This window comes from Protopterus annectens, chromosome 8.part0 (genome assembly GCF_019279795.1).
Source record: "Protopterus annectens isolate FY-2018-M chromosome 8.part0, PAN1.0, whole genome shotgun sequence".
NCBI classification, from domain to species: Eukaryota; Metazoa; Chordata; order Ceratodontiformes; family Protopteridae; genus Protopterus; species Protopterus annectens.
In genome coordinates, this window is record NC_056741.1 from 268,860,326 (window position 1) to 269,004,504 (window position 144,179).

The following is a 144,179-nucleotide window of genomic DNA, read 5'->3' on the forward strand; positions in this document are numbered from 1 at the left end:
CAATGGCAATATATCCCAGGGTTTAGTGCTTGGCCATCTTCTCTTTGGCATTTACTTCTTGGAGGTCAAAGCAAGCGTTAAGGTGTTTATGGATGCCCAAATTTGCAAATGACTATAAACTTGGCGCTATCATTATCTGCCCACAGGACACCAAGGTCCTTCATGAAGGCCTTTCCCAAACAAATAGCTAGTATAAAAACTGTAAACTAAAACCAAATGCCAAGAAATGTAAAATAGTATTCTTTGGCAAGCATAACCTCCTTTGTAACTGTCACATCGACAACACCCCCCTGAAAGTTGATACCATAGTTGAGGATCTGATAACCTATACAGACAATGATACAAAACAAACCAAGGCAAAAAACAAACTGAAAAAGTACAGATTAAAACAGATTGGAACACAAATGGAAGGCCCAAGGAAACAAACTGCTGCAGATAAAATCCAGAAGAAATTTCATCTAGAAAATTTTGAAATAAAAACTTTTTTAAAACTATGAGAGAAAAGTGCTTTCATTCACAAAATACATGAACTCCATCAGATAATCATTCCTGGAAGTACACACACATTTTATACCTTTTGTGTTCAATCACATAACGGCCAAGTCCCCAGGAAATGAAACATCATCTTAGTGGAGCCACTACAAAGAAACTCAATGTGTGTAGCACTGAATCAGTTCTACTGACAAAACTTGCAAAAAAGAATAAAAAATATATATATATATATATATATATATATATATATATATATATATATATATAACAAAGTGCATTCCCCATAAAATCAGAAAAATGAAGACTTTCTTTGATTCTTGTTTATTTGGTTGTCTTTGGAGAATCCCCCAAAACAACAACACTAGCTGGCAAAAGTTAGAGCCACAAATAGTTACTATTTACTGCCAACTCAAGAATCCTCTCTGTCAACCATTACACATACCAATGCCTGCCTTATACGTTTTTTTTTTTTGTGCCTGATTTTGTTGTTGTTTCCATGTCTGTCTGCTTTCTTTTTGTGGGCCACAGTGAGCTGTTTTAATTACATAACTGTCATGTTTAAAAGTAGGACTGTGTAACTTCTGCATTTGGGCTGAATCCAGAAGAAGTGATAATAAGTGGTTAGAGTGGTAAACTTGAAGCAGAGCCAATACTGTCTCATGCCAGTTCCACGAAAATTAATACAGAGTAGTCGGAAATGGCATAGACAAGACTGTAAAAGTCAAAACCACTCAGAAGATTAACACTCATTACAAGTATTATTATTCTTCTTATGTATATCACCCTGAGAAGTTTTCTTGATAATTTTGAGGACACAACTTTTTTTCAATATCTGTTTTGTGGAGATACTGCCTCTGTTTTAGTAACGCTTTGTTATAGTGACTCATACTTCAAGGAACATGCTCAGCAGGCATCTGTATGTAGAGTTTTAAGATGTGTAGTTTCTGCTGCTAAGGCTTTGCTGAGCTGTAGTTACATTTTGCAGAAGTCCCACGAACCTAGAGAAGTTGGATGTGTACAAACCAGCGTCTGTGGTTGCTATGGGTGAAAGATAACCGGAAGTGTTAGATGTCACTTATCTGCTGCTGACTTATATGACCAAAAAGGAGAAAGGTGTTCTTAATGCAAGTTAAAAAAAAGTGAATTGTCCCCTTCATATTTTATTATTTACTTGATAACATATTTGTTAAAACCATTGACAATTCTGTGCCTTCTGTAGGCACAGGGCCTTTCTACATTTATTTATTTATTTAAATTTGTTGACCAAGGAGTGTCCGACTGGACGTGGGTCCATTTTCAGAGGAGGCCCGGGGAGAAAAGCTCCACAGTAAAATAAACAGACAGTAGTTACATTGGATTACATAGTGATTAACAATTTAACATAGAAATTACTTACAACATATTTACAGATGAAGAACATAGTACATTAGTAGACAACTAGAATCTTTATCTGTGAAGTACATAACAGGCATTAACAAATGTAACAATGAGAAGTTCCTGCTGTATAATAAGTACTAGGCTTATGAGCATCTGAGCTTGCTATCATCAAGGTAGTTAGTGGAGGTGAAAGAAAGGTAGTAGTTGGATGGGGAGGGTGATATTAGAGTGGGAGTTGCAAGGGCATAGCCAGCATGTTTTTAGGTGCGCTTTTAATAAAGTTTTGTAGTTGGTGCATGATGGTATGGGGGTAATTGTGGGTGGGAGTGAGTTCCATAATTTGGCTATGGCGCAAGAGAATAGTGCTTCACCAGCAGAGTTATTGGCTTTAGTGATTTGCAAGTGATTTTTGTTGCTGGATCTTAGTAGTCTGGTGGTGCGATAGGGTTGGAGTAGATTCTGGAGGGATGGGACATTTAGTGGATGGTTTACTAGTTTGTGGGTGAATGAGAGTTGATACCACTGAAGGAGGTGAGGGAGTTCAAGCCAGCCCAGTTCAGTAAGTGAGAGACAGTGGTGACTATGGTAGGATGCCCCTGTGGCGAATTTTGCGATTTTGTTGATACATGATCCTAAAGAAGTGCTCAACTTTATAATCCAAAAGTATAGATGTGAATCAGTGTGTGCTTATACAAGAAAAAAATGGATTCTTTAAGGAAAATTACTGAAAATGTGCCATTTCCTTGAAATATGAGATTTCAGGGTCAAAACAGTTTAAATGAACTGTTTTTGAGCATGGAATACCATATAAATAAGCATCATTAGTACAGACATGCAATAATCTATTTTTGTTACTTTTCCATATTTACAGCATGAAGAACCAAAATGCAAACACAACTAGGGAATAGGAGACCAGGAACCCAGAAGCACTCTTGAAAAAGATATTTGTGCAGTTCTTTATAGAATGAACTATATCAGCATATTACTGTTGTGATACAATAATCATATATCATCATCAACTTTAACTCTTTTTTTTTTTTTTTTTTCCCCATGTTTCTACATGGGGTCGGGGTGTTGCAACAAATGTCACCATCCCTCTCGATTCACTGCCACTCTGCTATCTTCTTCAACAGTCATGCCTGACTGGTACAGGTCTTCTTTCATTCAATCCATCCATCTCTTTGCTTTATTCCCTCAGTTCCTCTTACCTTCTTACTATCTGTCACAGATCTTCACCAGATTTAATTTTTCTTTCCTGCATGTAAGTCTGAACCACTGTAATCTGTTCTCTTTAAACTTCTCTGCAATTGGAGCTACTTTGGCTTTTTCTCTGATGTCTCATTTCTTTGTCTGCTCTACAGTGTGCATCCTATCAACTGCCTCACGCACTTCATCTCCATCACCTCCTGTTTCCTCAACTGCTCTGCCCTCACTCTCTATGTTTTTAGGCCATACAGTAGTACTGGTTGCACCACTGTTTTGTACACCTTACTTTTCAGCTTCTTTGGCATTCTTCTGTCACACATTTCCCCTGACACTCTGCAGCAGTTGTCTGCAGTCCCACTGATTCTAGCTTTGACCTCTTCATTCAGACTTCCCTCTCCTCAACCACCCCTCCCAGATATTTGAAGCTGTTAACCTGTTCCACTGTTTTCCCTTTCTATCTCAGTTCTCAGATTCTTTTAATTCCCCCATTTTCTGTCATTGTCATTACAACTGTCTTATCTGTACTCAGTTTCATCCTGCATGCCTTCAGTTTTGCATGCCATTCCCCTATCACCTGCTGAAATTCTTGTTCAGATCCTGCATGTAATGCCACATTCTCTGAATACTGCAACTTTAATGATCTCTCTCTATCAACCTGTTTTCTGATTTAGTCCATCACCAGTATGAACAACAGTGGGCTGAGAGCTGAACCCTGATGCCACTGGAACCTCTCTGTAAGACAGAACACTATCTGTACTTCTGTCACTAGGACCTGCGCTAATCTTACCAATGCTTCTGGGACTTCAAATTATCACAGGAATCAGCTTTCTTGGAACCTTGTCATAATATACTTTCTCCAACTCTAGGAATGCCCAATTGAACTCTTTCCTCCTCTCTAGTGTCTTCTCAACTATCTGTCTCATCACAAACATTGGGCCAGTTGTGCTGCATCCTGATCTAAATCTGAAACTGCTCATCTTCCATCCCACTTTCTATTACTTTGAGTATTCATTTATCAGTCATCCACTCAAGAACTTTCATGCAATATGAAAGGAGCTTGATAACTTTGCACTACCTAGACAGAATGTACTCTTTCAGGATATTACTGCTGTGATACTATAGTCAAATATCATCATCACCATCATCATCATCAATCCCTTTTCCCATTTTTCTACATGGGGTCGGGGTGGTGCATCAAATGTTGCCATTTCTCTTGATTCATTGCCACTCTCCTACCTTTTTCGACAGTTATACATGACTGTTACAGGTCTCTCACACAATCCATCTGTCTTTTTGCTGGATTCACTCAGTTCCACTTTGTTCTTGTACACTGGCACTAGTATGCTTGTCCTCCAGTCATCTGGGATATGTCTATCTCTTCACACTGCTATGAATACCCTCCGGAGCCATTTCTGCCCTAACTCACCCAACTTCTTGATCTTATCTACTGTGACCTCACCTGAGCCCACTTCTTTCCCTGACTTCATTTTCCTAAGTGCTCTTTTTACTTCTTCTAGAGTGGGCTCCTCTTCTTCTTTTTTTGGAGGCTGTGTTTGGGACAATACAGGTTCTACAGGGTTTTGGAAGTGGTCTTTCCATCTGCTTTTGATGTCCTGTGGACTGGCAAGAAGGTTGTTGCTGGCATTCCTTATGAAGGGTGTCTGATGACTATCTTCTTTATATTTCTGATTGCAGTGTTTCTTTCTGCCATCTACTGAGTCACTTTTCAGAAGTTGGTAGAGTACGTCTTATGCCTTTTTCTTTGCGATTGCAGCCTATATCTTAGCCTCTTTGTTAGCCAAACAGCATTCCTTCTCTGCCTGGTCTCTCTTTTCTATCTCCCACTTTTTGCTTCACTCCATCTTTTTTGATGGCTTCCTGGACTTGTGTTTTCCAACACCATCTTTCTTTCTCTACCTTATTTCCATACCTGGCTCGGCTGCATATCTGTTCAGTAGTCCTCACACATGCTGTTTTGAGGTGTTGCAATTCTTCTTTAGATCCACCTATTTTCTCTTCTTCCTGATGTGCTACAGCCTTGAGTATTTTATTGGACTGTTGTGTTTTCTCTTCAGTCAACTTCCAGATCTTGACCTTTGAGACTTCTCTGACCACTGCTTGCAGCTGATTGTGGCAACCAGTGGTTTGTGCTGTGGACTGACTGTTTCACTGGGGATGCCTTTTAAATCACTGATTCTAATCCAGTGCTCTTTCCTTACTAGAAGGAAGTCTACCTGAGTTGCATATTGGCTACTCTTGTATGTGATCTTGTGACTGTCTCTCTTGCTTAACCATTTTTTGGCCACCATCAAGCCTTTTGCCAGACTGACATCTATAATGGCTTCTCCATCTTTATCCCTGTTGCCTCAATCACGTGGGCCCAGGCAGTCCTCATATCCTGCTTTTTACATCCCAATATGTGCATTTAGGTCCACCATTATGAAAACCAACTCATGTTGTCCTGTTTATCTAGTAGGTCCTGCAACTGCTGCCTGAATACACTATTTTTTCACTGTCACAACCCTACTGTGTGGCAAAGGCTGAGATTACACTGAAGTATGTTTGCCACGAGTCTATCACTAATTCTAATGACGTCCATCAATGACTTCTGAAGCCTCTCCCTTACCATAGTTCCCACACCATTTCTAGTCTGTCCTGCTGAATAGTAGACTCTGCATCCCAAGGCTAGTGTCTTTGCTGCACTGCCCTTCCATTTTTGATCATGGGCACAGAAGATGTCCAGCCTCCTCATTATCATCATAGTACCCACTTCCAAGCTGTGCCATGTTAGTGAACCTATACCGAGTGTAGCAATCCTTGATTTATGTTTGACAGGTTGAGTGGTTTTGCATCCAACTTTCTCTCAACAGCTATCCCATGTAACCCAAGCTAGATATTCATGTTTGACAGGTTGAGTGGTTTTGCGTCCAACTTTCTCTCAGCAGCTATCCCATGTAACCCAAGCTGGATAACTGGGCAATATCTTATTGACTTGGGGCTGCTGGGTTTTATGGTGCCACACACCCCTCTTGCCATAGGTTGGAGTAGGCTGAGCCTTCAACCCCTTATGACCAGCAAATACCCATGCCATTTGGCAACATTAACCGACATGACCAACTTACCTAGAACAATTTTTACACCATCAAGTGGCTAGACTTACCATAAAGCACAGTCTGTAATTCATGTTCTCTTGTCTAGAGGATACTGTGCATCACAGTTGATGCCCAAAGCAGTTGGTCAATGCAACTCTTCCCCCAGGAGGCACCATTTAGAGTTTATGCTGCTGCCCACAGCTCCATTCTTGGGTGAGTTTGAGTTGGAAAGACCCAAAATATTTTTGAAAGGTAGGAAGAATGCCACAGAGACACAGGGTGAACATGCAGATTCCACACAGGTATTGATCAGTGATCAGTATCATTACTTCTACCTTGTGTATGGCAGGCAAAGACCTTAACCATTGTGCCAACTGCTTCTGGTCAAATATATTAGATTAAAACTTTTCATAAAGGCAGCTACCTAGTTTACCACAATCTAAAGAAAAGGCCTAGTTTATCTGACAGGCATAGGCAGAACACTTTTTGCTACTCAGCTGTGTTATGCAAAATTTCCATATTACAAACAGTGTTGTTCTCCAGCTTGTGGTGACTGAGACCCTTTCTAGTGACTTGTTACATCTTTTGTATTTATATGACCAAATAATAGGAATGATGAATAACTTATCAAACTGGAGGATGAAATAATACAAGTGATTTTGTGATGATCACGTTATTAGGCAAAATACCTTGTTACAATATTTGCACCTGTGTCTAATATTCTGTTATTTTTGAGGTACGATATGTTCCCACATGCTTTACCCGGTATTGTGTATCTTTAGCACTGAGCTGATGTCTCAGCATACATCTTGGAGTCATCTTTATGTTCAAAAATCATTTCCAGCAGTTTCCAGACACTCTCCAGTGACAACGAAGGTTCCATTGAATTAATCCAAACAGCCTCACCATATAATTTTGATTCTCAGCTGGAAAGCCTTGTTGTTACAAAACATTTTCTTTTGTAATTTAATTTATAAAGTAATATGCATTTTTCCAAGTTGTCTGTATAGAAAATATTTGCAAGATTATAATAGAATTTCGGTAATCAACTAACCTGCTCAAAACTATACCTTTAGCCAGATAAAATGACCTATGATGACACCCTTACTTTTTTCATATACTACATGAAGAGGTACAGATTCATTAATGGGAAGCATGTTGTTTGATCAAACTTAATTTCACTGAATCCAAAAAGAGACAGTGCTGTTCACCAAAATTATGTTCAATGACAGCGGAGTTTGCTGCTTTCACCACTGTTGTGCAACCTTGGAGTTAGTAAATATAAGTTCGTGTGTGGGGGGTGGCCCCCAACATGAGGTTACAGGGTTACTTCCCCCCTGCAAAATAATTGTTGAGTTGTTCGTCAAAAGTAGTTTTGACGAATGATTTTCATGTTTTTCTTCCATTCATTACAATTACCTTCAATGACTCGACATGAATCCCATGGTTGGTTATATAAAGGGAGCAGTTGAAGGAACTGAATCCCCAAGTGATGTCATTCATTTTGCTGCTACCTTTGTTTTTTGGCCATGTGTGTTCCGGCCAATTGACCAATCAACATAGTTGCAACTAGAGTGAACCTACTTGCATTTTTGCTGTTTTCTGCTAATAAACTGTGGAATGATAGTTTTAATTCCAGTGTGATTGCTGATCGTTCAGACCATGATGTCAAAACTACTTAACATAAAGCCAGTCATTTTGTGGTAGCTAAAATTTATACATTACCGCTACATACCCATGTCTGTATGATGAGTGAATATATTGTCTCATGTGTAAGGAATTAAGCAAACACTGAATACTTAGGGAATTGTCTGATCTGAGGAGGATGTTTGCATGGTCAAGTGAATATGAAAACACTGTAGCCGTGACATACTAATTTTAAATTTACTATTTTCTTTAGTCACATATCTTGAATTATTTTGAAAATGTTGTATAACAGAGGACTGTGGGATTTTCCAAGGGGCTATTATATTAACTTATCAAATCTGACACCTAAGTGCATTAGTATTCTTCTGTATGAATCAGGTCAAGCCAAGAAGGTAAAAAATACTAAAGGACGGTAGGAGGGGGTGCACATGTGTCTTCGTACATGGGGACACCATGGACCTGACAGGTACACCTACACAATAGGTGCAGTGAATGGCATGAGAAGTGGCTAGAACATGACGGGGGGGGGTGTAATAGTCTTTTTGGAGGTGATATTAGTGAGAAATGATAATGCAGAAAAGAAGAATAAGTTGCTGAGATACAAAGCATGGCTCAGAAAATGGATTAACAAGGAGGTGAGTGAAGAGACTTGTAGCAAAGACAGAGCCTTCATCTTACTGATGGACTTTGTCATGCATTACATCTGAGTGAGCTTTGCTAAAATCTGGAATGCAAATCTATGTCAAGAGAATTCTGCCATTAAAATGTGGCAGAATTTAGGAGTAAGGAGCTGCCTGATTGGAGGATACTTGCTCTAAAGACCTAAACCTGGTATATGACATCAACAGAATCTGCTGGAGGGACAGATTTGTCTCCCAGAGGCTACCACACCTTTGGAATAGACTTCCACTTTACATCAAATAGAGCACCTCATTGGCCCTCTTCAAATGCAATCTGGATGATTGGATGGGTAACCGTAAATTCATCCTGGGGGTTCCACCTGTGTCCCTCTTGGGCAGAAGCAATAGGTACTGATCATGGTAACACATGTAAAATGTGGCTAGGCTTGTAAGGGCCCTCGGGCCATTAGCATAGTAATTTCCTATGATCCTATGATTCTACATGTCAGCTCCAACCCAGTCAGAAGTAGGCCCATGGGTGAAAGGAGGGGTAAGCAGACCCAGCCTTAAATGGGGGCACTGGGATATACTGCAAGAATGAAGCATGGGGAAGTAAATACAGTACACACAATAGAATTGTATTTGTCTTTACAACAGTAGCTATACTGTTCAACCCTTCAGTGGGCTGGAATTGTTTCCTAATAATGCCAGTGTCTTCCATTTTGAACTGCCCATTCTTATTTCTACTTCTCAAAGTCATGGAACTTTCCTCAGAGTTTGCAATACTGATAACACAGTAGGATTTAGCTGGCTATGATGAACTCCTGGAAAACACCTTAGATTGGTAAATACATTTTTGGTACTTGCAAAAAAAATCACCACATTGCACATGCACATTTTACATACTATTCTTCATACCAAGCAAAGCTACTGCCATGTCAAATTTATCAATATAGCTGGTGCTTTCAGTTCTACTGCATACCTCTGAAACTTGCATCTTTTCTGTTTGTTTGTTTGTTTGTATGTTTGCATTCACAACTAAGATGTTTATGACCAATAGTTTCACTATGATTTAAACAAGTAATTTACATTTCAGTGGTTTAAATGTATTTTCTTTAATTCGTGGTATTTTGAACATTCAAGCAGACATTACATTGTACTCTTCATTGTGTTTTAGCAGAATTCAACACTTTCATTAATTCAACAAAGACATAATGCATATTTACTCCAAACTCATCAAACATAAACTTGTTGACCCCCAAAACAGGAGAAACACATCAATAAAACAGCAATTTGTATCAAAGAAACATGCTTCTTTTGGAGGGTGGAGCCTCCTATACTCAAAATGTGCCGGAGGATATCTCCTCAGTTGGCTAGGGAACAGGAAATTCATTCCTTGTTTGGCACCTACATCTCCAATGGTCACAGGCAACTGTTTGTAAATATTTCATCTCCCAAACCTTTGCTTCCACTTATCAAAGGTATCAGAACTTGTCACAGATTTGGGATGCATGGCTAGGCTTAAAAAGGCCATTGTGGTCGTTAGCCTAGTAAACACCTATAAACCTAAAACCCGACTTATTTATGTATACTATTGCAATTGTAAAGCAACCATGAAATAAAGAGAAGCTCTCTCCAAAGATGAACACATTTAACTTACAATTTGCAATCTCATAGTTTGAGTCACATAATAATTAACATGGTCAGGAATGCTCACATTGGAAAAAGGTTTCACAGAGATAATTGTTGACTAGTTAGGCCACAACATTTGGCACTTGAAAGGCAATCTATTTTAATATTAATTTTATGCTTCTCTGCTAAGATTTCCAATTGTGTTTTATTTATGACATTTTCAGCATCGCTTTCCTGTACATTATTAACTCCTTGCATTTTTAACACTGAATGTACTCCAAACACTTCATTTTCATGATTTCCTTCCAGCACATAGATTTTCGTTGACTATAATTTGTTTCATTTTACACTCTTCAGCAGAATAGTTTGTGTTTCCACAGTGTCTACATATTTAACATTTATTTTTAATGCTTAAAACTGCACCCCATGCCAGACTTATCAACAACACATTTTCATGCATTTTTTTCTGCATCCCATGTCTCATTTTCTCTCTGTTTATTCATTTTTAAATGTTTTATTTCACATGTATCTCATCATAATTAATAACAAGTAATCTCTGTGGTATCCCCGAAGTCTCAAAACAACCCACTAAAGTGTAGTGAGTCCAAAAATAAAACAGTGTAAAAAACTTCTCTGTGTGGAAGATTTTTAGTCCATTTATTTCTAGCTAATCACTGTATATTAATCAGATCAGACAATAGTAGTAGAAGTAGCGAATGTAAACTCGTCTTAAGTCAAATCAAAACAAAACAAAAAGTAATAATAGAAAATATATAAGTACACAGACTTAATAAAGGATTTTTGACTGGAAACAGACTGCCTGCCTTGCTTGGATTACTTTCGAATACTTAGCAATGCTGTGCAATTATATATTTTCTATTATTACTTTTTGTTTTGTTTTGTTTTGACTTAAGACGAGTTTACATTCGCTACTTCTACTACTATTGTTTGATCTGATTAATATACAGTGATTAACTAGAAATATAAGGACTGAAAATCTTCCACACAGAGAAGTTTCATACACTGTTTTCTTCATAATTAATACATTCCTGAAAGGTCTTTTAACTGTCACAAAAATATCACTGTTATATACCCATCAGTTGCTTTTTAAATGGTAATTTATTACAATCAACAAGTTCCTCTCATGTGAACATTTTAATACTACACATATTTCTGTTTTAAACTAGTGACTCTTGTAACTTACCAAATTCACATTTTTTTTGCTCAGATCTTTTATTTACACCATAAATATCTCTGCTTAACATTAGTTATTGTGCTCCCTGTGAAGAACAAATGCACAATGTGTGAAAGATTTCTCCTCAGCTCATAGCAACTCTGAAACTACTGTCTCATCATTGTAACACTCTCTGTCTTCCACTCTCTTTCTCTTTCACTATCTCCCTCCTTTTACAAAACTCATATATGTTATATATTTCCCAAGGATCTTTCCAGGTGATATGCAGAAACACAGTACAATGCACATTTTTTGGTACTCTCTGATATACAGATCATAGTCATAAATAAACCAAATTTCTAAAGCTGCATTTCCAATTATTTGACAAGACACCCTGCAGTGGGAGATTTACTGGATGCTGTAACTGTAGTGTTTGTTCAGTAAAAGATGAAATTACTAAGTTATGTCTTGTCAGCATTACTTTCACACTGTGCAATACTGTATGGAAAACCAGACCACATGGTTCCCTTAAAGAATATTGAATATGTTTAAATGTTGCAAGATGTTTAATATATGCATATGTTATATTAGGCATATACTGAACTTTGCTATCCTAACTTTATACTTGTCTTGTAGTACATTATGTTATCAGGTACGCAAATGAAGTGGTATCTCCAAGCCAACATTACAATTCCTGCAGGGCATACCCAGCATCATTATGAATTAGTGCCTTTCATGTTGTTGGGTTTATTGTGTTGTCAGTGAAGGCCTCAAAGGATTGGTTTGGAACCCATCCCAGAAAAGTGTAAACATTTTGCCTGGTTTTATTAGAATGACAAGTAAATCATCCACATATAGCTTGACACCTGTCTCCAAAAGCAAAATGGATTGGGAAGGTGGTTTGAGAGATTGTACAGGTGGTGTACCTGTGGTTCTGTTATAAGGCAAATAATAGAGGGGTCATTAGACAGACCTGTCACAACATGTGGGTGAATACAGTCTTAAAGATAGTGTCCAAATGTTAGATTTCTAGTAGACATGCTTTGAAAGATATCTGGAAACATATCTAGGAAACTAGCTTATGTTAGAGGAGTAAATAGGTAAGAGCTAAGCTACTTTCACAGGCTTGAGCCATTTGGTTGTACATGCTTTCACTCACAAGCTGTAAATGCTAGGCTATCTTCATATGCTTGGGCCCCTTACTTGTGCATTATTCCATGCATAAACTATAAAGGCTATGCTACCTTCACAGGTTTGGGCCCCCTGGGGCTTTTGCATGATTCCACCCACAAGCTATAAGGGCTAGGTTATCTAAATAGGTTTGGGATCCTTGCTTGTGCATGCTTCTATACAAAAGCTATAAGGGGTAGGCAACCTTCGCAGGCTTGGGATATTCAAGCCCATGTCCCCATTCCTGGTGATTTCAGTGCTATACAAACCACTACTTTCATGTGGTAGTAGACAGACTGGAGAAACTAATCCTTCTCTCCTGAATGAGTGTCTCATTGTCAGTTGCTCACTTCCATCCTCCTTCACTTGGCTCTTTCAACATGAAAAACACTATTCAATCTTGGTCATTTTGGTTATTGTCAAGGTTTTATCCTTTGGTGCCACATAGCTAGGTGGCAGCTGTTTCAGATTTGATAAGCCAGCTGTCTCTAAACTTGCTCAAAAGGTCCACTGGCTGTCCCCTTTCACTCAAATACAGTTTTCTTTCTCAGTGAATACTAGTTTGCATTTTTCATCCCTAAATGGTTGACTGTATCTCTGCATGTCTCTTAGGTGGTAAGATTGCTAACAGACTGATGGCATTGTAGCTAAATGGACCATGCTGCCACAAATGTAGAAAGTGCCATTATTTTTTATAGGGCTATTGGGCAGTTTTAAACCAGTCCACTGAACGGAAATGTCATAGCTCCACATGCTTACTGAAAAAGGATTACTTGCTGCAGTTTCTCTTTGGTTAAACTGGGCTACCTAATATTATTTCTATCTACAAGCTGTGCTTGCTTAGGCATTGTTTGGTCTTTATATCTTCACTGCGGTTTTTGCCGTCGCTACATGCCATGGTCTCTTTCTTCACTCTGTGTTATAATGTGCTTTATGATGATCTGTTCACCTGTCAGGAGGGTCTCACCTTTCAGTGATTTTTTCATACATTACTGGCACTTCGCAGTGGTAGGCAGGTCACCTCCCCTCCCCAAATGTGCAGTGAAAATCCATATAGCTGTTTTCACTGGCTTTCTAGAAATACTGCGCACTAAATATCCTCTTTATATTGCTTTCTTGAGCTAGTCCTTGTTAATCCGATTTACTGCCTTACTATTGTTCATATACCTCAGCTTAAGGGGTGGACACTAATGTACTGATACATTCTTTAAATCTGCTAGTCTGTTCACAGGAAACTGCATTATATCTCTGTTCATCCTACATGCTCTCTCACTACAATCTCAGCTTCTGCTCTCGTTTTTCCACTTTTCCTCTCTTAAAACCTATACTTCGTAAATAATGTTTAGACTATTTGAATCTCAATTTTTTTTGTAAATCATTACCTAGAATTAGAAATGTCATAAATGTCATGACTTTTCCTTTAACTAACTGCATATTATCTTTGCATGCGTCCACGATTCTACTACTTTATAACTTTTGTAGAACTTTTGTAGAATTGTCTATATTCTGTGGAAATTGTCTCCCCGGGCCTCCACTGAAAACGGGCTCCTCCAGGTCCAGTGGACTATCCCGGTCATCAAACTGTAATAAATAAATAAATAAGCCTCCATGTTTTTGCTGCTTCTTTTCCATCATCTGCTTTGTTTCTGTGTGTTTTTCTCTCTTTTGTATTTGCTGTAGTTCTCTTTCCCCTGTTTTCATTTCTGAGACTGGTACAACCAATGAAAGTATTTTCAATAGTGACTTCTAAACCATTTCTCTCTGCATCACCTTTCCAATTTTTATATTAATTATCAACAGAAAACATGCAAAAAAAAATCAATAAATAAAACAATACATCTGCAATGGTGAGAGTAGTGAAGACATCTTTTAATCCTCTCTCCATTCGGTGAGAGAGGAAAGAATCCCATTTCATCTGTTTACCTTTGCATTCAGGTATCTTAGATACCATTGTTTGATAATGTCTCATTTCTACTAGAGTTATAGGTTGCTAATCTCTGCTATCCACACTAGGTTTTGCAATTATCTCACCCCTATAGTCCAAATGTAGTTTCTTCAGTTTTTCTCTATATTCTTATTTTTTACAATGTTTATCATGGCTGATAATATAAAACTATATACTACTTTATCATTACTTTAACATCTTTGTATAATCTTCCCTCTTCCTCTATTTACTTTGGACATTATATATGCAGATATCACATACACATTTTTCCTTCTCCAGAATCCTAAGCATATGGTAATAACAAATGGCAGCAGTAAATAGCCCTGCTGTGTTTCCTTCTATCCATTTGCACTCTGGGTATGACTATAGCCAAGGCTGACCCTTGAAGAGATCCAGTTTGATAAAACATTGGAAGTATCTGTGTTGTCTCTTTTGTTGTAAATTCTAACAGCAGTTGTAATGAGATGGGACAGCTATGTGATCTAATCAGTCAATACACTCCAATAAGCCTGCTTCTACAGGAATTCTGGCACAAGCCTCACATCTCTGATGAGAAAGTATTACTCCTTGACTGTGTCATCTTCACAATAATTTGATGCGCAAAAATACAGGAGAGTAGAAGTAGCGCTATCATTCATGCTCCACATGTAAATAATGCAAAAATCAGAACTGGTGCACACGTCCCTTTCTGATACCCAAAACACTTTGTCAGGATTCCTTGTACTGGCTGTTTAACATTCTAAAATCAGAGTGGGTCATTGTGTGTGATCTCAGCATTGATTGCTTTTCCAATGAACTAATTAATCAGTTCATGGTTTCTCCTGTGAGCTGATTAATCTTTAAGGTACGAGTCACTTAAAACCCCTACCCACCCCTAACGGGATAGACATATAGAGAGTACCTTGGACTGGTTATAGGCATTCTTGATCTATAAACATCTCTACAACTGACATAATTTCATACTTTTTGAGGGATCCACTTCTCACTTTCATCTTCAAGAACCACATCACCCCCTCAAAAATCATTGCTTTTCAATGTTTAAAGGTTTAAGAACGTCTTTTCGGTATCTTTTCCTCCTCCAGAGTGCTCACACCATCAGCCACCCTACTTCCTGGAGCCTCTTGTGTCCTCATCTGTCCAAGGGTCCTCCTTATGTTCTTCCAGATGCATAAGTTAGCTCCTTCAGGACTTCACTGATTTCTGCAGTACAGTACTCCACAGTTGTGCCTTACAGCAATTTTTAAAGAGGTTTGGCATATTAGGGCAATGAGTGGATCTGGTGTTGTAAAAGCTCTCATTTGTGGAAACTGAGAAGTGTCAGAGTGCAGGGAAATCAGAATGCATTGTTATAGTATCATCCTTTTCCTCATCTCTATATCCTGAGCAACATTTCTGCAAAGAAGGGGATCATTACATTAGCAAAAAAATTGTATCTTAAAATTGCATCATAAATTGTATCTTACTGTGGAGCTTTTCTCCCCAGGTCTCTGCTGAAAATGGGCCACTAAGCCCAGTCGGACTAACCCAGTCAACAAATGTAAAATAAATAAATAAATAAATGCAGCACCATCTGATTGTATGCATTGGAGTTCTGTAGGTTTCCTCATTGAACCAACCCCATATGCAGGTGTATTTTGTTTGTGGATCACATATGATAGGGGAGGGGGATTCATTTCCATAGGTACTCTGTACACAGACTACTATGGCTACACATGGAGTAAAGTGTACAGCATGTTACCCCTTTGTGTACCATTGTCTATACATTATGTAGAGTCTACAAGATGGCTAACATTGTTTATGAATAGCACCTGTAGGTAGTTATATAAAATGTTATGGTAGGGATTCCTTGAACAGGATAAAAAATAATAAGACAGAATTGATAGGTTTCTCATTTGCCCTTTTGCTCCAGAGATTTGTCTGAAATCAGTGGAACAATTTAATAGAAAGATGGAAACCCATATTTATGAATTGTAAAACTGATTCAAAGGATTTAGAGACTCCAGATATGTGCATTACCTCAAATATAATGTCCATTTCAAATTATCAAATGCTTTCCAATGTCTAGGTTAAATATTGCCTATAACAAAGTAGAGTTACAAATTGGGTTTGATAAAACATGAAAAATGGGCATTTAGCTTGAAAGTTCTTTTTATGTCTTGTAAATAATTTTTTGGTACTCTACTGCCTGCCAAGCGTAAAGTCCATGCACTTTATTAACCCAGTCATTCTTCACTTGGTGAGAACCACTCTTAGCCAACTCACTTCCTATGAGGTCAGAGCTGATCCAGGAGCCATCATCCTGGCAGCAATTAGGACATTTTCTCTAATGCAGGCTAATTACATCTCCTGCTGCTGATGTGGGAATCAACATCACCATAAATGGACTGCTTATGTCATTGATTAGGGAAGTGTGTCCCTTCCTTGAGATTCTTGAATGAGAGCTACAGTGATTGCCTTGAGGGTAACTAATTATCCCCCCAACCTCTTCTCATGGAAACATGGTTTACTGCACTGCCCTGGAGAACCAGGTCATCAGAGAGGAAAGAGCCATCCCATCCCATCTGACAGAAGCCATATGTCACTGTTCCACTCCAGCTGACTCTTTCAGTTTCCTGAGCTACTTGTCGATCTTGAGTACTCTAGGCTGTAGTAAGATCTTTATCCCTCTGCATGGCAGAGCTGGGGCTGACTTGTATATTTCTGTTTGATTTAAAAACAGACTTTGAATCAAGAAATCACACCAATCTGCATGAAGCCCTTACACAAATGACTTCTTTGAATCAGATATTAAATTGTTCACATTACACCTGATAGACAGACAGACAGAACATTCCCTGACAACTACTCATTTACTGGACCACTTCAAACTAGAGTTCCTCAGTTAGCAGTTTTGGGTCATTATTTTTTTTTCATATTTGTCAGCAATCTATCGATTGATCTGCCCATTGTTAATTGTGCATTTTATGCTGATGCCATAATAGCTCTCACATCAGCATCATCAATAAATAACCTGCAGAGAATTTTACAAAACAACTTTAACTTGCTTTAGAGTCCGTTCCTTGACCATAAACAGTATAAAATTGTCACAGAAGAAACTTGTATGTACAATCAATGAGAAAAGAGAAATTGGCATCACACTACATCTGCCTGTCACATTTACATCCCACAAAGACAACATAGTAAGCAAAACAACAAGAAAGCAAAACAGCTGAAGCTTGCCTGTAAAATCTCACATTTTCTAACATTTGAACATGTGATGCCAGAAAAGCAATTGGGTTTAATATGTTGATCCTCAAGCACATCTATATTCTTACTCAATTCATCCAATGACACTAGTACTCTGCAAACAGTTGCAATAGACTGCCATCTACTATAACTGCTAGGATTTCCTTCCTATTATGGGCATACAGTATTCTGAAGACTCACACACCTGGTGCAGTGTCATATTGCTATAAACGAGTGCATTTCTTTTTTTTTTTATTTTATTTTTTTATTTTTAACTTTCCTTCCCCTGCACATACCCATAGATGTCAAGGGATTGGCAGGCAATGGGGATGTGCTGGTATATTGTCCCACTATCAAATCAACTCAGCCAATGCACTCCACTGCTCCTGCTTTTCCATTTATGAAAATGACCTCCATGTATGTCTCCAGTATCCTCCAGGGATTGATTGCAAGATGCACCTGAGTGCATGCCCTCTTGCCCAGCCTGTCTATCTGTCCCTGCCAGTACCTTAGATGCCTGAGCTTCTAGTCAAACCTCAGTTGCCAGGGCCATAGTGAGGGCTTTGTCCCTCTACAGATTACACCATGGTGCTGACAAGGCCAGAAATGACACCTGCTTGAACACTAGAAATTTCCAAATTGTTGTACAATTTTGTTTCTGTCAGTCATAGTTAATACTATGAAAAGCTGATTCCACCCTTCCCTGGTGTTTGTATGACATTAAGTGTGAAGGAATAGTTTATTCATTGCACATTAGCGACTGATGATAATGTTCACGCAAATAATGAAAAAGGAACAGTTGATGGATTTTTGAAAGCAACAGATTTCCAATGACATTGAAAGATGCTGCCATTAAATCTATAAAATAGGAATCAGACACATGCTATTTTCAAGACATTCATCTGTGCCCCTCACACTAGCTATGCAGTTATGTGAATATACATTATCTGTTCTACTGTTTGAACTCTATAGTTTGAAACAAATAATGTAGCAATATATCTGTAACTTTAAAATAGCTTCACCATAACAATTTGAACAATTTGCTGCAAATGGAAGGAATACTTCCAGCAGCTTCTGCATGAAGAAACCCCTATGGAATCTGTACTACCCTGAGAAAGCCTACAATGAAAGAAGAAGAAGGGAAGCCCATCCTAGAAGAAGTAAGAACAGCACTAAGGAAAATGAAGTCAGGGAAAGCAGCAGGTTCATACCAAGTCAAGGTAGGTATGATGAAGATATTGGCTGGGATGGGGAGAAATGGCACCTGAGTGTAGTCATAGCAGTATGGAAAAAAGGCATATCCCAGATTACTGGAGAATAAGCATACTAGTGCCAATATACAAGAACAAAGAGGACATTCCCAACTGTGGGCAGTACAGAGATATCGAACTGCTGTCGCACTGCATGAAATTTCTGGAAAGGGTGATTAATAAATGAATACGCAGACTAGTAGAAAGTAAGATGGGGCACTAACATCTTAGATTCAGATCAAGATGTAACACAACTGACCCAGTGTTTGCAGTGAGAATGATAGATGAAAAGAAACTAGACATGAGGAAGGCTTCCGGATGGACATTCCTATACTTAGCGAAAGAGTACGACAAGATCCCACAAAGCTGGTGTGGGCAGTTCTGCGATGACTCATAGTCCTGGAACATAGGTAGAATTAGTACAGGCTGTCTACATGAACACAATGCCACAAGTATGAACAGTGTTCAGCCTCACACAGGGGTTCCCGGTGGGAGTGAGTGTGTACCAGGGTTCACATCTGAACCCACTGCTCTTCATACTGGTGATGGACTACATTAGCAAACAGTTCAGGGGGACAGATCAACAAAGTTGATCTATGCAGACGATGTAGCATTGCAGGCAGATTCTGAACAAGAACTTCAGCAAAGGATAGGGGAATGGAATGCAAAACTGAAGGCACATGAAACCAAGTACAGATAATACATTTGTAATGGCAGCAAATGGCAGAAATCAGAAAAAGCTGAGAACTGAAATAGAAGAGAAATAGGGGAACAATGTAATCACTTCAAATACCTAGGAAGGGTGACTGAGGTGAAGGGAAGGCTGACTGAGGGGTCAAAACAAGAATGGACGGAGCTGGAACCCACTGGCACAGAGTGTTTGGAATAGTGCATGACAGAAGAATGTCAAAGAAGCTGAAAAGTTAGATGCACAAAACAATAGTGCGACCAGTAATACTGTATTGCATCATAATCTGGGAAGTCTCAAGACAGAGCAGCTGAGGTAGCTAGAGGTGGTAGGGATGTAATGCCTGAGATGGGTGGCAGGATGTATATTGTGGGACAGATGAAGAAATAATAACCTCAGAGCAGAAGCCTAAGTAGATCCAACTGCACAGAAGGTCAGAAAGAATAGATTATGATGGTTCAGGAACATGTGCAAGAAAATAGAAGACAATCTGGTGAATAAGATTTTTGACAGACAGGAAAATGGCAAAAGGAAATGAGGGCATCCAGCAAAGGAATGGATGGATTGTGTGAGCGAAGGCCTGCAGGTCAGGCATGATTGTAGAAGAAAGTACGAGACTGACATTGAATCGAGAGATATGGTGACAGTTGACATGACACCTTGGCCCCATATACAAATAGAGGCAACATGGGATATATGCAAATTACCATTTGAGGACATCAGGTGTTTCAGCTAAATGGCAATTTTGAATGTCCATGATTTTTTTTTTAAGTCTATTTATGGTCCATGACTTTTTCTTTTAAGTCCATTTATATACTTAAAAGAAAAAGTCATGGACATTCAGAATTGCCATTTAGCTGATGCACTTGATGTTCTTAAAGGGTAATTTGCATATATTTTATGTCTCCTCTAATGCAAGAGGTTTAAAGAATCACACAGTGAAAAGTCTAGCTTTCCTAAATTTTTCATTTTGTTTTTCTAACCAATTGTTTTTTCTTTGTGACCTTTTTACTCATTGTTTAGTTCCATATAGAAATAGGGAAAAAGGAGGTTGATGATATATCTGTACATATATATATATATATATATATATATATATATATATATATATATATATATATATATATATATATGGGATCCGTATGGATCACTGAACGGCAACATCACCAAAACAGATTTGGCTGGGTATACTTGCACGAAAGTGCTTTTCATCGAAAGGCACTTTCATGTAAGTATGCCTGTTGCGGAGATCGCACTACAGTAGGGATAAGGGATAATTTGTAGTGTGACCTCGGAGTGAGAATATTTAAGTGGGGGGCTGGAGGGTGCAGGGGGGGCTTGCCCCCTGCAAAAACGTAAAAGTAATGTTTTTTTTTTTAAACACACTTTAACGAAAGTGCTTTTTCTGTGAAAGCGCTTTCGTTAAGGTATGTTCGGTGATTGTGGATTTGGACTATTTAACTTTCGTTCAATAGTCGTAGCTCCATATATATATATATATATATATATATATATATATATATATATATATATCCGGACATCTTTAGAGAGTACAATGGAATATTGATGTGCTACATATTTTATCCAGTATCTCAGATAATTGTGCATTTATTGTCATTCATCATGTGTGCATTTCATTGGTTTTTAAATACTGAGATATCTCATAGCTTAGTGATTTTTCCTGGAAGCCTGTTCCTAAAGAAAGGAGCTAGCTTTAGAAAAGATCTTTCACAGCTATCTAGAGTTAAAGTAACATTATTGAAGTTGATAGTAGAGTGTGAACGTAATGAATATGATGCAGGGCTGGATCCACAAGAAGGTGACCTTGGCAGCTGCCTATGTCCTGGTGCTTGTGGGTGGCCTGGCCCGGTCATAAAACGTAAAAAAAATTCCTCTTTCTACTGCCATCCCTAAAATAAATACATAAATAAAATAAAACACTCTGCTACCATCCAAATGGAAGCATAGGCCTTCTGTCAACATGCACACACTTTATTACTTTTTTCAAATCAATCAGTATGTGCACATACACATACAGTTGCTTCAGTCAAAAGTTCAGTCACTCTGCATGTCTGCTACATCATTTCCCAAGCATTGGATATTTGAAACACTGCTGCCTTTTATATATAGCACTGTGGGAGCACAATGAGAAGGTAGTTGGAGCTCTGTGTCTGCATTTGAAGCCAGCAGAAATGTATGTAGAGATAGTCAACGTCATGCAACAGCTGTGCATTAAACACTAAAATGGCAGTTTTTCATACTGAAAGAGCAAATATTTAAGGAGACAGTGTGTGTGTGTGTGTGTGTGTGTGTGTGTGTGCGTGTGCGTGTGCGTGTGCATGTGCGTGCGTGTGTGTGTGTGTGTGTGTGTGTGTGTGTGTGTGTGTGTGTGTGTGCGTGTGTGTGCCTTCCACAATGACTATGCAGCAACTTCAACTGCTATATAAGGATTGCTTCCACAAGACTTAGGATTGCAGCAACTTTCTACTATAATTGCCTCTAGTTTCTTTCTACTGTGCTTGCCAATTGCCTCCAGTTCCCCTACCGTGATTACAGAAAATTGAGGTAAGCACTGAGGCTTTAACAGTCATTAGGACCACATACTCATTGCTGTTCTTTTAATATTCCAAGTCTGTCTAATTAAGTGACTTGCTCAGTCACACAGAAGGCAAATGGAGATAAGAAAAATCAAACCCTGACCCCTGAGTACAGGGACCAGCTCATAGCTTTAGTCCGCTGCACTAACGGTCAGACCTTACACGACTTCACTTTCTCATAAATTACAGAGGGCAACACTCAATAATGCAGGTCATTATAGTTTCATAGGGTCTATGTTAAATCAACGAATGATCAAAATGTCGATTACAACATACTCAACAACGTTTGATCGCTTGTTCATTTAATCGGACACTCCAATTGCCAAAATTTGGAGTTCTGAAATGTTTTGGTCGGCCATCCCAGTCAGTGTAGTGTGTGACATAGACATGCTACACTGTTCAGAATGGCTACGTCACAGGCTTCTTAGTTTAATATACCAACTCCGAGATCGCTGTGCATTGGTGAATTGTTGCGATTACCAGGAAATTGCTCTTTCCACAATGTACAACGATCTCAGAGTTAGTATATTTAGTTAGGGGGGTGTGGTGTGTTTGTGTAGGTGTGTTAGTGTTTGAATGATGTGAGTGTGTAGGGGTGTACAATCATTAAATTGGCTGTAAGTGATGTTTTGTTTATATGTGTGTGTGTGTGTGTGTGTGTGTGTGTGTGTGTGTGTGTGTGTGTGTGTGTGTGTGTGTTGTGGTGTAAAAGAAGGAAATTACTGTAGTAAACATGAGCATCATCATATGAGCCATGCTCCTTGGATACAATCTGTCAGTTCTCAATTTCCTTGTTTTGTTGACAGTTCATAGGTTCATAGATGAGTACTATGTTATCGGCCCAAGGGCCTAAGTAAGCCTAGCCAACAAGGTTCCCTGGCTTAAGCCACCCAAGAAAGTTATTTTCCTGTGCCCCTGTTGAGCAGAGCCACAGAAGTGATCCCCGGGGTGTATTTCCTATTTCCCATCCAATCATCAAGATTTTTCTTGAAGAGTGTTAATGAGGAACTTTGCTTGACATAGATGGGTAACTTGTTTCAGAGTATGGGAAGTCTCTGGGACAGGAATCTATCCCTCCAGCATGTCCTGTTTATTGTGGTGACAAGGTTTAGGTACCTAGAGCATGTAGCTCAGAGGTATGGGGATTTCTTTAGGTGGAGCATGTCCAACAGCACTGGGTTTGACATAGCTTTGTATGTTAGGCAGAGATCGCCTCTGAGTAGGCGATATACGATGGAGTAAACCTGGAGTTTTTTGAGACGGTCTGTGTATGGCATCTGTTTGAGGCTGGTAATCCTCTTAGTGAAGTATTTCTGCAGCCTTTCCAGTTGTTGTAGATGTCTTGTGAGGTACATACCAAAAGGGGCATTGTACTCTATAATGGGTCTAATGAGTGTTGAGTAGAGGGGAACAATGACCTCTTTTTTCCTGGATGAGAACCCTTTTGTGATGAAGTGTACCACGTAGAAGGATTTCCTGACTACTGTGGCAATGTGATTATTAAAGGAGAGACTACTGTCCACCTGGGTCCCAAGGTCTCTTATCACACATTCGGCATTAAGTAGACTGCCGCCTATCTGGTAGTTCATGGGTACAGAGTTTCTGAAAACTTTGTTAGCCAAAGGCCTTCTGTGTTAGACTGTACTTCAGAGAAGTAGATACCAAACAGGAGAGGTCCCAGTGTGTTTGTGTTTATTATTTGGCAGTGAATAAATTGGAAAGTATGAAGTCTGAGTTTAAAGCTAACATTTTAACTGTGAATACATTTTTAATTAACCTTGCTTTTGCATGGTATGATTCCCTTAGCCTTCTTTTATATGTGTTTCTGACCAAATATCCTCACCAGAAAGTCATTCACTTTTTCTCGTGTTATATCTGTTTTCAGTGTGATTTTTTTTTGTTTAGCCAATAATTGTCAGTGGTTTTGCTAAAAAATTTGAAATAACTGTTTTAAATTAAATGCAAGTCTCTGTGATCACTGTAAAAATAAAATAAGAAACAGCATGCGCACTGATAGGTTTGAATAGCACTTTATGGGGAAGAACAATCCATTGCCCTGCTTAGGGCCCCATTTGACTATGATCTGGCTCTCGTAGGATGCATTTTAAACCAGTAAGTGGTTACCTAGAGCAGGAGAATAACTGTCCTTGGATAGTTTGAAGTTATGTCTGTGAAGCAGCACTTAACAGAAGGGGATTTGAATGTGTCCCAGTTTACAGTCAGGCACCTCTCTGAAATTCTTGCTAGTAGAAAGACAAAGAAATGAAAATAGTTTCTCAAGTACTTGCTCAAGTATTATATTTCTACAAACAGTACAGATATGAAATCTCTGTGGCTGGGGAGCTTGAAGCATGCATTGTGTTTTGCATGCACTCACACTTTGATGGTAACAAACAAAACAAAAAAAAAAAACCTTTGTCAGTTCAGTGAGGATCAACATATGAACCAGCAAGGATTTAAATATGCCTTACCCGATTTCTGTTAAGATGTACACTCCATACCCAAATTAGACAGCCACTGAATGACAGCGGTTGGTGTGGTAGATTTAACTAAGGAATGGTTCATGTCTGCATTAATAGATCCATGAGGTTCCTGAAGGTAGATTTATGTAGACTATGTGTTGAAGCAGTTTTCAGGCTAGTAGAAAGAACTGGATCAGTACACGGTGCAACATTGGATCAAGGAAAGAAACAGACACTAGCTTCAGCAGTCAGATTATATTGTGAGACCATTGGAGAAACCCGATTCCAATCCATCTGGCAGGCCTTCAGCCTCATTTTTTGCAGTAACAGCACTCAGGTTGCAGGCTTCATCGGTAAAATGTTAAACATACTCCACAGTCATGATGAATTGTATGAAAGTAGGAAAATAAAAGACCATTGCATTTTGGTTGTAAACATCACACATGCTTTAAGGACACTGAGGACTGTTGTATTTTAAGTCATGTGGCTTGAAGATATATATATATATATATATATATATATATATATATATATATATATATATATATATATATTGATTCACTTTAGAAGCTCAAAATACTGAAATATCGAAATTCAGTATTTTGAGCCCATACACTGAAATCCTGAAAAGAGCAAAACCTCAGAAGTGCGAAATTTAAAACCTCAAATACCGGAGGTTTTGAATTTCACGCTTCTGAGGTTTCGCTGTGGTTATGGATTCAGGTAAGTGTGTATGTGTTAAGAGTTTTGGATAGGGGCTGTGGTGTATGTTAGTGTGTTTTGTTGCTGTGATGTGTGTGTGCGAGGAAAATGTAGCTTGTGTGGTGGTGTTTTGTGTGTGTTTGTATGTAGTGCGACCTTGGAGTTAGAATATTTAAGTAGGGGTGTTGTGGGGGATGCAGGGGGGCTTGCCCCCCTGCTTTTATGTAGTAGAGAGCTTGTGTTTGTGTGTGGGGAGGTAGGTGTGTGTGTGTGTGTGGGGGGGATGCAGGGGCTTGCCCTGCTTTATGTAGTAGAGAGCTTGTGTTTGTGTGGGGAGGTAGGTGTGTGTGTGTGTGTGTGTGTGTGTGTGTGTGTGTGTGTGTGTGTGTGTGTGTGTGTGTGTGTGTGTGTGTGTGTGTGTGTGTGTGTGTGTGTGTAGAGCAAAATTCAAAATCTCGGTGTGTGAGATTTTGAATTTCTCGCTTCTGAGTTTTCTTTTTAAGGTTTCAACTTTATAGCCTAGAAATACTGAATTTCGATATTTCAGTATTTCGAGGATATAAAGTGAATCCATATATATATATATATATATATATATATATATATATATATATATATATATATATATATCTATATATATATATGTGTGTGTGTGTGTGTGTGTGCTACTCTATCTTATTTGTTATGTAATGTTTGCTCAGATTTCTATGCAGTTTGCAAACTACTGACAGTTTTGTTTGTGTCTTTTGGCTTTTTTCCGGTTAGGGGTCACCACAGCGGAACTCCGGTCCGCTAATGATTGGTAGTGGATTTTTATGTACCGGGTTACCAGCCCTGACGACGCACAACCTTCAACGAAGGCATGCCCCATTCATGTATGCCTCCACACAGAAGACGCTCTAGCTGAGAATCGAATGGGACAATGTCTTGCTATGAGGCGACAACGCTACCGCAGCACCACCACCATGACAGGAATTAAGTTTCTGCTCTTAAAACACAGTCAGTGACATTATACACAAAGTGAGTGTGGAAACTATGTCAGACTTGATGGCATTGTGTGGATGTTATATATTTAACTGTTTTGTTGATCAAGTAACCCACTAGATAACAATCTTTTCAAAGTCCACACATGAGTGTTAATCTAATTGTATTCTTTCCTCAGTCATTCAGTAGGGCTAATGATATTAATAGTTATTCTGGGGTCTGCCTCGCACAGATGGAAAAGTGAAAGAAGAGAAATTAATCTGTGTTTTAAGAACTGAATATTCTGTATTTATGGCAGCAGTATTCTTCTCAAAAACTGGAAATCTGATGTTTCTGGCACTGCTGTTTGTATGAACCACTACTCACTATAAAATTCTCGAATTAAAGGTGCCTCTGCTTAAGAAAGAAACATCCCATGATTTTCTTTCATTCAGCTGGATCACCCTCAGTGCCATTTCACAAACGTCACTCAGTAGTTTTCAAAATCTGGTTTGAATGCTTTTTATTTGGCTTGGTAAATCCGCAGACTGGAGACTCTGGGGGCCATTAAGGTTATGTAGTGTATTAGGGCACCACCTAGTGGCATTCATATTGTCTGCTGAATAGTTGTACCTCTTGGGTTGATTCAACATCATCATCATCGGAATGTAACAAACTAGCTCTTTTATTTAGAATAATATCCAGGCTTTCCATGATAAGCTGAAACAAAACAATCTGGATAGCCATACAAATAATATTTGCTAGTGTTGACAGATGTTTATTTTTTTATGTTTGTGATAGGGTTCTTGAGTTTTTATGGCCTTCTACTCTTTATTAGTCTCTATTTTGCTAATATGATGCTTTGTTTTCATTGTTTACATATTCTTACCAAAAGATTCAGTAAAACATTATTTTAAACTAAAGTGGCACAAAGTATAGTGTTTAACCACATCAGCTATATAAGCAGAACTAAGACTATTTATTTTTATGGAATAAAAAAGACTTAAATCCAATTCTTATAGGTTCATAGGATGATACTAGTCTATTGGCTGGAGGCCCTTATAAGCCTAGCCAAGAATTTCACCTATGTTGCCACAAAGTCAGCACCTGTTTTCCCTGCCCAGCAGAGACACAGGTGGGATCCCAGGGGTATATTTTCTGTCTCCCATCCAGTCGTCCAGGTTCCTCTTAAAGAGGGCTAGTGAGGTACTCTGCTTGACATGGAGAGGAAGTCTATTCCACAGATGGGAGAGTCTTTGGGACACAAATTTATCCTGCCAATAAGTTCTATTAATGACCAGGTTGAAGCCTTGTGTGCAGGTTGTGCGAGTGGAGTTTGACTTATGGATATGCAGCAACTCCATCAAGGCAAAGTCTGAGATGGCCTTGTATGTCAGACACAAGTCATCTCTGAGCAGTCCGTACGAGACTGAGTAGAGGGACAGGGCTTTTAGCCTATCTGTATAGGATAGGTGTTTGATACCCTGGATTTTCCTGGTCAGGAACCTCTGCGGTCTCTCCAACTGCAGCATGTGCTTGACAAGGTACATGCCAAAGGGGGCATTGTACTTGATAATGGGTCTGATAAGGGAGGAATAAAGGGATGATATGACCTCCTTGTTCCTGGATGAAATACCCTTACTTATGAGGTGGGCCATGTAGAAAGCCTTCCGTACAATGTAGGTAACATTGTGGTCAAAAGTCAGGTTGCTATCAACCTGGTTGCCCAAGTCCCTCATGACTGATTGTGTGCTTAGCACATTGTTATTAATATGATAATTAGTGGGGATGCCATTTTCCCCAAAGGGGATAATTATACATTTCTTGGCATTCAGTTTGAATCATGATTCTGGCACCAGTCATTAGTTTGGGTAAGGCCCTCTTGGAGGATGTTCACATCACTAGGGGAATTTATGGCAGTGCTCAGCTTGCAGTCATCTGCAAACATGGTCAGCCACAGACCACTGGTTTTGGCTTGCACCTCAGAAAAGTATATCCTAAACAATAGAGACCCTAAGACAGATCCTTGGGGTACACTGTTTGTTATGAGTCTGCTAGTAGAGGTGGCTTCCCCTATTTTGACTGAATGTGCTCTATTAGTGAGCCAGTTAGCTACCCATCTGGTAACATATGGCTTAATGCCTAGTTGGAAGGGTTTATCTATTATGCCTGAGTGGGGAATAGTGTTGAAAGCTTTGGCTAGGTCAAGGTAGGCAGTGTGCACTGCCTTTCCCTCATCCATGGCTTTGGTGACTTCAAAGAAGGTGACCAAGTTTAACAGGCATGATCTCCCCTTCGACAAAACCAAATTGTGTGGGATCAAGTGTTTGGAGGTTGGCAATGTCCATGACAATGCATTCCATGGGCTTACAGATCAAGCTAATTAGTCTGATGGGCCTATAATTGCCTGGGTTGGTGGGCACTCCACTCTTGTGTAGAGGGATGACAGTAGCTGTCCTCCATTCTGCTGGGAGAAAGGCGGTGCACAGACGTTGATTGAATAGGATGCCTAGTGGTGCTGAGAGCTCTTGACTGAGTTCATGAAGGACACAGCCAGCGATGTTGTTGGGGTCCATGGAGGCTGTATTTTTTGCTTTTGAGAGAACATTAATGACCTGGGAGGGGGGCAGGTGCTGTGGATGTCCTGGTTTACTGATGGGGGGACAGGGGAGGTGAAGTTTTCACTGAACTTGTCTGCCAGCGGGTTGGCTATATCTGTGGCATTTGTGTATGTGGTATTCTTGACCACCAATTCAGAGCAGATTTGGAAGTTATCTTTGAGGTTTTGGACGTATGCAAAGAAGGCCTTGTGATTGTCCTTAGTGGATGTGGCCAATTTAGACTCAAAGTTAGCCTTAGACGATTTCACCAGTGATCTTATTTACAGACAAAGGAGAGATTGCTTCCAACTTGGCACCTGCTCCTCCTTGGTCCTGGACAGCAATGTTTTTCCTTTTATTATAGTGTCTGTTTATTGCTGCTGTCCACCAGACAAGTTTACTCTTCCTTGAGGAAGATGATTTGGTCCTGTCAGGTATTGCTGAGTCCATGCAGCTATATAAGTGTTCATATAATATTTTGGTGTATGCTTGGACATTAGTGCTTGTTCCAACTGAATGGATGGTGGCTGTGAAGCTGCTTATACCTGCTCTCAGGAGGTTGTAGTCAGCTTTGGAAAAGTTTTTTTGTTTGATCCTGGCAAGGGGAGGGTGGGGTCAGGGGAGACGTTGACTTCAAAAGAAATTGCTTTATGGCTAGATCTTACAAAGGAGGATGACACTGTAGGGGTGCTACAGTGGCTACTCATGTTGGTTAGTACCAGGTCCAGGATATTTTCACCTGTTGTGGGGGAGCTGACCAGCTGATCCAATGCACTGGCATTGACAAAGTTGAGGAATCTCTGGGGGTAATAGGTCTTCCGCTCTATGGCTGGGTAGTTAAAGTTGCCCAGGATGATGGTAGATGGTTGAATCTTGCTGGATTCAAGTAAGTCCAGATAGGTGGAGTGGACCTCCTAGGTCATGGTTGGGGGTCTGTAGCTAGCTATGATTTGAATAGGTGTTTCGTCAACAGTTAACTACACTTGGAGTGTCTCCTGTGTGTCATACTGTTTGACCAGCCTGGAGGTGTGTATGTCTTTAATGTATATTGAAACTCCACCCCCCCCCATAAAAACTTACTCTGTAAATGAATGTAGCAAACAAGCAGTCACTAGCACTAAAATAGGTTCTGCTGTGTGTTTCCTCCAATTTAGCATTCCCATCTGATAGCTCAAAACTGCTGTAGCAAAAGTAAGCAGCATTCAGTAGGAGTACAGAGAAAGTGCCGTCCTTCATACTAATGAATTTAAACATTCTTCTTGAGGATATTATATGTTTTGCATCAGAATTAATATCTAATTTTCTTTAGCAATGCTGCATTTAAAAACAATTATAGAGTAGACTTTTCTAACTGTTTACCAGTTCAGTAATTTCAAGATGATGCAAAGATATTTCTGTTTTACATGCTTAAAAGTGAACTGCCTTCACTAATTTTTCAGTTTAAAATATGTACTTACTTAGCATTTACGTTAATTTAAGGAATCGCAGTATTCATTTTGTTCAACCTATTGTATGTCTCACAGTTAGTCCAGCTTTGTACATCCTGGGTGATAACTAAACCAATATTGTATGTAAGGCAAATAGTTTTGCTGTTTGCATTCAGAGTATCATTATTAATAAACTATTTTCTCTGATTCTACTGAATCTTTCTGATTCTATGAACTTCTATTCTTGTGTACTTAATTGCTGTCCTACATGTCTAGGCTAGTCAGTGTTCACATACTGTGACACAGTAGTTCAAGACGTTATTCTTTGTTAACAAATTGGGAAAAGACATCTGCATCAGCCAATCACTTATTATGTAATAACAACGATGGTGCAGGCTGCTACATATAAGCTTTAAAAGCAGTCCAGTTTGCAAGTGTTAGAGAATTGTGTTATGCAGTTGTGACAATGTACAACTGACAATGCACCTTGGAGGGACGACAGATTTTACTTTAACAGTGGTATGTCCTTCTAGTCATCTGCTAATCAATACTATTGTAAGTGTATTTAAGCCAAAGCTGCTTAATTATAAATTCTACTGAATAATGATTATGATAGTGGAAACATTATAGCCATTTTCATCTGGCATACAATACAGATATGTTATATTCCAATGCCATACTGCTTTTTAGTGTGCTTACTGTGCTGAACATTTAGTTATGTTTTTATACATTTTCTTCCAATAACAGAAGTAAGAAAGAGTAGGCTGTCCATAAAGGCATCACTTTCTACTGCAGTGAAAAAAAATAAGTCTTTTTTGCCTTTGCCCAGGATAGAATGCATAAAGAGCACAGTGTCTAATGTGTTGTCCTGGTGAGCAAATGAAATTTTCAAGCAGAATGTATTTGTCTATATATAACTGCTTGGGGGGTGTACGTGCTTATGGAGTTACTGGTTAGGACATTCTTTATTTGTGGTCATATGTATCACATTCGGAAGTGAAGGGTTACAAAGAAATTATCTATGAGTGGGGGGTGAGCATACTTGCGTGAAAGTGCTGTTCACTGAAGCAGCACTTTCGTGTAAGTATGCTTGTTGTTCCAGTTGTACTACGGTGTGGTAAGGGAAAATTCCCTTTTCCCCACTGTAGTGCAACCTTGGAGTGAGAATATTAAAATAGGGGGTGTGGGGGGTGTAGGGGGGCTTGCATTCAAATAGATTTTGTGTTTTTTTTTTAACATACTTTAATGAAAGCGCTTTTTCGATGAAAGCATTTTTGTTAAAGTGTGTTTGGTGGTAATGGATTCGGGCTTTTGATCTTTCGGTCAAAAGTCCTAGATCCATATATATACAAATATATATATATATATATATATATATATATATATATATATATATAGTTAAGTCTGGGATTGGGTTGGCCTCTTTCACATGGGTATTTTGTGCAGTCAAGTACCTTTTGCCCACAGCAAAGTGACCAGAGGCTTTGCTGGTAGTAGGTAGCAACCTGTAGCAAGATAAGGAGCAATTAATAGATGATTTCATGGTTCATAGGTGTTTACTAGGCTAATGACCACACGGGCCTTTTTAACCCTAACCATGCATCACTAATCTCTGACAAGTTCTGATATCCTTGATAAGTGTAAGCAGGGTCTTGGGAGATGAAACATTTACAAGCAGGCCCTTGAGAAATGAATCATTTGCAAACTGCCTCTGTCCATTAAAGACATGGGTGCCAAACCAGGGGTGGATTTCTTGTTCCCCATCCAATTGTTCAAGTTACACTTGAATTGGGTTGGGGATGAACTCTGTTTCACATGGATTGGGAGGCTATTCCAGAGATGGGATAGTCTCTGTGATACATACCTGTCACTCCAGCAGGTCCCAATTATATAACAGGCATGGTTTAAGTCTTCAGAATGGGTAATTTTGGTGCTGTTTGTTTTGTGGATATGCAGGAGGTCCATGAGAGTAGGGTCTGATGATGCCCTGTATGCCAGGCATAGATCTTTTCTCAACAGCCTGTAGAAGACAGACTACAGGGATAAGGCCCTGAGGTGGTCTGCATAGGATATGTTACTTACATCATGTGTTATTTTAGTGAGGGACCTCTGTGGACATTCCATTTCTTGGATATGCCTGGTTAGGTACATACTAAAGGGGGCCTTGTACTCAATGATAGGTCTGATGAATGCGGAGTATAGTGGAGCAATGACTTCCATGGACCTAGATGCCATACCTTTATTTATAAGTTGGACAGGCAGAATAAAGGTTTTGTCCCTATAGACCAGTTTGAAAAGAAGGAGGGATTTGGCATACAGTTTATAAAAGTGTGCTACTGCTAGGAGTGCTTTTTTCTTCCTGCCTCAAGAAGTTAAGTTAGACAGATATTTTAGCCTGTAGCAAGCCATAGGGTGATCTTCCCCCTCCTTCATTTGTTCCACTGAGCTGGTAGTGGACGCTGGCTAATCAGGTGTGCATGGGCCTTGAGGAGCCTTACTCACTGCTCACACACATCTCAGGCCACTTATTTCATTATTGTTGAGAAATGAAGGAGTAAGTGTAGGAAGCACTTTGTAGTGTTTCCCTGCCCTAGGTGCTGTCCGCAGAGTTCAGCTTTGCTACAGCTCTGTCTCATGGGTCTGGGTTTTGGTGACCTAGAAATGTTAGAAATGGGAGAGGAGCTTCCAGCTTGCACAAAAGCATGGCATAAAGTGAGCAGCATGACAGGCAGGAAGCTGGCACATCTGTAGGAGATGCCTTATGTTATAAAAAAATAAATAAATACATACTTAAAAATGTAATATTAGAAGAGGAATATGTTGGCAGCAGTGTAGTGGCTGTAGGAGATTCAAGTGAGATGGGGTTGTGAGTGGCTGGTTATTCAATGTGTATGTATTTAAAAAAAAATAATTAGAAAATGAATGTCTGGGTGTTGGAATGGAGGTTAGAGGTCTCTACAACTGTTGGCTTAAGGCATTCAGCACCACTTTCTATTGTTCATAGGTTCATAGGTAGGTACTAGGCTATTGGCCCAAGGGCCTATGTAAGCCTAGCCAGCAAGGTACCATAGCTTACGCCACCCAAAAAAGTTATTTTCCTGTGCCACTGTCCAGCAGAGACACAGAAGTGATCCCCGGGGTGTATTTCCTATTTCCCATTCACTCATCAAGATTTTTCTTGTAGAGTGCTAATGAGGAACTTTGCTTGACATAGATGGGTAGCTTGTTCCAGAGTATAGGAAGTCTCTGGGTCAGGAATCTATCCCTCCAGCGTGTCCTGTTTATTGTGGTGACAAGGTTTAGGTCCCTAGAGCGTATAGCTTGGAGGGATAGGGATTTCTTTAGGTGTAGCATGTCCAACAGCTCTGGGTTTGACATAGCCTTATATGTTAGGCAGAGATCACCTCGAAGTAGGCGATATGCTATGGAGTAAAGCTGGAGTTTTTTGAGGCGGTCAGTGTAGGGCATTTGTTTGAGGCCAGTAATCCTCTTTGTGAGGTACTTCTGTGGCCTTTCCAGCTGCTGCAGATGTCTTGTGAGGTACATTCCAAAAGGGACGTTGTACTCTATAATGGGTCTAATGAGTGACGAGTAGAGAGGAACAATGACCTCTTTTTTTCCTGGATGAGAACCCTTTTATGATGAGGTGTGCCACGTAGAAGGACTTCCGGACTACTATGGCGATGTGACTATCAAAGGAGAGACTACTGTCCACCTGGGTCCCAAGGTCTCTTATCACGCATTCTGTGTTAAGTAGATTGCTGCCTATGTGGTAGTTCATGGGTACAGAGTTTTTACCAAAGGGGATGAATTAATTTTGCTCATAATATTTGAGTACGTTGTCTGCTGTTACACTGGATATGCAAGAAAAGGAAGGATTTGAAAGCCATTGTTTAGTAGACAGGTTATATGGTTTATAAATGAGGTAATTGGTATCTTTATTATCTTTTTAGTAACAATAAGGAAATAGTAGCTGTAGTTGTTGATGTTTCTATAGCTGCTTTAATATATATGGTGGCTCAGCTACATAACTCATTTTGTGGATGATGCTTTCCTCCCTACAGTAAATGGCATATCCGATCAGCATCCATGTTCTGGGATGTAAAGATAGTCACTGGGGCAAATTTACAGAGAATTCTGTGTAGGGTCTAATATGGTGCCCTGATGAACTCTTTGCTGAATATAGTATCACTTAGTAATAATAAAGCTTATGTATTTGATAGGGGATGCAAAAGTGTTAAGACTTTTAGTGTAAAATTACAAGAGTTTATATCTATTGTTTCAGTATTTTTCATGTAGAATACTATATTCATTTAGGTAGCTTCAGACAAGGCATGTTAACACTGTACTAGCGGCACTTTGTTCCTCATTAATTGGGTCTGGCTGGTCCTTAAAGGGGTGTGTGTGGGGAGGAGACATAAGCACATCAGGACACAGAATGGGCAATCTGCCATGAGCATAAGAGGCTGGCTACTTGCTTATGATGAGAAATTAGGCGAAATATGGAATGCCTTCTACTAATTCTACTAATTCTAATAATAAATGAGAAAGGGAGCCAGCCCATAGAATGATCAACATGTGCTAATTTTAATTTTATTTAGTTGCCAGGCAGTAATATGTTGTCATGGACTATAAAAAAATATATGAATAATAAATATTTCCAAGCACTAAGAGTAGATCCTGGCAGGTAGAACTGTGAGGAATACAGTTGGGAGACTCAAATGTTAAAGTTAATTGTGATGAAATACTATCGATATATCAATGCTAAGGAGAAATTCCAGTGGTAGGGCAGGTCATAGGAACGGTATATAATTAGGCAATGAGGCAGGTATAGGGCGTAACTACCAGTTTCGGAATGGCACTTGGTGGGAGGAAGGGGATTACAGGTGGTGGGTAATGGAAGAGGGGCTTCAGTAAGGTGTTTTCTCTGAGTACTAACATTTTGTATTTAATTTGCATATGGTAGAAGTGCAAACATTGAAGAAGCATTGGGTAGAAGGTGTCACAAGCAGAGGCATTTTTTTAAAGAGGTGGAGATACCACCGCAATCAGTTGCTGCACTTTACATGGAGCCACAGACAAGAAATCTTAGGAAGTACAAGTCCACAGCCAAGCAGAGCAGAACCATTACCCCACTGAAGACAAAAAAGGAATCCAGGCCAAGAAACACTGAGGCTACTGGAGTTTGGATGGCTGAGCCCAGCTGTCAGAAGGTAATAGTGAATGTTATGAGCTAGTGGGCGAGTCACTGTCAGGTGTACCTGTTGGACAGACTTTTGTATTTCTTCCTTAGCAGGTCATGTCAAAGATGAAACATATAACTGATAACTCTTTTAAGCAAATTAATCAGCTGTTAGTTCAGTGGTACATGCCCTTCTGTTAGAGATTGTTGATCATGTGGCAGCAGCCTCTGCCTGTTAGTGATTCTACAAAATGCTGCTAAGGCTAACTGCCCCTTGCATGGTATTTGGTGACGGCAGTATAGAACGTGAGATCATAGCCCTTTGTCAGTTGCATGAAAAATAAAAGTATTGGTTGTGGATTTTTACACCTGTTCTTCTTATGCCGGGTAATGCAAAAAATTCTAAAATGTAAGAATTACAGTGATTATACTGATGTATGGCAAAGCAGAAATGTGTGCAGGTAAAGCCCTGAAACAGGTCCGGGTGAGTTAAGTTTTAAAAACATTTCTTGACATTAATTAAAGAAAAATGAGAATTTTATGACAAAATTGAAATACAGCATTATAGCTTCATTTTTTTTTCAGCAGACAGGATGTCACCTGATACAAAGATAAGTCAGTAACCATTTCAAACGTCAGGACCTGGTAGACTGAGTCCTGAAATACAGAGACTGATAGGTCAAAAGAAAAGACTTGCATATACATAGTCTAAGAAGCAATTTCTCAGAATATTCCTTTTTTCTGTGGTATAGCAATCTCAGAGTTGGTATATTAATAGGTTAGGAGGGTGTGGGGTACTTGCCCCCCCCCCCATAAAAAATGTAAAGGAGAAGGTTGATTTTCGACATTTGCTCTTCTCTTATGTTTTTGATGATTTTTTCTTGGCTTGTTGGCACTCATCATTTTGAGTGCTGACATTTAAATAGGGGGACAGATAAGACACTGCATACTATCGTATCTCATACAAATACAAAAGTAATTAGGAGATTGTTAGAAATGGAAAATTATAGATTACATTTTAAAACACATTTAATATAATAACATCACCAATGAGAAAAATAATAAACGTAGATGTTTTCTTTGAGTGGACAAAACAACAGTAATCCACATTTTGTAAAACAGATCTGGGGATTTTATACCATAAACAGTGATTTTAATTTAAAAGTGTTAGGATGTATTAAAAATAGAAGCTAATCATTTGCTTTGTGGTGTGGTGTGATGAAAACTAGATTGTGCTCCCAATGACCAGTGTCGGCAATTACTAGAGTTGGTGAAGAAGCCTGGAAGGTAGGGTGGGAGTGACTTGCATGGTATATGGTATATGTGCCAAGGAAATGTACCTGGCTCTGCCAAGCTATGTATGTGTGATAGCCTTTGTGGGGTCTGCACATTTTTATTTACAGTCACAGGTTAAGACATAGCAGACCCTTGTATCTACAAGTGCACGTCAGCTATAAGGGAGGGAGCAAGGGCATAAAAACAGCAAATCCTTCAGGGTTGCCTGGTTAATGGCTGCCATGTGAACAGCTCTTGTCCCTGTAATGTGGAATGAATGAGTATGGTGGAGATAGTGTCTACATCAGCAGGCATGGGACAGGAAATATGATAAAATATAAAAAAAATAGATGCTAGTGCAATAGGCCTAAATTTGGTAATTAAATCTAAAATGAGGACATGAAAACAAGTGCAACCTTGAAATTTATTGTCTACAAGGTTCTCTGTTTGAAAATGCTTGTAAATCTCAGGTAGAGCTCACAGAGTAATATATTTGCAAATAAATCAGCACAATGAAGGCAACAGTCAGCAGTAAATTCAGACACTAAACTAGGCAGAAATGCCTGCAATTCAGTTTCAGCCAAAATATGTATTTTTTTTTGTTATTATTCCTGATACATCATAGATTTACCTCTTAAACAATCTCTGCTTTAAACACTGACTAAAGTAAAACATTGTAAAAATGTAATAGCCTGTTATGTTAACACTTCAATTGGGAAGCAGTCAAATTCACAAATGAGTGTGTGTGTGTGTGTGTGTGTGTGTGTGTGTGTGTGTGTGTGTGTGTGTGTGTGTGTGTGTGTGTGTGTGTGTGTGCATGTGTGAGCACATATGTTAGTGTTCATGTCTACTGTATGCGTGTGTGCATGTGTGCATGAATGTGACATATGCATCTTTTTTATACAGTATGTAAAAATGTCCTAATTGAACACCAATGCAGCACAGTACCACCACCCAGTGTGACCTTAACACAATCCAGAGAGAAGGCAATATGTATACAATGGATACATTGTGAGGGAGACAAGGTGAAAACATTCAAAAGCTATTTCCCATTTCTTCTTCACTGTGTTGACAAAAGCCATGTACAAGTAACAAATGCATTCTGGCTCATAGTACTTCCACAGTAAAACATTTGTCATCTACAGCATTTTATTTTTTATTTAGCTGAGTGTAAGGATAAAGATTATTTGTTGCTTTAGTCTCCATTTGAAATAATAGCTTTACTACTGCTTGAATTCTATCATGGGTGTAGATGTAATAGAAAAAAATCCTTTCCATTGCTTAAAGCTCAAGTATTAATACCAGACATCAATCCCATATATGGGCAGCTCAGATGGTTCACCATCTATATACATAGCAGACTTTTGTTTGTGTTTAATTTAATTAACTAAGCATTTCTACAGAAGACAGCCTTCCACCATAGTAGAGAACAGAATAACAATCACAGTGAAGAGACTTAAGCAAAACAAAAAGTTCTGGGCAGTCTATTACAGTCAGAGTTAGGCAACAACTTTTCTACACATAATGTCTTATAGTTTCATAGTTTCATAGTATAGTACTAGGCTATCTGCCCTGGGGCATTTGTAAGCCTAGCCATAGTGATGTGGCATTTGCCACCCCATGAAATGGTACAAAAATGTACAGAATAAATTGAGAATACTGTGTCTAGTAGTGACACAATGAAGGTCCCCTTATATAATAGAATTAGTTTACTGTGCCCCTGTCTAGCAGTGACACAGATGTGACCCCTGGGGTAAACTTACGATCTCCCATCCACTCATCAAGATTTCTCTTGAAGAGAGTCAGTGAGGGGCTCTGCCTAATATGAACTGGGATCTTGTTCCAAAGCATGGGAACTCTCTGGGTTATGAATCTATCCCTCCAGCATGTCCTATTCATACTTGTGCCGAGGTTTAAGTCTTTAGCTGTCGTGGTCCTGATGGACTTGGATTTTTTGAGGTGGAGCATGTCCATCAGATCCTGATTGGACATGGCCTTGTATGTCAGGCAGAGATCACCTCTGAGCAGGCGGTATGATACTGAATAGAGCTGAAGTTTCTTTAGTCTGGCAGAATAAGACATATGTTGGAGACCCTTGATCTTCTTGGTGAGGTAATTTTGTGGTCTCTCCAGCTGTTGCAAATGCTGGGTGAGGTACATACCAAATGGGGCATTGTACTCAATCATGGGTCTGATGAGGGAGGAATATAGGGGTACAATGGCATCCTTGGATCTGGATGTGAATCCCTTCATGATGAGGTGTGCAAGGTAGAATGTTTTTCTAACCACTTTGGCAACGTGGGTATCAAATGAGAGGTCGCTGTCGACTTGGGTCCCTAGGTCTCTGAATACTTTTTCAGTACTCAGTGGGTTGTTGTCTATGTGATAGTTTGTGGGTACTTTGTTTTTCCCAAAGGGGATGACTATACATTTTTTGGCATTTAGTTTAAGGCCGTGACTGCGGCACCAGTTGTCCGTTTCTGTGAGGCCTTTTTGTAGGATGTGTGTGTCTGCTGGTGTATCGACTATGGCACCTAGTTTGCAGTCATCTGCGAACTTTGTCAGCCACAGCCCTCCCATGTTTGCTTTAACATCTGAGAAATAAATGCCAAACAAGAGGGGTCCCAGGACAGATCCCTGTGGGACACCACTTGTGACTGGCTTTGAGTCTGCAATTGCTCCAGCGATTTTAACTTTATGGGGTCTGTCCTTTAGCCAGTTTGCAACCCATCTAGTGACATAAGGGTTTATATTTACGCTGTTGAGCTTATCTATGATGCCTGAGTGGGGTATTGTGTCGAAGGCCTTAGCCAAGTCCAGGTATGCTGCATGGACTGCTTTGCCCTCGTCAATGGCTTTAGTGACTGTTTTGAAAAAGTCAACCAGGTTTAAAAAGCAGGATCTGCCCTTTACAAAGCCAAACTGGGTGGGGTCAAGTGTCTGTAGGTCCCCTATGTCTCTGTTTATGAGTTCCATAATGATTCTTTCCATAGCTTTGCAGACCAGGCTGGTTAAGCTTATGGGGCGGTAGTTTCCAGGGTCTGTAGAGGCACCCCCCTTGTGGAGTGGGACCACTGTTGCTGTACGCCAGTGTTCAGGTACATATCCTGAAGTAAGGCTAAGGTTAAATAGCATTTTTATGTGTGGGTTTAGCTCCTCTTGGAGTTCACGTAACACGCAACCCGGGATACCGTCAGGTCCCATTGATGCTGTGTTTTTGCTTTGTTTAGGCGGTTCTCACTTGGACATCTGAGATGACAGGGAGATTACATTCAGCTGGGATAAGAATTTCTTCTTTTGGGGTGAAGGAGGAGAAATTTGCACTGAACCTGTCAGCCAGAATGTTGGCAATATCTGTGGGTTCAGTGTATTTTTTATTGTTGTGAACCAACTCTGAGCATATCTGAGGGTTTCCGCCCAGGTTTCTAACATAGCTGAAGAAGGCTTTGTGGTTATCTTTAGTGTCCTTAGTGATTTTTCTCTCAAAGTTGGCCTTGGATGTTTTTATGAGAGAATGTAGTTTTTTGCTAATGTTGATCAGAGATGTCTTCCCTTCATGGGATTTTGCTCTGACGTGCAGTAGCTTCCTTCTCTTGTTATACAATTTGTTTATGGCTGAGGTCCACCAGACAGGACGCTTACCTTTGGTGGAGAGGGACTTGGATTATTTTGGGATTGCATGATCCATGCATTCTTGGAGATGTCCATAGAAAGCATTTGTGAAGGATTCGGCATTGTGGGATGTGGTATCCACTGGCACAGTGGGCTTAAAGGATAACATCTCAGTCTTAAGAAGAGTGAAGTCTGCTTTTGAGAAGTTTTTCCCTGTGGTCTTTTGTGCTGGAGGTGGAGGTGGGATATGTATATCCAGGGTGATTAGTTTGTGGTCAGATCTCACTAGTGAGGGGTATACTTCCGGTGTGGAGCATTTTGTCCTCATGTTTGTGATGATCAGTGGGAGAGGTGACTAATTGTTCCAGTGCATTTGAATTTATGAATTCCAGGAACCTTTGGGCTAGGGTATTAGGGCTAGAATAATGTACCCAATCTATGTTTGGGTAGTTGAAGTCTCCCAGTATGATGGTATTTTGTGATACATTCATATCCTCCAGTGTCTTCAGGAAGGCTGAGTGGAGTTCTTGAGATTGGGAGGGTGGTCTGTAACATGCAACCAGTTGTACAGCAGTTTTGTCTATGGTTAGTTGCACCTTAATGGTCTCTGATGCTTCATGTGTTGCTACTAACCTGGAGGTGTGGGTGTCCTTGATGAATATATACACTCCCCCTCCCTTTGTTGTTCGGCCCGGGTTTTGGGGCCGAAAAGCATGATACGAGGTATAGCCTGGTAATGCTGGGGTGCTCTCAGGAGCCTTGAACCAGGTTTCAGTTACTGCACAGATGTCGATGTTCTCCATGCTGAGGAGTGCATCAAGTGCCTGCATCTTGAGATTTAGACTTCTGGCGTTGAGCAGCATTACCCTTAGTTTTTTTCCATTGTTGTTTTCTAAGGAGGTGGGTTTGTCTTTTGAGCCTTGCCTAAAAAAGGCACTATGGGGGTGGCAAGAGCCTTAGCCAATATCCGGAAGCCCAGAGGTGACAGGTGTAAGCCATCCCTTGCGAAGCAGCGTGGCTTGTCCAACATGTCATCCCAGGCAGACAGACATTGGATCCCCTTAGAATGACACCAGTACTTTAGCCAATTGTTAAAGCTGATCATCTTGTCTTTGTATTGTGGTATCATTCTTGGTGAGGGCAAGATGCTGCTCAGGGTCAGGGTTATACCAGCCTGGGCTACATAATCGGAGAGCTCCTCTATGTCTCTTTTCATGTAGTCCAGGGAGGTATGTCTCAGGTCATTCACACCAGCATGGACAATGACGGAGTCATATTTGTACTTGCTTTGGAGTGACTTGAGTGCGTGTGTTATGTGGCAGATCCTAGCTCCCGATAGACAGCTCACAGTCACCTTCTCCTTGTTCAGCCTGGTCAGCGGGACATCAGTGTGTCTGACTATAGAGTCACCTATTACTAGTGTACCAGGCAAGGTGTTTGGCCTTAAGCGCTGTGATTGGTTGACACACTGATTTATTGAAGTATGTGTTGCCTGTGTTTTGTTTTGAGGTGGTGGATTTTTGGGTGTCTGCTTTGGGAGCCTCTGTTGTTTTGGTAAGTTTATTATTAGAGCCTCCGAGTATGTCTTTGTGTTTTTATGTGTTTGGTTTGCAGTTGTGGTAGATCTATGTGGGACTGGGATTGTTGTGTGTGTGGTTGCCATCTCCTCCTGTCTGGTCATGCCAGCCCTGAGTTGAGAGAGTTCAGCCTCCAGTTTGGCTATATAGTTGCGTCTCTCACATGTATTTGTGTTTGTTGGGAGGAGGAGAGGGTTGTCTGTGTACATGAGACAATTGTAGCATTGTCTCAAGATATCCAGATTGACCAGCTGAACTGGAGACGACGCCAGTAATCTACCACTCGACATGCTAGAACTGTATAAGGGAGTGCTGTACCTTTAAGGGAAGTGGGTATTCACAGGGGTGGTAAGTAGATGTAGTGCTTTGCTTAGTACGAGAGTGCTTACTTAGTAGAGAAGTGCTGAGAACAAGTGCTAGGCTTATAATATAGTAAGTAGTCTGGTTATACTAAGAGTAGAGCTTCCTTAAGGGAAAATTTGAAGAGCAGACTTGGCGGAGCCAGAAAAAGTTTAACCTTGTTTAACCGGTGCTGCGCTATGCGCACAACTGCGCAAAGCCGTGCAAACATGGATTTTAAACAGTGAACTACAAAAGAGCTAGAAATGGTCCAAAACAACCAATTACTACAGCTTCTTGTGCTGAGGTCACTTCCTACAGGGACAGGTAGGCTGCTCAAGGCTCCCCACTCCCACTGGTGAGCAAAGAAACTTCCTTCTATCCAAGTAAGGTAATGGACAACACAGGAACTACACCACAGCCCAGAATACAGCAATGCCTGTAAAGCAATGCCTGTAAACTGGTCTAAACTAGTCAAAGAAGGCAGGAAAACAAGGATTATTTTTTTGTTTTTTTTGTTTTTTTGGTAGAAACACACAGAAAATGCAGGAACAGTGATAAATTAGTTACACAGGCTAGCACACTTTAGTGGGCAGCCTCCACAGTTAAATTAAACAAACAAACAACAAACTTTAGATCAAATTCGACTAAAACGTAACTTTAAGTGCAAATTTTAAAATAATGCAGCAAACAGTTAAAAAACAGTTCAAGCCAGTTCAAGGTAAGCTACAAAAGCTAATTCAAGTGAAAAAAAGCAAAGATACTTAAATCCAGAAAGTGGTCGCTTTTCTGAGTTCCCTGCTGCTAGGACCACTCTGCAGACCCACGAGGAGCTTGTCTGAGTAGTATAGCCAGAAAAAAATGACCAGAGGCGGATTTTAAACAATGAACTACAAAAGAGCTAGAAATGGTCCAAAACAACCAATTACTAGAGCTTCTTGTGCTGAGGTCACTTCCTACAGGGACAGGTAGGCTGCTCAAGGCTCCCTACTCCCACTGGTGAGCAAAGAAACTTCCTTCTATCCAAGTAAGGTAATGGACAACACAGGAACTACACCACAGCCCAGAATACAGCAATGCCTGTAAACTGGTCTAAACTAGTCGAGGAAGGCGGGAAAACAAGGATAATTTTTTTGTTTTTTTGTATTTTTGGTAGAAACACACAGAAAATGCAGGAACAGTGATAAATTAGTTACACAGGCTAGCACACTTTAGTGGGCAGCCTCCACAGTTAAATTAAACAAACAAACAACAAACTTTCGATCAAATTAGACTAAAATGTAACTTTAAGTGCAGATTTCAAAATAATGCAGCAAACAGTTAAAAAACAGTTCAAGCTAGTTCAAGGTAAGCTACAGAAGCTAATTCAAGTGAAAAAAAAGCAAAGATACTTAAATCCAGAAAGTGGTCGCTTTTCTGAGTTCCCTGCTGCTAGGACCACTCTGCAGACCCACGAGGAGCTTGTCTGAGTAGTAAAAAATAATAATTAAAACACTTTTCGAGATGGGTTTCACCTAATGTGGATGCTCTATCTTGATGGGACATTTACTTTATTTGTTCATCCTGCTGCTGGTCTTGATGAAAGGTGACTAAATGGCAGAGAAGATACCAAAGGCATCATACAGGAGGAAGAAATATACAAAGCATCTGAAAGACTACATGAAAAACTAGTTGCAAAAATGATATTAATTTTTCTACTGACCATAGTCCTTTATTAAACTAAGGTGATAACAGTAGCTTTTAATACTGAGACCATGGGTGTCTTGTCAAACATGAGGAACATCTTTGCTGAAACATAACGTCTTCTAATGTAAGACCACATTCTGGCTTAACATACATACCAACATCAGTAGTCTAAAGTAAATGTAGGACAACTTTCTCAGAAACATTGCACCTTATACAGTAATCATTGTTTTTCATTTTTATGTTTGATTCAAATTTCTAAAAAAAACACACCTTTATTTTTTTGCAGTTTTCAGCTTGGCGTTGTGGCTTTTTAAATTATTGCATTTTCAAATAGCTGTTTTAATTGTGTTACAAATACTGGACTGATGTTGAAGATGGTTATGTTATTCATCCCATGAAAAATGTATGGTGGGGATGCATGTCACCCTGACATTACCAGGCTCCAGATTTCTTTTTCGTAGCACAGGTTGCCGAACTTCTGTTGTTGGTGTGCTCACTATATGGATGCTGTTGCCTCTATAAGATGTGACAGTGTAACAGCACACCCTATATACTTAAACCTTACAAAATATTATAGATGTTCTCTTTTCTTTCCTTGTCTGTCTGCAACATTTCTAATGTTATGCAAAAAAAATAGAATTGCTATATGGAATTTCATGATTTTATCTTAATTTTATGCTGAAAAATAGTATTACTGTGAGGAGATTCATGTTTTTATTACAGAATCTGGGCTGAAGACCATTAATTCTGCATTTATTCACACCCCTTGTGAGCAGAGCTGATATACCATCTCCTCAATAAGTCTGCAGTCAGAGCTAAGAGATCACAGCCACAGTGTGTTTTACTTTATATTATGAAGTTGCCCAGACTAATGTATTTGTTGTAGCACGTATTAGACACAGACAAATGTTTTAACTATTGTAAATATGCCTCAGCATTACACAATACCTAGAAGTTGTAAAACTCTATAGATACCTTATCAGCATTGACTCCATGTACTCCTTTCAGGTTTTTGGCATTGCAAGAAAGGTGGGGAACTCGTGTTGCAATAAAATCAAGAGCTTTATCTTTTGAGAATAGCTGCTTATCACCCATATCCTCCTTGCTCATGAACATTTAAATGGAAACTGAAAGGCTTTCACTTTGACAAATGTCAGTGCTTACCTTTTTATTTCTAGAAGTTTTATTAGTTTTGAATACTGGCAAAGGCTCTTGCCACCCCCATAGTGCCTTTTTTAGGCAAGGCTCAAAAGACAAACTCACTGCCGTAAATAGCACAAGTAGCAAAAATTTGAGGGTAATGCTACTCAATGCCAGAAGTCTAAACCTCAAAATGTCTGTACTCAAGGCACTCCTCAGTATGGAGAAAATCAATATATGTGCAGTAACAGAAGCCTGATTTAAGGTCCCAGAGAGCACTCCAGCACTACCAGGCTACAACTCATACCATACATTTCAGCCACAAAACCCAGACAGAAATACAAAAGGCGGGGGTGTATCCATATTCATCAAGGATACCTACACCTCCAGGTTAGTAGCACAGCACAATGCTTCAGAAATCATCTACGTGCAACTCAAAACTGGTAGAACTGCAATTCAAATTGTAGCTTGCTACAGATCACCCACCATGTTCCAGGACCCCCATTCTGCATTTCTGGAAACACTGGGAAACATAAAGGTCCTACCAAACACACTGATATTGGGTGATTTCAATTACCCAAACATTAACTGGGAGAACTACTCAAGTACTAACTCCCTTTCCCAACATTTCCTAGAATTTATAAACTTAAATGCCCTGGATCAACTGGTCAACACCCCCACCAGAGGAGACAACATATTGGACCTGGTCATCACCAAAATGGGCAACCAGTGTTCCACACCGGAGGTCAACCCCTCACTGGTTAGATCTGACCATAAACTAATCACTCTGGATATACACATTCCACCCCCACTCCCGGTCAAAGAAACCACCGTGAAAAACTTTTCAAAAGCAAACTTCACATTACTTAAGACCGAGGTGGAAAGTTTCAAATCCCCCATGCTAAAGGATAACGCTGCCCAAGCTGCAAAATCCTTTAATAATGCACTCTACGGGCACCTACAAGAATGCATGGATCATGCTATCCCAAGCAAAACCAAGACTCACTCCTCCAAGAAAAGGACACCAGTCTGATAGACCCCTGCCATAAACAGGCTATACAATAGAAGGAGGAAACTAGTACAGAAAAGAGTAAAATCCCAAGAAGGGAAGACATCCCTGATCAGTATCAGCAAGAAACTACGAACCCTCATAAAATCATCCAAGGCTAGCTTTGAAAGAAAAATTGCCAAGGACTCCAAAGATAACCACAAGGCATTCTTTAACTATGTCAAGAATCTAAGTGGCAATTCACAGACTTGCTCGGAGTTAGTGCAGAATGGCACAAAATACATTGAACCGACCGATATCGCCAACATCCTGGCAGTCAGGTTCAGTGCAAACTTCACCCACCTCTCACCCCCAAAAGGGCCCATAACCATACCAAAAGAATGTAGTGCCCCTGACATCAGAGACACTCAGGTTAAAACAGCCCACTACAAAGCCAAAAACACAGCATCAGTGGGATTGGATGGTGTCCCAGACTGAGTCCTACATGAGCTCAAAGATGAACTAACCACTCACCTAAACACACTGTTAAAAGTCAGCCTCTCCACATGCTACCTGCCCATAGAGTGGCACACAGCAACGGTTATTCCATTCCACAAAGGTGGAGCCACAACAGACCCCAGGAACTATTTCCCTATAAGCCTGACTAGCTTGGTCTGCAAGGCTATGGATCACATCATCATGGATCTCATTAAGAGAGACATTGAGAACCTCCAAACATTGGACCCTACCCAGTTTGGCTTTGTTAGGGGCAGATCATGCATCCAAAACCTGGTGGACCTCTTTGAGAGAGTTACCAATGCTATAGATGAAGGAAAGGTGGTCCACACAGCCTATCTAGACCTTGCAAATGCCTTCAACACCATTCCCCATTCTGGTATTATAGACAAGCTCACCAGCCTGAACATAAACTCCTATGTCACGAGATGGGTTTCCAAATGGCTCATGGACAGAACCCACATTGTAAGAGTTGAAGGAGTGAGGTCTGACTCTAAACCAGTTACAAGTGGCTTTCCCAAGGGCTCAGTCCTAGGACCCCTCCTGTTTGGCATATACTTCTCAGAGGTATAGGCAAGCACAGGAGGACTATGGCTGACCAAGTTCATAGACGACTGCAAACAAGGGGCTATAATTGACTCCCTGGCTGACACAGATATCTTTCAAAAGGGTCTCACTGAGACAGATACCTGGTGTCAATACCATGGCCTCAAGCTAAATGCCAAAAAGTGCATAGTCGTCCACTTTGGAAAAAAACAAAGTACCCACAAATTACCACATAGGTGGTAGCCCCCTAAATATGGAAGACAAAATAAGGGATCTGGGGACCCAAGTAGACAGTAATCTCTCCTTTGATAATCACATTGCCAAAGTGGTTAGAAAATCTTTCTATGTGGCCCACCTAATCTCAAAAGGGTTTGCATCCAGATCAAAAGAGGTCATTGTTCCCCTCTATGCATCACTCATCAGACCCATCATAGAGTACAATGCCCCATTTGGGATGTACCTTACAAGACACCTTCAACAGCTGGAAAGACCACAGGAGTACCTCACCAAGAGGATCACTGGCCTCAAACAGATGCCCTATGCAGCTCGACTGAAGAAACTCCAGCTGAATTTCGTTGCATACCGCCTACTCAGAGTTGATCTCTGCCTGACATACAAGGCCATGTCCAACCCAGAACTGATGAACATGCTCCAGGTAAAGAAAACCATATCCCCTCAAGCCACACGCTCTAGGGATCTAAACCTCACCACAACAATAAATAGGATGTGCTGAAGGGATAGAATTCCCATGCTCTGGAACAAGATTCCAATATACATTAGGCAGAGCTCCTCACTAACACTCTTCAAGAGAAACCTTGACGAGTGGATGGGAAACAGGAAGTTTACCCCGGGGATCACTTCAGTGGCTCTGCTGGACAGAGGCACAGGGAACTAATTTAAGGGAGCGGCAAAAGCCAACACATTCTGGCTAGGCTTATAAATGCCTTTGGGCAGATAACCTAGTACCTACCTATGAACCTATGAACCAATAATGCCTCACTTACCTATATTCTTTCCATCTTTCTTTCTTTGCATCATTTTGTGTATTCTAACTTACAAGTCTATCCTTTCTTATGTGTCGTATGCATTCTGTTGTCTACTGTTTATGCTTTTCCATCTTAAGACTTATTACCCCTGTATATTATTCCTCCTTAGGATGTATTACCCCTATATGTTTACCTCTAGAACTCCCTGTCACTTGGGCCTCAATTATTATTATGTTCTCACTACATATCTTCAGTTGCTTTAACTTCTGCTGTCTATAATTTTCTATATCTAAAAGTGTCATCCATATAAAAAAGTACTAGCCTTGGGTGCATTACTGTATTTTAACAGTTTGATTTTACATGGCTACAGTCTGTAACAGTACGTTTGCTACCTTGTAACTTTGAATACAGCTACATATATTACAATGGGTTCAGTTAGTTTGGTCAACATCTGTTTAATTGGCTGTATTTGGTCGACTATACAGATAGCTGACAGGTGTGTGAGATTGACAAACCCCAGGTAGGGGCATATTCTCTTTCCTCAGGGATTGTGCAGTCTCAGAGTTAAGATATATATATATATATATATATATATATATATATATATATATATATATATATATATATATATAAATAAAATTAGCAGGGGGTGGCGTGCAGGAGGTCTTGCCCCCACTGCAAAAAAGAATATTTTAAATTTGCATGCACCGAAGTTCTTCCTCGGTACATACATGATAGGAAGTCAAGGTTTCCATTTTCTACATAGAGTGGTTTACCTTCAGGATGTCGACATTCATGTTAGTTGACCAACTGAAGGTAAATCAATACAGTATACCTCTTTCAGTAATTACAGCAGTACTACTCCTTCACAGCCCATTACTCTGCTTGGATCTTACACACCATTTTACTCTTCACTCTGGCCTCTTTTCATGTATATTACATGCATGCTGCTTCTATAAATCATAACAGCATAGCAGTACAATTTATCTGCAAGGATTACTGCATACACAGTGTCATCTTTCCCATCCTCTCTGTACTTCTGTACTGTTTTGATTAATATAAATGGTTATTAACTGCTTCCTGCTATCTCACTTCTGCTCTCCCTGGGCTACTGCAGTACTGTACGTGCACAACACGCCTGACTATGACTAGTGCAGGAGGCATGGTGCATTTTGCTCTTCTCCTATACCCATTGCCAAAACACCCCAACCACATCACCCTTATAGACTTATTACTATTTCCACTTCATTTGCATATGCCCCTGTTTCTTAAAAATACATTCAACTGCTAAAACTATTCCTTCATCCATAAAATTTTTCACAACAAAGTGGCAGTAGTGTTAAATGGTAAATTTACAAATATAATGATGATAAAAATACACAAATCAGTTATACTCAGTTTAACCCTTTCTCCAGATTCAAACAACTACTTTTAACATAAAACAAATCACATAGTGCAGTGTTAATACACGCAGTATTTATTCAAACATCCTGCTCTCTTCCCATCCATCCTTAATAGCTATTCAACCAATGTAATTTATACTAATCACTAAACATAATATATCTAGCATTAAGTAGTTTTTAATTTCTTAATAAATCTACGTTACTTATCTATCCAGTAAACTATTCTACTTTCTTGTCCGCAATTGTCATAAATGTCTCATCAGTCTGCTCTTTCTATGTTTTAGCTATTATTACGTATTGGAACCTACTCTGGTGTATTACAATTCACAATCCATTGCTCAGTTACTCATACTCTACATACTGTCTGTTCTCAACATATTGCATTAAAATCTTTTTGATTTCTAAACAAGTTATAAGTGCTTGATTAAGCTGAAGTCTCAGCTGAGCTTGTGTATGGTACCTGATTCTTTTTTTCCTAATTTTTTAGGATTTTCAGCCAGCAGCCTTGTTGCTCACAAGTACCAGTTATATAGGGTTCCAATTAGAAATCTGAACGCTTGAAATGTCGAATGTCATATGGTCGGCACCATATGATTGACATTTCAAGAGTTTGAAGGTTAAACGTAATGGCGCCATTCAGTGCAGACTGGGAGAATTTCCCTTTTCTGCACAAGTGTGATCTTGGAGTTGGTATATTTAAGTAGGGAGGGGGGCGCAGGGTTAAGGTAAGTTTTTTTTTTTGTTTGTTTTATTATATATTTGAACTTTTAAACTTCGATCATATGTTGTCGAAAATATGGGATTCGAAGTTTAGAAAGTTCAAATATATAATATAGACCCTATATAAATATATATATATATATATATATATATATATATATATATATATATATATATATATATATATATATATATATCCACACACACTATTGAGGCAACAAAAACAGAGAGACCTTAGATTGTTGCACAGTCATATCCAACAGAAGGAAAACCACAATGAATCAGTAACTAGAAGATATTTATTTAATTCCTAAGCCCTAATCAACAAACTGGTTTCATTCTTATAAGCTTCTTTAGAGCTAAACAGATCAATATAAAAATACAATAACATAATCACATTATACAGAACTTGAACTCATATGATTATTTTGGATCAATCTAGCTTCATACTAAATCAATTTAATTTGAACAAAAAGTCTGTATAATCATGAATGCATCAATCCACCATGTAGTCTATTTTCTTTCTAACAAATAAATAAGGAAAAAGTGGTATCTGTTTGAAAATGATGGGAGCCACTAGAGAGAGTCCTGAAACACAGAGACTGAATGGCCAAAAAACGGACTTGTATATAATAAGTTTAAGATGGGCATTTCTGGAATGCTCCCTTTTCTCTGAGGTATGGCAATCTTGGAGCTCATATACATAAGTTGAGGAGGCTTGGCCACACAGTGGGGGGTGCAGGGGAGCAAGCTCCATTTGCAAAAATGAAGTTTAAAGAAGAAAGACAATATGTAAGATTCAGTCTTCTCCTGCAGTTTCAGTCTATTTTTTTAAGCTTGTCAGCACTTTGCATTTTGAGTGCTGACATTTCAGCCAGGAGCAAGGAAAAGCATTATAAACTTAAATATAATATTACATTGTAAAAGTGATCTTCAGCCCAGGTCTATAAAGAATAAACTTTGTCAATTCCTACAAATAAAAATACCTTAGAAAGGTGTGTTCATTCTGTCCCTAACTCTGCCACTGCTCCTGATCCCAGTCCTATACCTTTCATTACAAAAAGCACTTTCTGTAACATACTTTACACAAGGCATTTGGGCCTTTGGTATATCCAAAAAAAATGGCATTAACACTCTAAACCCATAATTACCTCACACACATCTTTTCAAATATTTTTTTTATTTTCCAAATAGTATAATATTTAACAATACAATCATCAATAAACAAATATTATAAACCATTATATACACTATGCACAATTGACCTGAACAAAGGAGTGAAAAAAATAACAAGATATATGAAATTAGTAACAAAAATGTATAATATTCAATTAATAAAGTATAAAGTTACACATTAATTATTTACGGTTCATGTCTCAATAAGAGTTAACATTCTTTCCCCAGGATTGTTTGTCCATGTTTTAGGTGAAATTCTCGATTCCTTCACCTTGGTTTCTAATGTTGCTGTTTCTTCCATCAATCCCAAGAATTCTTCCAGAGTAGGTTCTTGTGAAGACTTCCACTTACTAGTTATACATTTCCTTGCCATAGCTAGTATGGACCAAAGTAGGTATAGATCTTTTTTATTCGTTCCAATAGTATCATTAACATTTAAGAGGACTAAAGATGATTTAAAATAAAGGTATCTGTGAATACAGCTTGAAGAAAAATAGTAATTTCTTCCCAGAATTTATTTATATTAATACAATCAAAAAATATATGAGACCAATCAGCTTTACAGTTTAAAGAACATCTCCAACAAATGGATTTATCAAGTAAATGGAATTTGGCTAGACACACACATCTTGACTCATAAAGTTATTGTTCTATAAAATGTTAGAGATTCTGCCGGCAATAACTAAAAAAAAAAAAAAAAAGAAAAAAAAAGAAACAAATTTTGACTACTTAGAAGCATAGCCAATCAAGCCCCAACATGACAGAAAGCCCTACACTTGTTCACCAGTCAACAGTCTCAACAAAGTAGCTGAGAAACATTCTGGAATATAGTTTATAATGCTCTAGACAGCTCTAATTCTGCATAAACAAATATTGGCTCCATCAACTCCTTTTTGTGTTCCATCTCAGTGAATAACTTTCTAAACAAATTTTAAGAAATGCCATAAAATGATGCCAACTTATTTACTTCCTTCCAACAAAACTCTGAGCCTCCCCTATATTCTTCTCCTCCACTTAAAAAAACATAATCCCCATTAGATCAATTAAATAATGGCAGCCCCCCCTAGACTTTGATGAGGTCTGCCCACAGTTCCTCCTATTAACCCTGGAGTGCATTCATCATCCCTCTTTGGCACATCTATAACTTACACATAACCAAAATATCATGCCAGAAAATTAGAAACATACATTCACCCCTTCCTAAAATCCCCAAACCCAGGTTTACATATTATTGTAGACATATGTTTTTATTTCCCCTTTGATAAATGGGAAAGTTCAACTGAGCCTACATATTCGAGTTCCTGTTATTTAGCAAACCGCATATAAAGCTAGTATCCCCCCAACAGCATGTATTCTGGACAGACAGGAGTACTACAACTGCATAAAGCATGGAGAAAGGCAATCTAACTGTTATATTCTTCATTGATCTCACAAAAGTTTTTATCTTAGCTGACCAGCCAAGAAAACTAAATGCTCTTTCAGCAGCAGGCTTCAGTAAAAATGCACCACAGTGGTTCAATAATTGTCTCTCAAACAGAACTTTCTCCATTAAAGTTGGTTGACAAGTTTCCAACTCAAATGTAACAAAGGGGTCCTGCAAGGCTCCATTTTGTTCAACTATTCTTCTTCATTTTCATGAAGAGACTACCCTCTGACGACCTCCAACTCCTTATTATTTTCTGTGCACCAACCGATCCAACTCCAAAGTATATCCAGTTAGCGTAATAACAACTCACCCTTACTAAACCACATATATGCATGCAGAGCCAGAACATGGTCAAATGGGGCCATTGTCAGGGTAATGAGCCAGCCCCCCTCCCCTGCAGCCATTCCAGTGTCCTATTACTTATCTCTCTCTCTCCCCAGTTACCATAAACACTGTTCAAAGCTGTCAATGTACATACTATTTGCTTTTTTGCTTTTACAATGATTGCAAAAATGTGGATTTAATTTAATACTTTTAATTCAAAATGTACAGAATACATACTGATGGCCATTTGCTAAACAAAACAGTTGTACATTGAAAGCAGACTTAGCATGAGCCAAAGAAAACTACTATTCCTCTGAAATTTACAATCATTTGAAAAATGCATTGAAGCTCACATTCATTGAAAATGCATTTGACCATTGGCGGATTAAATGTACCTTGGCCCCTGAGTTGTTTTTAAATTATGGGCCATCTGCACACATTTTTAGGACCACGCATTAATACATGTGTTCATTGACTCACCTTCCTGATTATTTTGAATTATATTTCTTGCTTAATACAGTAACTTTTGTTACAGCGTATTTTAAATGTGTAGTTGTGACTGTTTTTTTTCCATTAAGCTGTGAAACAAAATGAATGAACCAATAATGACAAAACACTAATTTCAGAACATTTCCAAGGCATCTGAAACTGCTGTCATTATAACGAACCAATATCTGTACTCAACAATTACAGTCACTAAATCAACTGTGTACACATCATGTCTAATTATGATAAAATGGCCATAGTAAAATATTCAAATTTGCTTTAAACAAATGTACACTAGTCTTGCAAAGACAGACTAATGACTTTGTAACTTTGTCAGTTCAGCAGGGTCAGCAAATTTCACTTACAGACTATTCAGATATCTATGTCAAAAACATATAACAATAATAATGACCAAAATAACATATTTCAAATTTGTTGCACACAAACACAGTAACCAAAGCATTTCTACTTAATCCATATATACATATGCACACTAGTCTTGCAATAACTATTTGAAATGACCAGATAAGAGGATAAGATACTGAGAGCCTCCCCCCATCCCCACCAGCAGTTATAGTCACTTTGTTGATGGCCTACACTCCTTATTGGTATGAAAAAATATATTCTTTACTTACAGTACATTACATTGTGTAAAGATCACCAGCATCATTCCATAAGATCTAGCTAGATGTAGCAGTTTAAATAGAAGGGTTTTTATAAGGGCATAAGAAATATTAACCACCTGATAACATATGCTAAGTCAATATGTACAATTTCTGCAAAAGTCAAAGTTATCTGAATAATTCCACATTAAAGACAGATGCCAGTAATGCATAGGTTGCTGCTGGCTAACAACTTTGCATTTCAGTGCTTCACCTACAAATGCAGTGCATGATGTCCTTGAATAATACATTGGCTATGAACAGCAGGTTCACAGTAACTAGACGTGAAGTCTAGAAAACCATTAAGGAGCCCAGCCCAAATTCCCATTTGTTCAAAAACACTGTCTGGTCAAGTGACTTGCTTAATTTTACTTACCTCTCAACTGTCCAGATTTTTGCAGAATTTCCAGATTTTTGCCAAATATTTTTGGCCTGTTTCTCATAAAATTTGTGGTTTTCCAGCAAATCATTGACTGAAGTCACTAAATAATGATAGACATTTGAGTTTCATACTTCATATCCATCAGAAAATGCAAGCTAACACAACACCTTTTATTCTATCAGCTTTCAAAGTTTATAAGAGCAATATTTATTTTATTTATTTTACATTTGTTGACCGGGCTGGTCCAACTGGATTTATGTCCATTTTCAGTGGAGGCCCAGGAAGAAAAGCTCCGCACCTCAGAATAGAATAACAAATACATAGGTACATTACCAAGTTTTAGCAAGTAATAATAGTACATTACATTTTAGCTTATGAGTAAGGAAAAAACATTTGCAGTAACAAAACAAGTATGGATATACATACAACAATATATAAGGTAAGTGAAATAGAGCACTATTAAACTAAAACAGTTACACACGCGTTATTGTTAGTAAAAGATTATTGAGTTTATGTGAGTGAGAAGATTAGTGTCTAGAGACAAGGGAGGTAGTTAGTCTGGGTTTGCACAGGACCACAGCCAGTGGGATTTAAGGTATGGTTTGAGTTTGGTTTTAAATAGGGTAGTTGAGGATAGGGAGGTTAGGTCATTAGGGAGGGTGTTCCAGGTTTTACCCACAGTGTTAGAGAATAGAGAGTTTCCAGCCAGATTGTTGGTTTTACTTGTCTTTACCAGTAATTTATTAGATGATGGCAGGGTCTTCAGGTTAATGTAGGGGGTGATTAGGTTGGTGAGTATTGGAGTATTTGTAGGCTGATACAGTATCTTATGGGCAATAGTTAGTTGGTTCAATAGAATAAAATTTGACAATTCTAACCATCCTAATTGATTAAGATTGTTGTAGTGATGGGTTCTATAGCAGTGGCGGCTGGTGACTTTAAATCAAAGGGGGGCTGCAGGAGACAGCTAAATGGGTGGGGTCAATGGGAAGGGGTGCGGCCAACTAGAAAGGGGAGGGGCTATGCTCAAAACCACAAAAAAAGTAACTTTAATTAAACTACGCTGCCCTGGGTGCCAAACCATCATTATGATAGTCCAATCAAGACAAAATGAAGTGTAGAAGAAAAATAATATTTCAGTGCATTGGCTGCATGACAGCTTACTTAATATCTAGATGGAAACAAAAAGGTTGTGAGGCATGAAAAAATAAATTACTTTTTAAATGCATTACTGGAATGAATGTCAAAATCAGGTGTAAGAAAAACAAGTAGCACTCAACTCAAACCACTTCTCCTTGCACTGCAGTTCTAATTATAATTTATATTCAGCTTTATAAAAGTACCAAGTAACACGCTGAAAGTAGCAATCTTTGTGATACCCCGACTTGTAATAATGTTTCTTATCCAAAAAAGACCTGCTGCCTGACAACAACTATCTAGTTGTTTCATGGGGAAAACATGATCAAAGTAAAAAATGAAAAATAAGAACAATTTTAAACTTAGAAAGGTAATAGAGTAGTAGGTCTTGCATTAGTATGAATTTCTGAACGGTATGAAATCTGAAATGCAAATGTCTTTCCATGGAAGGGTTTGCATGTTTTTGTTTTTTGTAAACTCTATTACTAACTCTATTATCATTATTGTTATTATTATTTTGTATGATGGTTTTTCTGTATGCATCTTACTTCTGTGGAGCTTTTCTCCCCGGGCCGCTACTGAAAATGGAAATATCTCCAGCTAGACTAGCCCGGTCAACAAATGTAAAATAAAAATAAAATAAAAATAATAAAAAATAAAACAAGAAACAAGCTCAAGATACATTGCTTAAAGGATTACTGCACATGTTATGGACCACACATGATAGATTGGCATTCTGTTTAGTTTACAGGTAAAGCCTGCAAAGATAACTGCAAGTCTCCAAGAAATGTAATGAGCTTCTGAAAATACTGTAATCCTGTCCTTTATTACAAATACTGTCATATGCATTTCAATACCCAAGGCTTATACATTATCTAGTTATGCAAATATTCTCTGCATGGCAACAGAAAGTCTTTCAATGTTGGCAATTCTTTAACAGTATGCTTATTAAAGCTTACTTGCATCTTACCATCTCAGACAAGCTTACTTGATGGTCATTAAAGCATTGCTACTTAAACACAGAGCAACAGGCACTTTCTGAGTAATAATAAGCATAAATCAACAGTATAAAATATGAAAAACCCAAACATTCTGCAAAATCAAGGACAGAATAAAAGTAGTACTTGTGTCTACCCTGGATGGGGGATACTCTGCACATTTACACTGCATAACTGCTCCTTGCCTTGCTTGGACACATCCAGAGTCACACTACATGAGGCAGTGGGGTGCAACAAGTATGTCACAATTTGAAATGTCTCTGGCTGACTGTGATGGCCCTGACACATTTGTCATACCTCTCAACCTCAGAGCAAGAAATCTGGACAAAGCCATACATAGAAATGGGACAAGGCCCAAAAATAAGAAGAATTTTAAACTTAGAAAGGTAATAGAGTAGTAGGTCTTGCATTAGTATGAATTTCTGAACGGTATGAAATCTGAAACGCAAATGTCTGTCATTATTTTCTAACTTCAGACTTTAATGATTTGACACTAATTTGACAAAAAAACACAATTTTATGAAAAACGGACCAAAAATGTGACGCAAAAATATAAAATAGCCACACAATACAGCTGGGAACCTGTCAAAGAAGGGACACTTTTTTAATGTTAGTAGTGCTAACTTGAGCAATCCCAAATAAAACCAAGACTCTTTCCACAAAGGGCAAAGGTCCAGTCTGGTGGACCCCAGCCATTAACAAACTTTACAATAAGAGGAGAAAGCTATTACATGATAGAACAAAATCCATAAAAGGAAAGTCACCCATGATCATTATTAGTAAAAAAAAACGAGCACTCATAAAATCAACTAAGGCCAATTTTGAGAGAAGAATTGCCATGGATTCAAAGGACAATCATAAGGCCTTTTTCAGCTATGTTAGAACCTGGGTGGAAACTCCCAGATATGCTCAGAATTAGTCCAAAATGATACAAAATCACTGAACCCACAGACATTGCCAACATACTGGCAGACAGGTTCAGTGCAAACTTCACCCCCCTCTAACCCCCTAAAGGAGAGATAACTATCCCAGGGGAGTGTAGCCTCCCAGACATCTCAAATGTGCAGGTGAAAGCTGCTCTCTCTAAAGCTAAAAACACGGCATCAATGGGACCGGATGGTGTGCCCGGCTGTGTGCTACACAAGCTAAATGAGGAATTAAACCTGCACATAAGGCAGCTGTTTAATCTCTGGCTTACCACAGGATATGTGCCCAAGGAGTGGCGTACAGCAACTGTGGTCCCACTCCACAAAGGCGGTGCCTATACGGACCCTGGCAATTACCGCCCAATAAGCGTAACAAGTCTAGTCTGCAAAGCTATGGAGAGGATCATAATACAGCTCATAAACAAAGATATAGGGGACTGGCAGACATTGGACCCAACCCAGTTTGGCTTCGTCAAGGGCAGATCATGCCTTTTGAACTTGGTCGACTTCTTCGAAACAGTCACCAAGGCCATTAATGAGGGAAAGGCAGTCCATACAACCTACCTTGACCTTGCAAAGGCTTTCGACACAATACCTCACTCGGGTATTGTTGAAAAACTTACCAGCTTAAATGTAAACCCATATGTCACAAGATGGGTTACAAACTGGCTTAAGGACAGAACCCACAGGGTTAGAGTTGCTGGCGCTATGTCAGACTTCAAGCCAGTCACAAGTGGTGTCCCACAGGGCTCGGTCCTTGGCCCCCTATTGTTCGGCATCTACTTCTCAGAAGTACAGGCCAACATGGAAGGACTTTGGCTGACAAAGTTTGCAGACGACTGCAAACTGGGCGCCATAGTGGAAAGTGCATCGGACATGGATATCCTTCAGAAGGGACTCACGGAAATAGATAGCTGGTGCCAGAGCCATGGCCTGAAGTTAAACGCCAAAAAATGTATAGTCATACCCTTCGGGAAAAACAAGGTAACCCCAAGCTACCATATATGTGACAATCCACTAAGCACAGAAGAGGTTATCAGGGACCTGGGGACTCAGGTTGACAGTGGCCTTTCTTTTGACACTCACGTTGCTAAAGTGGTTAGAAAGACCTTCTACATTGCCCACCTGATCATGAAGGGATTCACATCCAGATCTAGTGAGGTCATTGTTCCCCTGTATTCTTCACTTATCAGACCAATGATCGAGTAAAATGCCCCATTCGGGATGTATCTCACCCGACATCTGCAGCAATTGGAGAGACCCCAAAAGTTCCTCACCAAAAGGATAAAGGGACTCCAAAATCTGTCATATGCTGCCAGATTGAAGAAACTCCAGCTCTATTCAGTCGCATACCGTCTGCTCAGAGGTGACATGTGCCTGACATACAAGGCCATGTCCAACCCGGAATTAATGGACATGCTCCACCTCAAAAAATCCAAATCCACCAAAACCACTAGCGCAAGTGACTTAAACCTTAGCACAAATATAAATAGGACGTGCTGGAGGGATAGATTTATCACTCAGAGACTCCCTATGTTGTGGAATAAAATCCTGGTCCATGTGAGGCAGAGCACCTCGCTGGCTCTGTTCAAGAGAAATCTTAACCTGTGGATGGGAGATCGTAGGTTTACCCCGGGAATCATCTCTGTGTCAATGCTGGACAGAGGCACAACAAACTAATGGGCACAGTATTTTTTCATATAAGGGGTGGCGTAAGCCACAAAACTTTGGGCTAGGCTTATAAATGCCTTAGGGCAGATAGCCTAGTATAAACCTATGAAGCTATGAACCTATAAAGGAATCTACAAGCATTTCTGAAATAAAAGTAATCTATAACTCTGATTATTACAGTTATTTAATTGTAAACCCTCCATATTTTCTTCCAAAATTGTCATTTTGCAGAGGAATTATTTGGGGAAGTGCAACATTTTGAGCCAAAATTGGGGACAGTTGAGAGTTTTGGATATGCCTAATTCTACAAAGCAATTTATTTGCACGTACCTCTCAACCTGTTAATGCAGGAAATCTGGACAAGGCCAAATATATTTGGGGAACATATAAACAGTACTAAAAATTGCTCTTGTATAAACTGAGACAGTTGAGAGAATAACAGGTCTTGCTTTAGCATGCATTTTTCTGAAGGTTATGAAGTCTGAAACTCAGTGTCTGTCATTATTTAGTGACTTAATTCCTAAATAATTTGCCAGAAAACCACAAATTTTATGAGGAACAAACCAAAAATAAGAAGCAAAAATCTATTCATTCTGCAAAAATCTGGACAGTTGAGAGTTATAGTTCAGCTGGGGCTGTCTGAGTTTGCCACCCTTCCCCCTCACAAAATAATGGTCGAATGGAGCCTCCCCCCTGCAACCATTCGAATGAACCATTACTTGGCTATTTCACCCCATTTACCATAAACACTAATGTGCATACTGCTTTACTTCTGTGATGATTTGGACTTCATTTGACAGTTTTATTTTGCATTTTACAGCACAAACACTAATAACTATCTGTTAAACAAAGCAATGCACTCTCACAATGAAAACAGACAGCATTAAAACTTCTCTGCCCTTGAAACTCACATTCATTGAAACAGCATTGAAACCCACATTAAAAAAAAATACATTTTGCCAGTGACAGATAAAGATGAACTTTGGGCTGTTTTCAAATCACAGGCCCCTTACACACAAAACATAAACATGCTCTTTGATACACCTTCCTGACTGTATTAAATTAGAGTCTATATTAAATCACCGAACACTTAAAAAAGTGAACGGTGATTGATCGACCCTATGTAAGCAAAAGCTTACAATGTCAAAGTGTCAGAAAAGCGATTTTTTTCCAAGGGAAAATAATTGCTGTTCCAATAAAAAAAAAATGAATTTCAAACATTACATTGAGTGGGGGGCTTCAACCCCACACACCCCCTACTTAAATATACCAACTCTGAGACAGCACTACAGTGCCAAAAACGGAAAAGTACCGAAGCAGCTAAGCAAATTCTTTCCCAGGGAAAAAATTCACTTAACAGCCGCTTCAATATTTTCTGTTTTCAGCCTTTTAAGTTCCAATATAGACCCTTAAATTATATTCCTTGTACAATACAGCACAGTTTTAGAGGACATTTTAAATTTATTGTTTTGAACATTTTTCCAGTAAACAATGAAACAAAATGCATGCACTAATAATGACAAAACTGCCCAATTCAGAACATTTCCATCATAAAAGTCTATTCAAACTTCTACAGTCTACCAGTATCAGTACATATGCACAATCTCTGAAGAAGTAAAAGTCATCTAAATAATTCCACATTAAAGAGATCTGTAACTAATGAAGAGGTTACTGCTAGCAAACAACTTTATATTTCATTTCTACAAATAAAGTGCCTGTTGCACTTGAGGAATAAATTGGCTATTTTACACTAAAAAATGATAAGCTAGCAATATTGCAATAGGGAATGGATGGCAAACTATTAGGTTCATAGTTACTAGGTATCTTCACCAAAAAGGACTGCAGCATCCACCCCCTTTGCAACACAGTACAATATCAGCAATGCATCTATCTACTGTGGGAGTAGAACCCACAGCCTTCTGCATCAACAGCAAGTACACTACCTGTTGTGCTATTAACAATACAAGCAGGTGTAGCATAAGCAGCTCCTTGTAAAATCTACTCAACACTCAGCTGTATCTCTGAACTTTGCAGCACAAGAAATCTGGAAAAAGACAAAATTTATTGGGGGGGGTGACAAAAGCCCAAAAACCAGGGGCACATTTTAAACATTGCTTGTATAATGTTGCAAAGCTGCTAGAATAAAATGCTGTGTTACCACCATACATTTCACTACCAAGTCTTGACCGAGGACCCCGTGCAAAATACTCAGAGCAACGTATCACTATGCCACATCAGCTGTTTTGAGAGTAAGAGGAAGACTGAAACTTAAATGACTACCACTTAGTGAATTCAATTCTCACCATAGCTGTCAACCTCAGCACAAAACACCTGAACAGAGCCAATAATGGGGGAATACAGCCCCCAAACATATACAGTAAATTCAGTTCTCATCATAGTTATCAACCTCTTAGCAAAAAACACCTGGATAAAGCCAGTAATGGGGGAATACAGCCCCCAAACATATTCAGTGAATTTAGTTCTTACCATAGCTCTCAACCTTAGCACAAAAACCTGGACAAAGCCAATAATGGGGAATACAGTCCCAAAAATAGGGACAAATTTCAAATATCCATCTTATAAACTTAGAAAATTGCTAGAATAAAAGGTTTTGTGTTACCATGTACTTTCTGAAGAATATGAAGTCTGAAATTCAAATGCTTGTCATTTTTATTTATTTAACATTTGTTAACCAGGAAAGTCCGACTTGGAACAAAAGCCAATTTTCAGCATAGGCCCAGGAAGAAACATTCCAGACACATGTCTTTGTAAGATGGGAGGATACCAGAACACCCAGAGGAAACCCACACAAACACAGGAAGGACATGCAGACTCCACACAGAAGGCACCCCAGCCAAGAATCAAACCAGAGTACCTGTAACTGTCAGGCAACAATGCTACCACTGCACCACGGACTTTGTAAAGACACAAAAATGCAGAAATCACAGATTTTATGAGGAACAGAACAGAACAAATATGAGGCAAAAATCTGTAAAGTTTTTGCAAGTGGTGGTGGGTAGGGAATGCAGGCTCTTGCCACCTGGACCCAAGGTACAGGGGTCAAGCTTGTTCTCTACTCACCACCATATAGCAACTGGGGCATTATACACACTGTGTCATCATGAGGAGTCTTAAAAGTGAATGATCCATGTTGTTTCACACTGAATGGTTCTATTCTACATTCATTGCTAAGATTTTCTTAACATTCATGGTAAGTTTATACAGCATCATATTAATTCTTCAAAATAGCTTTTTACCAGTATAAAGTAGCACATTTTAGCCAGCTTGTCAGCTTCCAAGGTGAAGTTGTTAGTGTGAGTTCCACAGTTTGCCCATTTGTTGCACATTACGATTGGCTACGTTTCACGTTTTGTTGATGAAAAGGTTGATGGATATAATAACGAGATCCCTTCCATTTACAGTCTCTGAAATGTGTATTTCCTGGGGAAATGGCAATATATTGTGGTGAAGTGGGATGTTTATCACCCAGAAGTGTAGAACGCCACTATAAATCAACCTGTAGCAGCATGGGAGATGGTTTTGCAAGTTTTATGTTTACTACAGATGGTCAAGCTATCTTACTGGGCACGGTTACTTTATATCATTTGAAAACTAAAATTAGTACTCATATCAGCGGCATCAGAATACTCCATAGAGACTACACCACTTTGAATGCACGATAATCTCAGCTCAGTACCTCAAACTTGGCTCCAGCAAACTAAAAAGTGTGTTTTTATTTTATAATCATGTCAGAGCAGCTGCTACAGGTGTCTTTTCCAACAATGTTTAGGGAGATTTTGTCTGATTTAGTGGCTTGCTCAGTTACACTGTATGCACAGAAAGCCCACTGAATTAAACACGGGATTTAGGACCACAGGATGGATCTCATTAGCAGCTCATAACCATAGCTCAGTCTTATGCATAATACTGTGTGTTGGTGGATGGGGCTGCCATATAAAACACTGGCATTCAAGGAAACTGCTAGTTCACATTCACTTCTTCTTCTTCTTCTTTCGGCTTTTCCCGGTTAGGGGTCACCACAGCAGATCACCTGTCCACTCATGATTGGCAGTGGAGTTTTACAGTGTCGAGTTGCCAACCCGGCGCCCAACCTTCCACATATAAGGCACACACACACACACACACACACACACACACACACACACACACATGCACTCACACCTAGGGCCAATTTAGAGTGTCCAATCCACCTGCAGCATGTCTTTGGGATATGGGAGGAAACCGGAGCACCCAGAGGAAGCCCACGCGACCACAGTGAGGACATGCAGACTCCGCACAGAAGGCATCCCAGCCGAGGATCAAACCAGAGAACCTCTTGCTGTGAGGCGACAATGCTAACCACTGATTAAACCTTAATCCCACTACCACTCACACAACATCAGTTTTCCGGGTATGGCTACAAAAGAGCATAACTTTTCTATGTTTCTGTCTTGAACAATTGCACTGGGCTGGTCAGAATACTGACTTGCATGAAATCTCAGCTCCTTTGATAAGGGTTTTGTGTTTCTATCCCCTAAGCAGACCACCTTAGCAGCCATGCTGAGAGCTGGAGTGGCTGAGATTTGGCAGGTTAAATTGTGCTTGTTAGGACATCCTCAGGGGGGGTGTCTTAAAGCTTGAATGGAGTATTTACTTTTTAACTGATGTGCTGATGTTTCATTTAACACTTGTACGGGACTCATGCTGGGGGGTAATTGCTCTATCTCGGGAACAACTAGTCTGCACTAAATCAGGAAGGTGGTAACACTGCTTGGTATTAGGTTTTGTGTTTGGAACAGAAATAAATAACAAAAGGCGATGCTGAAGCTACACACACACACACACACACACACACACACACACACACACACACACACACACACACACCCTGGTTTGAATAAACAGCTATTTCCACTAACGAACACACAGGAGCTGCCTTGCTTAAACTGAGCTATTCACACACATACCTTACCTGTAAATGGACTCCGGAAAGCAGTAATCCAACTCCATTGTCTCAAAGCGGCAGCAATATCCAACTCCATTGTCTCAGCAAACCTGTGCTCGACTTAACGCTTCCCTGCAGGAGAACTTACCTCACTCCTGATTGGTCCTGTGCTCAAATCCCTGCTTACCCTTCTCTCGATTGATCTTGTCTGCGGCTCAAGCAGTCCGAAGCTCCTCTCTTCTGTGCGGTCATCTACCACATGGCATCTTGGGCACCTGCAGGGCAGAAAATACCTTCTCTGCATCTGGACTGCTACTCAGGCAGTCAGAGTTTGCAGAGATTCCTGGGCATCTGCGGGGCAGTTTGAGTGTGTCTGCGCATGTGTGGCAGTTCCGGTACATGGTAAAAAAAGAACATTTTTTTAAAGTTTATGTTTTATGTTTTGTATTTATTTTATTTCTAGGTGGGAGGGCTGCAGTCCTGCAGACTGATAGCACGAGCCACCCGTGTTCTATAGGTAGACCCAATTGCAAATCTGGCAATATTATTGTAGGAGCTAGCCAGCTTGTTCAGATTGCTTTTGCATAGTTTAGTATAGATAGGGGATGCATATAGAAGGGTTGAGATTAAGTAGGTATGGGCAATAGTGGTCCTGGCTAGTGGAGTCAGAAAGGGTTTGATCCTATAGAGAGAACCTAGTTTCTTGTTTACTGTTTTTATAGTGTTGTTAATATGGGGCTCAATGGTGAGGTTGTTATCGATTAGTACTCAAAGTAGTTTTGTGGTAGAATCGGGAGATATGATAGTACCATTGCTAGATGTGACAGTGAAATGCAGTGGAGGGGCTCTGCAGGTGGGAGTGAATAGTAGCATTTTTGTTTTGTTTGGTTTGAGGATTAGACATCAGTGAAGAAGCCAATTCTCTACTGTGCTAAACACGTCTTGGGTTAGGGACTGAAGTTGTGATAGTGAAGAAGCATATTAGTGTGAATCATCTGAATATTAGATATAGGTAGCTTGAGGTAATACAGAATGTAGGTCGTTAGTAAAAATAGAAAAGAGGAGAGGACCCAATATGGAGCCTTGAGGGACACCAAGGGTAATTAGGAGATGGGAAGACAAGTTATTTTCCCATAATACAGCCTGTATCCTGTTATTTAAATAGGATTGGAACCACTGTATAGCAAGTGGATCCAGTGAGAAGTTTCAAAGTATGTTTATGAGTAGCTGGTGATTAACCATGTCGAAGGCTTTTGACAGATCAATGAAGAGGGCTGAGGACAGAGTATCATTTTTACGATATTTATTAATGCAGTCGGTGAAGGATAAGAGAGCAGAGGAGGTGCTATGAAATGGTCTGAAGCCATGTTGGCAGGTAGCTAGTAGGTTGTTTTCTAGTAGGTGGCTTAATAATTGTTTATGAATGCACTTCTCCATGATTTTTGCCATTGGGGATAATATGGCTATAGGCCTATAGTTAGAAAAATCTTTGGAATTGCCACCTTTGTGCAGGGGGATGATATGTGAGATTTTCCAGATTGATGTCATAGTTCCTTATGAAATAGTTCTGTTAATGAGGATGAATATGGGGTAGACTATAGCTTTGGCAGTTTTTTGCAGGTATTCTGCAGGTAGTAGATCTGCAGAGAGGGTGGTGGGTTTCAGTTTCTGAATAAGGGTGCAGACAAAGTGGAACCAGATGTAGTGTCAGGGGATAACTGATTGGTCAAAGATTGAATGGTGTCTGTGAAGAAAGTGTTAAAAGAATTGGCAATGTGGATAGGGCTGTTGAGATTGGAGCCTGAGGGTGTGTGTGTAATTGAGCGACCTGGGTGCAACAGTTTATTGATACCAGACCAGAATTTTTGAGGTTTATTTTGGTGGGTTTGTTGGAGGTGACAGTAAAAGTTTCTTTTATCTGACAATATGGCTTTTTAGTTTCATTTCTTAATTGTCTAAAGCCACAGAAGGAGTGAGCCCTAGGAGAACAATCAGTGGAGAGCTGATTGTTAAAGGTAAGTGAAGGTGAAGAAGGGTAGGAGGTGTTAGCCTTGATAGTAGGGATAGGGGGAGGGTAGCTGAAATGACACAGACTAAGAAGATAGAGGGATGAAGTGGACTATAACTTTACAAGCTAAGAATACTATACTTTGTGTGAGATGTGTTTCAAGACAGTGATAAATCTAGGACAGGGCACCACTTAGTGGCCAAAGGCTGTATAGCTACAATAGTTTCCTTTGGGAGGTAGCTGGTCTTGGAATTTGAGGGAAGGTAAAGGATATTAGGTATTTGCAATGTTATAAGAGGGAAGGTGGGCTAAGAAGAAGGAAAAGGAAGGTTATGGCTGCTGGTCTCCCTAGCAGGGGAGTGTGCTTTAAAACCTACAATAATTTATAGTGTTGCTTTTATTGACAGAAGTTACATAACACATAGTTTCTTCTTTTGCATTGTCCTTGAGGGGCTGTTTCTCAGGGCGGGAGAAGATTCACTTCCTTAGCTTAGGGTGAAGACGGCAGTTATAAGATGGGTTAAGGTTGCTGGCCAACAGAGCAGGGCAGTTCCCCAGTGTTAGTGCCTTACGAGCAGGTAGGGCAGGTTGCATAAAGGGAGAGAGAGAGAGACAAGAGGTTAAATAAGTAGAATGTTAAGCACAGTCATTAGGTAGCATAACATTTAAGATAATGCACATACTAGTACAAATACAAGGTATAATTGGTCTCTATTCTTCATATATTGAGGTTCAACTGAAAAAAATAATAGGTTGGGTAGTTTCATTTAAATAGGGAACACATTTCAGTTGTAACTAACAATTACATGAAGCCATCACAGTAGGATTCTAAAAATAGGGCAAATCAGTTAGTATGGTCCAGGTATAAGTTGAGAAACAAGATCTGCAGCATATTTTTGGGCCTTTGTCCCCCATTAGTTTTGGCTTTGTCCAGATTTCTTGTACCAAGAGGTTGGGCGGTATGTAGGTAATGAAAGTGCAAAGATTCAAACCATGCACCCCTGCCACAGGCAGCGTTAACAAGTTGGAGCATTAGTCCACTGCTGTAACTGCCAGATCAATGGTTGTTAGCTAAATATAGAAATGCTTTACAATCTAATCTTATAGAAAAGATTATACCACAGTAATATGTGACAATGACTACATAATGGATGCTGCGGATTAGACTGTTCTCATCATCACCCCAAATAATGCAGACTACTACCTGACAAATGTTAACCCTTTTTCATTTGCTTGAGGCCTGAAAGAAGAAACTGCAAAAATATATTACTAAAATGCAACATGGATAACTCATATTACACAATCCAAAGCTATTAATGTCTTTTTTATTCAGCCTTTGTTGACTAGATTAGTTCTATGAGGCTAGTAGTCTCTTGTAGAGGAAACTAGAGGTGGTATTTGCACTAATAGTGAAGGGAAATGTGGGCAGAGAACTAGCAAATTTCTCTAGTCTTTTTGATAGGTTCTTGTATATTTACCTGAGCTACCACCGACCCAGGGAGATGTGGTCTTGGCATAATATCTTGTCTGAAGGGCAACATACCCAGGAGCACAACTACCCCCCTTTTGCTGCACTGCAGTATCAGCAATTCATTTCTCTAGTGTGGGAATAGAACACACAGCCTTCTACACCCAAAGCAAGTGTGGTACCTCTTGCACCACTGACACTATCAACTATTTTCTTCTTTAGTGAAATGAATAAAGCAAAACAACTATAGATAATATAAATGCTATATCAACTTTTATTCAACAACACATAAGTCATACAAAGTCAGAAATATTACTGCATATAGCATACTTGTTTTTAAGTGGGGGGGGGGGGGGGGCTCTTACATGCTTGCCAGACACCAAAATCTAATTTTTGATCTATGTCTTCTCTGTCATTAGGAGTAGCTATCTTTTCTGATGTCACTCAGTACAGGTCTTGCCTGTTGAATGGCTACTAATGCTGTATAGTTGGGTGGGTTTATATCACAACATCGAATGCTCCAAATTTTGAACGACACAACATCAAACTGGATTCATTGAACCTCAGAACATCGAACTGGGGGGAAAAAAAACCTTCTGGAGTGCAGATGACAACCAAATTGCTCCATACAGGGGGGCAAGACCCCCCTGCACCCCCACACACCCCCTGCCACTTAAACATACCACTTCAAAGATCGCAGTTAAGTGCACTATAGTGCAGAAATGGAAGATTTCCATTTCCTACACTGTAGCACGATCTCAGAGTTGGTATATATAAGTAGCGGGGGTGTGGGGGTGCAGGGGGGCTTGCCTCCCTGCCTATACCCTTAATGTTACCTGCCACCTTTGGTAACTGCCATTGACATGGATTCGATGTCTTGATGGTTCGATGAATCCATTTCGATGTTATGCAATTTGAGATTTGGTGCTTTCGATGTTCCGATATAAACCCTAGTTGGGCATATGTTTCCACAGTCAACATACCTACATCTCGGACAAATGAAGCTCTGTGCAGGCTAATTAATCATGGCCCCAACAGCCATACCAATATCCCATTACTTAGGTTTATAGGTTCATAGTTGTGCACTAGGCTAGCGGCCAGTAGGACCTTTTTAGGCTTAGCCATGTATCCTAAATCTCTGACAAGTTCAGGAACCCTTGGTAAGTGTTAGCAGGAGCTTGAGAGATGAAATATTTATAAGCAGGGGCTTGGAGTATAAAACATTTGTAAGCAGGCTATGCTTGGCTGTTTATCTCAATTACAAAAAAACAACCTGTCAGTGAACATGGCATTCTCTTCTTTACTTATACAAGTTTTACAAAGATTTGGATTTCAACTAAAATTTTTATTTCAGATTTTATAGAATAAACACTAGCAGCCATTTTCTAAACAAAATGCTCTCATGTTGAAAACAGACAACACAAGAAACAGTAAACTTCTTTTCCCTTGAAACTCACATTTAGTGAAAAGGCATTTGGCAACTCATTGAACTGCAGGAGACATGCTGAGATTCAAACTCAAAGAGTATATAGTGAAGTACTAATTAATGTCCATGTAAAGTGTTCAGGCTACTTGCCCAACACAATGCGTCTGAAATTCTCCAGGTGCAACTAACACTAGGTAAGACTGCAATCCAAATTGTAGCTTGCTACAGATCCCCCACCATACCCCAAGATTCTCACTACACATTTCTAAACATACTGGAAAATATTAAGATAGAACCAAACACACTAATACTGGGTGATTTTAACTATCCTGCCATTAACTGGGAAAACTACTCATGTACCAACACCTTTGCCCAACGGTTCTTGGAATTCATAAATTCTAACGCCCTGGATCAACTAATCTATGGTCCCACCAGGGGCTCCAATATCCTAGACCTGGTCATTACCAACATAGGAAATCGATGCTCCACACCTATGGTCACTCCCTCGTTAGTCAGGTCTGACCATAAGCTAATCACCCTTAACATCCACATCCCACCCCCAGCCCCCATTAAGGAAACCTCCATAAAAAACTTCTCCAAAGCCAACTTCATGCTACTCAAGTCAGAAGTGACAAACTTCATGACACCCATGCAGACGGGAACAGAAAGTTCAACTGCTGAATCCTACGCTAAGGCACTGTACAAGCACACCCACTCATGCATGAATCGTGCCATCCCAAATAGAACCAAGATGCTGTCATCCAAAAAAAAAGGAAGCCAATCTGGTGGTCCCCTGCCATAAACAAACTTTACAACAAAAGGAAGAAACTGTTGCAGAAAAGAGGAAAATCCCAGGATGTAAAAAACTCCCTTGCCAGCCTCAGTGAGAAACTGAGATCCCTCATAAAATCCTCCAAAGCTAGTTACGAAAATAAAATTGCCAAAGATTCCAAAGACAACCACAAGGCATTCTATAACTATGTCAAGAATCTAAATGGCAATGCTCAGATCTGCTCTGAGCTAAAACAGAATGACATTAAATATATTGATCCCAAGGATATTGCCAATATCCTGGCAGATCGATTCAGTGCCAACTTCACCCCCCCTCTCACCCCCTAAATGACCCATCTCAATACTGGAAGATTGCCAAATTCCGGTAATAACGGCCATACAGGTAGAAACCGCACTCTCCAAAGCTAAGAATACAGCATCCATGGGACCAGATGACATCCCAGGCTGTGTACTACATAAACTACAATATGAACTGGTACCTCACCTAAGTGTCATGTTTAATCATAGCCTCACCTCAGGTTTCGTGCCCACTGAGTGGCGCAGAACTACAGTTAAGCCACTCCACAAGGGGGAATCCACCTTGGATCCCAGAAACTACCGTCCCATCAGTCTGACAAGCTTTATCTGCAAGGCCATGGAGTGTATTATCATGGAACTTATAAACAAAGATGTTGGCAACCTTCAAACACTGGACCCCACCCAGTTTGGGTTTGTGAAGGGCCGATCTTGTCTCCTGAACCTGATTGACTTCTTCGAATCAGTCTCTAGAGCCATGGACAAGGGTAAGGTGGTCCACACAGCCTATCTAGACCTTGCCAAGGCCTTTGACACCATCTCCCACTCTGAAATCATCGATAAACTTACTAAGCTGGACATTAATCCCTACATCACCCAATGGGTTGCTAACTGGCTTACTGATAGAACCTGCACTGTAAAAGTAGCCAAGTCCAAATCCAGCTCCAGACAAGTGACAAGTGGAGTACCTCAGGGTTCAGTCCTGGGACCGCTCTTGTTTGGCATCTACTTCTCTGAAGTACAGGTCAAAACTAAAGGACTCTGGCTAACAAATTTTGCAGATGACTGCAAACTGGGAGCCATTATTGATTCCCCAAATGATGTGGATACTCTACAAAAGGGCCTTACAGAAACATATACTTGGTGCCAGAGCCATGGGCTCAAGCTCAATGCCAAGAAATGTATAGTTATCCCCTTTGGGAAAAAACATGTATCTGTGAATTACGATTATAGGTGGCAGTACACTAAATGCCGAAAGTGTGATAAGAGACTTAGGGACACAGGTAGACAGTGGTCTCACCTTCGATAACCACATTGCCATAACAGTCAGGAAATCCTTCTATGTGGCACACCTCATCACTAAGGGCTTTTCATCCAGAAAAAAGGAGGTCATTGTCCCACTGTACTCATCCCTCATTAGATAGAATACAATGCCCCATTTGGTATGTATCTCTCAAGTCATCTGCAACAACTGGAAAGGCTGCAGAAATACCTCACTCAAACAATCACAGGACTAAAGCAGATGCCCTACGCTGACCGTCTTAAAAAAATCCAGCCATACTCTGTTGCATATCATCTACTCAGCGGTGATCTCTGCTTAACATACAAGGCCATGTCAAACCCAGAGCCATTGGACATGCTACACTTAAAGAAATCCCAATCCCTCAGAGCCACACACTCCAGGGATCTAAATCTTGTCATCACAATAAACAAAACATGCTGGAGGGATAGATTCCTGACCCAGAGACTCCCCAGACTCTGGAATAGATTGCCCATACATGTCAAGCAGAGTGCCTCTTTGGCCCTCTTCAAAAGGAACCTTGACGATTGGATGGGAGAAAGGAAATTCACCCCGGGGATCACGTCAGTCGCCCTGCTAGACAGGGGTCCAGGGAAGTAAATAGTGTGGGAAGAAATAGCCAGGGAATTGTTATGGCTAGGCTTTTATAGGCCCTAGGGCTGATAGCCTAGTACCAACCTATGAACCTATGAACCTATAATTCAAAAGGCAAATGTATAATATAACCATTTAAAGACAGTAAAACACCTTTGATAGCCCACTGGACACACATGCCTCTTTCTGGGCAATCCATGAGCATTGCCTGGTGAAATAACTTAGCAGAGTCACACAGAAGACAAATGAAGGCTGAAGGAATCATACCATGTACTGCAGAAAGCAAATTCTAAATAGCTTATAGTCTTACTCAACTGCACTAAGTGCTAGACAAACTGCTGTAACCCAAACATAGTTTAATTCACACCTGTGTGCCTGCAAAAAAAAAAAAAAAAAAAAAAAAAAAACAAGCTCAATTAAAAATGTATTCATAAAGTATTAACATTAAAATCCTATATGTCATGCTGTCCCATTTATTTGCAGCTGAATAATAAATGCACTGTCATTATTAAAGAAACCAAGGATTACATCAAAGAACATGGCTCATGTGATTATCCTTGTGTTTACTGCAAAGCATTTCCTTCCTTCACACCACAACTACTCTGGTTCATATTTACTACAATCAGTTTCCTTCCTTCCTTTACACCATAACTGCTTTAAATCATAGGTACAATTTACTAGGGACACAGTGCTGGAGACCATTGAGAAGTCTAGCTCAAATTTCCAGTTTCCCCAGTGTGTTGTCTAGTTAAGTGATTTGCTCAAGAAAAGGGCATAAATATAAGGCAGAATCAGAGATTTCTGCAAAACTGGAGAAAAATAAATGCAGACTACTCTAAATCACATAAAAAATTATCAGAACAACAGGTTTTGTATCAACATGTATGTTGTGAACCACAAAAACTGTAAGACTCTAATGATTAACATTGACTGATTGCAATATTCAGTGATTTACCAAGCAGCTGGTGTAGAGGATTAGACCTCTTGCTTCTTTTAGCTATGATACAGGGTTTGATAATCAACAAGTCACTTGATGAACAGCCCTCTCTAACTGGGTTTAATGATTGTATTATTAAAAGAGAAGATTTTAAATTTTGTTTTTCATGAGAGAGAGTGATTTGGGGAGAAAAACAAATACTTTTTTGAGCATTTTCTGTGTTACAAATCCATGTTTCAGTGGATGAAGTTGAGATTGAGGGCATAACACTAAATACTAATGGCATGGCTTGTTATCTAAAAACCCGATGCATGACTATAATCATAGTATATATATATATATATATATATATATATATATATATATATATACATACAAAGTGAACTCTCAGATAAAGAGACACAGCAGAAGAAAATAAATATGTACTACAGAAAAATGTGCAAAATGATCATCAGACTTGTTTTGAAGAGTTTTACTATATATACAGTTTATGCAAATCTTAATGGCTTTTACATTGTTGATAAACATAGAGCTTTTTTCATACTCCAAAACTCATTTAGAAACAAAGTATCTACATATGTTTCCAAGAAAATTGTTATAAATCAAACAGATTATAACCTAAAAATTCAAAAGAGATACATATGTAGTCCGATGTTTTGACAACAAAGTATTATCCTGCCCTCTTGTGGCTAAGATGAATTATGTCTTAAGACTCTCACTGCAAGGTTCCCCAAGAGAAGCTAGCTGACTACCACCAGATAATTATTTTGTGTCATTGTGGTGTTGTGTCACTGTACACAACCTTCTTCACTTTACCACGTTCTGACCTTAAAAAATTTCTATCTGATTTAGGTAACAGAAAAATCCATCTTTTACAAAATGCACAGCATGTACTCTGTATTTAGAGTTTTCTTACACCATTCTTATATATCAGATCAATATACTTATTTTTGCATGCAGCCTATGGCTGAACAGCTGTAATCACAAAAGAACACAGATGAAATGCAATCTTTGACATTGCTACATCTCTATGTTAAAAAAGCAGAACAAATTACAGAAAACTTATGGATTATAGGTTCATAGGTCCATAGGTACTTACTAGACTACTGGTCTGTGAGAATCTTAAGATACTTATTCTTATATTTCCATGGAAATCTTTAGCCCTTATAGTTTGTGTACAAATAATCCAGAGGTAGGAAGAACAAGGAAATGTTTCAGCATTTACTTCTTGCTCCTATCAATAAGGGATGTGGCTACTAAATCTGGGGTGAATTTGCAGTTTCCTATCCATTCACCCGAACTTTGTTTGAAAAGACTGAGAAGTACTTTACTTTACATGAAGTGCAAGCTGATGCCACAGAAGAGGTATTCTCTTTAATACATACCGATCCCTCTAGCATAACTCTTTGTATGTTGCAAGAGAGTAATTTCTCTTGAGAAAGTGTACATGCAACTATTGGACTTTTGTATACTTGGTTTGACAGTGTAAGGTCTGTTGAGGCTTTATATGTGAGCCAGAGTTTGCATCTTAGTAGCTATGACACTGAGTAGATGGACAAGGCTTTGAGATGATCTGCATAGCTTTTGTGATATAGGCCTTTGAGTACTGGATGTAGCATTATATTCATTGGTTGGCTGATGACAGCCAAGTACAGTGGAATGATTACGTCCCTGAACATTGATGCCATACCTTTAGATATAAACTGTGTGAGAAAAAAGGACTTCCTTACAAGAGTTGGACTTGGTATGTGGTGATCAAGTGGCAGTTCATTGTCAACATAGGTTCCGAGACCCCTGAATACTGGATCAACTTTCAGAGGTGCGTGCTCAAAGTGATAGTTACAAGGGTAGTCATGCATGCTGAAAGATATAATTATGTATTTCCTGGCATTTAGTTTTAGCCTATGTTTTTGACACCAGTCATTATTTTAGGAAAGGTTCTTTTGGAGGACTTGGTATCATCTGAGGAGTTTATGATGGCACCAAGATTATAGTCATCTGCATACTTGGTCAGCCATAAACCCTTAACATTTGCTTTGACATCTAAGAAGAAAATGCCAAAGAAGAGTGGTCCAAGGACAGAACCCTGGAGTATAGCACTAGTCATAGGTGTTTTGGAGGGTCAAACGAGGATACTACGCTAATGGTCCAAGAGACTTTTTATGCCTAGCCACTCATGCCCCAATTTTTTCAATTATCGATGCTCATGGGAAAGAACAGCTTTGTGTCTGTGCCTTAAGGCATCTACATACTGCCCTTGTGTGTAAGGACCACAGGCAACAAGCCATGGGTGAATTTGCATGTTCCCATCCATTGGTTCAAACTGGATTTGAATAGGCTTAGGTAAGAGCTCTGTTTCATCTGAATAGGGATCATGTTCCAGAGAAGGGCTAATCTCTGAGACAATGCCTGTGCCTCCAACATATTTATGGCATGTTTATGTCACAGACAAGGTTTAGATCCTTAAATTAGGTGATTTTATTGCTGTTGTTTTGCAAATGTGTAACAGATCCATCAGGGCTGGATTAGAGAATGCCTTGTAGGTTAGGCATAGATCACCCCTCAGTAGTCTGTAGGAGACTGAGTACAGGGATAGAGCTTTGAGGCTGCCCACATAGGATATATTATTTACACCCTATATTCATTTGTGAAGAACCTCTGTGTCCACTCCAGCTGTTGCAAATTCCTGGTCAGGTACATGATGAACGGCACGTTGTACTCGATTATTGGTCTAATGAGGGCTGAGTACAGTGGTACTATGTTCTCCTTAGATCTGGATATCATGTCTTTACTTATAAGTTGTACCATGTAGAAGGATTTTCTCACTACCATGGATGCATAGCAATCAAAGTTCAGGTTACTGTTTTACTGAGTTTCCAAGTCCCTTAACACTAGGTCTACTCCTGAGGGGGGGGGGGGTATGAATCTTGTAATTTGCAGGGCTGGTCATCTTCCCAATGTGTATAATTATGCATTTTTTGGCATTGAGGTTTAGGCCATGGTTCTGGCAACAGTTGGTGTGTCTGTGTCAGTCCCTCCTGGAGAATATCTACATCACTGCAGGATTCAGTGATTGCTCCCAACTTGCAATAAGCAGCAAGTTTGGTCAGCCAGAGGCCCTCTACATTTGCGGTGACTTCACAGAAGTATTTTCTAAACAAGCACCATCCCATTACAAATCCCCATGTAACACCACTAGTAACAGGCCTCTTGATGGAGTTGGATTCTCTGACCCTAACTTTATATGTCCTATCTGTGAGCCATTTAGCTATACATAAGGTGACATAGGGATTTATGCCTAAATGCGTGAGTTTGTCAAAAAAACAAAACACATGAGGTATTGTGTCAAATACCTTTGCCAGGTCAAACTAGGCAGTATGCACCATTTCGGCCTTGTCCATGGCTCTAGTGACCTTCTCAAAGAAGTTCACAAAGTTTATTAGGCATGACCTGCCCTTGACGAAACCAAACTGGGATGGGTCTAGTGTTTGAAGATTTCCTATGTTGTTGTTTATCAGTTCCATGATAATTCTTTCCATGGCCTTGCATATAAGACTAGTCAAGCTTATGGGTCTGTAGTTTCCTTTCTTTGTTGATGGTCTGCCTGTGTGTGGAAGGATGACTGTTGCAATCCTCCATTCCCTAGGGATGAAGCCTGTCTGAAAGCAGTGGTTGAAGAGAAATTCTAGTGAGACTGACAGGTCATGTTTCAAGCAATTTAGAAGATATACTGGGATACTATCAAAAACCATTGATGCAGTGTTTTCAGCTCTGTGGAGTGCAGTTTGGTTCTATTTTTTAGTGAGTGTTGGGGCAGAAATGATAGAGGATATTTCTTGGGGGGGGGGCGCTGGGGTGAAGGGGGGTTAAAAATGGATCTAAATTTATCAGCCAGAAAATATGCTCTATCCCCTGGTTGAGTATTGAAAGCTCCATTACCGTTAGTAAAGCACTCTGTTGGGGTTCCTTTTAAGGTTACATACATAACTAAAAAATGCCTTATGGTTATCCTTAGTCTGGAAGGTTATTTTACCTAAAAGTTGGATTTAGTGGACTTGATTAGTCCCCTGAGGTGCTTGTTAAGACTGACATGTGACTTTTTTGCCCTTTGGGCATAGCCATTCATAATTTTGGAGATGATTTTTTTTTATTGTACAACCTATTTATTCTGTGGGATCCACCAAGGAGGTTTGCTTTAGGAGTTTGTCCTACGTTTATTTTGGTTGGTACTACTGTTTCTATGCAGTTATTTACATGATTGTTCCATAAACACTTCCACACAGGCCACCTTGTTCTCTGATTTGGGAGTGGGGTGGGATGAGGGCTTAAAATTTAGCTATGCCATCACCTAATATAAAGTAGTTTGCCTCTGAAAAGTTCTTAATGGTTCTTGATTTTGTTGAGAATTCAGTCTTTATATATATTTCAAAGGTGACTGCTTTGTGATCTGATCTGACCAGTGAGAACATTACACAAGGGGGGGGGGTGCAACATTACCTCATATTTGTGAATAACAGATTGAGAATATTTGCATACCTTGTAGGTATGCAGACTAGCTGTTTCAGTATGTTTGCATTGACAAAATCAAGAAATCTTTGAGCTTGTATGTTAGTGGTGGTGTATCTATCCCAATTTGAATATGGTGTTAGACTGAATTGTGGATTACTCCAGTACATCCAAGTATGTGGTATGGTTATCCTGGATCATAGATGGTCACCTATAGCTATCAAGGATATTGTACTGGATATTATTAAAGGTTAGTTGGATATGGAGTAGCTCAAGCGTGTCATATTGTTTGACCAGTCTTGAGGTGTACTTACTTTTTATGTAGATTGATATTCTTCCACCTCATGTCCCTTTTCATGTGGTAGATGGTCTAAATGTATGGAAGGAATTATAGCCTTTTACTGCCAGGGTGTCTTCCACTATTTTAAACTGTGTCACAGTAACTGCACAGATGTCAACACTCTCCAGGGTGAGGACTGCTTCCAAGAAATAGAGCTTCTTCTTCAGAATGTAGCACTGAGCAGTAATACCTTTAGTTTAACTTACTATGTTGGAAGGTTTATCAGATTGTCATTGCCTAAAAATGGCACTATAGAGGTGGATAATTTTTGGCCAATATCTGAAAGCCTAACCAGGACAGTTGCAGACCATCCCTGACAAAGCGGTATGGTCTGTTAATCACGTACTCCCAAGCTTATAAATATTTGACCCTATAGAATGACACCAGTAATTAAACCAATTGTTAAAGTCAATCATCTTCTGTTTATATTAAGGTATCATCCTTGCAGAAGGTGGAGTGCTGCTCAGTGCTCATACTTGCCTGGGGCACAAAATCTGAAAGCTCTATCATGTCTCTGTTCATGTAGTCCAGGGAGGTACATTTCAGGTCATTTATACCTACATGGACTATGACAGAGGCATATTGGTACTTCTGGTTCAATATCCTGAGTGAATGTATCATCTGACAGATCCTTGCCCCTGATAGGCAACTGACCTTGACTGTCTCCTTGCTCATCCTGATGAGGAGGGCATTAGTGTTTCTCAAGAGAGGAAGTAGAGTTCCCCATCCTAATTTCCTGAGTTCTGTTTGTGAATCAGTTTGTTATCCAATGAGTTACATAGGGATTTACATTTAGCTGTTAATGGAGGGGTGGTTGACATCTTTGAGGTATGGGCTGAGAGGGACATAAAGGGGGTCCTATAGTTAGCTATGTTATGATAAGAGGTTTTATTAATACTAAGTTGGGAATGGTGGAGTTTCAGGTCATTATCTTGTCTAATGAGTCTGGAGGTGGTTTTTTTAAGAATATGGCTACTACTCTGCCTCTACCTGCTTTATCTAATACAGTAAACCTGAAAACGTGACAGTTATTGAAACCCTGCACTAATTGAGTGCTGTCATTGGTCTTAAAAATGGCCTGAATTAAACATTATACTAAAGTTATATTACAAAGGAGGCATTACCTCCAGAGTTATAATACAAAGGAGGCATTACCACCATAGTTATAATACAAAAGAGGCATTACCACTGTAGTTACAATACAAGGAGGCATTAACAATGTAGTAACAATACAAAAGAGGCATTGCCACCGTAGTTATAATACAAATGAGGCATTACCACTGTAGTTACAATACAAAAGAGGCATTATCACAGTGGTTATAATACAAAGTAGACATTACCACCATAGTTATAACACAAAGGAGGCATTACCACCATAGTTATAATACATGGGAGGCATTACCACCATATTTGGCATAAGAAGCAATTCTTATTTATTTTGATTTCAGCATAAAGTTTGCATTTGGCCAGATCTCATGTTTAATTACTGGTTGAAAATAGTAAATAAGGAAAATTAAAATAACACTCATTACAGTTTTACAATATGTACTACTAAACAATCTCAGTGTGAGTAGCTTGTGTGAGTCCAGTTAATTGTGGCCCTCAAATGATGTTTAATGGTTATTGTGATGCCCCAGCACCAGCCCAGTAATCATGGAGCCTCAATCCTCACCAGTAGCATCACTGAGGGATGTATACATTGGGAAGATGACATGTACACACACAGTAAAGTACAATTTTCCTTAAGAGCACACAGAGACTGCAGTCAGTCTGGGTCTGGTTTCTCCCTCTCTCTCTCCAGATCCTCAATAAGACTCCCCACTTTCACATCTATAGAGATGAGATCTCAGCCGAGTGGCCAAGCTAAGACATCTAGCACCCTCTCTGTCCAACCATGTCCCTTCCCAAGTAGCTGACACAGACACACACACACACACACACACACACACACACACACACACACACACACACACACACACACACACACACACACACACACACACACACACACTTTGAGATTTGATTTACATACAGACACACATGCACACACCTGGGGAAGGCTGACACAGGTTTACTAGCTATGCCCCCTTCTGCCCAGACTATAAGGTAGTTCCAGCTGCCACCAGCCTCCCTTATCTGCTACTACAAGGCCCTTAACAAAGGATGCCCAGTCTTACTGTGTAATCTTATTATCAATCCAAATGGTAGTTTTGACCAAGCGCCAGGCTATTTAGGAGTGACCTGTACAGTGTCACCAAATACATATGCAAGTACGCTAAGAGCTTAAATATGTCTCACAAATATCAGCCACAAAGATGGGTTTAAATATATTTAATAATAAATAATAAAAGAACAAGACAATACTCAGTCAATCAACACAGTAACTTCAGAGTACAACATCACAGGAAATAATTTAAAACAACATTGCAGGACAGTCTCAAATGAACACAGAAAACATCTAAACTAATCTTTGCTATATTCCTGTTTATAGCTAAAAGAGATACTATGCCCTAAAACTTGCAGCAAACAAGTGCAGATGGTGATGATGAGAATGGATGTTTCCAGGTCAAAGACAAAATGTAAAATGCCCAGTCTCTCACTGAGAGAGTTATTACATTAATATCAGATATTATTGCTGGATTAGCTTGGATGACATCACTTTTTATCATCTGACTTAAGTTCCCAAGCTAAACAAGAAACTAACAACATTTAACATCTCTGTGTTAAAACTGCATATCGCTCAGATGTTTTCTCAAAACTTGGAAGCTGTAAAACAATAAAACACTTTACATTTTCTACCTAGTAATTACTTCTCCCCAAGACAATACAAAAACTTATAATTCTAGCCATTGTGTCTGCTGCACTGAAACTGAGAGATAACTTCTCTTGTTTATGACCTCAGCTATTCTTAAGTTTTGCAAGTTAATCCTTTTATGTTCTAGTTTCTACTGTTAAAACATACATTTGCACAGGTATACAGTTTATATGCATTTCTTTTCTAAGTCAGCAGGGTACGCTGTGGTTATAACTTAGCACAGCACATAACATACAATTCTGTATAAATCATATCAATATTCACAAAAGACATAGAATTATTTACAAAAATTCCAGATAGTTGGGTTGGTGGTGTCAAATTTACAACAATCTATAGCAGCAGGAATCAAGACACCAGAGAAACAACTTCACATCTGAAAAGAACCACATCTTAATAGATGTTCTCAGGACATATGGAAATATCTGTTTTTGAAAGGGGAGGCAAAGCAGGCAGAGCAAAGGCATGGTATCAAGTAGTGGCTATCACTGCTTTTGGGGAAGGAACCATGCATTGGCACACTGTATGAAAACAGCAAATGACCTAGTGGGACATGCAATTACAAAAGCTAGACAGAATGCCATTGCAGCAGCAGCACTGGTGGAGGCCCTTCCACAATTCAACCATTCACACCTGATGAAGAGTACCTTCTTTCCATAATGGGTGATGAGTATGATGCAGATGACTATGACAGAGGACTCATCAGAGGGGGTGTGGACACCAGTACTTTAGTGCACTGGTGATAGCAATACTTCATGCTGGCATATACTCCCCAGGATAGCTGTGTATATATAACTCATTACATTTTCCATCACCCGATTCCCCATCTTCAACAGGCATGCAGGTAAGCTCACAATGTCCACATGATAAGTGCTGTATCATCTCTTGATACATAAATAATTTCTGGTCGGCAAATGTATAAACATGTCATCACTTATTCCTTCATAGGTTCAGTATGAGCTCAAACACTTCTACTGTCTCACCACAACAGACTGAACCTTGAGAGCACAATGGCTGTCGACAGTGATGCCATAACTCTCATATTCATGACAGATCCTGAGGATGGTGGCACACAGCCCCAAAGTGTATTGACAGGACCCTCCACTCCACGGCAAGTATTTAACTTCCTCAATAGTGATGTGGGCTGATAACAATCAAAAGAATGAGGATGTAACACTGCACCCTGGCAGGGTCACCATGTAGCTCAATAAAAATATTTTGTGAACAACCAAAGCACATTCAGGAAGATGCTACTGTTTCACAGTTCATAGTACCCATTGTAATGTCTGTGCAAAGGGATGGCAAACAAAGGCATATGTCAGGGACATGCAAGGCTTTGGCTGTCCAGCAGCAGATGTACTGTGATACTGTTCTGGCTCAAGCCACTGTCACAGAAAGTAGGGTAGAGATGATTAGAGCACTGCAGGGTATACTTGAAGAATGTCTTCATTGCATGGGAATGGTGGAGGCCAAGCACAATGCCACAATGATATTCATGTGCAGTAGGTTCATAGGTTTATAGGTTCATAGGTTTATACTAGGCTATCTGCCCTTAGGCATTTATAAGCCTAGCCCAGAGTTTTTGTGGCTTACGCCACCCCTTATGTTAAAAAATACTGTGCCCATTAGTTTGTTTTGCCTCTGTCCAGCAGTGACACAGAGATGATTCCCGGGGTAAACCTACGATCTCCCATCCACCGGTCAAGATTTCTCTTGAACAGAGCCAGCAAGGTGCTCTGCCTCACATGGACCGGGATTTTATTCCACAACATAGGGAGTCTCTGGGTGACAAATCTATCCCTCCAGCATGTCCTATGTATATCCGTGCTAAGGTTTAAGTCACTTGCTCTAGTGGATCTGGTAGATTTGGATTTTTTGAGGTGGAGCATGTCCATTAATTCCGGGTTGGACATGGCCTTGTATGTCAGGCACAGGTCACCTCTGAGCAGATGGTATGCGACTGAATAGAGCTGGAGTTTCTTCAGTCTGGCAGCATATGACAGATTTTGGAGTCCCTTTATCCTTTTGGTGAGGAACTTTTGGGATCTCTCCAATTGCTGCAGGTGTCGGGTGAGATACATCCCGAATGGGGCATTGTACTCAATCATTGGTCTGATAAGTGAAGAGTACAGAGGAACAATGACCTCACTTGATCTGGATGTGAATCCCTTCATGATCAGGTGGGCAATGTAGAAGGTTTTTCTAACCACTTTAGCAATGTGAGTGTCAAAAGTAAGGCCACTGTCAACCTGTGTCCCCAGGTCCCTGATAACCTCTTCTGTGCTTAGTGGATTGCCACCTATATGGTAGCTTGGGGTTACCTTGTTTTTCCCGAAGGGTATGACTATGCATTTTTTGGCATTTAACTTCAGGCCATGGCTCTGGCACCAGCTATCAGTTTCCGTGAGACCCCTCTGAAGGATATCTGTGTCCGATGTACTTTCCACTATGGCTCCCAGTTTGCAGTCATCTGCAAACTTTGTCAGCCATAGTCCTCCTATGTTAGCCTGTACTTCTGAGAAGTAGATGCCAAACAACAGGGGGCCAAGGACAGAGCCCTGTGGGACACCACTTGTGACCAGCTTGGAGTCTGACATGGCGCCAGTTACTCTAACCCTGTGGGTTTTGTCCTTTAGCCAGTTTGCAACCCATCTTGTGACATATGGGTTTACATTTAAGCTGGTAAGTTTCTCTATAATACCCGAGTGGGGTATTGTGTCGAAAGCTTTTGCAAGGTCAAGGTAGGCTGTATGGACTGCCTTTCCCTCATCAATGGCCTTGGTGACTGTTTTGAAGAAGTCGACCAAGTTCAAAAGGCATGATCTGCCCTTGACAAAGCCAAACTGGGTCGGGTCCAATGTCTGCAAGTCCCCTATGTCTTTGTTTATGAGTTCCATTATGATCCTCTCCATAGCTTTGCAGACCAGGCTTGTTAAGCTTATGGGGCAGTAATTACCAGGGTCTGTAGAGGCACCGCCTTTGTGGAGTGGGACCACAGTTGCCGTATGCCACTCCTTGGGCACGTATCCTTTGGTAAGGCTAAGATTAAACAGCTGCCTTATGTGCGGGTTTAGTTCCTCATTGAGTTCGTGTAGCACACAGCTGGGGACACCATCTGGTCCCATTGATGCTGTGTTTTTAGCTTTAGAGAGAGCAGCTTTCACCTGCACATTGGAGATGTCTGGGAGGCTGCACTCTGCTGGGATAGTTATCTCTCCTTTTGGGGGGAGAGAGGGGTGAAGTTTGCACTGAACCTGTCTGCCAGTATGTTGGCAATGTCTGTGGGTTCAGTGATTTTTGTATCATTTTGGACTAATTCTGAGCATATCTGGGAGTTTCCACCCAGGTTTCTAACATAACTGAAGAAGGCCTTATGATTGTCTTTTGAATCTATGGCAATTTTTCTCTCAAAGTTGGCCTTGGATGATTTTATGAGTGTTCGTATTTTTTTACTAATAATGATCAAAGGTGTCTTCTCTTTCATGGATTTTGCTCTATCATGTAACAGCTTTCTCCTCTTATTGTAAAGTTTGTTTATGGCTGGGGTCCACCAGACTGGACGTTTGCCCTTGGTGGAAAGAGTCTTGGTTTTATTAGGGATTGCCTGATCCATGCAGTCCTGGAGGTGTTTGTAGAAGGCATTTGTAAGGGCTTCCGCAGCTTGGGTTGTGGTTTCCACTGGCTCAGGGGCCTTGAAGGATACCACACCAGTCTTGAGTAGTGTGAAGTTTGCTTTAGAGAAGTTCTTCACTGTGGTCTTTTTTGTTTGGGGTGGGGGCGGGATGTGGATATCCAGTGAGATTAGTTTATGATCTGATCTCACCAATGAGGGATATACTTCCAGTGTGGAGCATTTTGTCCCCATGTTTGTGATGATGAGACCTAGTATATTTTCTCCTCTTGTGGGAACGGTGACTAGTTGTTCCATGGCATTTGAATTTATGAACTCCAGGAACCTTTGGGCTAGAAAGTTTGGGCTTGAGTAATGTTCCCAGTCTATATTCGGGTAGTTTGAAGTCACCCAATATAATGGTGTTTGGAGATACTTTTATACCCTCCAGTGTCTTCAGGAAGGCTGTGTGGGGTTCCTGAGTTTGAGAGGGTGGCCTGTAGCATGCTACAAATTGTAGAGCAGTTTTGCCTATGGTTAATTGCACCTGGATGATTTCCGATGCTTCGTGCATTGCCACCAACCTGGAGGTGTGGGTATCCTTGATGAATATGGATACACCCCCTCCTTTTGTGGTGTGGTCTGGGTTTTGGGGCCGGAACGCATGATATGAGGTAAACCCTGATAGTGCCGGGGTGCTCTCAGGAGCCTTGAACCAGGTTTCAGTCACAGCACAGACATCAATGTTCTCCATACTGAGAAGGGCCTCGAGTCATGCATTTTGAGATTTAGACTTCTGGCATTGAGCAGCATTACCCTTAGTTTCTTCCCATTTTTGTTTTCTAGGGTGGTAGGTTTAGAATTTGAGCCTTGCCTAAAAAAGGCACTATGGGGGTGGCAAGAGCCTTAGCCAATATCCGGAATCCCAGGGGTGACAGGTGCAAGCCGTCCCTTGCGAAGCAGCGTGGCTTGTCAAGCATGTCATCCCAGGCAGACAGACACTGGATCTCCTTTGAATGACACCAGAAATTAAGCCAATTGTTAAAGCTGATCATCTTGTCTCTATGTTGTGGCATCATTCTTGGTGAAGGAAGGATGCTGCTCAGGGTCAGGGTCATACCTGCCTGGGCTACATAATCAGAGAGCTCCTCTATGTCTCTTTTCATGTAGTCCAGGGAGGTACATCTCACGTCGTTCACACCAGCATGGACAATGACTGTGTCATATTTGTACTTGCTGAGGAGTGACCCGAGTGCTTGTGTTATGTGGCGGATTCTAGCGCCAGATAGGCAGCTTACTGTGACCCTCTCCTTGTTCAGCCTGGTGAGTGGGACGTCAGTGTGTCTGACTATGGAGTCACCTATGACAAGTATGTTTGGTGTTGTATTTGGCCTTAAGGGCTGTGACTGCTTTGCACACTGATTTTGTGTTTTATGTGTTGCCTGTGGTGTGTCATGAGGTGGCGGTTGCTTGGGTGTTAGCTTTGGAGGCCTCTGCTGTTTAGGTAAATTTTTGCTCAGAGCCTCCGAGTATGTCTTTGTGTGTTTATGTGTTTGATTCATTGTTGTGATAGCTTTATGTACATTGTCACATACAGCATCAGTGTACACCTCCATGCACACTAGTAAAGACTTAGCAGCGGAACTAGATGTGGATGGGGAAGTGTCATCACTTGGGAGCTGAGTAGGCTGCAAATCTTATAATTCTGAACGTAGTGCAACAACTATAGGTGATGTAACTCCAAAGAAGGCAGGCCAGACTCAGACTTCCTCAATGCATGGTAGAACCTCAAATTGAGGTATCAGTTCCACAGTACTCAGATCAGTGTCTAGAAGTTCCATTGCATCCTGAAGGTCGCGGCATTGCAGTAACTCAGCATCACAATCTCGTGCTGGCACCTCCTCATGGTCAATAGGACTATCACCTGCACTATCATTAAGGGGGCATTATGTATGACACCTTAAGTATATAATTAAATTGCAGACCCCATGGATAAAACTCAGGCATAAATATAAATACACAACAACTTATAACATGTAAAAACTGTGATGATACTATGCAGAAGATTAAAACAAATAGGAAGAGTGATTTGGTTCTGCAGACATGAACTTCAAATAGTATTGTCTGGGTAATGCTGGTGGGGGTGTACAAATAGGGCAGTGCATTTGCTAATCTGGTAAATCCTGTCACTGAAACTAGCACTGCTGCCATTTAACCCTGGTTGCACAAATGATGGCTATTAGTTTTGATGACACACAAGATTGGTGTTGATGAGAGACTTGTATAATCTGATGTCCATACTCACCTGTGCAAACACTGTACAGCAATGGCCTTTACTGCACATGCCAATTCCTCCTGTACTTGCAGCAATACACATTACCTTATATTACTACTTGCAATGCAGACTGAAAAAGTGACAGATAATGAACATTCCTTCTATATCCCTGCCTTTACCATTGGCCACACAGATCACACTTGGCATGCTACTGGAGGTATGACAAACAAAATATTCAGAGCAATCAATCTGTTATCTCAGAATGATCAATTTGTTACACATAAAAGAGTAAAGAAACTGTCTGATGTACAGTGATAGCATATCATGCACCATGTAACACAACCAGCAGGAAACACTGCATGTATCAGGTTTAATCTATGTGATATTAAAGTAAAGGTACCATTTCCTTAATGTCATGGCCCATACTGGTAGACAAATTGCTGCTTACTTGACTGCACAGTCATATACCATGCACAAGCCTGCTGTATGGGAATCCTTGATGCTGCCATCAGCTGTCCGCCATCGCTGTCATTGCTGGTTGAAGGAACAATAACGGGAGCTGCACTGACATTAGGGGCACCCCCAGACTCAACCATGGCAATAAAATGGGCATTTCCCAGGCCAACCATGCACTTTTTGACAATTCATGTCTGGGAAAGTGCTGTGTTGATGCATTCCTCAGCAGCTCCCCTAAGGTTATGGACTGGTGTCATCAGCCAGGGTTCAAATGTGTAGCCTGCATCACTTGTGAAAATAAAAAGGGGGAGGGAGACATAACAAAAGAAGAGGGTTACTTCTAACTAAATCATGTACTGAATTATACCTACAGAAATGACTATGACTGGAAACTTTTTCACTATCTGACAAGGGGACCTTGAGGTATCCTACCATGAGGTGGTAGACTGAACCTGTGTGCCAGATTTAAGAATCATGGGCACTGCCAGGACTTGTGTGCCAGATGTAAGAATCATGGGCACTGCCAGGCCTTGTGTGCCAGATGTAAGAATCATGGGCACTGCCAAGATGTCAGCTGACATAGTGATTTACTTTTATGCATCACAAACCTCCTGTCATTTGGAATCATAGCTCTTCCTGTTCCCTTAACACGCTCCTCTGTGTTCCAGATGGACTCTAATGCCAACATGGGTGCAATCTATTGCAACAAACTCCTCTAGAAAATGCATCATCCTATAGAAGGCATTCATGATTCTAGCTTAGTCCTGAGGTGACACTGGCAGAACATATACTGCTTCATGAACAAAAAAAAAAAGAGTAAGTCAAAGAACTGCTAAAGTATTCTCATGACAAAAGCCTGAGAAGTACCAAACATGCCTCTAGTTTGTCTCTAAGGTCACTTTGGCAATTATAGTGAAGGTTATATATACTCTGATGTCCAGAGGTACAGGGAGACCACATATACCCCAGTCCTCATCTGTGGGTTATACAAACTCAGTAAAGCCTGTACAATATGGCTCCCTATTAAAATGTTGGCACTTGAAATGCCAATTGTCAAGAAGCCAAAAAAAAAAAGACCAACAATCTGGAAAAGATCAAATCTTGAAAATCATTCTTCTTCTTGAAACTTCTTTTTGCATTGGGTGGCTAACATCCCCCCTGTACCCCTAGACCCCATGAATTTATATATACCAAGTCTGAAATTCCCATACCTTGGAGAAAAGGGAATTTTCTGAGAAATTACTTCTTGGACTTGTTATATATAAGTTTGTTCTTTCAGACCTTCAGTCTCTATGTTGCGGGACCTGACATTTTAAATGGTTATCTAATGTAAACTGTGGGTAAAGATAGATGAAGGCTGCCAGCCTAGCCAAATAGAATTTTGCAGATAATTAGGTTCATAGGTTCATAGGTTCATACTAGGCTATCTGCCCTAGGGCATTTATAAGCCTAGCCAGGGTGTGTGTGGCTTTCACCACCCCTTAGGATGAGAATACTATACCCATTAGTTTTCTGTGCCTCTGTCCAGCAGTGACACAGAGATGATTCCCGGGGTAAACCTACGATCTCCCATCCACTCGTCAAGATTTCTCATGAACAGAGTCAGTGAGGGGCTCTGCCTCACATGGACTGGGATTCTGTTCCATAGTGTAGGGAGTCTCTGGGTGATGAATCTGTCCCTCCAGCACATCCTATTTATATCCGTGTTGAGGTTTAAGTCTCTTGCTCTCGTGGCTCTGGTGGATTTGGATTTTTTGAGGTGGAGCATGTCCATTAATTCCGGGTTGGACATGGCCTTGTATGTCAGGCACAGATCACCTCTGAGCAGACGGTATGCGACTGAATAGAGCTGGAGTTTCTTCAGTCGGGCATCATATGACATATGTTTGAGCCCCTTTATCCTTTTGGTGAGGAACGTTTGGGGTCTTTCCAACTGCTGCAGGTGTCGGGTAATGTACATTCCGAATGGGGCGTTGTACTCAATCATTGGTCTGATAAGTGAAGAGTACAGGGTACAATGACCTCTCCTGATCTGGATGTGAATCCCTTCATGATCAGGTGGGCAATGTAGAAGGTCTTCCTAACCACTTTGGCAATGTGAGTGTCAAAAGAGAGGTTACTGTCAACTTGGGTCCCCAGGTCCCTGATAACTTCTTCCGTGTTTAATGGATTACCACCTATGTGGTAATTAGGGTTACCTTGTTTTTCCCAAAGGGTATGACTATACATTTTTGGCATTTAGCTTAAGGCCATGGCTCTGGCACCAGTTATCCATTTCTATGAGACCTCTCTGGAGGATGTCTGTGTCTGATGGAGTGTCAATTATGGTGCCCAGTTTGCAGTCATCTGCAAATTTTGTCAGCCACAATCCCCCTATGTTTGCCTGCACTTCAGAAAAATAAATGCCGAACAAGAGGGTCCCAGGACTGAGCCCTGTGGGACACCGCTCGTGACCGGCTTAGAGTCTGACATGGCACCAGCAACTCTAACCCTGTGTGTTCTGCCCTTGAGCCAGTTTGCAACCCATCTTGTGACATATGGGTTTACATCTAAGCTGGTGAGCTTTTCTATGATGCCCGAGTGGGGTATTGTGTCGAACGCTTTTGCTAGGTCAAGGTAGGCTGTGTGAACTGCCTTACCCTCATCAATGGCCTTAGTGACTGTTTCGAAAAAGTCGACCAAGTTCAAGAGGCAGGATCTGCCCTTGACAAAGCCAAATTGGGTAGGATCCAGTGTCTGTAGGTCCCCAATGTCTTTATTTATGAGTTCCATTATGATCCTCTCCATAGCTTTGCAGACAAGGCTCGTCAAGCTTATGGGGCGGTAATTTCCAGGGTTCGTAGAAGCACTGCCTTTGTGGAGTGGGACCACAGTTGCCGTACGCCATTCTTTGGGTATGGATCCTGTAGTAAGGCTAAGATTAAACAGCAGCCTTATGTGTGGGTTTAGTTCCTCATTGAGTTTGTGTAGCACACAGCCGGGGACACCGTCCGGTCCCATTGATGCTGTGTTTTTTGCTTTAGAGAGAGCAGCTCTCACCTGGGCATCTGAGATGTGTGGGAGGCTAGACTCTGGTGGGATAGATGTTTCTCCTTTTGGGGGGGGAGGGAGAAATTTGCACTGAACCTGTCTGCCAGTATGTTGGCAATGTCTGTGGGTTCAGTGGTTTTTTTATCATTTTGGACTAATTCTGAGCATATCTGGGAGTTTCTACCCAGGTTTCTAACATAGCTAAAGAAGGCCTTATGATTGTCTTTTGTGTCATTAGCGATTTTTCTCTCAAAGTTGGCCTTGGATGATTTTATGAGTGATCGCAGTTTTTTGCTAGTATTGATCAGAGATGCCTTCCCTTTTAGGGATTTTGCTCTGTCATGAAGTAGCTTTCTCCTCTTGTTGTAGAGTTTGTTTATGGCTGGGGTCCACCAGACCGGATGCCTGCCTTTGGTGGAAAGGGTCTTGATTTTATTAGGGATTGCTTGATCAATACATTCCTGGAGGTGCTCGTAGAAGGCATTTGTAAGGGTTTCAGCAGCGTGGGTTGTAGTTTCCACTGGCTCGGGGGCCTTGAAGGATACCACTCCAGTCTTAAAAAGTGTGAAGTTTGCTTTTGAGAAGTTCTTCACTGTGGTCTTTTTTGCTGGGGTTGGGGGCGGGATGTGGATCTCCAATGAGATTAATTTATGGTCTTATCTCACCAATGAGGGATATACTTCCGGTGTGGAACATTTTGTCCCCATGTTTGTGATGATCAGGTCTAGTATATTTTCTCCTCTTGTGGGAATGGTGACTAGTTGTTCCATAGCATTTGAGTTTATGAACTCCAGGAACCTTTGGGCTAGGGTGTTGGGGCTTGAGTAATGTTCCCAGTCTATGTTTGGGTAGTTGAAGTCACCCAATATGATGGTGTTTGGAGAGGCATTCATACTCTCCAGTGTCTTCAGGAAGGCTGTGTGGATTTCCTGAGTTTGAGAAGGTGGTCTGTAGCATGCTACAAACTGTAGGGCAGTTTTACCTATGGTTAATTGCACCTGGATGGTCTCCGATGCTTCATGCGTTGCCACTAACCTGGAGGTGTGGGTATCCTTTATGAATATGGATACTCCCCCTCCTTTTGTGGTTCGGTCCGGATTTTGGAGCCGGAACACATGATATGAGGTATAACCTGATAGTGCTGGGGTGCTCTCAGGAGCCTTGAACCAGGTTTCAGTCACAGCACAGACATCAATGTTCTCCATACTGAGGAGGGCTTCGAGGGCGTGCATCTTGAGGTTTAGACTTCTGGCATTGAGCAGTATTACCCTTAGTTTTTCTCCATTTTTGTTTTCTAGGGCGGTAGGTTTATCATTTGAGCCTTGCCTAAAAAGGCACTATGGAGTGGCAAGAGCCTTTGCCAATATCCAGAAGCCCAGGGGTGACAGGTGCAAGCCGTCCCTTGCGAAGCAGCGTGGCTTGTCAAGCATGTCATCCCAGGCAGACAGACATTGGATCCTCTTAGAATGACACCAGTAATTAAGCCAATTATTAAAGCTGATCATTTTGTCTCTGTATTGTGGCATCATTCTTGGTGAGGGTAGGATACTGCTCAGGGTCAGGGTCATACCGGCCTGGGCTACATAATCTGAGAGCTCCTCTATGTCTCTTTTCATGTAGTCCAGGGAGGTGCCTCAGGTCGTTCACACCAGCATGGACAATGACTGAGTCATACTTGTACTTGCTGTGGAGTGACCTGAGTGCTTGTGTTATGTGGCGGATTCTAGCGCCTGACAAGCAGCTTACTGTGATCTTTTCCTTGTTCAGTCTGGTGAGTGGGACATCAGTGTGTCTGACTATGGAGTCACCTATAATAAGTGTGTCTGGCATTGTGTTTGGCCTTAAGGGCTGTGACTGTTTAGCACACTGACTTTGAGAACTATGTGTTGCATGTCTTATGTCTTGAGGTGGCAGTTGCTTGGGTGTCTGCTTTGGAGGCCTCTGTAGTTTTGGTAGATTTTTGATCAGTGCCTCTGAGTATGTCTTTGTGTGTTTATGTGTTTGTTTTGCAGTTGTGATAGTTCTATGTGAAACTGGGTTTGTGGTGTGCGTGGTTTCCTTCTCCTCCTGTCTGGTCTTGCCAGTCCTGAGTTGAGAGAGCTCAGCCTCCAGTTTTGCTATATAGTTGCATCTCTCACATGTATTTGTGTTTTGTGGGAGAAGGAGTGGGTTGTCTGTGTACATGAGGCAATTGTAACATTGCCTCAAGATGCCCAGATTCACCAGCTGAACAGGAGAGGACACTAGCAACTGACCCTTCGACATGCTAGAAAAAGTGAAAAAGTTTGCTGTGTAACTGAGTCAGAAGGGACCTATAGGGAAATGGGTACTCAAGGGGATTCTAGGCTAATGTAGTACTTTGTTTAGTATATAAGTACATTACCTATATAAAAATGCTTTATGAGCAAGTGCTGAGCTTTTGAGATAGAGAATAGACTATTTAGATTGCAAGTAGAGAAGTTCTAAGGGAAAAATTGAAGAGCAGACTTTACGGAGCCAGAAATAGTTTAACCTTGTTTAACCGGCTGCCGATGGTGCTCTATGGGCAACTCCGCGCTAAATCACACAAAAGCGCGCTAAAGCGGGCTTTATAGCAGGGGGTTGAAAAGAGCTAGGAATTGACCCAAAATGGCCAATAGACTACAAGTTTCTGGCTGGAACCACTGCTCTAGGGACAAATAGGCTGCTCAGTGCTCCCCACTCCCACTGGTGAACAAAGAAGCTTCCCTTTATCCAAATAAGGATATGGAATAGCACAGGAACCAAGCCAAAGCCCAGAGACCAGCAAACTCTGAAGACTGGACTATTCTAGTTCAGTAAGGTGGGAAAACAAGATTTTTTTTTTTTTTTTTTTTTTTGCAGAAAACAGACAGTAAATGCTATAAATGCTTTTAAATGGCTAGCACACTTGAGTGTGTTAGCCTACAGGTAAAATTAAGCAACATATAACTTTTTTAAAAGTGCAAAACAGTTAATCAACACAAAAACAGTTTAAATAGAATGCAGAGCTGTATAAACAGGCAAAAATGTAGTTGCTAAGCAGTAAATAAGGCGGAAAAACAAGATTTTTTTTTTTTTGTTTTTTTTTTTCTTTTTTGCAGAAAACAGAGGAAAAACAGACAGTAAATGCTATAAATGCTTTTAAGCGGCTAGCGCACTTGAGTGTGTTAGCCTACAGGTAAAATTAATTAGAATGCAGAGCTGTATAAACAGGCTAAAATGCAGTCGCTAAGCAGTAAATAATCAAAAAGCCAGAAAAAAATACTTAAATCAGTTATAGCAAATACAGTTATAACAAATGCTCTGAAATATACTGTATATTTCCAAAATGTTTGAGAAGGACAGTCAGAACACAAGAAGGTTCAGGCGAAAGAGAAAAAAAAGTTTTGTTTTACTTTTTGAAAGGGAAAAGGAGGAACAGAAGGCCTTATCAAATGTTCTCTCTGTATTAAGCAGAATGAGCTAATGACACTAGACTGGGAGGTGTGTCACAGTAGGGGCGGGCAACTGCAAAGCCACCAAGTATAAGAGCAAGACACCAACAGGGAGGGAGGGTGGGACAAAATAGCCTACAGACAGCAAGCACTAGAGAGACAAATGAAAGTTTTTAAACAGATAAGGATTTGTGAAGATACTGAATAGACAAAGTGCTTTATATATATATTAAATTGTAAAAACAGTAATCTGTAAAAAGATACTTATATTTTGTAGCTCATTCTTTCCTTTGTAAATATGAATGTAAACTACAGGCTTGTTGTCTTAAATGTAAAGAAATACTGTTACATGTGGAACTGGAAATAAATGGGACAACAGTGCACTCTACTGACCAAAGAAAAGCATGCGGTGACCCTTTGATGTAGACAGTGGTGCCGAAGGGTCTAGATGAAGAAATTCTTTCTATTGTTTTAGCCAAGAGTTAAATTGCTAGATTTAAACATGCAAATGTATTTTTATTGCTCTGCTTCCTGACCAGCTGCAAGATAACAAAAGGAGATGTTAAGAATGTAAATGCAGTTTCTGTTAGCCTGAGAACCCAGGGAAGTGAGAAGAGTGATGTAATGTGTAGCCTGGGAACCCCATGAAAGTGTGAAGAATGACATAATGTGAATCAGAACTGCAATTTCAATTTAAACAGAGAGAACCAGAGAGGATTAAGTATTTTTGTCTTGACCATCCAACCCACAGCACTGTCTTGCTCATATGCAAGTTATCTTAGACTTGTGTTTTCTTTAAGAAATACCTAGACACTAGAAAGATTAGACTTGTGTTTTTCTGTGATGTCTGAACTCTTGACTAGCACTGTGTAGTAAGAACTATTGTCTTGTGTTTTTATTATTTATTTTTAAATATTTTAAAACCCTTCAACAGTGGCTGTTTTGTTTAGAGATAATTTAAGTTCTAGAATACATTGCATATTTATAGTGATTACTGTACCAATTCACATTAATAAGCCTTGACTGTTTAGTTATACTACCAATTGGATAATAATATTGCACAGTAATAATTGGACACCCTTTTAAGGGCCGTTGAGTAGCTGATAAATATTAGCTGGGTGGTGGCAGGTGGTACTACCATATAGTCTGGGTAATAGGGGCACAGCTGGAGAACCTGTACCAGCCTTTCCCAGGAGTATCTGTGTGTTGTATAAACTCTTATCTCAAAGTGTGGGTGTGTCAGCTACTTGGACAGGGACACAAAACACTGGTTGGACAGACAGGGGGCTGGAGGTTTTAGTTTGCCCAGCTGGCTAAGATCTGGACCCTATAGCTGTGCCAGTGGGGAGTCTTATTGGGGACCTGGAGAGCAAGGGAGCGACCAGCCCTGGACTGACTGTGATCTCTGTGTGCTCTTAAGGGAAATTGCACTTTACTGTGTGTATTTGTTATCCTTCCCTCATATATTAAACACCCTCTCTGGTGTTAGTGGTGAGGATTGAGGCTCCTTGATTGCTGGGCCAGGGCACGGGTGTCACATATTAATTGGTTGGCAGTGGTGGGATATCCACACCACATATTAATTGTTTGGCAGTGGTGGGATAGCCAAATTGCATATTAACTGGTGACAAATACTAATTGGCTTTCTGTGGTGTGGGCAGAGTGAATTCCTGTAGCTTGTGTACAGTAAGTTTGAAGGTGTTTTGTACTCTAAATCACCCACACAGTGAATACTCAGAGTTCAGATCACAATTGTTTTATTTCTTTTGTTAGCTTAGTTAGTCAGAGGGAGCAGGCAGCATGTCAGCAGAGGAGTATGGAAAGCTGACAAGGAGCCAGCTGGCGGAGATGTGCCAGGCTAGGTGACTGGTGCATGGAAACCTGACTAAGGCAGACCTGATTGCAGCCTTGGTTACAGCTGCATCAGAAAACAACAACCAGGAGGACAATTGGACTGGCAGTGGAGATATAATACTCTCAGAGAATGGACAGCTCAACCTTTCTGCAGCGGATGTAAAAATCCATCTGGAGCTAAAGAGACTTGAGTTGGAAGCCAGGTGTTTGGAGATAGAAGCTGTGGAAAAGGAGTGGCAGAGGAAGCATGAGAGAGAAATGCTGACTCTTCGCCAGAGTCATGGAGGTAATGGGGAAGGGAGTAACTGGACCCCAGATGCACAACAGGTCAGTAAATTTCTTCAGCAGTTTAATGAGAGGGATCATTTTGATAGTTTCATTCATATGTTTGAGAGGGTATGCAAACAGTATAGTATTGACCAAAGGCTCTGGGTACGGTTCCTGACCCCCTTACTCCATGGTAAATCTGTAAATGTATTGTCTAAAATGTCTGATGTTGCATGTTTTGATTATACTGCTGTAAAAAAATTTCTATTAGAGTCTTTTAAGCTAACACCTGAAATGTATAGGAAAACGTGAGCATACACACAAGGCAGATGAAAGCATGTGTGAATATGTTGCTGAACTGAGCACTTATTTCCATAGGTGGGTAAGTGGATGTCAGGTCACCACTTTTGAAGGGCTGGCAGACCTTTTGGTGAGGGAACAAGCCCTTAGCACTTTGCCTGAGGACATGAGGATCTGGTTAGCTGATAGACAATGTGCTACTTCAGATGAGTTGGGGAAGAAAGGACACCTATACCTGGCAAGCAGGACAGCCCTGCACAGGAAGGGGATCCCCGGTACTTCTCATGGGTCTAAAGGAACCCATAGTGGGCAGCACAGACTGCCCCATCAGAACCTGACAGTAGCTGGGGAAGCCACAAGTCCAGGTACACATCCAGGAGCTAGGGTTAAATGTTCCGAATGCAACCAGAGGGGCCATGTGTCATACAGGTGTCCATGGAGGCAAGATGGGAAACAAAAGGTGAGGGAGTCAGTAAGTGGGAAAGACAAATTGCTAATAGTAGGTCATCTTGGGACAACAAGGGTACCAAACTACCACCAGAGGGTATATCCTATTGTGGTGAATGGCAAAGAGGCCATTGCCATGAGAGACACAGCCTCTGATATAACCATTGTAAAGCCTGAAATGGTTACAGAGGAGCACTACTTGCCTGGGCAGTCTACTCCAGTCAGGGCTTTAGGAGGGATCCCATTCCAACTACCTTTGGCTAGGGTTCACCTTGACTGGGATGGTGGAAAAGGAAGTCAACAAGTATGTGTGTTTGAGGATATACCTGCAGATGTCCTGATAGGGAATGATTTTGATAGTGCAGTACCCTGTGCTTGTACAGTTACACACAGTCAGGCATGGAGACAAGCAGGTAAGTCTGGAAGCATGGGAAACCCAGACAGACTGCATGCTTACAGCCAGGAATGGTGAGGTGGTTACTTCAGGGAGGGAGCTTCTCTGTAGCAGTGAGACTGAAGGTGAGCCACAGCTGCTTGGAGTTACTGATCGTCCCTTGGGCAGAGTGACTGCAAAGGTAGAGGTGAGTAGTAGTACCCAGGCTGACAGTGAGGCACCACTGTCAGAGGATGACAGACTTCCTGTGGAAAGGGAACTGAGAAGGGTTACAAGGAGAGAGTTGAGTTAGGCTCAGCTCTCAGATCCTACATTGCAAAGCCTGAGGCAGGTAGCTAGGGAGGCACCTGATTCTCAAGGAAAGGGGGAATCTGTATACTGGGACAGAGGGTTACTATACAGAGAGTGGACCCCTGAGGGAGGCCTAAAAAGTGAGAGCATACAGTAGTTGGTAGTGCCTAGAGCCTACCATCTGGTGCTACTGGCCATAGTCCATTATATTCCCTTTGCAGGTCATATGGGCATAAAACGTACAAAGAGGCATATTATGCAGAACTTGTATTGGCCTGGAATTTACAGAGATGTAACAGGGTACTGCAGGACCTGTGAGCAGTGCCAAAAGGTAGGCAAGGCAGGGGATGAGGTGAGAGCTCCTTTGATGCCTTTGCCTGTGATTGAGGAGCAATTTCAGAGGGTAGCTATGGATATTGTGGGTCCTCTGAGTACCCCAAGTTCCACAGGGAAAAGGTATATCCTAGTGGTAGTGGATTATGCTACATGATACCCTGAGGCAGTGGCTTTGTCCTCCATTGAGGCAGAGAAGGTGGCAAATGCTTTGTTAGTGATTTTCAGCAGGGTAGATTTCCCAGAAGAAATACTGACTGACAGAGGTGCCAATTTCATGTTAGACCTGCTGGCTTGATTGTGGAAGTCCTGTGGGGTGAAGCACATGAAGACCACCCCCTACCATCCCCAGACAAATGGTCTTGTTGAGAGGTTAAAATCTACAATCAAGTCCATGCTATGGGCATTTGTAGATTAGTTTAATAGGGCGTGGAACGAATATTTGTTCAATCTGTTGTTTGCTTACAGAGAAGTTTCCCAAAAATCCACAGACTTTTCACCCTTTGAGCTGCTGTATGGGCATAGGGTGAGGGGCCCTCTAGATTTAATTTGAGATGAGTGGGAAGGCGAGTGCAAATCTCACAAGGAGTCTGTTGTAGCATACATCCTAAACCTCAGGACAAGGTTCAGGAAACTCATGGGCTGGGCCCCAGAGAACCTGGCAGAAGCCCAGCAACAGAAAAAGGTGTGGTATGACAGGAATGCTCGAGCTAGAGAGTATGCCTTGGGGTAGCAGGTAATGGTTCTCATTTCTGTCAGACACAACAAGCTGCAAGCAGCTTGAGAGGGACCCTACAAGGTGGTAAAAAAGGTAAGTGATGTTAACTACATGGTGGAACTGCTAGGCAGAAGGCAGAGGCACAAACTGACCATGTTAACATGGTGAAACCTTACCATGATTGGGAGGCCCTTGTGCTGAGCATTTGCAGTGGATTGCAGGAGGAGTCTGAGGGAGATCTGGTGACTGATCTCCTCAGTGAGGTTTGGGCTGACACCTCAGTGGAACGGGTAGCAATGTCCCAGCAGCTATCCCCTACCCAGGTTCGAGACATCCAAGCAGTGTTGCAGGAATTTGGGGACATGTTCACTGGGAAACCAGTGTGCACCCACCTGGGACAGCACCAGGTGGATACAGGACCCCAAAGGCCTATTAGGCAGGCCCCTTATAGAGTACTTGACAGAGACAAACAGACTCTGAAGGAGGAGGTACAGGAGATGTTGTAACTAGGGGTGATTCAAGTGTCCAACAGTCCTGGGCCTCCCCACTGGTGCCGATGCCAAAGAAGGATGGCAGCACCAGGTTCTGTGTGGACTACAGGAAATTAAATTGTCACACAGAGTCAGATGCTTACCCCATGCCTAGGACAGATGAGGCCCTAGAGCAGCTGGGTGGGGCTATGTATCTCACAACCATTAATCTTACCAAGGGTTACTGGCAGGTGCCCTTGACTCCCAGTGCTAGAGAGAAGTCAGCCTTTGTGACTCATTTTGGCTTGTATGAGTTCACAAAGATGACCTTTGGGTTGAAGAATGCCCCAGCAACTTTACAGAGTTTGGTAGATCATATCCTAGCAGGAGTAGGAGGGTTTACCCTTGCTTACCTAGATGATATTGCCATCTACAGCCATTCCTGGCTAGAGCACCTTCAGCATGTCAGGGAGGTGCTGGGCAGAGTACAGAGGGCAGGGTTGACCATTAAGCCGAGCAAATGTCAGGTGGGTATGGCAGAAGTCTCCTACCTAGGACATAGAGTGGGGAGTGGTAAGATAAGGCCAGAACCTGCCAAAGCGGAAGCCATTCAGGCATGGCCTGCACCTGTTACTAAAAAGCAGGTGAGGTCATTTTTAGGGACAGCAGGGTACTACAGAAAGTTCGTCCCCAGTTATAGTACCATAGCTGCTCCACTCACAGACCTGACAAGGAAGAACAGGCAAGATAAGGTAGTGTGGACCCCAGCATGTGAGCAGGCATTTCAGATGCTTAAAGAAGCTTTGGGAGGACCCCGCCCATGTTAGCCAGTCAAGATTACAACAAAGAATTTGTTCTGCAGGTTGATGCTTCAAACCATGGGATGGGGACTGTACTTACCCAGATTTCTTCAGAGGGAGAAGAGCACCCAGTGGTTTATCTCAGTCATAGGCTCCAACCCAGAGAGGAATGCTATGCAGCTGTAGAAAAGGAATGTCTAGCCATAGTGTGGGCACTGCAGAAACTTCAGCCTTATCTGTATGGAAGGAAATTCACTGTTATGACAGATCACAACCCCCTAACATGATTAAACAGAGCTAGCTAGCAAATGCCAAGTTGCTAAGATGGAGCCTAGGGTTGCAAGCATATGACATGTCAGTGGAGCACCGCAGTGGGAGTAGCAATGCCAATGCAGATGGGCTCTCAAGGCAGGAAATGGGGTAGGTATACTCAGATAGACCTGACCCTATCAAGCAGTGTTTCTCAAGGGGTCACTTGAAAAACTAGCTTGAGTTCTTCGGAGGGGGGTGAGATATGTGAAGAGTGGTTAAAGATAGATGAAGGCTGCCACCCGGGCCAAGTAGAATTTTGCAGATCATTCTGTCATTTGTAAATATGAATGTAAACTACAGACTTGTTGTCTTAAATGTAAAGAAATACTGTTTCATTTGGAACTGGAAATAAATGTGACAACAGTGCACTCTACTGACCAAAGTAAAGCATGTGGTGAACCTTTGATGTAGACTGTGGTGCTGAAGGGTCTAGATGAAGAAATTATTTCTATTGTTTTAACCAAGAGTTAAATTGCTAGATTTAAACATGCAAATGTATTTCTATTGCTCTGCTTCTTGACCAGCTGCAGGATAACAAAAGGAGATGTTAAGAATGTAAATGCAGTTTCTGTTAGCCTGGGAACCCAGGGAAGTGTGAAGAATGACGTAATGTGAATCAGAACTGCAATTTCAATTTAAACAGAGAGAACTAGAGAGGATTAAGTATTTTTGTCTTGACCATCCAGCTCACAGCACTGTCTTGTTCATATGTAAGTTATCTTAGACTTGTGTTTTCTTTTTGAAATAGCTAGAAACTAGAAAGATTAGACTAAGTTTTTTTCTGTGATGTCAGAACTGTACTACTGAATTATTTTAAGTATTTCTCTGTGATCTCTGAACTCTTGACTAGCACTGTGTAGTAAGAACTATTGTTTTGTGTTTTTATTATTTATTATTAAATATTTTAAAACCCTTCAACTGTGGCTGTTTTGTATAGAGATAATTTAAACTCTTGAGTACATTGCATATTTATAGTGATTACTGCACCAAGTCACTCTAATAAGCTTTGACTGTTTAGTTATACTACCAAATGGATAATAATATTGCACATTAATAATTGGACACCCTTTTAAGGGCCTTTGACTAGCTGATAAATATTAGCTGGGTGGTGGCAGGTGGTGCCATCATATAGTCTGGGTAATAGGGCACAGCTGGAGAACCTGTGCCAGCCTTTCCCAGGAGTGTCTGTGTGGTTGTATAAACTCTTATCTCAAAGTGTGGGTGTGTCAGCTACTTGGACAGGGACACAAAGCACTGGTTGGACAGAGAGGGTGCTCGAGATTTTAGCTTGCCCAGCTGGCTGAGATCTGGACCCTATAGCTGTGCCATTGAGGAGTCTTATTGGGGACCTGGAGAGCAAGGGAGTGACCAGCCCTGGACTGACTGTGATCTCTGTGCTCTTAAGGGAAAGTGCACTTTACTGTGTGTGTTATCTTTTCCTCATATATGAGATGGCCTCTCTGGTGTTAGTGTTGAGGATTGAGGCTCCTTGATTGTTGGGCCAGGGCATGGGTGTCACACCTAACAATATCTCTGTCCACTATAATTTTATCAAGGATTTCTTGATCAGCAAAGTTATAATGAGTCAATCTTTGTATTTACCTGAATCTCCTTGACTGTCAAATGTTGGTTGGCACATGCAGTTTTGGTATTGCCAAGACAAGCAACTCACCGTGAGAAATAGCCAAGCTGGTAGCTAAAGCAATTATCTTCACCAACTGCAAAGTATATAAAAGGGCTTGACTTTTAATTTAATAAGTTATGTGTACACAGTGTAGATGCTCATAAACAACAACTGTAAATCACAGACAAGCAGGAAAAGACTTCCTTTACCTAGGTTTGTCATGCATGTGTAAGGCATTCCTCATCTAAATCTCATTTATAACTTATTTGCATAAGTTTTTCTTAGGTTGACTAAACTAGCTGTGCTACATGCAGTTTTCTTGTGAGAACTGCTCTCAAAGCTGTGCAACCTGTGCAAATTACTGCTATGCATTAGCATAGAGACTTTGAATACCACTGTCATTTTTTTTACTGAGGGAAGCCTCCTCTGCACCAGCATGTGGTGGACATTGCCAATTACACCCCCTTACTTTATTCTTCTAACCACAAGGTCATATGCATAAGTATTATCCAAGCAAATAAATGCAGCACAAAGAGAGAAATAATTGAACTCATATCTGGAAACACCATTATGGAATTAGATTATGATAAACTATTGAATATAGTATATTTAATTCTAAATGCTACCACCTTGAAATGCATCCAGAAAGTCAAATGATAACAATATTCTCCATAAATACAGGACTGACAAAGTGTGATAGATTTATTTTGTGTTATGTGTATACTATATCAATGAAACATTGGCAACTATGGTAAGTCAAGTAACAATCAAAGTGAAACTAGTGGTTATTTAGTTTAGAGTTAAATGTGAGTTTTTAAATAAAAAACTAAGGTTTTGCTTTCAGTACATTGTTCATCATATAAAATGTGCAAAATGTAAAAAAATGTGGATTGTACAGACTATGGGCAGGAATCAGGAAGGCTTACATGGAGTTTAAGAGTAGTGTAAGCCTCCGTGTAAGCCTCCCGATCCAGGAACAGCCCAAACCTCCGTATAAGAGACAGCTAACACGTCTCTTACACGGACTGGGCGTGGAAATGCTCAATACCTCATTTGCAGCTCAAAGATATGCAAATGAGGTATTTGAGCGATCCAAGAAGCCCAAACCAGTCCGTAACGGACGTGTTGCAGAAATGTACTCAGCTGACAACTGAGTACATTTCTGCAAAATTGAAAATGGAGCTATGTCAGCTCCAAATAAAGGGTGCATATGTTTCATTTAGCATACCAATGGCCAAATATGTGGCCATTGGCATAAAAAAGTGTTGCAAAAATATTTTAAATAACTTTTTTTTTTTTCCGTGGGATTATGATGTTTAACTGCAGCGCACACCCGCGCAAACGGGGTGTGCTGCCTAAAACTGAAAACCGAAGCTTATAAGCCCACAATTGTGGGATTTATGTATTACATGGAATGTCAATGGAGGGACTAGCAGACCAAAAACAATATGGCCTCCGTGTAGTGGTTGTCAAGGGGGGGAAGCTCCATGTAAGACATGTAACTAAGCATTACTAGGCAATCCTATGTAAATGAGGGTTACAATACTGAATCACACTGCCACATAGGTAATGAGCACTTTCTGAGTAGTGTAACAGTTACAGAAGGGGGAGGAACAGAGTAAAAGGTAGGTGACATCACAGGGGGGGAATGATAGAAATAAATGTATCAGACTGGAGGGCAATGTAAGGTGACAGATGACAGACAGACATCAGGGAGAGAGGTGTGTCCCAACAGAACACTAGGAAAGTCAAGAAATAGAGGGTGCACACTATACCTACACTCAAACTTTCTTGATATACGTGCATGCGCGCGTGTGCGCTCGTGTAAGGCAGGTTCAACCTGTGGGAGCGTGTTGCAAACCGTTTACAATGGTTAGCATGGGTGTGCACGTGTGTGAGGCTGTGTGCGCGCGTTTTACCATGAATCAACCAAGTTCACACCGTGTAAGGATGTGTGCACGCGTTTAACACCATGTAAGGATGTGTGCGCGCGTTTAAGTAACTGTGAGCGTGCTTAAGCTTGTGTGCACATTGCTCCCCTTGAGGAAACAGAGAGGAAACAGGAAACAACCAAAATACAGGGAAACTGCCAGAGGATACTGCTGGAGTTAATTGGTGGAAACAATTGGAAGCAGGCAATTACACAGGCAGACTAGAAGCCCAACCCAGCACTTAAAACACTGCAAAGAGCAGTGCAGGGTGTTTCTCAGAAGAGCTACTGCAAGAAAGTAAGCTATCAGAATTGAAAACTGAAAAAAAGCTGAACTCAGAGCAGAAATGCTAGGGGCTGCCATAGCTGTTATAGTCAGGCATAGGCAAATTGCTGAGGGTGGTGACAATGCAGATGCTGACAGACAACCCAGAGTGAGGAGAAGGAGAAGAGTATACAGGTCCAGGGTCACCTACCATGGGTTACATGAGCTGGAGATAGTAGAGCGCTACAGAGTGGACAGAGACCTTCTGCAGCAAATTGTTGAGCTGTGCAGGCCACACCTCACACACAGAACCAACAGAGGGGAACCCATCCCAGTGGAAACCAAGGTATGTGTTGGCCTAAGAATACTAGCAACAGGTACCTTCCAGAGACCAACTGGTGATATGATGGGGATATCACAGGCATCAGCCTCCAGGGTACTGCACCAGTTCCTGGATGCCATGTCAGCACATGTCGGTGATCATGTATATTTCCCCAATGCCCGTGAGGTTGTGGCCAGCAATATGCATCTCTTCCAGCAAATAGCGGGATACCCTGAGGTATCGGGTGCAATAGACTGCACGCACATATGCATCAAAGCACCAGCCGGTGAGCGGGGTAGAGCCTACATGAACCGCAAGGGCTTCTCCTCCATCAACTGCCAGGTCGTGTGTGATGCCCAGGGCATAATAATGAATGTGTGTGCTGGCTGCCCTGGGAGCTACCATGATTCCCACATCTGGCATCTGACGCAGCTGTACCAATCATTTGCCAGTGGGGACTTCCCACACAGACACCTAGTGGGGGATGCAGGTTATGCACTTGAGCCGTGGCTGATGACACCCATCAGAAATGCACACACACCTGCACAGGAACGCCATAATGAGGCACACGCACAAACACGTAATGTCATAGAGCGTGTGTTTGGGCTGCTCAAGTCATGGTTCTGGTGTCTGGACACATCTGGTGGAGCCTTGCAGTACACACCAACTACATGTACCCAAATGATCATGATATGTGCTATGCTACATAATATGATCCTGTGGAAACAGCTGCAGCAGGACCAGCATAGGGCTGGGCCAAACATACCCCCACCATTGCCAAGGCCACCACAGGCAGAGGGTGACTCGGAGGAAGAACAACCTGACTTTGCCCCAGTAGGCAGAAAGAGGCATGCCCAGTATGCCCTGGCCTTGGCAAAGAGGCAACGCATAGCACATACACTTGGTCAGTAGGAACACTGGGACTGATACCTGCTCTGACTCACTCATATAGTAACAGGGATGCCTAACATGACACAACCTGCTTCCAAACATGTACAGGGAGTGTAGTATGTGCATCCGACAGAGGCAGCCCTGCAGCACCACCTGAGGCATGAATGCCATGTGTCAAGTAATGTAACACCATGTACCATATGTACACCTGAGGACCCTGACTAACATCCACCCTCACCAATCACAAACCACAAAAACACAAACCCACATTCATAGGTACCACAAGGGATAGGAACCTAGATGTAATGCTACCCAATGCCAGAAGTATAAACAGCAAGATGCGTGCAGTGTAAACGCACACAGTATAGAGGATGTAGATATCAGTGCTGTAATAGACAACTGGGTCAAAGCCCACACCAGCACCCTAACACTATCAGGTCACACCTCATACAGGGATGTACATGTGCAAAAACATGGAACAAGCTACAAAATGAGGGTGACTAGCAATAAATGTCATGGATAACCACACCCCCAGGTTGGTACCACAACAAGAAGCAACATGGATTAGCCATGGTCAAATACCAATTGCTAAAACTGCCTACTACTAAATTGCTTGCTGCAGACCACTGTCCTAATAGCAGGAACCGCACCAGGCCTATGTTCATAGGTTCATAGGTTCATACTAGGCTATCTGCCCTAGGGCATATATAAGCCTAGCCCAGAGTTTTGTGGCTTCCGCCACCCCTTCAGTTCTAAGGATAATATGCCCATTATTTTGCTGTGCCTCTGTCAAGCAGTGACACTGATGTTATCCCTGGGGTATACCTGCGATCTCCCTTCCATTGGTCATGATTTCTCTCGAACAAAGCCAGCGAGGTGCCCAGCCTCACATGTACCAGGATGATGTTCCACAGCATAGGGAGTCTCTGGATGATGAAGCTGTCCCTCCAGCATGCCCAATTAATAGCCGTGTTGAGGTTTAAGTCTCTTGCCCTTGTAGATCTGATGGATTTAGAGGTTTTGAGGTGAAGCATGTTCATTAATTCCGGGTTGGACATGGCCTAGTATGTTAGGCACAGGCCACCTCTGAGCAGACGGTAGGTGACTGAATAGAGCTGGGATTCCTTCAGTCGGGCAGCATAAGACATACATTTGAGACCTTTTATCCTTCTGGTGAGGAATGTTTGGGGCCTGTCCAATTGCTGCAGGTGTCAGGTCAGATACATTCCGAATGGGGCATTGTACTCAATCATTGGTCTGATGAGTGATGAGTACAGGGGAACAATGACCTCCCTTGATCTAGATGTGAATCCCTGCATGATCAGGTGGGCAATGTAGAAGGTCTTCCTAACTACTTTGGCAACGTGAGTGTCAAACGAAAGGTTACTGTCAACCTGGGTGCCCAGATCCCTGATAACCTCTCCTGTGCTTAGAGGAGTAACACCTATATGGGAACTAGGGGTAACCTTGTTCTTCCCGAAGGGTATGACTATGCATTGTTTAGTGTTTAACTTTAGGCCATGGCTCTGGCACCAGTTATCCATTTCTATGAGACCCGTCTGAAGGATGTCTGGTCAGATGGGTTTTCAACTATGGTTCCCAGTTAGCAGTCATCTGCAAACTTTGTCAGCCATAATCCTCCTGTGTTTGCTTGTACTTCTGAAAAGTAGATGCCGAACAAAAGTGGGCCCAGGACTGAGCCCTGTGGGACACCACTTGTGACAGGCTTGGAGTGTGACATGGTGCCAGCAACCTTGACCCTGCGGGTTCTGTCACTTACCAGTTTGTAACCCATCTTGTGACGCATGGGTCTACATTTAAGCTGGTGAGTTTGTCAATGATACCCGAGTGGGGTATTGTATCGAAAGCCTTTGCCAGGTCAAGGTAGGCTGTGTGGACTGCCTTGCCCTCGTCAATGGCCTTGGTGACCGTTCTGAAAAAGTCAACCAAGTTTAAAAAGCATGAACGCCCTTGACAAAGCCAAACTGGGTTGGATCCAAAGTTTGCAAGTCCCCTATGTCTTCATTTATGAGTTCCATTATGATCCCCTCCATAGCTTTGCAGACCAGGCTGGTCAAGCTGATGGGACGGTAGTGTCCGGGGTCGGTGGAGGCACCTCCTTTGTGAAGTGGGACCACCGTTGCCGTACGCCACTCCTTGGGTACGTATCCTGAGGTGAGGCTAAGATTAAACAGCTGCCCTAACTGCGGGTTTAATTCCTCATTGAGTTTGTGGAGCACACAACCGGGGACACCATCTGGTCCCATGGATGCTGTGTTTCTCGCCTTGGATAGAGCAGTTCTCACCTGAGCATTTGAGATGTTTGGGGGGCTACAATCCCCTGGTATAGATATCCCTCCCTTTGGGGGGGGGAGAAATCTGCACTGAACCTGTCAGCCAGTATGTTGGCAATGTCTGTAGGTTCAGTGATTTTTACATCATTATGAACTAAAACAAAATGAAAAACGATAGACCACAAACTGGTAATTCCAAAGAGCAGCAAGAAGAGGCACACACAGAATAATAGTAAAGCGCTTTTCGTTTATGGTACAAACATAAACTTCTTCAGACAATTTTAAAACTCATTTGAAACCATTTAAATACACATATCCACCCAATCAAAAATCAAGAAATTACAACTATTTTAAAGAAACAGTATCAAATCAGAATAAAAACAGAAAAAAATACATTGAAACATAACAAATATGTATATGTTAAAATGAATGTACTAAAATAAACATCACCTCCTTTTACACTAAATAAATTGGGAAGTTGGGAACATCTTTATGTTTTGCAAAATTGTGCTTTCAAAGAGAACATAATATTTTATACACGTTTCCTCGACGACATTTTTATTTTACTAAAAGGTGATGCTTTAACTTGTAACAGATTGGTAGACTATTTGAACTCATCTACCCATTTTTTAAAATTCACATACACATTCGATTGTAGATCTATAGCGTACCTGGATATTTTACTATCTAAGGATGACTCTTTTGGTATGTATACATCTAAAATCCACAGGAAAAGTACCTACTGTAACTCCATGCTTCACTATTCTAGCTGTCACCCACGCCATCAAAAACGAGCCATTGTTAAAGGGCAGTTGGTTCGTGCGGCTCGGATGATTACAGTTGATAGTGAATTCACAAATGAATGTGAATTTATGAAAAACATGTTTTTGGCACGTGGGTACCCTGTAGTTATGGTTAACGAAATCATTGATGAAGTGTCGTTGAAACGCCAGTCCTCATTTTATACTCCTCTTTTAACAAATGAGGGGATCAGACTTAACATCTCTAGACATTCGTCTGATTCAATACTTAATTCAACTCCTACTGCCACACAAGAACAACTTGGTTCTGAATTACCTTTGTCTTTCATAACTACGTATAGTTTAGATAGTGCCAGATGTTTCAAGATTTTGTTGAAAAACTGGGTACTCTCTAGAAGTGACCAACATGTTCTAAGCAGTGTAGGTTGTGCACCAATAGTTACATATAGGAGGGGGAGAAATCTTAAAGATTACTGTGAATTTAAGAACTTAACAGTTAAAACTCCTGGTATGTACAAATGCCAATCCTGTAACTATTGTTCATTTATGCTAGAGTCTAACAGGTTCACTGTGAATGAGTTACACTTTACACTAAAAAGGAGAAATAATTGTAACTCTAGTTTTGTAGTCTACCTCGCATTATGCCAGTTTTGTCCTGCATTTTATGTAGGCAAAACTGAGAGGAAACTTTGTAGCCGCGTATATGAGCACTTATATGCAATCAGGAAGGGTAATATGGTCAACGCATTGGCTAAACATGTGGCTCAATGTCCTAACCACAGATTTAAGTTTTTAGTTATAGATCAGGTTCAAAGGGACATTAGGGGTGGGCTTGTTGCCTTGAAACTTGAAGAGTTGGAACTGGGTTGGCAAATCATACTTAATGCGTATAGCTTACCAGGTTTAAATGAAGGATGTGTGATCAGTAGCATTTTAAAGTTGAGAAGCTTAAAACGTTGAACTCTGTTTGTATAAACACTTATTTGCTACTGTTCACAGATTTTCAGTATATTATATATGCATTTATACTTTATGGAGTTATTTAAATAAGTTAGGAGTATTTTAACAATTTACACTATTGGTACTATGATTTATTTAGTGTAAAAGGAGGTGTTGTTTATTTTAGTACATTCATTTTAACATATACATATTTGTTATGTTTCAATGTATTTTTTTCTGTTTTTATTCTGATTTGATACTGTTTCTTTAAAATAGTTGTAATTTGTTGATTTTTGATTGGGTGGATATGTGTATTTAAATGGTTTCAAATGAGTTTTAAAATTGTCTGAAGAAGTTTATGTTTGTACCATAAATGAAAAGCGCTTTACTATTATTCTGTGTGTGCCTCTTCTTGCTGCTCTTTGGAACCATCATTATGAACTAATTCTGAGCATATCTGGGAGTCACCTCCCAGGTTTCCAATATAGCTAAAAAAGGCCTCATGATTGTCTTCTGAGTCCTTAGCGAGTTTTCTCTCAAAATGTGCCCTGGATGATTTTATGGGAGATCTCAGTTCTTTACTTATAATGAGCAGGGGTGTCTTCCCTTCTACGGATTTTGCTCTATCTTGTAGTAGCTCCTTTCTTCTGATGTAGAGCTTGTTTATGGCTGGGGTCCACCAGACTGCACGCATGCCTTTGGTACAAAGAGTCTTTGTTTTGTGTGGGATTGCCTGATCCATGCAGTCCTGGAGGTGCTGGTAGAAGGCATTTGTAAGTGATTCAGTGGCTTGGGTTATGGTTTCTGCTGGCTTGGGGGCCTTGAAAGAGACCACACCAGTCTTTAGAAGTGTGAAGTCGGCTTTTGAGAAGTTCTTCACTGTGGTCTTTTTTATCTGGGGTGGGATGTGGACTTCCAGTGAGATTAGTTTATGATCTGATCTCACCAATGATGGGTATACTTCTGGTGTTGAACATTGTGACCCCATGTTCGTGATGATGTGATCTAGTATGTTGTCTCCTCTTGTGGGTATGGTGACTAGTTGTTCCATGGCATATGAGGTTATGAACTCTAGGAACCTTTGGGCTAGAGTGTTGGGGCTTGAGTAGTGATCCCAGTCTATATTTGGTTAGTTGAAATCACCCAGTATGATGGTGTTTGGAGATACATTTATCCCCTCCAGTATTTTCAGGAAAGCTGTGTGAGGTTCCTGAGTTTGAGAGGGTGGCCTGTAACCTGCTACAAACTGCTGAGCAGCCTTGCCTACGGTGAATTGCACCTGGATGGTCTCCGATGCATCATGTGTTGCCACCAACCTTGAGGTGAGGGTGTCCTTGATGAATATGGACACCCACCCTCCTTCCTTGGTGTCGTCTGGATTTCGGGGCCGGAACGCATGATATGAGGTAACACCTGATACTGCCGGGGTGCTGTCAGGAGCCTTGAACCAGGTTACAGTCACAGCACAGACATCGATGTTCTCCATACTGAGAAGGGCTTTGAGTGCGTGCATCTTGAGGTTGAGATGTATGGCATTGAGCAGCATTACCCTTAGTTTATTTCCCTTTTTGTGTTCTAGGCTGGTAGGTTGAGAATCTGAGCCTTGCCTAAAAAAGGCACAATGGGGGTGGCAAGAGCCCTAGCCAAATTCCGGAAGCCCAGGGGTGACAGGTGCAAGCCGTCCCCTGTGAATCAGTGTGGCTTGTCCAGCATGTCATCCCAGGCAGATGGACATTGGATCCCCTTTGAATGACACCATAGATTAAGCCAATTATTACAGCTGGTCATCTTGTCTCTGTATTGTGGCATCATTCTTGGTGAAGGTAGGATACTGCTCAAGGTCAGGGTCATACCTGCCTGGGCTACATAATCAGAGAGCTCCTCTATGTCTCTTTTCATGTAGTCCAGGGAGGTACATCTCAGGTCATTCACACCAGCATGGACAATGACTGAGTCATACTTGTACTTGCATTTGAGTGACCTGAGTGCTTGCATTATGTGGTGGATTCCAGCGCCCAATAGGCAGCTTACTGTGACCTTCTCCTTACTCAATCTGGTGAGCGGGACGTCAATGTGTCTGACGATGGAGTCACCTATGACGGGTGTGTCTGGCATTGTGTTTGGCCTTAAGGGCTGTGAATGTTTGGCACACTGACTCTGTGGTCTATGTGTTGCATGGCTGTGCCCTGTGGAGGCAGTTGTTTGGGTGTCTGCTTTGGTGGCCTCTGCTGTTATGGTAGATCTGTGATCAGAGGCTCTGAGTATGTCTTTGTGTGTTCATGTGTATGATTTGAAGTTGTGATAGTGCTATGCGAGACTGGGTTTGTGGTGTGTGTGGTCACCTTCTCCTCCTCTCTGGTCCTGCCAGTCCTATGTTGAGAGAGCTCAGCCTCCAGTTTGGCTATATAGTTGCATCTCTTGCATGCATTTGTATTTTGTGGGAGAAGGAGAGGGTTGTCTGTGTACATGAGTCAATTGTAACATTGCCTCAATATTCCCATGTTCACCAGCTGAGCAGGAGAGGACACTAGCAACTGATCCCTTGACATGCTAGAAGGAATAGACAAAAAACTGTTGGAAGACAGGAAGATATCAAGCCCCCCAAACCACATTATATTGCTTGACTGAAAATACCTACACATACACCATAGTTTCATAGTTTCATAGTTTACTACTAGGCTATCTGCCCTAGTGCATTTATAAGCCTAGCGATAGTGATGTGGCTATTGCCACCCCTTATAGTGGTAATAAGTGTACAGAATAGATTCCGAATATTGTGCCTCTCACTTAGTAGTGACACATTATGACCCCCGTACATAACTGAATACCTTGACTGTGCCTCTGTCTAGTAGTGACACAGGGAGGACCCCGGGGGTAAAACTACAATCCCACATCCAGTTGTCCAGACTTCTCTTGAAGAGAGTCAGTGAGGGACTCTGTCTAACATGAACTGGGATACTCTGCTAGAGTGTGAGAAGCCTCTGAGTTATGACTCTGTCCCTCCAGCATGTCCTATACATGTATGTGCTGAGGTTCAAATCTTCAGCTCCCATGGTTCTGGTGGTTTTGGATTGCTTGCAGTGGAGCATGTCCACCACATCCTGATTGGACATGGTCTTGTATGTCAGGCATAGGTCACCTGTAAATATGCGGTATGCCACTGAATAAAGCTGGATTTCCTTTAGTCTGGAAGCATATGACATGTGTTGTAGACCCCTGATCTCCTTGGTAAGGTACTTTTGGGGTCTCTCCAGCTGTTGCAAGTGCTGGGTAAGGTAAATACCAAATGGGGCTTTGTATTCAATCATGAGCCTGATAAGGGAGAAGTATAGTGGTACAATGACCTCCTGTGATCTGGATGGAAAACCCTTCATGATAAGGTGGGCAAGATAGAAAGTCTTTCTAACCACTTTGGCAACATGGGTGTCAAACGAGATGTCACTATCTACATGTGTCCCCGGGTGTCTGATTTGTATTCTGTGCTCAGTGGGTTGCTGTCTATGTATTGATTTGTGGGTACTTTGTTCCTCCCAAAGGGGATGACTACACATCAGTTGCAGTCAGTTTCAGGCCATGATTCCGGCACCAGCTATCTGTCTTTATGATGGCATTCTGTAGGATGTGTGTGCCGGCTGATGTATTCACTTATGGTGCCTAGGTTGCAGTCATCTGCAAACTTTGTCAGCCACAACCCTCCTATGTTTGCTTTTACATCTGAAAAGTAAATGCCAAATAAGAGGGGTTCCAGGACAGATCTTTGTGGGACACCACTTGTGACTGGCTTTGAATCTGACAAGGCACCTGCAATGTCGACTTTATGGGTTCTGTTTCTTAGCCATTTTGCAAACTATCCTGTGACATATGATGTTATATTTCAGCTGTTGAGCTTGTCTATGATGCCTGCGTGGGGTACTGTGTCAAAGGCCCTAGCCAAGTGCAGGTAGGCTGTGTGGACCGCGTAGCCCTCATCAATGGCCCTACTGACAGTATCAAAATAGTCAACTAGGTGCAAAAGGCAGGATCTGCCCTGTACAAAGCTGAACTGGGTGGGATCAAGGGTCTGTAGGTCACCAATGTCTCTGTTTAAGAGCTCCATAATGACTCTTTCCATAGCTTTGCAGACAAGGCTGGTTAAGCTTGTGTGGTAGTAGTTCCCAGGGTCTGTGGAGGCATCTCCTTTGTGGAGTCGGACCACTGTTGCTGTACGCCAGTGTTCAGGTACATATCCTGTAGCAAGGCTAAGGTTAAATAGCATTTGTATATACGGGTTTAGCTCCTTCTGGAGTTCACATAGCATGCAACTGGGGATACCATCAGGTCCCATTGATGCTGTGTTCTTGTCTTTGCTGAGTGCAGCTCTCACATGGACATCTGAGATGACAGTGAGGTTACATTCAGCTGTGATAACTATCTTCTGTTGGGGGTGAGGGAGGGGGAAATTGCACTGAACCTGTCTGCCAGAATGTTGCCAATATCTGTCAGGTCACTGAAATATATGTTGTTGTGTACCAACTCAGAGCATATCTGAGGGTTCCCACCCAGGTGTCTGACATAACTGAAGAAGGCAGTGTGGTTATCTTTATCGTCTTTGGTGTTTATGTCTCAAAGTTGACCTTGGATGTCTTTATGAGAGAATGTAGCTTTTTACTAGTGCTGCTCACAGCTGCCTTCCCTTTAGGAGATGTAGCTCTGTCTTGCATTAGTATCCTTCATCTGTTATACAGTTTGTTTATGGCTGGGGTCCACCAGACAGGCCACTTTCCCTTGGTGGAGAGGGTCATGTTTTTATTTGTGATTGCATGGTCCATGCTATCTCGAGATGTCCATAGAAAGTGTCTGTGAAGGAGTCACCATTGTGTGTTGTGGTTTCCACTGGCCCAGTGGGCTTAACGGATACCATCTCAGTCCAAAGAAGTGTGAAGTCAGCTTTTGAGGTGTTTGTCACTATACTCTTTGTATTATACTAGCACTGACACAAGTGTAGACAATTTCCCAGAATCCATCAAACAAAACGGACATGCAAAATGTAACACTTCCACAAGAGGGGTAAGCATACTGGATGTGATAATCAGAAATATGTGTACCGGATGTCAAGATGAGAAGTGTATCCCTCACTGGTAAGACCAGACCATAGAGTAATCACACTGTAGTTACACATCACGACCCCAGTCCCTGGCCAGACTACCACAGTGAAACACATGTATAAAGCATAGCTTGCACCCCTACAAACCAATGTGGAATCCATGAAAAGCCCTGTGCAGGTCCAGAATATGGGACACACTGCAGAACATGTTATACAGGCATACCATGAACACAGCCAAGAGTGCTTTGAGTCTGCAATCACAAACAACAAGACACAATGCCATACACCCAGGCATCTGGCATGCTGGACACCATAAATTACTAAACCATTGAAGAGAATGAGGAAGCTACCACATGATAGATCAAACATGAAAAGTGAAGTAATCAGTGATCACTAGTATGGCAATAAAATGTGTCCACACATACAATCCACTAAGGCCAGGCAAAACAAGTAGAATCTGTGAATCCAGTGGCAATGTGACACCTGTCCCAAGTACACACACAACAACAACTCACCCCAATAAATACAAATGTATGTGATAGACGCAACCAGGTTGCCAAACCGGGGCCTGAGCACCCCCAAATCAGTACTGTCAAAACTAGTCAGGAGGACAAGGTAACCACATACACCACAAACCCAGTCCCACATAGACCTACAATGACTGTAAACCAAACACATAAACACAAAAACATTCCCAGAGGCCCTAATTACAAACACACAACACCAACACAAGCCTCCAAAGCAGACACCCAATAAAACAAACTCCAGACATAGCACATGTAACACATAGTACACAAAGCTGGTGTGCCAAACAGTCACAGGACAGAAGGAGATACAACATGCCTGATACAGTTGTAATAGGTGACTCCATAGTGAGACATGCTGCTGTCCCAGGGATGGCTTGCACCTGTTACCCATGAGCGTCTGGATATTCCCTAAGGCTTTTGCAAACTACAGAGATCCTCCCGTAGGCAAGGCTGAAAAGAGCAACCCACCACCATAGAAAACAAAACTAGTAAGAAACAGAAGGGTAATGCTGATCAATGCCAGATGTGTAAACCTCAATATGCATGCTCCTGAGGCCCTCCCCAGTATGGAGAACATTGATGTCTGTCCAGTGATACAAACCTGCTGCAAGCCTCGTGACAGCACACCAGCACTACCAGGTAATACCACATATCATGTGTTATGGCCACAAAACCTGTAACAAAACATAAAAGGAGGGTGAGTATCCATATTCAGCACAGACAGCCATACATCCAGTTAACTGACAATGCTTATGTCATTGCAGTCCACCCATGTGCAACTAACTGTAGGCAAGACTGCTGTACAGTCTGTAGCATGCTACAGACCACACTCTCACACACAGGAACCCCACCCCACTGTCCTGAAGACAGTGGACAGTATGAATGTACCACCAAATACAAAACAAGGTACACACAAATTACCACATAGGTGGTAAACCATTATGTGTGGAAGGAGTAATCAGGGACCTAGTGACACAAGTGGACAGTCACCTGTTATGTGACAGCCACATCGCCAATTTGTCTAGGAAGACTGTCTATATTGGACACTGTATCATGAAAGGATTCACATCTACGTCAAGCAAAGGTCATTGTGCCCCTATACTGTTCCCCTATCAGACCATATTGTAATACAATGCCTCATGTGGGATGTACATTACCTGGCACCTGCAGCAGTTAGAAAGACCTCAAAGGTACCTCAGCAAGAGTCAGAAAGGGTCTCAACTATATCTCATATGCTGCCTGGCTGTAGACACCACAGCCAAATGCAGTCACATACTGCCAACACAGAGGCATTGTATGTCTGTTGACAAGTCCATGTCCAACACAGAAGTAATGGACATGCTCCACCCCAGAAAACTCAAAGTCATCGGAGCTGTGTGAGTCAGAGATGTCAACCTTAACACATAATCAAATAGGATGTGCTGGAGGGACAGATACCTAACCCTGAGTCTCTCCACACCCTGGAACAGAATACCACTACATGTTAGGCAGAGACCCTCACTGACACTCTTCAACAGGAAGTTAGCAAAATGGATGGATAATTGTAGATGTACACTGGGGGTCTTTACTGTGTCATGTCCAGACAGAGGCACAGCTAAGTAAATAATAAGTGGCCATAATATTCACATAGCAAGGGGTGGCAAAAGCCACATGCACTGTGGCTAGGCTTACAAATGCCCTAGGGTGGATAGACTAGTATGAACCTATGAACCTATTATGATACAAATTGTACAGGACGCTAAGGATAACCCCAAGGCTGCTGCAACTGATGGTAGTAAGCGTGTTGTGAATTCCTGGATATGCTCTGGATCACACAAATATTACAAACAACATACCAAACACACACACGTATTGCCAACATACATCCTGACAGGTGCAGTGCAAACCCCCCCCCCTCATAATGCCAAATATCTTTCCAGCAGACTGCTGCCTCCCTGACATTATGTCAGCCTTACCACAGGATATGTACCCAAAGAGCAGTGTACAACAACAGTGGGCGTTCTCAAGAAAGGTGTTGCCTGAATGGATACTAAAAACAACCACCACAGAATCCTGAGAAGCTTGGTCTGCACAGCTATGGAAAGGAGCAGCATGTACTGCAGACATAACGATATTGGGGATCTATTGACACCCGACCCTACCCAGTGTGGGTTTATGATGTGCAGACCCCACCCCTAAACATGTGTGACTCAGTTGAATCAGTGATTGAGGTCACTGATGAGGGCAATGTGGTCCACACAGTGTAGCTGGACCTTGCAAAGCCTTCCATACAATACCCTATGTGTTCAATATAGATATGCTCACCAGCTTATATATACACCCCAATGTCACTAGAGGGGTTGCAAACCAGACCAACGACAGAACTGACATGGCCAGACATGCTGCAGCCATGTCAGACTACAAACCACATATAACAGGTATCCCACAAAGCTTGGTCCTGGGACCTTCCCCGTCTGGTATATATGCCCCATAGGTACAGGCCAACATGTAAGGACTGTGCCTGAACATGTTTGCAGAGGACTACAAACCGCCTACCATATCTGACACTCCAGCTGACATAAGCATCCCACAAAAGGGCCACATAGAAACAGACAACCGGTGCCATAGCCATGTCAGCATGTGAAATGGAGAAAACTGTATAGTCAACCTCTGTGGATATACAGTAAGTGACCACCAATTACCACATAGGTGTTAACCCATTACATACTTCACATGTAATGACGGACCTGGGTACACAAGGTGATAGATATCCTGCATAGGACAAACATGTGGCTGTAGTGTTAACAGAAACAATCCATATACCAACCTAATCATGAAGGTTATGACATCTAGATAAGGGAGGTCATTGTGGTTCTGCAGTTATCCTTCATCAGCGTTACAAATGACCACAACAGCCCCTGTGGGGTGTACATCAGCAGACACCTCCATCAACTGTAAAGTCCACAACAGTACCTCACCAGGAGTATCAAAGAGCTTGAACACATGTAATGTGTTGCCTGATTAAACAGAGTGCAACTCCACACACTGCCATGCTGGCCACCCAGGCAAGCTGTGCCTGATGTAGAAAGCCATGTCCAAGCTGGAATCAATGAACATGCTGCACCTTGTACAATCTGAATGGCAGTGAGCTATGCACATGAGGGACCTGAACCCCAGCACTGACATACATAGGACAAGCTGTACTGCATTATCCATAACACAGAAGCCACCCCCACGCATGAGTAAACTACCAGTACAGGTTATCCATAGAGTCACTCATTGATTCTCCTCAACAGGAATCTTAATGAGTGGATGGGAGATGGTAGGTTTACCCTGGGTATCAATGTTATGTCACAGGTAGACAGAGGCACAGTATACTAAACAAGACATATGTCATGGCAAACTACACTTACAATGTGTCGAAGGACAAACACACTCTCTGACTAGCATTAGAAATGGCCTAGGGCACATCGGTAGTGTTTGCCAATGTACACCTATGTTGTGGAATACACTACTGATGTTGGATGAGGCTGTTGTAAGTAGTTCATATCTGAACATAATGCAACATGGTCAGATAGGTTCATAGGTTTATACTAGGCTATCTGCCCTAAGGCAGTTATAAGCCCAGCCCAGAGTTTTGTGGCGTACGCCACCCCTTATATGGAAACAATACTGTGCCTATTAGTTTGTCGTGCCTCTGTCCAGCAGTGACACAGAGACGATCCCCGGGGTAAACCTATGATCTCCCATCCACCGGTAAAGATTTCCCTTGAACAGAGCCAGTGAGGTGCTCTGCCTCACATGGACCGGGATTGTATTCCACAGCATAGGGAGTCTCTGAGTGATAAATCTATCCCCCCAATATGTCCTACTTATATCCCTGCTAAGGTTTAAGTCACTTGCCCTAGTGGTTCTGGTGGATTTGGCGATTTTGAGGTGGAGCATGTCCATTACTTCCTGGTTGGACATGGCCTTGCATGTCAAGCACATATCACCTCTGAGCAGACGGTATGTGACTGATTAGAGCTGGAGTGTCTTCAATCTGGCAGCATATGACAGATGTTGGAGACCCTTCATCCTTTTGGTGTGGGACTTTTTGGGGTCTCTCCAATTGCTGCAGATGTTGGGTGAGATACATCCAGAATGGGGCATTGTACTCGATCATTGGTCTGATAAGTGAAGAGTACAGGGGAACAATGACCTCACTAGATCTGGATGTGAATCCCTTCATGATCAGGTGGGCAATGTAGAAGGTCTTTCTAGCCATGTTAGCAACGTGAGTGTCAGGAGAAAGGCCACTGTCAACCTAGGTCCCCAGGTCCATGATAACCTCCTCTGTGCTTACAGGATTGCCACCTATATAGTAGCTTGGGGTTACCTTGCTTTTCCCGAAGGGTATGACTATACATGCTTTGGCATTTAACGTCAGGCCATGGCTCTGGCACCAGCTATCAGTGTCCGTGAGTCCCTTCTGAAGGATATCCATGTCTGATGCACTGTCCACTATGGCGCCCAGTTTGCAGTCATCTGCAAACCTTGTCAGCCAAAGTCCTCCCATGTTGGCCTGTACCTCTGAGAAGTAGATGACGAACAATAGGGGGCCAAGGACTGAGCCCTGTGGGACACCACTTGTGACCGGTTTGGAGTCTGACATAGCGCCAGCAACTCTAACCCTGTGGGTCCTGTCCTTAAGCCAGTTTGCAACCCATCTTGTGACATATGGGTTTACATTTAGGTTGGTAGGTTTTTCTACAATACCCAAGTGGGGTATTGTGTCGAAAGCCTTTGCAAGGTCAAGGTAGGCTGTATGGACTGCTCTTCCCTCAGCAATGGCCTTAGTGACTGTTTTGAAGAAGTTGACCAAGTTCAAAAGGCATGATCTGCCCTTGACCAAGCCAAACTGGGATGGGTCCAATGTCTGCATGTCCCCTATATCTTTGTTTATGAGCTCCATTATGATCCTCTCCATAGCTTTGCAGACTAGACTTGTTAAGCTTATGGGGCAGTAATTACCAGGGTCCATAGAGGCACCGCCTTTGTGCAGATGTGCACAACTGGACCCTAACCAGGCTGTTGTGCACACTATGGAAATGTAAAGCAGTGATAGGACTAAAGCCCAGGATACTGTCCACCACAGTGAAAGTACTGAACCACTACACTATACAGTACTACAGTGTTAGGTCAGTATTTACGGATGTTGACAATTGTATGCAAAGTATCCCATGCAAAACCTGCAGGCACAGTATAATCCCTGTTGTGTTCACACAAAAAGCATTTGGACAGTAACTATACAACATGGCACAGAACACACAACCATAAACTGGAGATATTTGTTGAAGGTCACACTCATCCACAAATGTGATGGGCTGCAGAGTTCAACATATGGAAAGCTCACACTGGGCATGCTCACACACTTAGATAAATGAGACATCTTTCACACAACATGCCATGGGAAGGCTGAACTGGGCATGCTCACACACTTAGTCCAAATGTTACTCTTAGCAACTGTGAAAACACACCAGAGGATGCTCATTCCCCTTTCTAGACACTGATCATGTCAGCACCCTATAAGTATATCAGGAGAAAAGAAATCTCCTAGTAATCCGAATAGCACGCTCTGCTAATGCGTCCGTCTCTAGTGTCATAACGTAGTTAGGTAGGGGTTTGAATTCAGCAAGTGTGTATGAAAAGAACATCCTTTTTGGCAACTGTGAAAACACACCACAGGATGCCCATTCCCCTTTCCAAACACCGATGATGTCAGCACCCTATAAGTATATCAGGAGAAAATAAATCTCCCAGTAATGCAAATAGCATGCTCCACTAATGCATCCGTCTCTAATGTCATAACATAGTTAGGTAGGGGTTTGAATCCAGCGAGTGTGAAGGGGTGTAAGTGTGTATGAAAGGAACATCTCTTTTGGCAACTGTGAAAACACACCACAGGATGCTCAATCCCCTTTCTAAACACTGATGATGTCAGCACCCTATAAATATATCAGGGGAAAAGAAATCTCCAAATAATGCGAACAGCACACTCTGCTAATGCGTCTGTCTCTGATGTCATAACATAGTTGGGTAGGGATTTGAATCCGGCAAGTGTGTGTAAAGGGGGGGTAAGTGTGTATGAAAGAAATATCCCTTTTGGCAACTGGGAAAACACACTACAGGATGCACATACCCTTTTCTAAATGATATCACAATTATTTATGACTTTTGATTACAGACATGTCACATGTGTTTTGCCCGCACAGAATGCCCATGTGTGTGGGTTGTCTCTCACAATAATGCATGACATTGATTAAACTAGTTATGGCAATGTACACATGATGTATGTGTGTGCCAAATACACATATGTACCTGTGACCTTCAATAGTTACCATGTGTGATGCCTGCCACATGTGAATACATGGTATTTGCACAGGGTAACATTATGACTGTGGTCTTCTGTGCAGGTGCTGCATGTGGGATGTGTATATACAGTGTGAGATGTAGATGCTATCAGCCTAGTAGTGAGGGATACACACCTGGTCTGGGGCATATAGTCTACATGCTGTTGATAAACAGGTGCTGCATGTTTTCACCTGTTGTGGTAGTGGTAAGACGTTGTTCCATAGCAATGCAGTGACCGCATGCTAAGAACCGTTCAGCTAGGGTGTTGTAGCTACAGTAATTCATTAACATTCAGTAATATGTCAGCATCCCTGGTGAGGGTCTGATGCCAACCAAGGTCAGGGTTCTACCAGCCTGTGTCACTTGCTCAGTGATCCCTTCCATGTTCCCTATCATGTATCCCAGTGAGGGACATCACACATCAGCTGTAGTGGCATGGACAATGACTGAGTCATATGTGTCCATGCATCTGACTGACCTGTATGCTTGTGTTATGTGGTGGACCATAGTGCCCCATGAGCATATCACTGTGACCTTCACCTTGTCCAGCCTGGTGAGCATGTCCTCACTGTACTGGACAATAAAAGTACCTAACACAACTGCAGCAGTAGTGTTGTATAGCTGTGCAGACTGTGCTTGTTTGGCACACAGGATTTGTGTGCTATGTGTTATGCGTGCTGTGTGCAGGCCTAACGTATGCCTGTGTGCCAGCTGCAGAGGTGTCTGCCAGTCATGCAGGATGCTATCCTTAGGCTCCACGAATGGCCCGGTGTGTTTCCGTGCTTGTATTGCTGTCAGTGTAGGTCCACATCAGACTGGTATTGCAGTCACTGTAGTATTTCATGCCACCTGACAGGTTATGCCAGTACTGGGTTCAGAGTGCTTAGTCCACAGTTTGGCCATGTGTTTCCATCTCATACATGTGTTGTACATCCATGGGTAGGGGATAGGGTTGACTGTGTACATGTGGCAGCTGTGACATTACTACATGACTCACATATTCCATAACTGTACCATAGAGGTGACTGACAACTGACCTTTGCACATGCTACCATAGTATTGAGATTGCATTGGTGATTAACAGCACATAGGGCCAATGGTGAACAAGATACATAGGTCTATAGGTTCATACAAGGATATCTGCCCTAGGGCATTTATACACCTAGCCAGAATGTGTGTGGCTTTCACCATGCATTGTAAATCTATCTTGCTATGCCCTTTTCCAAGGTTAGTATACTGTGCCTCTGTCTAACATTGACACATACGTGATACCCAGGGTAAACCTACAATGTCACATCCAGTCATTAATATCACTCTTGAAGATAGTCACTGAGTGACTCTGCCTAACCTCTATTGGGATAATATTCCAGAATGAAGGGAGCCTCTGAGTTATGAATGTGTCCCTCCAGCATGTCCTATGTATATCACTCCTGAGGTTCAAGTCTTTCCAGCGTGTATCCTGATAGGATCTGGATATTCTGAGGTGCAGCATGGCCATTAAGTCAGGGTTTGACATGGCTTTATATGTCAGGCACAGATTGCCTATGAAGAGGCAGTATGCCACTGAGTAGAGCTGCTGTTTCTTTAACCAGTCAGTATGTGGCATCTGTTTGAGCCCTTTGGTCCTCTTGTTGAGGTACGTATGTGGTCTTTCCAGTTGCTGCAGGTGTCTGGTAAGGTGCATGCCGACAGGGACATTGTAGTCAATTATGGGCATGATGAGGGATGAGTAAAGAGGCACAATGTCCTCCCCTGATCTACATGTGAATCCCATCATGATGATGTGGCCCATATAAAATGTTTTCCTAACACTTTGTCCATGTTGTTGTCAAATGGTAGAATGCTACCAACCTGTGTACCCCAAGGTCCATAATTCCTTTGTCTGCACTTAATGGATTAACACATATGTGGTACTTTGTGGTCACTTTGTGTTTGACAAAGGGGATGACTATACACGTTTTGGCATTCAGCTTGAGGCCATGGCTGTGGCACAAGTCGTGTGTTTGCAAGAGGCCCTTTTGGAGGATGCGTGTGTTAGCTGGAGAGTTGATTATGGCATCCGGTTTGCAGTCATCTGCGACTTGCTCAGCCACAGTACTTCCATGTTGGCCTGTACCTCTGATAAATATATAATGAACATGACAGATCCCAGGGCTGAGCCTTGTGGGACACCACTTGTAACTGGTTTTGAGGCTGACATGGCTCCAGCAATTCTAACCATGTGTGTTCTGCCCTTGAGCCACTGTGCAATATCCGTAGTGACATAGGGGTTAATATGCACACTGGTGAGCTTCCCTAGAATGCACAAGTGGGGTATTGTATCAAAGGCTTATGCAAGGTCCAGGTAGGCTGTGTAGACCACCTTCCCCTTGACAGTGGCCTTGGTGACTGTTTCAAAGAAATCAAACAGGTTTGAGAGGCAGGATCTGCCATTAACCAAGCCAAACTGTGTATGGTGACATGTCTGTAGGTCCCCAATATCTATCTATATGAGGTTCATGATGATCCTTGCCATAGCTTTGCAGACCAAGCTATTCAGACGTATGGGGCGAATAGTGTCCAGGATCCGTTAAGGCACCACCTGAATGTAGAGGGACCACTGTTGCTGTATGACACTCTTTGGCCACATATTGTGTAGTAAGGCTGGGATTGAACAGTAGTGTTATGTCTGGGTGTAACTCTTCTTGGGGTTCATGTAGGACACAGCCTGGGACACTGTCTCGTCCCATTGATGCAGTGTTCATTTCTTTGGAGAGGGCAGCTCTTACCTGAGCATCTGGGATGTCAGGGGGGGCAGCACTCTGCTGGGAGACATATTTGCCCTTTTGGTGTGGTGGGGGGGAGAAGGTAGCAGTGAACCTGTCCACTAGGATGATGGCAATGTCTGTGTGTTTGGTATTTCGTGTGACATCTTGGACTACCTCTGAACATATCTGGGTATTACCACCCAGGTTCCTAATATAACTACAGAAAGCCTTGTGATTATCCTCAGTGTCTTGTGGAATCTTCTCTCAAAGATGGCCTTAGACAATCTTATGAGTGCCTGTAGTTGTCTTCTAATACTCATCAGTGATGCCTTCACATTTTGGGAGTTTGTTGTATCATGTAGTGGCTTCATCCTTCTATTGTATAGTTTGTTTATGGCTGGTGTCCAGCACACAGGACGTCTGCCTTTGGAGGACTGGGTCTTGCTTTCATATGTGATTGCATGATCCATGCATTCCTGAATGTGTCCATAGAATGCCTTTATACAGGTATCTGCAGTCTGGTCCATATTTTCAACAGGCCTGGGGGCTTTGAAGGTTTCCACATCATTTATGAGGAGTGTGAACATGCTTGACATGAGCTGTTGACTGACGTCCCGCCCTCCAGACTGAGCAAGGTGTGGGTCACATTTAGCTACCTGCCGGGTGATAGAATGTGCCACATAACACAAGCACACAGGTCACTCCACAGCAAGTACAAGTATGAGGCAGTCATTGTCCTTGCTGGTGTGAACAACCTGAGACGTACCTCTCTGGACCACATGGAAAGAGACACAGAGGCACTCTTACAGCACCCTCTCAAACTCAGGACTCCCACACAGCCTTCATGCTGACACAGGAGAGTATAGATTTCTCTGCAAACACCATCATACTGGGTGACGTCAGCTACCCAAACATAGACTGTGAACATTAAGCCACAATACCCAAGCTCTAGGGTTCCCATAGTTCAGACACTCTTTAGCTATGGAACAGGTAGTCAACTTTCCCACAAGAGGGGCAGATATACTAGACCTGATCATCACAAACATGAGTACAAAATGCTCACCACTTAAAGTATATCCCTCATTGTTGCAATCGAACCATATACTAATCACACTGGAGTACTGGATCCCCCACATATGCAAACCTCAAACACATCGATGTGTGTGTGGGAAAAGCCCCTATTAGCAACTGTGACAGTACACTACAGGATGCAGATTCCCCTTTTGAAACACTGATGATGTCAGCACTCTATAACTATATTACCTGAATTAAAGTTCTCCAGTAGTTCGTATAGCGTGCTCCGCTAATGCATCTTTTTCCAGTGTCATAACATAGTTAGGTAGGGGTTTGAATCCTGCAAAGGGAATGTATGTGTATTCGTATGAGTGGGGTTTGTGTGTGTGCATAATGCTGTGAGGGAAAAGTGCCTTTTGCCAACTGGGAGAACACACTACAGGGTGCACATCCCTCTTCCTAAACACAGATGATGTCAGCACCCTCTAAGTATAGCATTAGAAAGGATTACCCCCCCCCTAATGCAAATAGCACACTCTGCTCATGTGTCTGCCTCTAGTGTCATAACACAGTTAGGTAGGGGTTTGAATCTTGCAAATGGAAAGTATGTGTTTTACTGTGGGTGGGGTTAGTGTGTGTGCACAATGGTGGGGGTGGGATGTGGCTTTTGCCAAATGGGGCTATGCACTGCAGGGTGCACATTTCCCTTAACAAACAGTGATGTTGACAGCACCCTATACAAACAAAACAACAAAAGAGAAGGTGTTGGTACCAATAACGCATGCAAGGTAACACTTCTTCAAGTAATGTCCACAAAACGAAGTAGGATAAACGAGCAATCCTTTTACTCTATACAAACAACATGACAACAGACAACTGCCAGTACTCAGTATAGTGCTACATGCTACTGTAACACGCACATGTACCAGAATATACCTAGATAGTGTTTTGAAACCTGAATGTGGCAAGTGTGTGGATGTGGGATGTTTCTGTGTGTGCATTTCCATATGGAAAACATGTTTGATGTGGCAATCAGGGTACCACAGTACCTGATGCACATAACACTTTTAAACTAATGAGGTTGCCTGCACCCTGTGAGTACAGGTAGAGAGGAGGAAATCGGTAGTAATCCACATAGTGCGCTTTTCAAATGTGTACCTGTCATGTATAGACAGCTACTCATGTAGGGTTATAAATAATGGGAATGGCAGGTGAGCGTGTGCATGTGTGGGGGTAGCAGGGTGTGTGTAAATGCATGTGTGACAGAACAGATACATATAGCTGAATCTACATAACAGCACATGATGCACATTCCCATAGTCCTGGGTTTGAGACTGATAGTAGGAATTTATTTTTCTTTCAAACTGAGTATAGGACCTGTCAATCAAAGTGCTGAAGGCACCTTTACGCAGTTAAAAGGGTTATTAAGTCTCACAAGAGTCAGGCTGTGTTGTAGATTGTGGTTGCTGCATTTATTTTCACTGTTTCCTGTAGTGAGTGTGTGTGAATACTGACACCTACCACTATATTTCACATGTATTAATATATTTATATATATCTATATATATATATATAAATATATATATATATATATATATATATATATATATATGTGTACATATAATACTTTCATATATGTACATTACCTTACATTATTATGTACAAGCTAACAATTAGCAGGGCTGTTTCCGTGAACACTAAACTAGTATGGGAATCCAGTAATTCAGGCATTAAAAATCTACCTGACATGCTTTGGGTAGTACACATCCTATATTGCCTTTATATTGATTCCTACTATTACATGTTATATATATTTTAGCACTATGTTCTTGTATGAGAGTCATGGCTTAGTGGTAAGTCATACAGACTAGTGTTACCAAGATCCTGGGTTTGAGACTGACAGTGGGTATTTATTTTTCTTTCGAAATGAGTACAGGACCTGTCAATCAAAAGTGCCAAAGGCACTTTTAAGCACTTAAAACCAGGTCTGCTCGTTTATGGAGCTCACGCATGCGCACTGGCGTTTAGCTCCGCGCACACAAGCGCACACCCGCGCTATTTCTTTGAAAGAAAAGAAAAAGGGGTGACAGGAAAGTGGTGAAAAAGGGGTCACAAAGAGGGTAAGACAGTAGGGAAACAAGCTTGGAATTTGCAGGAAGGATGTAGGTGAGGCCCATAGCTGCCCATGTCTTTTTCAGCAACAGCTGTGCATTTGTATGCAATTTGGTGTGACATTTGGAACCTTCCACCCCTGAGAGAGGTGTCAGGACAACATTAATACCTGTTGTACAGCCAATTGTAATTAACAGTTTCAATGTCCAACGGACATGTGTGCAACATGGACAGCTATGTATGGGGTGTAATTTTTTTGTGGGTACAGAGTGCCCTTTTTTTTTTTTTTTATCAGGTGAGAGTGGTATGTCAGGTGAGGTAGTCGGTATAGCTGGGGAGGTAGGTTGGGTAGGTTAACAGACAAGACAGACAAGACGCATACAGGGGCGGTGTATGACACATGTGGGGGGGTTACACAATTGACGGGGACGGAGGTTGGGATATCCAAGGCACATGAGCCCACAGATGGCAACAGTGGAACTGATATCCCCACCCATAGGCAGTTGCCACTGTTCCTTCACAGCCCAGGACGGGGCTGTGCTGAGGGCTGTGCAGGCGGGACAATGGGCAAGCCCGTAAGCTGTGCCACCCGGGCCTCAAGCTGGCGTAGGGGCCCAAGAACAGAGTCTTGGATCTCCCTTCGCACCACAGACCAGACACCTTGGAGGGTGAGTGGATGTGCTCCTCCGGCCACGCTTGCAGAGGGGGGAATGGGCCCCATCCCCTGCAGCGCTTCCACTCGAAGGTGGCACAGGGCCACCGGAGGAGGGTCCGGCCTGGGCACTAGTGCCAGGTGCACTCGCCAGCTAAGGTGGGAGAGGTGGGTCCGCTGGAACCTGCCTTCCCAAGCGTTCTAGGCTTGTGTGTATGTTATGTTAGTTTGGGTTAGTGGCATATTATTCCATTCAAATTAGTTGTAACAGCATGCATTGGTATTCCCATTAAACAAACACCCAGATATTAACACCATTGAACAACGGGCATATCAATATCACATGCATTATTTGAACGGAAATACACAATCGAACAACATGCAGGGTTGATTAATGGCAACAGGCCATCAGGTTTGCAGGTTTGCAGGTATGACCAGGGCACATGCAACAACAGACATGCATATATTTTGAAACAGGGCAAATGTCCATGGTTAATGAAATGTTCACATACCAATATTTAGTGTTTTTTTAATTTGCAATTATAGGGTGGGGTGGAGAAAGAAAATGATGACACATTCATAAATTATACATTGATATACATTTGTAATAGAAACACAATTAACTTGTGGGTGATAGTTTCCAAATGATTTTTACTTGACTGTCATGCTAGACCTGTTACAGATACATCACTATCCTAGTTATTTTGAATTTGATCAGATACATCATCCTGCTACACTTTGATGACAGGGCAGAGGACAACTATGGATGTTTAGTATGTCAGACAATCATTTATTCTATCTGCAAATTGCTGACTGTGATCACCATATACAGATTTTGGCCTGAACATCAAGAGTCAGACACACTGAAATCAGTTTGGGATGTTAAGTTTTAATTCCCACATGCATTTAGTTCTGTAGAACCACACTGTAGCTTATATATTCAGGTGTTATTACTACTTTATTCATTGATACATGACCCTTTCTGTCACTCTCACACATCCTGCAATTTCACAGTTCAGGTTGGTACTTCTAGGCTTTGTTCACATATTAGACCTGTGGGGATTCCCACACTTTCCAGCAGCCTCACTTCTGTCATGATTCAGCATTTCAACAGGGGATATATCTCACATGTGATTACCTCAGATTCTGAAGCTGTACTCTTGAGACTACTGCAGGTTATACTACATTTAATTAATGGTGGGACATCTGTATTACAGCACTATTTATTTATATCACTTATATTTCCAGTTTCACTTGCATACTGATGAACTTGTTGCAGCCATACCTGCAGACTTTTACTTGCTGCTTGCACATTCTATTACTTTTAAGCAATACACTGCAGTGTTCTGCTACATGCTACACTATAATATTCATTTACAAGTACTAGGTGGGGTTACTAACCTGCATGGTGGCACAGCCGCACCAGCCTGTGGTCATGTGTCTGTCGATTCATAGAGCAGACACCTGCAGCTGTAATACAAAACAAGTAATATTGGGATACACATCTCCATGGTATCAGCTAGTTGAATTCCTTACATACATAAGTAAAATGTAACTTAGTAGTGGGGCGTTGGGCATATCCTGGGCCTCCTGGATCCATTGGGTCAACTGGTCTTGCTTACATCGCTTCAGGTCCGCATGGTGGTGACAGACCTGCTCACCAGTGCGTGGAATCCCAGTAGCACTAGTAAGATCATGAGCCAACTGGTCCCATGCCTCCGCCCTGTACGCTCCCCATGAGACCTGGCCCTGCATGAGTTGGGCCTCATGATGGTGAACTAGGAGCCAGACCATGTATCTGGACTCCTCAATGCCCCACCGCTGTGCTCGAAAGCAACGTCCCTCCCCTACTCCACTCATTCTGCCTGCAGGTCTATTCTACAATTGTTTAGGCTGTGTATTCCCACCTATGGGGCTTATATATGCCAATTTTCCCGCACATTTCTATGATTGGCCGGTTTAGAATTGTATCTACTTCACAGAAACTGCTTTATCATGCTCCATTTTGGATTACATCCTATATATATGCTATTTCTGCATTTCAAAGTACTGTTGTCATGGCTTAGTGGTTTAGAACCTTGACTCTAGTGCGTGGTATCCTGGGTTCGAATCTAACCACTGAATTTTAATTTTTATGACTGTCTAGAAATGACTTCAGGACCTGTCAATCAAACATGCCAAAAGCACTTTTAAGCACTTTAAAACCAGGTCTGCGCTCGTTTGCGCGGAGCTCACGCATGCGCACCGACGGTTAGCTTGTGGGCGCGTCGCGCAAACGGTGTGCGCTGGGTTACACCTTAATTGGCTAGTAACACACATGTTAAACTAAGCACAGCTAGTTGCACACAGTTTGAGCCTGTTAAACCAGTGCTTAGCTCTGAGCAAGCAATTTGCAGTTTGTGAAACACTACTTAGCTACGGGCACTCTGTCTCACTGCAGTTTAGCTATCAGTACATTTCTAACAATTTTTATTCTTGTATTACTTGGAAATATATGCTCCATTTCATTCCATTTTACAAAAGGAAATACTTTTACATTTGTACAATACTGTCAGGGGCTTTTTTACAAAAAAAAAAAAAAAGGTGTTGTGTGGGCTCAAACCTTGCCTGCCTGCTCTCAAGCCGACAACTCTACCGCTCTGCTATTACTTCTTGGCTTACTTTGCATATTTAGTTCTTATATCCTTTTCCACTGATTGCTAACTGCAGTTGCGCTAGTAGCATACCCGCGCACACGAGCGCACACAGTAGCAAACATTTACGGGGTTTAAAAAAAATAAAACAGTTTGTATTTTCATTTTATAACATCTGTTCACTCTTTACATTGCTGGTCTGTGGGGGCATGTGTTGTGTAGTGTGTTTATTTACATTTCCATGGCCTTTCTCGTGGCTGTTTACTTTCAGCCATTATAGACTTCCGGGGGCGTGTCCGCTTGCAGGGCTTAGCCAATGGACACGCCCCCTACTGTCTTACATGGTCCGTGTAAGAGTTACAGTGTGATTCAGCATGCCTCATGCACCTCATGCATATGCATGACATGCTGACATCACACCGTTTAACTGTAGCCTCCGTGTAAGAGTTATAACTCTTACACGGAGGCTTCCTGAATCTGGCCCTGTGTAATTGCTTTTAGTGAAAATGCTGATGAGTTGACAAAAAGTGAAAATGTCTTTTCCAACACTTACATACTTATAATGCCATAAGTTTTACTTGAACTGTTACTCCTGGTTAAAAGATGCATTACTTTCTTTGGAATCAGTCTCATCTCCCTCAGCTTATGTTTGGCCTTTCAAAATTTATTTATTTAACATTTGTAACCGGGAAAGTCCAACTTGGAATAAAGCAAATTTTCAGAGGAGGCCTGGGGAGAAATGCTCTAGATGCATGTCTTTGTAATGTGGGAGGAAATTGGAACACCCAGAGGAAACCCACATGAATACAGGAAGGACATGCAGACTCCACACAGAAGACACTCCAGCCAAGAATCAAACCTTTTGCTGTGAGGCGGCAACACTACCGTTGCACCACTGCACTGTCCAATCAGTAGTAGGTAGACAGATGAATGTAACAGGAACAAGTAAGCTATTTGATGGAGTTTTTTTATGTCATTGGTCTGTCAAAACTCACTTATTTTATTTCATTTTATATGTGTAGAGCTGCTGGTATGTTTCTTTTTCTAAAATCTACTTAATTGTATTTATTTTTTTTTTAGTAAGCAGATATAGTACTTTACTTTTAGAAGCTTGGGTTAGAGATTTACTTATAGTGACATGTTTGTAGGCTTGAAGATACCTCATTTGTTGGCATCCAAATTTTGATGAGTGACTGTTTAAACTCATTGATACCATACAGATATATTTAACAGATGTCTTATTATAAGGCTAAACAATAGTCGTGTTCTTGATATACTAGGCTGGTCTGGCTTATAGCAGGATCTTACCATGAACTCAGGAAATGAAGTTTTGGTTTAGGAATATATATTATTAATACTTACCCGAAAGTACTATGTGTACATGTGTGAGTGTGTGTTGGCCAAGTTTTTATTTCTGTCAGTAAGATCACTCTGAAAAGAAATGGGATGGAAACAAGGTATGCACAATCAAAGGAAGGCAATGACTGTAATTCTGTTCTGGAGCTAGCTAGTGCAAATCTTATTTGAGCTGGTGAGTGCTGACTATTACATTGACAGTAGGGTGATTTTTACAATAGGATCGTATGGCAAATCATCTGTTGCATATTATTTGGTGGCAGTAGTGTGGATCATGTGATCATAACTTCTGCATGTAAGTGCATTTATGATATGCTGCTAAGGCTAACTGCCCATTGTGGAGTATTTGGTGACAGCAGTGTAGATCTTGAGATCATAGTCCTTGTCAATTACATATAAATTTAAGGCATTGGGTGTGGCTTTTTATACCTGTTCTTCATGTGCCTGGTAATACAAATAATTCTAAAATATAAAAAATACAATGATGATAACAATGTATGGCAAAGCAAAAGAAGTACACATAAAGCATTAAAACAAGTCTTGGAAAGTTTAAGCAAAAGTGTCTTGTCATTAATTAAAGTTCAAATGTGAAGCTGTTGATAAAGATTTATTAGTTTTATAGTTTTTTTTTTCTTCAGACAGGATGTCACCTGACCCAAAGTTAAGGCATTGCACCATATCTTGTCCCATAAAAATACAATAGTAGTAAGGAAGATTAGAAAAGAGAAATTGTAGTTGATATTTTAAAAACATATTTGGTATAATAATGCCACCAGTGAGGAAAATAATTTACGAAGATGCTTTCTTTGAATGAATAAACCAACAAAATTATACAATTCTAAAAATAGATCTGGAGTTCTCATACTATAAACAGTTATTGTAATGTAAAATGTGATACTAGTCATTGACTTTAGGACCAGACCATAACCCAAACAATCCTTTATACTTAAGCACCCCAGTCAGTGCAGCAGCCAACACAGGAGGGTGGGAGCAGCCAGTGCAGACAGGGAAGAGGTCTGTTGGCACACACTGGAGAAAGAAGTGCATGGTATGTGGTGTATGTGTCAGGGACATACACTTAGGTCTGCCAAGCCATTTATATGAGGCAACCTTCAAGGGATATGCACATTTCCATGCACTGTCACAGGGAAAGGTATTACAGAACCTTGTATTTACAAGTGCACCAGTTACAAGGGGAGGCATCAGGGCCATAAAAACAGCAAACTCTCTGGATTACCAGGTTAATGCGTTCAGTGTGACCAGCTCTTGCCCCCTGTAATGGAGAATGGTAATGGGGAATGAATGAGCATGGTTAAGGTGGTGGCTAGATTTTCAGCAGACATGAGAGAGGAAATATAATAAAAATAAAGGAGAAAAAAAGTGGATGCTAGTCAAGTAGGCCTGAATCCAGCAATTATATCTAAAATGAGAATCCAATAAGCGTAACCTTGGAATTTATTGTCTACAAGCTTTTCTTTGTGGAAAAGTTTGTAAATCTGAAGTAGAACTCACCAAGATAACACATTTGCAATAAAACTAGTACTGGGAATGCAACAGTCAACAATAAATTCAGAGGTTAAACTCAACAGGAAGTGCCTGGAATTCAGTTTCAGCCTAGCTATATATTTTTCCTTCCTAAATAATAAATCCTAAGTGAAAGCAAGACATTAGCCTGTTAACTTTACACTTCTTTTGAGAATCAGTCAAATTTGCATTTGAGAGAGAGAGAGAGAGTGTGTGTGAGTGTGTGTGTGTGTGTGTGTGTGTGTGTGTGTGTGTGTGTGTGTGTGTGTGTGTGTGTGTGTGTGTGTGTGCATGCACATGTGCATATGTGAGCTCGCTCAAATGGGCATGCTCATGTGTATCTATTGTGTGTTTGTGTGTGTGTCTGTGTGCGTGTGTGCGTGTGTGTGTTTGCGTCTATGCGTGCAAGTACATGCTTTTGTACAGCATGTAGTTATTATAGCAAAGCAGCATTTTGCTCTGTAGCACTCTACTGCCACCTAGTGTGAGTTTAAAATGATACTGAAGGAAGCCAAATAAACAATGGATGTATTGTCAGGAGACATGATAAAAATATTCAATAGCTGTTTCCTATTTTTCCTTTATTGTGTTCACAAAAGCAATGTACATGTAATAAAATCATTTTGTCTCATGTGTGTACTTCCACACTGCAACATTTTTCATCTACCTTTTTTCTATCAGGATAAGGAGTCTTTGCTGCTTTAATCTTCATTTGAAAAAATAGCCTCACTATTGCTTGAATTTTATCATGGGTTTAAGTGTAAGAGAGAAAAAAAATCTTTGCTTCTGCTTTAAATTCAGATATTGGCACAAGGAAACAATCATATATGGACACTGCAGGTGGTTCCATATCTTTGCACATAGCAGATTTTAGCCTGTCTTTAATTTAGTTAACAAAACAAAATTTTTCAGAAGAGAGCCTTCAGTCTAGTAGAGAACAGCACAAAAATTCAGCAAGTAAAATAAAAAATTCTGTCCATTGTATTATAGTCAGAACTGGAGAACAGGTTTTCAACACATAATATCTGGACAAATAATGATAATTAAAACAGTCTTTTCAGAATGGGTTTTGCCTAATATGGATGCACTATCTTGATGGGAGTGTTGGTTTGTTTTTATTCTTTCAGTAGGTCCCAACAAAAGACAACTAAATAGCATAGGAGATACCAAAGGTCTCACACAGGAAGAAATATATAAATCAATATAAAGACTAGCTGAAAAATAGTTGTAAAAATGATATGAATTTTCTTGCTGAACATAGCCTTTATTAAACTCGGATGATGCCGGTAGCTTTTAATACTGAGACCCTGGGTGTCCTGTCATAAATTAGGAACATCACTTCTTCTTCTTCTTTCAGCTTTTCCCAGTTAGGGGTCGCCACAGTGGATCACCTGTCTGCTCATGACTGGCAGTGGAGTTTTACAATGTCGAGTTGCCAGCCCGGTGCCCAACCTTCTACAGACGGCACACACACGCACTCACACTTAGGGCCAATTTAGAGTGTCCAATCCACCTGAAGCATGTCTTTGGGATGTGGGAGGAAACTGGAGCCCCCGGAGGAAACCCACGCAACCACAGGAAGGACATGCAGACTCTGAAATTAGGAACATCACTGCTGACAGTGAAATTAGGAACATCACTGCTGAAACATAACTTCTTCTAACATAAAAATCACATTCTGGCATGAGATGGATACTGATGTCACTACTCAAAAGAAAATGTATGGCAACTTTTTCAGAAACACTGCGCCTTGTACACTAATCTTGGGTTTTCATTTTTGATTCAGATTTTAAAAGACCTAGCAGATATTTTTGGTTAGTTTTTAATTGGGTGTTGTGACTTTTTAAACTACTGCATTTTTCAAATAGCTATATTACACGTTAAAAAGACTAGGCTGTTGGTGAAGGTGGCCATGCAACTCATGCCATACAAAATTTGTAGTGGAGATGCAATTCAGCCTGAAATAGTAATTGCCCAGGTCTCTTTTTGTAGCACTGGTTGCCTGTCCTCCCTTTGGCATGACACTATATCGGTGCTACCTCTATAAGGTATGCCTCATGTACACAGACAACCCTCTCCTCCTACCACCCAGCACTGCAGTTATCTAGCCAAACTGGAGGTAAACCTCTCTCCAATCAAGACTGAACTTGACAGTCAAGAGGAGAATGTAAACACTTGCACCACACCACACTCATCACATAGTCTCACTAAATCTACACCACCAAAATCCACACATAGAAACATAAAAACATTCACAGAGGCTCTCAATAATAATCTGTTCAAGCAAAAGAGACCTCCAAAGAAGAAACACAAGCAACCTCCACCCCCCAACACAACCCAAATGGCACATAGCCTGCAGACTCAGTGTGCCAGTCAACCACAGCCAATAAGGCAAAGCAGCATACCCAACACACTAGTCATAGGTGACTCTATAGTCAGGCACACTGATGTTCCACTCACCAGGCTAAACAAGGAGAAGGTTACTGTCAGCTGCCTGTCAGGTGCCAGGATCCGCCACATAACCCACGCACTCAGGTCACTCCACAACAAGTACAAATATGACTCTGTCATTGTCCATGTTGGTGTGAATGACCTGAGACGTACCTCCCTGGACTACATGAAAAGACACATGGAAGAGCTCTTCGATCTTGTAGCCCAGGCAGGTATGACCCTAGCTCTGAGTAGCATTCTGCCATCACCCAGAATGACAAAATGATTGACTTCAACAATTGGCTAAGCCTCTGGTGCCATTGTAAAGGGATCCAGTATCTGTCTGCCTGGGATGACATGGTCGACAGACCAAAATGATTTGTCAGAAATGACCCGCACCCGTCACCCCTGGGATTCCAGATACTGACTAAGGTTCTTGCCGCCCCTTTAGCACCTTTTTAGGCAAGGTTCAAATGACAAATTCACCACAGTAACAGGAACAGGCAAGCAAAATCTGAGGGTGATGCTACTCAATGCTAGAAGTCTAAATCTCAAAATGCACTCACTCGAGGCACTCCTTAAAATGGAGAACACTGATATCTGTGCAGTGACTGAGACCTGGTTCAGGGCTCCAGAGAGCACCCCTGCACTACCAGGCTATAACTCATACCACACTTTTCGGCCATGTAACCTGGACCGGAACACCAAAGGTGGAGGTGTGTCCATATTCATTAAGGATATCCACACCTCCAGGCTAGTTGCTCAGCATAATGCAGCCGAGGTTATCCAAGTGCAACTAACTCTGGGCAAAGCTTGCTACAGATCACCTACCATGCCCCAGGATTCCCACTCCTCTTTTCTTGATGTACTGGAAAATATTAGGGTTCAACCAAAAACCCTAATAATGGGTGATTTCACCTACCCCACCATTAACTGGGAAAACTACTCATGTACCAACTCCTTCACTCAACGCTTTCTGGAATTCATAAACTCCAATGCCCTGGATCAACTTATCCACACCCCCACCAGGGGCAACAATACCCTAGATCTAGTCATTACCAACATGAGTGACCGGTGTTCCACATCTGAAGTCAACCCCTCATTGGTCCGATCCGACCATAAGCTAATTACCCTAGATATCCACATCCTGCCCCCACCCCCCCATTAAGGAAACCATAGTAAAAAATTTCTCCAAAGCCAACTTCATGCTTCTTAAGACAGACGTGAACTTCATGACACCCATGAAGAAGGACAATACAGTTACGACTACTGAATCCTACACAATTGCACTTTATAAGCACTTACATGAGTGCATGGATCGTGCTATCCCAAACAGAACCAAGATGCTATCCTCCAAAAAAAGGAAGCCAATCTGGTGGTCCCCTGCCATAAACAAACTGTACAACAGAAGGAAGAAGCTGTTGCAAAAGAGAGTAAAATCCCATGAGTGGAGGAGCTCCCTAGTCAGCCTCAGTAAGATGCTGCGATCCCTGATAAAATCATCCAAAGCTAGTTACGAAAACAAAATTGCCACTGATTCTAAAGACAACCCCAAAGCATTCTATAGCTATGTCAATAATCTCAATGGCAACACTCAGATCTGCTTTGAGTTACAGCACAATTGCACTAAATGTACAGATACAACTGATATTGCCAACATCCTGGCAGATAGGTTCAGTGCTAACTTTACCCCCCTCTCACCCCCTAAAGAGCCCATCTCTATACCGGAAGAATGCAAAGTTCCTGTAATCACGGCTGCACAGGTAAAAACCACACTCTCCAAAGCCAAGAACACAGCATCCATGGGACCAGACAACATCCCAGGCTGCGTTCTACACGAACTACAGAACGAACTGGCACCACACCTAAGTACCATGTTCAATCATAGCCTCACCTCAGGCTTTGTGCCTGCTGAATGGTACACAGTGACAGTTATCCCACTCCACAAGGGGGGAGCCAACACGGACCCCAGGAACTACCGCCCCATTAGCCTGATGAGCCTGGTCTGCAAGGCCATGGAACATATGATCATGGAACTTATAAACAAAAACATTGGTAATCTCCAAACTCTGGACCCCACCCAGTTCTGATTTGTAAAAGGCAGATCATGTCTCCTAAACCTGATAAACTTCTTTGAAGCAGTCACCAAAGCCGTGGACAAGGGTAAGGTGGTTCACACAGCCTATCTAGATCTTGCCAATGCTTTTGACACCATCCCCCACTCTGGAATTATAGATAAACTCAATAAACTAGATATAAATCTCTATGTCACAAGATGGGTTGCCAACTGGCTCACTGACAGAACCCACACTGTGAAAGTAGCAGACTCCAAATCCGACTTTAGACCACTGACAAGTAGAGTACCACAGGATTCAGTCCTGGGCCCTCTCCTGTTTGGTATCTACTTCTCTGAAGTACAGGCTAACACAGAAGGTCTTTGGCTAATGAAGTTCACAGATGACTGCAAACTAGGAGCCATAATCAAAACTCCTAACGATGTGGGCATCCTACAAAAGGGCCACACTGAGACAGATGCCTGGTGTCAAAGCCATGGCCTCAAGCTCAATGCCAAAAAGTGCATTGTCATCCCCTTTGGTAAAACCTCTGTACTCATGAACTACAACATAGGTGGTAGTATACTAAACACCGAAAGTGTGATAAGAGACTTTGGACACAGGTGGACAGTAGTCTCTCCTTTGATAATCACATTGCCACAGTAGTCAGGAAATCCTTCTACATGGCACACCTCATCACAAAAGGTTTCTCATCCAGAAAAAAAGAGGTCATTGCTCCCCTCTACTCATCACTCATTAGACCCATTATAGAGTACAACGCCACTTTTGGTATGTACCTCACAAGACATCTACAACTACTGGAAAGGCCACAGAAATACCCCACAAAGAGGATTACTGGCCTCAAACAGATGCCCTACGCAGACTGTCTCAAAAAACTCCAGCTTTACTCCATCGCATATCGCCTACTCAGAGGTGATCTCTGCTTAACATACAAAGCTATGTCAAACCCAGAGTTGTTGGACATGCTCCACTTAAAGAAATCCCAATCCCTCCGAGCTACACGCTCTAGAGACCTAAACCTTGTCACCACAATAAACAGAACATGCCGGAGGGATAGATTCATGTCCCAGAGACTTCCCATACTATGGGATAAACTACCTATCTATATCAAACAAAGCTCCTCATTAGCACTCTTCAAGAAAAATCTTGATTGGATGGGAAATAGGAACTTCACCCCGGGGATCACCTCTGTGGCTCTGCTTGACAGTGGCACAGGAAAATAATTTTCTTGGGTGGCAAAAGCCAGGGTACCTTTTTGGCTGGGCTTGTATAGGCCCCAGGGCCGAAAGCCTAGTACCTACCTATGAACCTATGAGCCTATGACAGTGGAACAGCACTCAGCAAACACTTAGACTGATGAAGTCCATTACAAAAGAATATGATATGCTAAACGTTTCTTTCCTTGTGTCCCTGCAACAGTCATAATGTTATGCATAAAAATAGGATTCCACAATGACATGTCATGCTTTTATCCTAATGTTATATGCTGAAAAATAGGATTGCTCTGTGAAATTTCATGCATTTTTGCAATAAATCTAGACTGAAGAACATTTATTGTGCACTTATTCTCAACTCCTCAACATGCGCGCTGATATACCATCTCCTCAATAAGTTTTTAATTAAAACAAAGAAGTTAGAACATCAGTATTTTGCTTTATATTATGAAATTGCCCCCAAGACTAATGTTTTAGCTGTAGCACATATAAGCTGCAGACTAATGTTTTAGCTATTGCAAAATACACTTTAGCATTATACAACACCTGCAAGTTGTAAATCTCTATGCATACCTTAATAGCATTGTCGCCAGGTATTTCCTTTCCTTGGTCACTTTCTTAATGTTGCATGAAAGGGGGAACCCTTGCCTTGTTAAATCAAGAGGTTTACCCTTCTAGAATAACTTCTAATTTCCATATCCTCCTTTCTTAACAACATTTAAATGGGAGTTGAAAGGCGTTTACTTTGACAGAAGTCAGTGCTTACATATTTATTTCTAAGAGTAGTATTAATTAATGCCTGAATATCTGCCTATATTCCTTTAATTCTGCTTTCTTTCTTTCTTAGATTTCTACCTTACAAGTCTGTCTTTTCTTAAATGACCTGTTAATTTTGTTGGTTACTCTTTATACTTTTCTCGCCTCACAGTAAGACGTTGTCCTGTACGATTCTCAGCTAAAGCGTCTTCTGTGTGGAGACATGCATGAATGGGTGTACCTTCGCTGAAGGTTGTGCATCAGAGCTGGCAACTCGGTATGTAAAAATCTACTGCCAGTCATTAGCGGACCGCAGTTCCGCTGTGGCGACCCCTAACCGGGAAAGGCCGAAAGATACTTCTTCTACTCTTTATACTTTTCCACCTTAAGACTTATTACCCCTGCATATTATCCCATTACATATTTTTTTTTATTTAATACCTCCGGAGCTCTATATCACTTTAGCATCAATAACCATCCTATTCTCACTACATATTTTCAGTTACTTTGACTTCTACTGTCTATAATTTTCTGTGTCTAGAAGTGTCATCTCTATATAAGAAGTACTAGAATTGGGTGCATTATTGTATTTTAATTGTTTAATTTTGTGTAGCTATAGCCTGAAATACTATGCATGCTATCTTGCCACTCTGAGAACAACATTATGAAACTTTTAGGGGGAATTTAATAAAACCTACACAGACTTTTTCCCTGTAGACATCATGGCACACTGCTTGCATGAAAGTAAGCAGGTTTTTGATCCAGTAAACAGAGTTGGGCACCAACATAGAAGTATCTGTGGCATGCAAATCACCTCATAAGCAGGTGAACTGCATGCAAATGAGGGAGGTAGAGTGAACCAGTCCTGCAGACCCCATGTTGATGTCCGTTGTGTACAGGAATTTAAACAGACAACAGGAGCTGCAAAAGTGTAGTTCATTGGAGAGAAGTAGCATAGCAGACACAGATATGTTCAAAATTATTCACTATGTGTCCAAAAGTGTATGGGGAAATACTTTAAAATAATTTTATTTTTTTAATGATCTGTGTCATGGCATGCTACAGTGAGCAAACATGCTGTTATGAAAAAAATAAATAAATAAAAAAGATTGTAAAATCCAAATATATTAGTTTGTGACAGTAATATATCACAGAACTCTGTGAGGAGTATCTACAATGGTGGAATGGTGCTGTTGCCAATGAGGCAGGGCTTGAAATCATGGAGCTTCCAGCTTGTGTGCACTGACCGCTATGCAAATAAGGTGGGGTTACTGAATAGCACAAATGGGTATGTGTGTCGGCAGATGCCATCCATGTAGGCACAGATCCATTTGGCATCCAAAGAAGAGGTAGCTGACATCAAGGGGGTGGTGTCTGATGGCCTGTAAGCTCATTGGAGCTCAGCGGTGCCTGTTTGTGTGGTGCGTCTCTGTGCTCAGCAGGGGGGTCTGTACACTGGCTGCTAATCTTTGTTTACCTTCATGGCACATGTTCCAGAGTGTTTGCATGACATGCCACAGCATTGAGCATGACATTTCATGGGGGTGTGTGCAGTGACTGCTGAACATTGTTTACCTTTGAGGCGTGTGTTTGAGTGGTGCACCACAGTGCTGTGTGAGGAAGGCTGTCCAAAAAAAAAAAATGGCTGAGAAACCCAATGGTATATTAATTACTGATGACCCCTGTTTCACTTAAACTAGGGCCATTAAATCTTCTTAATGATGTACTTGGCAGGTGGAATGCATCACAGGTAGCCAATCACACAGTCATCACCTACAGAAGAGCACTATAAAGGTTGCATACACCCTTAAATCTGATTTTACCCCCGTACTCTGCACCAGTGGAGTACAAACTTGGGATTTTTAACTGAAGGAATGCCTGCGGCTATGTGCTAGATACTGAGATCAATGTTGCTGTTGCTGTGGCTGTCAATAGGCCTAGACTGAGAAGGAGAAGAGTGTTCAGGCCCAGGGTCACCTCCCAGGGGCTACATGAGCTGGATATTGTAGAGTGCTACAGGGTGGACAGGGACATACTACAAGAACTCAATGAGCTCTGCCACCCTCAGTTCAGACCCAGAGTCAACACAGCGGAACTCATCCCAGTGGAAACAAAGGTATGTATAGCTCTTAGGTACTAGCTACAGATACATTCCAGAGACCAACTGGGTGCATGAGGGCCAACAGTGTGGAATACTTCTACCATGTAGCACACTCCCCTGAGGTACTGGGTGCCATATATTGTACTCATTTACACATCAAGGAACCACCTGGTGAGGAGGGTAGAATCTATGTCAACCGCAAATGGTAGAACTTCATCAACTGCCAGATCATGTGCAATCTCCAGGACATTATCATGAATATGTGTGCTTGCAGCCCCAGCAGTTATCACAACTCCCATATCCACATCACAGCTGTACCAGATGTTTGATAGGGGGGGATATCCCACATGACCATTTACTGGGGGATGCTGGCTACATACTTTAACCGTGGATAATAACACCCATCAGAAGTGCACACACCAGATATTGGCTTTGTACTGCATGCATCAGACAGAGTCAACCCTGAACTGAAGTTTTGTCATCTGCAGCATTCCCAAGGTAAGTCACTCACCTACAAACCACTTATAAAGAGTACTATCACATGCTATTGTATGTACGGACCTGCTGCATGCATGCAAGGGAATATAGTGGGCTATTTGGAGAGATGCAAATCCACATGGGGCTACAGATACCCAGTCCAATAGTATGTGTTCTGTAATATTCACTAGGCCTCATTATTTATTTTATTTATTTTTTTATTTTATTTAACATTTGTTGACTGGGAAAGTCTGACTAGGTTCCACAGAGCCTGTTTTCAGCGGAGGCCTGTGGAGAAATGCTCCAGATGCATGTCTTTGGAATGTGAGAGGAAACCGGAGTACCTGGACGAAACCCACACGAACACAGGGAGAACATGCAAACTCCACACAGAAGGCACCCCAGCCAAGAATCAAACCGGAGAACATCTTGCTGTGAGGCGACAATATTAACCGCTGCACCACTGCGCCGCTCATGGTTGGAATATTCACTACAGCAGTCAAGGGAGATGTTAAACAGTGGGGGTCACATAATATTTGCACTACTGTCTATGCCAGCAGATCATGTTCTGTTCTTCCCTCATCCACAACACACCAATGTTCCCACACAACTGCTATAACAGTAAGTCTGCAATGATATCAGCAGACCAACCAGTTCCAGGGCTGTGACATAGAACCTGGCCACACGTTGTATGTGTCACGTAATGCATGTCTGTATGCTGTTGACTGTGCAAGGAATGACATCTCTTTGGCAGATGGTGTAGCTTACTGACCTAAGGATGTTAGCATGGGTGATGGTGTTGGTTTGAATCTGGCTGCATTCACATTTTTTGCATGTGAGGTACTCATATAGTGGTATTCACACAGACTGTTATACCCCTCAATCTGTTACTGCAAGACAGCTGGACAAAGTCAGAGAGATTGGGGGGGACAAAAGGCCAAAACTACAGACAGGCATTACACATGCTCTGATGAACCTAGAAGGTGACTAGTATAACAAAAGGTTTCAACAGAACAGAATAGCTGCAGGATGTAAAGGCCGTTACTTAAATGTGTCAGTAGTTAGTTCAGTTCAGTGACTGCATTATACAATATTATACTGGAACACCACAAATGTATGAGGAGCAGACAAGACATATGCTGGCCATTCTGCAAAAACATGTACTGTGAGAGGTTTGCAACTGTCACCCTGTGTGTGGTGTTACATTACGTACCCCAGTCACATATTAAGTAAGGCACACAGCCGGGGAATGCCTTGGGCAATTTCAGAGAAGTACTGTACTGCAGAAACAGGTGCAGCAGCCACAAAATACTGAACCAGAGTACAGGTAGCTGTGGCCTGGAATCACTTGTAAGTACTGACAGTCCCGCTGGGCATGCTCCTATACTTAGTTAACTTGACCGCAAGTCTGTTGCCTCTTCCTCACAAAGACCTGCTATGTGGAAATACGTCTGTACATACAGACAGCTACATATACATATCTGTCTGTCCCTATCCCCCACACATGATTAGTGTATCTATCAGTATGTATCACATATACATATGATACATGTATATATATATATATATATATATATATATATATATATATATATATATATATATATATATATATATATATATATAGAGAGAGAGAGAGAGCTATATAAATTACAGTGATTAATAGACTCTGCACATATATTTACCTAACACATTTATATAATGTACACACATAGCAACATTTAAAGAGACATCCCTGTTATACTCATTTATATCTATAAATATATATATATATATATATATATATATATATATATATATATATATATATATAGGTTTACCTTCAAAATGTTAAACGCTAAATGGCTGAAAATGAATTGGTTGAATGCACTATATCGAATGATCAAAATGCTGAAATAAAATTAGTCTAAACTCACAATGTCAAAATTATCGAATTTGCCCTTTTCTGCACTGAAGTGTGATATCGGAGTTGGTATATTTAAGTAGAGAGGTGTGGGGGGCATAGCCCCCCACATGGAGGGTGCAGGGGGCATAGCCCCCCTGCAAAATAGTAGAGGTGATCTCACTGCTTTTTCAATTAAATGATTTTATACATTTTGATCATTCAATGTTTTGGGTTTAGATGTTATTTTTCAACCAAATGAACATTAGACATTATGGAATTCGACATTTTGAAGGTAAATTATATATATATATATATATATATATATATATATATATATATATATATATATATATATATACTGAGATATATATATATATATATATATATATATATATATATATATATATATATATATATATATATATATATATATATATATATATATATATAAATACAAATATATTTATATATCTGTGTGTGTTTGTGTGTGTTTGTGTGTGTGTGTGTGTGAGAGGATGTAAGAATGTCACCATTCTGCAAGTACACATCACAACAGTTGTTCAAAGGAACCAGACCAAGGCTGCATCAGTACATAATCCACTCACCCACAGACTGTGCCTGAGGAATGTCACCT